Raw genomic sequence first — 144,179 nt, 5'->3', positions numbered from 1 at the left:
AAATGAACTAGTTAGAGAGTTGTTCAATTGCAAGGAAATCTTATGTAACTACAGAAGACACAATCGAAGAAAAAACGATTTGATTCACTCGAATCGGTTCATCAACTTTATAGAAACGGTTTGCAATTTGCATTCCTTAGTTAATATAGATAAGTTCATAAACAATCGTCTTTAGATATAACCAGCTTAAGTTCGCATACTTAGTTCGCGGACTTAAGTTCCCGGAAGGAGTTCTCAAACTCCAGCAGATTTTCTCGAGTCGAGAACTTCCGCCAGTTCGCGGACTGTGTTCGCTGACTGAGTTCAGGGCTCTTGTTCCGGTTCTCTTGATCAACAAAGTTCGCAAACTTTGGTTCAAGGAAAAAGGAATTATACATATATGTGTTGCCACACAATGCTTATATCCATCATTGGTTATATGATCTAAACTCTCATTTCAATCATTGAAACATTCTTAGAGGACGTTATATAGTTGTTATTCACAAACCATTTTTCGTCAAAGCAATTTTCAAGGTGATTGAAAAATAACATGGTTTTCGTCACTATGTAAAGATGAACTTGGCCAAAGAGAAAGCTTACCAACACATATTTCGAGAAATAGATAGGCGAGATAAACTCGGATCGAAATAGCAAATGTGTATAATCAAAGTCTATATAGCAAAACGACTTTTGTCTCAAGATAGGAGATAGAATAGATAGACTTTTGAGTGATAGATAAGTTCAATTCTCCACACACCTTTTAGTCGGTGAAGTTCCACCAGTTCCTTTAGTAGTCCTTAATCTTGTACGATGATCGCCATGGAGTTCTTGAGCTCAACTACACTTTCTATCCTAGTCCGATACTTAGCTATAGTAGACTAGAAATCAAGACTTATAGTTTTGATCACTAACATTGACAAACATGCTTGAGATAGCAACGCATGCGAGTTCGACCGAGCAATGCTCTAACAATCTCCCCCTTTGTCAATTTTAGTGACAAAACTATCAATACATATGGAATACAAAAAATAAATGAATTAACTTTTGTACCTCCTATTCCACATGCATAATCTTTAACATTAATCGAAATCTTCGTCACTTCCAAGTACTCCAATGATCCCAAAGGTTGAAAGTTCAGCATCAACGTTGTTGAAAACCCGTAGCTATAACAATGAGAAAACAAGAGTTCTCAATCATTGTTATACAGTGTCATAGTATCATTATACAGTACCAAAGTTCAATTGTATCACAACTTCGACAACAATACTATGGTTATATGTATCACTCCCCCTTAGTCAATACTCCATCTCACATGGAAACCACTCCCCCTTACATAATGATCCGAAAACCATATGTATTTCTAGTGTGAACTACATATTAGTTCTCCCCCTTTTTGTCAATACAATTGGCAAAGGTACGCTAATGGGATCCTAATGAAATTTCCGAAAGAGACATTTCATGACCAAAAGAAAGAACATATCATCTTATTTAGATGCAATCATATAGCCGACACTAAATGCATTCATCAAGGAGTTTATAAAGATACAAGATAACCCCTATAATATTCCACAGCCGCACTCCCCACAAAGATTTGGCAATTAAGCACAAGTTCAATTAAGAACTCTCCCCCATATAATGTCATTCCCGAAAGAACAACAAGAGCGAAATTAATTTCAAAAGAAAAGAAGGAGTTCTTTGGACATAACAAATCTCATACAAGTATGAATTTGAATCCAAAATACTCAATTAAATTAACCACAATAGAACCATGATTAATTTAATCGGAAATGCTCAACATAAGTGAACTTATGGAGGCTCAAAAATACTCAATTAGATTACTCACAAGAGAACCCATAATTAACCACAAAAAGTAATCAATTTAATTGGTCATGATGGACATAAAGTACCTCACGGAGCAACAACTAAGCTAAGAATAACTCAGTCGATTGTGCTCAACATAAGTCACTTTATGAAACAACACAGTATATGCACAAAAAATTGTAAACCGCAGGTCGACCAAATACTGTGGAATAATCAAGGATTCATTCTATTTTCATCACCATTTGCACAATGACATACAATAGACATAATCCTTGTGAAAAAAAGATTTTAACCTATCTTCCATCAATAATTGACATAATAGGCTTAACTTTTGTATTTGTCAAAAGTTCATTCCTTCTTTTATCAACACATGCATATCGACATATAAAAGACTTAACTTTTCACGAGGTATGGGACAATCACAGTTCACAGATGCAAACACACATATTCCATAACAAATTGCAATATATAAAACCATAAAGATTAATACTGCAAAAATCATCTTCCAAACAATTTTAGAATTTAAACCAATAAATCTAAAAACATGAAGATGAAAACGTTGGACATAGCTATGTGTAATCACAATAATGGAAAATCTAGTTATTCTTCTAAACAAAACAAGAAAATAGAATATTTACTAGACAAATACAGTCAAATTACTCATCATCTTCATTATGGGAGACACTCCAAGATGCTTGAATCATGTTCAATTCTTCCTTGATCTCGGGAAACTTAGTTGCAACCAATGACAATTGTTCTTGTACGCACTTCACTCTTGAATTGACCTTACACACACCCTTGTGAATTTTTTGAAGAAGACTCAAGGTGGTAGGGTCACAACCGTCAATAGAAGTATCTCTTTGTCTTTTGCACACGTTTTCCCTTATGCGTTTGAAGGTACAGGGACGAGCCGGTTTGGGAAACCCGAGAGAGTTTCCAATTGAATCAAACCCATGATCACTGCAAATTTGACCAATCAAGCATGGATAACCTAACATCTTGATGGGTGAAGTCATCGAGATCATTTGAGAGATGATGAATCCACAAATATCGAGACTCGGAACACCTAATTCAAGGAAATAGACCAATTACGCAAACTCATGACTCCACCAAGAATTCTCAATTGTGGAGGGACACAAATTGGAGATACCAAGTTTCCCAAAGGCCATTAACGCAATACTAAGATCATTAGTAGGAAACTTTCCTTGATTCCAAGACACCTTCTTACCACAAAGCCCAAGAGAGATGTCATCACGGGATGGTTGTTCATCACTTGGTCTGGGTAGACGAAAATTTCCCAATGAAATTTTGGTAATCTTTGAAATTAATTCTCTATCAACAAGAAATCTTTCTCTATTTATCATGGATTTGAATTCCATCTTATTGATATCAACATCATGAATGTTGGCATAAAAAATTCTTGTAAGAGAATCACATCCTTGACCAATACCATCAAAGATGTTTCCAAGATTGAATTTTTTAAGGCAAACTAAATCCTCCTCATGCCCACTAGATATATCCAATTTCTTTTCTAGGACAAAACCTTTAGATGAAATCTTTTGAAAAATTCTAGCACAAGAATCATTCACAAACCTAATCCTAAGAGAATTTTGGTCACAAGAAAAATCCACGCTAGAGGTATTTGAGCTTTTAGAACTTCTTTTTGAGCTCTTAGAATTCATCATAAGATCTAAAAAACAAGAAGGACCAAGAGGAAATTACTTACTTGGAATGAACCTTGAACACCCTTTCTTTTGAAATCTCCAAGGAAGTTTTAATGGAGGAACCACAAAAACCCTAGGTGCTCACGTACGCGGACTGTTGGGATGAAGGAGAAGGTACGTATACTTCCTTCTTTTATATGCCCAGCTAATGGGCTAGGACCCGTTTAGGAGACCGCGACCCGCAAAAGTAATTGTAGGATTTCTTAGCGTTCGAAAACCAAGATAAGCATACAAGCTTATGAAGAAAAAGAAGAAAACATTAACCCAAGTACATAGAAAACAAACCGTTCTTTCCCCATTTCAAGTATATATACAAATGGGGTAACGTCAATCAAGTTACCAGGTGGCGAGATGTGCAAAGAGATTCTCATGCACCATTTCCGGTTGATATTTGTGAAAAGTACCAGTGATATAATCATAGTAATGATGATAATCAGGGTTGACTGAGTTTTCTATTCTCCTCTTTGGATGACTAGAAGGAAGATTCTTCCGATTTTTAGTCAGTACAGTATAGTTTGTATGTACAGGACCTTTATCGGGATAATTTTTAGATTTAATGGAATTAAGTTTTTCTAAGAATTTAAAAACATTTTCGAATTCTATGAATAGATCTTTGTCAATTGATCCATTATGATAGTATTCCTCAAACATATTAAGAGTTAATCAAGTGAGAGTCTATATCTTTGAGCGCGACGAATATTTTCTCAATCTTCCCTTCTTTTTATTTTTTCCTTCAGACTGAAACTCATCATCTAATTTATCCTTTTTAGATGAATCGAGATTATTATGAGAAACCGGAGGTTTACCCATAATAATCTTTGAACAATCTTTAAGGAATCCTGGCGTGCGTTGCAGATACCAAGAGCAAGTTTTCCAAAGAAATTTCCCATAAGAAATTTTTTAAGGACCGAACAAACACAAACTTATCAGGTTTAAGGTGTTTGCCTGCTCTGATACCAATTCAAAAAGCGGGGGTCTAACAACCTCACCCAATATTTCGATTAGCAATGTGTATGGACAAACTCCAATATACTTTCAAGAGAATCAACTAGACTCAATCTTAATAAAGTATATCAAAGAGTTATATCTCTCTTTATTGATTCAATTCTTTATCAAGCAAATAGAAATATGCGAGTCTAATTGAATACAAGAGAAATCACTTGAACAGTACCAAAGACCAATGTTCAAGGATCAATCAATTTCAATCAACAACCAAAGGTCGGATTTCCAATTGATTGATTCAAACGCACAACCTGTGATATTTCAATTATATAACAAAATATAATGCGGAATAGAAATAACACAGACACCAGAATTTTGTTAACGAGGAAACTGCAAATGCAGAAAAACCCCGGGACCTAGTCCAGATTGAACACCACACTGTATTAAGCCGCTACAGACACTAGCCCACTACAAACTAACTTCGGTCTGGACTGTAGTTGAACCCCAATCAATCTCACACTGATTCAAGGTACAGTTGCGCTCCTTACATCTCTGATCCCAGCAGGATACTGCGCACTTGATTCCCTTAGATGATCTCACCCACAACTAAGAGTTTCTACGACCCAAAGTCGAAGACTTTAATAAAAAAATCTGTATCACATAAAAAAGTCTATAGAATAGATAAATATGTCTTCCACATATAAACCTACGAGTTTTGTTCCGTATTTTGATAAATCAAGGTGAACATGAACCAATTGATAACTCGGGCTTATATTCCCGAAGAACAGCCTAGTATTATCAATCACCTCACAATAATCTTAATCGGCGCGGCGAAAGAAGATATTGTGAAATCACAAAAGATGAGACGAAGATGTTTGTGACTACTTTTCTATCTTGCTTATTGGAGATATAAATCTCAAGCCAATCGTTACGATTGTACTCAAAACGATAAAATCAGCAAGATCAGATCACACAACTACGAGAAACCTTCATCCACGTGGCTGTATTAGGAACCGTTGAATAACATCCACATGTAACGTTGTGAGTCGTTCATTGGATATCCTATAGACACGCCATATAGCGTGGCTATATGTGATATTTAGCCACGCCAATTTACAATTACCTTGATCCACGTGGGCATACTAGGAATCGTTGGATCTCATTTAAGATGATGCAATATTGACCGTTAAATATTATGCATCCTTCACCGTCCACATGTAACGTTGCGAGCCGTTCATCGGAGAACCTATAGACACGCCATATAGCGTGGCTGTATGTGATATTTAGCCACGCCAATTTATATCTGCTTAATGTGTCTTTATGTTATGTTTATCTACGACAATTAATCTCGAAGCGTGTGTATTACGCGTGTGACGCCTCTAAGCCGTTCAGATATGACGCATCTAAACCATCCACATGGCCCTATCCAAATTCTCTTATACTTTATAAATTGTGGTTAAATCTGAAACTTCATATATGCCAAAAATTCATATTATTATTAATAACACGGTAAAAAATGTTGAGCTTTGATCTAACAATTTTCAAAAGAAAATATTAAAGAGCATTTATCCAAAAATCATCAGTTTTCCTTCAACTTTTTTGATGGTGGTGTCTCTTCAAGCAATTGATCAGGTTGTGACATTCTCGACGCGAAAAACCTTGTCATCCTCTGTTTCCCATCTGGAAGTTGGTATGCCTGATCTACACTTTGTACATATAACTTTCTCTGCGCCTTTTTAATCTTCCTTGGAAGCTTGTCAGAGGATGCATGACTCCCCGAATGTGGATTGACTGTTAGGTGCTCCTCATTCAGTTTATCTTCTGCAAGGTTGCTTGTTGTTCTTAGGTCACTGTCCAATTTCTTCTCAGAATCTAAAACTGGTTCTGGTTGCTTATGAGGTTTTCCATGCTGTGGAGTTTCCTGCAGCAAGAGATTAATTGTATTATATATATATATATATATATATATATATATATATGTATATTTATATATATATATATATATATGTATGTATATTTATATTCTAAATCCAAGGTGAATTCGTCTGTCATGTGAATTCTCAACAAGAGACAGACAAAAGTCATTTTTCCAACAATGTAATAAAGCCAACTTCAATGAAGGTCGCGGCATTTTTCACAGCTGATGCCCATAATAAAATCCGTAACCAAATAACAATTTTCTAATTTACACTGACATCCATGTTCCATTTAGGTGTTAATATATTTCTATCTCGTACTTATTATTTAATCAAACTGAATACACGATTTATGTAAAACAATTTATATACTTGATTAACAAAGCAAAGGAGCTAAGAAACTAACCTTGTCATCAGAGATGGAACAGTTATCTTTCGGCCATGCCACAAAACCATCTTTAGCTTCCCCTAATAACTTAAACTCACCACTTGGTTCGGTTAACACGAACGATGGAACTATAACCTCCTGAATATTGACAACATAACAGTTTTTAGGAAGATCTTGTCCATGTATTTTCTGGTTAGGCACCGTAGGTAAAACACTGCCTCTAGCAATGACGTTTCCCCTAGATCCATTCCAAAATTCGTATTTTTCTTTCTGCGGAGATACGGAATATGAGCATCATATAAAAAGAAGATGCTAGAATTAACAATATAGATTTACGAAGAAAAAAAATCAAAAAAAACATACTCCATTAGATGTCTTAGCTGGAGGTTCTGCCGTAGATGTGCACGAATTCTCTAGAGATATTGAAGGATTTGGTTGGGAATTACTGGTAGAGTTCTGCATAAGATTAGGAGACTGCTTCTTAGATCCGTCAGAAGGGTTACTACGTGAAGGAGACTTCCGCAGAGAAGTAGTTGGTTGTGAATTACTGGTAGGGTTCTGTATAAGATTAAAAGAGTTATTAGTTACTTTTGAAAGTTACACATATTTCTATTTTTCTAGGTTCTCTAATTTACACTTGGATCAGTAATTCATATAATTGATAGACTGGTTTATGTATATTCGACTTACAAATCAAACAAGCCAAGCAACTAACCTTCTTAGCAGGCTCGGTAAGCTTAACACCATACTTTGGCCAAGGAATCGCTTTTCCAAGAGTTTGTCCTAATGTTTCCATACCATCAAATCGTACGGGTAGACAAAAATTTGGTTTTATTACTTCCTCAATCAGGATTTTGTGGCAATCAACCTCCACCCCATCCTTTCCATGTAATTGTTGTTTTCCTGCTAACAGAAAAGCTCTACCTCTAGCAAGGACATTCGCCTTAGACTCATCAAAAAGGTAGCACCTTTTACCCTGCGGAAATATATGGCATATGAATATCTTCAAGCGAAAACTTCAAAGCAAATTTGAGATTTAAAATGCATGTAAAAATAAAACAGATACCGGATGAACTGCTGCAGTTTTTGTGATCTCAGATTTGCTCCGATTAGACGTAGCTTTTGATGTAACATCCAGAGTATGTTTCCCCGAATTTTGTTGAGTTACCTGCAATAGTAGAGTAATATTCCATATTCGGGTAACAAATATACCAAATTCCACCGTGAATGCGAAGACACTGATGAATTGAATAGGTAACAAATATACAAGGTTCTCCAAAATACACCCTAGCATCCGTGATTCATATAGTTGATAGCATATTTCAGACTCATATGGTCTTAAGATCATGTAACTGGTTTAAAACACATACCTTCAGAACTTTTTCAGATATTGCGATACGAGATTGGCTTTCGTTGAGCAGAGGCGGTGATTTCACAACCTCATAATGTTTTGATTGACTTACCTGCATCAGAAAATGGAAATGAAAGTTGTACCTTCTTTTTGCAGTGAAACCATTTAAGCACAATGCACAACTGACTCACAATCAAATATCTAACCACATATCTCGTTCTATAAGGTTCTCTAAAATATACACTAACGTCCGTGATTCATATAGCTGATAACATATTCGTCTCTTATGTCAAACAAGATACATATATAAAACTGGTTTTTGTAAAAACATGTCCAATGAGTTAATAAAGCAAACAAAACAAGCAACCAACCTTTTGATCCAAGGTGGTTTGATTTGATGGCCAACAAATTTCAGCATCACCAACATCTTTTAAAGTTTGTATCCCAGGTTTGCCAATGGGTAATTTGATGGTTTCATTTAATACTTTACTAACCCGTACGCTATAGCATGTAACTAAAGCCTTCATATCTGACTTCATTTTATAGTGTACCGACTTTGTAGAGTAAGCTCTACCAATGGAAACAATGTTGTCCTTTTCTCCAAACCAAAGTTTGCATCCTATGCCCTGCAGAAACACAAGGCGCATGAGAGATAGTAAATGGAAGATTAAAAATTTAAATGCGTTGGAAAACCATACATCAATGGTAACATTTTCAGATGCCACATTCTGAGATTCCCCAGTGGATGAAGGAGACGCAAACTTCTTTTTTGATACTAAAGACGTCGGGGATTCAGTAGAAACGGTCGGTGTTTTAGTACAAGGAGAGTCTCGCTTCGCGGACCCTTTGATGCTTTCAGATGACTTCTGCGGACCAGATTTCCCATGTTTTTTTGGAAGTTGCTTAACTGATTCTGGACCTATGTTGTTCTTAGATCGATTGGAGGAGTTGCTAGGTCCTGCATCCTGTAATTGTAGTTGAATACATTTTTTGAAAAAATCAGATACTGTCTGCCAATTTTTTAAAAAAATTACACAATCTAATCAAAACTCAGTTCACTTACCTCTCCTCCAGACTTGCTGATATTGTTTCCCACAATTTTCGCAATGTCGACTCCTTGAGATAACAAGTTATCTGTTAATCTCCGATACGCATTTTTAGTAGACTCTAATTCTTTCTCCTTAGCTTTCAGCTTTTCACGCAGTTCATCATTCTCTTTCGAGTGTCTTGGTTTTCTTCCATTTGGAAAGTAAAGGGTTGCCGTCACTCCAAAGCTAGACCCTTTGACACGTCCACCCTTATCCGGGCCGATCGCAACTGTTAGGGCATCCTCGTTATGACCAACCGTTAGAGTTCCCTCTCGAATCTTCTTCAGCTTCTTTTCATGTTCGAATAATGTGTTAAATTCTGATTTAAACCTTGCGCACTTAATTTTCACTTACTTCGGTTAAAAACATGAGGACTGGGAAGTTTCTATTTTCTCACAACTTCAGATGTTTTCTCCCTGACAAATTCGTCTGGAACAATTCCGTTTTTGTTTTCGCGTGCTCTTGCCACATGAAGCACCGGTCTTCAAGATCTTCTTCGGCAACATTTCCCTTTTGGATCTAGTAGTTACCAGAAACAAGTAAGGATTTACATCCGCACAGATATTAACTGTGTAAAACAGAAAACCTATTCCAAAGCATCTAATGTGAAAAAATTACAGATTGGTGTAAGAGGACACATCCCTATATCGTTATAAGTTTCTGCATATATGAGACACGCAACACGACATACAAAACAGAAGTATCTGATATGGCCGGTTTTACTGTGCAGTGTATAATAAATAAGACAACAGACTTACTAATTTTAGTTTTAATCCCGAGTATCCTCCTCGTCCCGTCTGATGTGGGAACTTGGATTGTGATAGTGCCTCTTTTCCCTTCTCCGAATTTTCTTGCAGAGGAAATAAAAATAATTCCATTAGTATGCTGGGATAGACAATAAGAACTAAACCCAAATTAGAAAAGCAATGTGTATTCCATACCTTAAATATAGGCGATTCTAGTACATGATTAAGGAAATTGTCCCAGTCTTCTTGGTCCATTAACGTTTCGTACTTTTTGGGGAAAGTTCTTAGTTTGTCCAGCCTTTCCAGGAAGGGTTGTACATGATTCTTGTACAATTTCCTTCTGAATTCCCGCAGCTGAACAGGTAGACGCTTCACGACCGCTCGCTTCAGGTCATGGGGCACCTCATAATTGCAATAACATCTAATGTATGTTAATCACAGACTCACAGTTAGACAACAAAAACGACGAATTGTAACCGCATATGCATACCAGAATTTTCTCCCACATATTTTCTTTTGTTGTTGAAGGGACTTCCTTCCAACATAAATGTTTTATGCCAACCATATCACGGACCAAATAGCCTAGGTAACTACTGAATTCAATTCTATGGTTACCAATAGGCCGGAACATTTTGTCAAATTCAATATCCCTTTTTTGGCATCATCGAGAAGTCTCTATGCAGCTTCAACATTCTTGTCATTCCCCTCTCTTTTATGATCACTTCTGTAGAGTCTTCTTGTTGTGGCTGCTTTTCTGCTTCTGGAGCATTTTCCAATTCTTTTTCTTCTAACACCTCAAATCATCATTTTCAGAATCTTCTGACTCTGGAAATAACCGAGGCAACATATGAAACCATGTGATGTTTAAGTAGAAACAAGTAAGTACAAGGTTTCGAACATTACCTGTTAAGTCTTCAAATCTATCAGTGTGGAGCATATCTCACCATCATCGTCATCTGATTGTACAATGTCATCATGACTCTCATCTAATCACCGTTTCTTCATCAGAATCCCCTACATCTGATTCCTCCATTGGCCTCTTCGTAATCATCATCTTCTGCCATGACAAAAGCTGTGTAGGTACGTGCATCTCAGTTAGGAATTTGAGCTTATTTTGGAAAATATTAGCTAAACCTAACAGGATAGGCAACATGTGTTACACCTATTTTCTATTATATGAAAAGAAAACAAACATGAACTCAGTGATGCATGTAACTTGAGGCTAAAACATCACTGCAACACACAATCTCCTCATGATTATTGTGTTATCCACAAAGCGAAAGGTACCGGTTAAACGGTCTTATATAACTTTTTGTTACAAAAGCCAAGAGCACTAAAGCACCACATAATGATTATCCATTTTTAGCTTGAAGATGATAGTCAAATTGGCCAACCAGCAACATGGTATTATTAAAAGTGGCAACTTAAAATGCAGACGTTACAGGCTCGCCAAGTAACAGAGACTCAAATGATTAAATCTTGAGAAGCCTTGTATATATATATGATTGACACAACATCGTCGATCAAAGTAGAGTTATTAACTCTCAATCAAAATCCAACCCAAACAATAACAAAAACCCTAGAAAACAATTAGCATCGTTAAGTTTTTTTTTTTTTTTATTTTGTAAAACCTAACTAACTAGTAAAGCCTAACTAAGTAACATGAAAGAAAGATCCTTACCTAAATCTTATAATAGTTCATGCATGTAACTTAAGCCTAAAACATTATTGTTGTAACAAAATGAAATCACATCTCATCGTACAACCCGTGATTGTCATTAACTTGTTCTTTGATACAGCCGAATAAAAACCCTAATCGTGCTTTAACTAGTAAACCTATAAGATCTAACATCTGATTCCATGAGATCAAACAAAAAATCTAACATAAATTTAATATTCATTCGATAATGGGTTGTAGAAATATTACCAGCAACAAAGATTGAGTTTAAAGAGGTAGATTCCTTGTAAAGATTAGAGATAATAATAGAATAAAAACCCTAATCATGCTTTAACTAGTAAACCTATAAGAAGTAATAGAATAAAAACCCTAATCATGCTTTAACTAGTACACCTATAAGATCTAACATCTGATTCCATGAGATTGAACAAAATATCTAACATCAATTTAATATTCCTTCGATAATGGGTTGTAGAAATAATACCAACAACAAAGATCGAGTCTGAAGAGGTAGGTTCCTTGTAAAGATTAGAGATAGTAGTAGAATTATGATTTCATAGAGAGAATGAATCGAGTAGTAAAAACTGAAAAAGTAGATCGAACTCATCTTTCTTTTTCTTTTTGGAATTTAACAAAACCATCAGGCGGGAATTGATTTTCATTTTGAAATCATCCCGCCCAGTAAAATTCATTTTCATCACCCGCCAAACAAAAGATTTTTGGTGTTTTTTTTTTATTTCCAATTTTTTGATGTGTAACCAATATGGTTAGTTTCCTTATTTTATGAGAGAATATATCGTAGACAGTTATGATAAAATTGTTTCCCAAAATTTTCGAAATTTAGTTTCCTATCTCTAACCAACTCGAGAAGAGGCTATAGAAAAAAATTACTTTCCTACTTCGAATAATATTTTCCTTTATAATTTTAAGCTGGGTTGTCTCCTGTATTATTCTTGGTTTAGGGAGGAAACGTATGAATTATTAGTGGCACCTATGTAGGAAACGTATTATTCTAATCATACAGTAAGCTACTAAAGATAAGTAAACTAAACCCATCCATTTTCATGTTCATCATTTCCAGAAAACAAAAAAGTTCAGCGTGAATCAACCACCGCTAAAAACAAAATGGTCAGACGAAATGCTTTATATTTAAAAATACGTAAACTAAAAGTTCACATATCAAAAACCCTGTTTAAAAAGCAAAGAACTTGTTAGATGAGTCTGGTTCTTTGTCAGATTAGTCTGGTTATGTGTCAGATTAGTCTGGTTCCTCATTCTCATCCAAATCCAGGCAAAGATCATTATCATTAACATCATCGTATAGCAGTACTTTACTTTCAATAGCACTTTACTTGTTCAAACTCGTATTTTTGTTGAAAGTATTGGCAAGGAAATAATAAGATCAGACCTAAAGTGATAAATTGATTCTTATTGTTTACAGGAGGGAACAACTGTATTTTTCTACATTTCCTCCGTTCTTTCATCTAATTATATTTATTTTTCCAAAAGAATGCACACCTCATAAATAAATAAATAAATTTACAAGAGTATATTGCATTCTGTAAAGTCTGTGAACTTGTAAATAATTATCTGATTTATTTCATGATTCCAATACCTAAATAATAAAAGAATTCATAAACATCACCTTCTTCTAAATGACAAAATTAGCAAATGAAACAAAAAATGAAAACAACTTTCAAAGCGTCCATAAAAAGAAATCGATAAATCAAACCCTATCATCAAAAAAAAAACATATCAAATGAACCATCCCCCATCTTCAAACAATTCTTCTCGCAATTCTGAGGTGAACTTGATACCTCCAACCAGCAGGCTTGTGCGCCTTGTCATCCTCAGATTTGGCATTTTCTGGTTCATCAGGCTCCACATGCTTGTTAACATCATGCTTATTAACTTTTGGATACTCTGCCATACCCGGAACATTGGTATCTTCATCAATAATAGAAGCAGGAGCATCATCATTCACAGTAGGAACATCATCATAAGCAGGAACATCAATATTCTCAACATTAGTGATTACAGCGTCCAGAGGCACACCAGGAATAACATCAGCATAAATAAAAGGAGAACTCCAGACAAGACCATTCCAAGTTTTGGAATACTGAAACCACCATTCTCATAAATATGATGTGGGGGTGGCGAATGTGTCTGGAATGTCTCACTTTCCAAATCGAAAGATACTATCTGATCATTGTTATAAATATAATGATTTATTCAAAAAATACAACCATGTGCGTACACACATGAATCCCGAAAAGTAAAAGGAAATTCCCCGATATTCCTCCATCCCTTGTTGTCTCCTAGTGTGCGTACGTCCACTTTACCGCCCACTTGAATTCGAACTACTTTGTATTCACCGGTATGTTCACGGTAGCCGAAACCCCCTACGACGTATCGTGCATATAGCCAACTAATTTGTGGCGTTGGTGTTGGATCGCATATTTGCGGCAGATGGAGGTGCTCACCCATTGTTGGATTCATAATATAAATAGGATCTTGTATGCCGTGGTGTGAAACATAAAAACATACCAAATCATTACAAGATCCAACGATTGGGTGTGACATGTTTACATCATAGGATGGGATATTCCAGGTACCATTGTTTCCAAATAACATCTGATTGAAATCTCCCATCATCGTATAGTAATCTTCCTCCTCAATTTGTTCTTTGTAGAAGAGTTGTGTAACATTTTCTTCTCCCACTTTTTTAGTGAAACCGAAAAGGATCCCAATTCTTTTGTCTGCAAGGACAAAATTTCACTCCTTGCATACACATTTGCTTGCCAAAATACTTTTTGTACTTGGGAGGAGGTGTAGTATCTCGGGAGTTAAATCCAATAATATTTCCATTACTATTACTGGTGAAATATTTTTTTTTTAAATGTAGAAGCATTTGGGATTTCGTTTTTGTTGGATGCTACTAGAAGATACGAGTAAAGCTTATATACACATCCAATGGATGCAATATGTGTCCCCACACAACACACCTGTTGGAATTTTCACGTCTTTTGGGGGTTTCAAAATCTATCACGTCTTTTGGGGTTTCAAACTCTATTCGGTTAAAGGGGTGCGAACCATTACACCGTTTGGTCGATAGTCGTATCCTTAATCAGCCTGCGTTCTTTAAAAATTCATGATCCAAACAAGAAACGAATATTTTCACGTGTTTGTGTGAGATTTATTCCAGTTTATCAACATTCTATTTATGTGTCCATTGCAAATTTAAAAATTAAGGTTATGACCATAGTATATTAATCTTTTGAAGAAAAAAAAGATGATCCCAATATATATTGCTATTGCCAATCATAGCTGTAATTTATGGTGTTGACCAATATACGAAAGCCAAAAGAGAACTTGGGCATGGTTATAGAGCTTGGATGGACGGAATTGTTGCGCATGAATTTGAGTAGGTGTGAATTACCGAGGGAATTACACCAAAAATAGAAATTTGTGTAGAGAAGATTAGGCATGGCGAATCATGGAGAGAGATACTTCAGATACCTACAGATTTGGAAAGAGTGTAGCCAAGGCATGCACATTAGCGAAGAGTACATGATTATGATCTATTGTAAGATAAAGCATATACTCCATATACTCAATCAACATGGTTGTGTTTACGCAATTTTTTCGTGCTATTTTTCCGTATTTAGATAAATCATATATACTAAAATCAATGTGGTGTTGTACGCGTATATGAGCATATATTTATCGATATGGAAACTGTTATATTTTGTTTATTTGAGAGTGATATGCGGAATACAACTAAATTAGGTAATTGGAGATAATGCTCCTAACCTAAAAAAATTAGGGTTTTTCTAATACATATATATATTATTAAAGAGGTCGTACAAACCACACCAGCATAAAAGATAGATTGATATATTAGAGGAAGAAAATGAGTTCCAATAAGAACAATACCGAGAGGAAAACAATTCCAAGGATAGTAATGGTTGTACCTAGAAATCTAAGGATCACCATAACTATTGATGGCGTGTGTAAGGTTCCTGGCATGCCCCTATTAGCTGAAGTTCAAGATCATGTTGACAATCTTACTATTCCTGCTTCTGTTGAAATGGATGGTGTCCATGCTCTCATTCCTTCGAATGAACCTGTTGGTGAAACTGTGTCTGGCACACCAGAAATACCCAGGGAGACACCTCTAGAGCAAAAGGTACTTGAAGTTCCAGCACAGCCTGCTAACGCTGCAACACGAGTACCAGATGCGATGGTTTTAGTTGAGCAGATTACCAAAGAAACTTTCGAATAATGTGGTTTTTGTTTTTAAAAATTGTTTATTTTGATTATTATTATTTTTTTTTAAAATATTGAGGATGTTGGTATTATTTTGCTTCGTTTATTTTATAAAAATATTGGTTCTTTAAATTCTTTGCTTGATGTTTATTTGTTAATCGATCAATTTTAATTAACTCGTTGAGTCAACACAATTCAGCTTTCCATAATATACGTTATATAAACATAAGCCCTTATAATAGTTATCAGATTTTAATTTTAATTTAGACACGACCAAATGGAAGAAATATAGCAATAATTTATGGAAAGACTGGACCAAAAGGGATCTTGGCACGAATGCCAAGTTTGGGTCAAGCCAAAAAAAATGTGACAGACATTTTAGAAACAAAAAATAATCTTCTCTATATTATTTGGAAAAACAGAAGAAGAGGAGTACTGAAGAGATCTACCTTTTATTTTGCATGTACCCAAGAAAGCAACAAGATACTCATTATGGCTACCTAGATCTTCTTCTTTTGCTTGCGCACAAAAAATAAGATACTCATTGTGATTGCGTAGATCAGTGGAAGTGAAATATGAGAAACTGAAGCCTAATGATGATTGACAAAAGCAGTAGTGTGGTGATTGACAGAATACTGCTTTTGAAGGAGAGAATACTCTAGGAGGTTTGATAACACCTATAACCCTATCGGTAACCCTGTTAAGAGCAACAATCAACCACTTTTATCTAAGATAATATATATATTTCCAAATAATATGGTCCCAAGTTTTACCAAAAATAAAATGTTAACAAATTCAAAAAAAAATGAAAATGTTTTCTTACACAATTAATTAAAAAAAAAACAAAAAACAAAAAAAATGCTTCATTGCTCTGATCAAAGTGATAGACGCATTTATGTGCCTATTTTCATCTCGATTTTGTATATTGTTAGTACCCATTTTTGTACTTATTATGGTGTTTGATGTGTTTGTAGGTATTTTTGGGCAATAAATGTTGTTGGAAAATTCGTCTCGAAAAATTGCTAGGAGCACCCCCGGAGGACAATTGCTATACGGACCCCCCACTTTTACTAAGGAGCACTTACGGCTATATGTAGCCCAAATTTGTCCACATCACCCTAATGTTAAAGGCACCCGTAGAACGGATTCAGGGCACTTGATCTTCAACATTCAAATTTTATTTTTGGCGGGAAAAGTGTTCTTCAGAAAATAGAATTTAGGGTTTGAGAATTGGACGCGTTGTAGGGAGATTCATGGGCCAAAACTTGTTGGGTTTGTTTATTTCGACACAACAGAGCTGGTAATGGTCGTAGTTTAGACCAGAATTGGCTAGAACGATGGATTCAGGTGTTGAACAGATTCTAGGATTTTTTTCCTGCGGAAACCCTGTTAAGAGATTGGGAAAGTTTGAGTGAGACTCGATCACTGATTTTTGTTTCTTTGGGACTGTTTGGACCAAACAGGGATGGTATGGTCCACGGTTTCGGTTTAGAATTGGTAGCATTGCCCGGATGAAGAAAACAAAGGAGTGAGGTTTCATGGGACCGTTTTACTCCTTACCGTGTTTCTCTATGGTTAGCGTGTGATGGGAGAAGACGTGACTCAAAATGTGTTGTGTTTGGAGTGAGTAAACACGAATTGACAAGCTGTAGACGTGTGCAGGTGAAGAAAATGGAAACAAAATATTCCCGAGAATATTATTTTCACTGCCGAGTTATGGGAGATCTTATGGAGTTATGAGCGTGATTTCTTTGTCCTGTTGGGTATAAAAGCGAAGTAGGGTATGTGTACAAGGGGGATGGAGAGTTAGGGGACGAAAAATGGTGAGAAATAGAGTTGCAGAGCTTGTATCTGCTGCTGCCATTAAAGGAGAGAACGAAGAACATAAGACCCTAAAGAACTGTCGTTCATCTACAGTAACAACGACACAACTCTGGAGGGTCGTAGTGCTACAGTGACAGTCACAGTTATCGTTCTCTGTAACAGTTTGGTTTGTAACAATTATATTTGTTACAAACCTGGTTTTAATCATTTTCTCCCATTTTCATCATTTGTAAACACCTTTTTGAGCAATAAATTATCCTTTGAGCGTGTCTACAATATGAGGAGCTAAAACCCAACATTGGGACAACAGAGGAAGCTGGATTTCACCATTGGGGTAACTTAATTGATTGTTTATTTACTATTTGCTTTGATTTTTAATGAATTATGATTTCTATTAATTACTCGTGACTTTGTTTGATGGAGCATGCTTAGTTCTAGGTAATTTTGATGCGCCATGCTTATGACCTACGCGTAACATTTTATGAAATCTACTTTGGTAAAGAATAGAGTTGGTATTTCCTTTGTGTTGAGCTATAAATGTCTACAATTAATTTCTAAACCCCATGAACATGAAAAACAGTGAAATCCTGAGTCCCAATAAATTCTTCATCCGTGACATTTTTTTTGTATATATTTTTCTTTTATTTTAATTTATTAATTCTTAAAATCAATCTCATCAAGTCCGAGTGAACGACAACTCTATTTACCACTATAAAAATTCGATCAATTTTTTGCGCCACCGACGCGGATTTATTTATAGATTTGTTTTTAGGTTTTATTTTATTTGTTCTTTTTTTACGCGTTTTGGTATTTTTGTTTGCTTTCAGATTTGGAGCTAAGCTAAAGAAAAAGAAAAAGTGCTGAAAAGAAAAGCCCAAAAAGGAAAAGAAAAGAGAAATCCAAAAGGAGTGAAGAAGAAGATTTTGTATATTATTTTATTTTATTTTTATTTATTTTATTTAGAAATTGTAATTAAGTTTTTTATTTTTGTAATCTTTTATTTTTGGACATTTTTTTCGGACATTGAACATTGGACTTTGTTTTTAAAACCCTAAGGAAGGGTTGGTTTAAATAGAAACTGCACAGGGAAGGACGACAGTTACGATACTGTCTCGGCCCCTCGGGTTCGTACACTGGACCGAGTCGACTTCAACGGTTCATCCCCCGTCTGGAACGGGAGGTAAGAATTCTAAACACCCGCGAATCCCATGTCAGCGGGTTTACTGGATGATTTTGTATGCATATATGTTGAGGACCTGAAATCGGATTTAATTTTCTAGTAAAGGGCAAGGCCTGGCCAAATCAAGATAAGGACTCGGATTTCATCACCGTTTCCTTCTTGCCCGCCTTAGGAACACATAACCTACGCGAACCTAAGCCTTAAAATACTGACTAGAACGAGACCAATAGGGTAACGAGCTTAATAGGAAAGTCATTCGAAAAATATTGGTTACTCTTTTAAGCATACTTTGAAGTTCATGATGGTTTCTGTGAGTTGAATGCGTGACTGCGCCGCCTTGTAATGCCGGTGAGGCCTTGGGTATCAAAGCTCCACTGAGCTTCCCTCGCTTCTATTCAACTTACTTTAACTCGGATTGATTCCAGAGGGGTTTGCTCAAATTGTAACGAATTCCCTTTTGAAGGATTAAAAGCTGGTCTAGAAACAATCTAAGGGAGCCATCATGCTTTTTGTTTGCTAGATAAAATAGGCTTGTTGTGATCGAGTCAGCCTTGTTTGTGCTTGTGTAGAATTCCCTTATAATTAGGATGTCAAACTGGTATTATAATAGCCATCACAATGAATATGAATATCCAACTGAACAATATGGACATCACTCTTTTTATGACCATACTGTGAATAGTGGTTGGGAACGCCAACCTTTCGAAGGTTATGGGTCATACCATGGTGAGCCCAATTACTATCCACACGTGCATCGGTCATTCGAGCAAGAAAAATATAGTAATAGTTCTTCGTCTCTAAAGGATACAATCAAACTTTTGAAAAATAGTCCTTTTTATGAGGGTTATTTGGTTTTTGGTACTCATATTTTGACCAAAACCTGGGTTTGGTCTAACATTTGTCCAGCCTTTGCGTTTGGTCTAAAGACTAACGTTGACCCTCGTTGACTCAGTTAATGATGATTTGTCTAGCTAATTGACTTGTATTATTTTGAGTGCCACCCTTCAAATAATTAGGTATTCACTATCAAGGGCCCCAAAAAATGATAACTCTTTTTTGCAGCCCATCATGTACATGGACGATCCAGATTGGTTATAAATAGTCAACGATTTCTTTTCTTTCTTCATCTCGCATCCAATTAACCGAGATATCCATTAAAACCTCCCTTTTCTTCATCAGAGCCTTTACATGCAGACAAAACCCCTAAATCTTAAAACCATCTTCATCTCCTTTCTACCAGTTCTTCGATTTGTTTTTCCCAAATCCTGATTCCTAATCCTTTTCCATTCGATCAAAACCCATTAATCTTTTGATTTTTTTTTAATGATTTACCTGTTCAAGGATCTCTGATTTTTGATATTTTAATTCGTTTGAGAAGCTTCGTTCGGTGAAGTTACAAAGAACAAGCTTATGTAAATCATAGTGGATTCAAAAAAGCGGGTAAATCATATGAATCAGACTTATGTAAGATAAATTAGTGGAGATTTGAAGAACACATTGATGTTGAAGGGTTTTCTTAAAATTGGTTGATGGGTTTTAATATGTTCTGATTGAATTGTAGTGGGTTATGATGAAATTTTGTTTCTAATCAAAACTTGAAGATATCAAGATTCAATTTAGGGCTTTGGAAAATTACGGTACTGATCATTATGGCTGAAAAGTTTTGGCAAAGAGTGTGAGACTGATTAAGGGTAAAATATGGGTTTCTTGTGCTGTTTTTGGTTTGCTCGGAATGGCATTTACTGGTATACGTTTAGAGCAAGTGTTACCACAGAATTACCAGTTTGAAGAATCCGCTAATTTATACAGTTAATGGCAAATGTCTTCAATGTGCTTTCATGAACGTAAATTTATTATCAAGGGATGGATAGTCTCGTGTGCAATGGCAGCTCGAGGGGGAAAGGAACACCAAGTATTACCACAAAATTGCTAAGGCAAGGAGAAGAAGAAATACTTTTGCGTGTTTGCGTATCAACGATGATTGGGTTGAAGATCAAACCATCATAAAGGACAACATAGTCTCCCACTTCCATAACAGGTTCAAGTTGCGTGAAGATTTAATTGCTCACTTTTTGTAGTATCGTAATTATGATATGAATTGTAGTGGGTTATGATCTTTTTCGGGTAAACCTAATACTGTATATCAAATTATTGGAAAATTTCTTTGATAATTCAAGTTATTTTATTATATCTATTTGTTAGCAAGGGTTTACAGAGTTTTTCTTACCGGAACATTCAAGGCAGCAGCAGACACAGAGAATGAGAAGAGAAGAGAAGAAAATGGGGTGAGGATCATTTTTTGGAGCCCCTGCTGGTGAATATATAATTATTTTAGGGGTGGCACAAAAAATATACTAAATCAAATAGTTAGACACATCATCATTAACCGAGTCAACGCGGGTCAACGTTGGTCTTTAGACCAAACGCAAAGGCTGGACAAATGTTAGACCAAACTCAGGTTTTGGTCAAAACCTGAGTACCAAAAACCAGATAACCCTTTTTATGATCCTTCTGTTCCTATTCCTTCTCTAGAAGAGTCCCTCAGGGACTTAGCTGAGTCGACACGTAAGTTAGCTGAATCGACTTATAAGTTAGCTGAGGTGAATAACGTAGTTATGGACGAAAGGACTGCAACAACAACTGAATCTTTAGAAGATATCCTCAATAGATTAAATCAAAACTTAGATCCAACACTAAGGGAACTTTCTTTGGAAGAGACCCTTGAGAGGATAGCTGAGTCGACACGTAGACTTGAGTTAGATACGAACGAAAGTATTGCTCGAAATAACTTGAATTGCCAATATAGTGTATCCAATAATACCCTTGAGAATGAACATAGTTATTCACATAATAAAGATGACGAGGTTAGAATTGGTAACACTACTTGTTTAGATGAGGTTCAACCATTTTCATATTATTATAATGATTATGATGTGGATAGTGTTGATGAAGAATCTGAAGTTTTCAGGCATAGTGATTAGGAATTTGTTACCCCAATTGAGCTTTATAATGACAATAATATTTCTGGTTCAAATCCAAATAATTTTAATAATTATTCACCTATTCAAAAGGATGAGGATTTGACTAGAAGTATCCCCGTTTTAGATGATGTAGTATTTCCTTTTTACGAAGCCAATGATAGTCTTGAGGAACGAGTTTATTCTAAGAATATTGATTTAGAGTCTAGCGATTTAGAAACATTAGAATTAGAAAATGAAAATGAACTCGATGAGATGAGTGAGGACGAACCCGACTTAGAAGAATCAATTGACCATTTTCAGGAATCTAATGACCTTGAAATTAGGGAAGTTGTGACTAGTCTTTCTAGAGATACTGAAAACTTTAAGTTTGGGGGTGATTATTATCCATGTGCTTTAATTCTTAGAAAGGTCCCTCACTTGGGACTTAACATATATGCCTCAACCATTTTACAAGATTATCTTCATACACGTTTTCCCGAACCTCATATTGTCCATAAGGAATTTCAGTTGTTAGAAACCCATCCTCTGGTTGATGTGGTTGACCCAGGCTATGATACCCAGATTGATTTTGTTTTTCCACCAAAAACTTTTATTCCAATTGTGGGAACGTTTGAATTTGAAATGTGTCAGTTATTGAGTTTTGAGACTAAACCTAATTACTTTAGGAGATTAGGGTCGACACATTTGTTTAAGGAACACCACCACTCTCATTGTGGTCAACCGCGTAAGTCAAATTTGATTGACTTAGAGGATCCCCAGTTATTCAGGTTAATTTTATGTGCTTCTAAATTCTTAGTTGAGTATTTCCAGACTCTAGAACCTGAATCGGACCTTAGCTACGAGGAAATGCAGTCCATGAAAATATTTTATCTAGACCCAGTTATAGAACCTGAACCTGAACCACAACTAGATGTAGTTGTCTTAAACAGGAAACTAGACAAGGGCGTGCTTTATCCGTTAATTTTCTTAGCATGTTGCAGATTCCTTTTACTTGTGATAGCCCTATTTGGTTTTGGTGATCCGCAGTTATTCCGGCTATTACTTTATGATTCTATAAGGTGACTAATCCTTTCTTAGTCTGGCTGAAGACTTTAAACTTAGCACTTCTTGGGAGGTAACCCAATATTCATGCGACGCGGTAATATCTTTCCTTATCTTTTTTGCTTCAATTGGTAACAGTTTCTCCTTGTTCATTCTTTTAATTTCATCTTTAGAACATTGAGGACAATGTTAGATTTAAGTTTGGGGGTATGGGAGAAACTTTTTAGTCACATTTTTTGAAACTTCTAGCGTCACATAGTATCCGATTAGCTAAGTTTACATATTGTTTCTCACCGAAAAGATAGAAATTGGAATGCTAGAGATAACAATCTTTTGAGACATTAGAGAAAAAGACATTGAGATCTTTGAAATTCAGGAGAGAACTTGTTCCTTTTAGAGGGTAACCGTGATGGACCTAACCATCCATGATGGAAAGGCAAGTAGGTCAGGAAATGCCAGAAAGACAAAGCAACCTCACAATGTAGTCTTAGTTACTGGATTACGACTCTCTCTCAGTAGAAACTTATCATCATCAACAAGCGGAGCGACATCAAAATATATGAAGAAAGTTGAAGACGTTTAAGGTTTATAAGCAACAATATAAAAGAATAATTCAAAAATCAAAGTTGAAGACTTAGTTACAAGAAGTTATAAGAGCAAATGATATAAGTTGTTGGAATTCATGATACCAAGACATCACAAGTTGCGAAGATCCAAGTTTTTAAAGTCCTTCTCTCATGGCCATGTAAATTTTTGTTCCAGAAAAAAAAAGTCATCATTACGTTCGTTTTTCGATAAGGCCATAAGGAATTAGAAAATTTTAAGTCAAGCAAGAAATCGAAGAGAAGAGTTAAATTGTCAAGGTTCTATGAGGTTTGATAGTTTATCATCAACAGTTGAAGACCGAAGAAGACGTTGTTTCTACTAAGCACTATGAGAGAGTCGAAGAAAGATATATCTGGTTGCTTTGTTAGTCCTCTTTCAATCTGGAACAAGATATTTCTAGCACTGGTTTAACTCATCACACGTAATTAGTCCAGCTGTGTAGCAGATGTCCCTCTCATCTTTATATCTCTCATATTCTTATCCAGCTGTAAAGCAACGGACGCATCTTACAATGTTTATCTAGCTGTGTGGCGGATATCTCTTTATCTAGCAGTGTTGCGGATGTGTCTCCCCTTTTCTTTAGTAAGCTTTAGAGATGACACCTTTAATTTCTCTGGCATTCTAGTTACTTGGAGATAGGTTGAGAATATGTATGTCCTCATAGCTCTTTGGATACTTGTGACCAATTAGAAGTAAAGGTTTTGTGGGTACACCTCTGGTAAACCCTCCGGGGACAACACTCCGTCGCTAGGGCCACCTAGTGAGTTTTTATTTTCCTAGATTTGATTTGCTCGGGATTAGCAAATAATAAGTTTGGGGGTATTTGATAGACGCATTTATGTGTCTATTTTCATCTCGATTTTGTATATTGTTAGTATCCATTTTTGTACTTATTGTGGTGTTTGATGTGTTTGTAGGCATTTTTTCTTCCTGCGAAACCCTGTCGCTACGGGTATATGTAGCCCAAATTTGTCCACAAAACCCTAATGTTAAAGGCACCCGTAGAACGGATTCAGGGCACTTCATCTTCAACATTCAAATTTTATTTTTGGCGGGAAAAGTGTTCTTCAGAAAACAAAATTTAGGGTTTGAGAATTGGACGTGTTGTAGGGAGGTTCAAGGGCCAAAACTTGTTGGGTTTGTTTATTTCGACACAACAGAGCTGGTAATAGTCGTAGTTTAGACCAGAATTGGCTAGAACGATGGATTCAGGGATTGAACATATTCTAGAGTTTTCTTCCTGCGGAAACCCTGTTAAGAGATTGGGAAAGTTTGAGTGAGACTCGATCACTGATTTTTGTTTCTTTGGGCCTGTTTGGACCAAACAGGGATGGTATGGTCCACGTTTTCGGTTTAGAATTGGTTGCATTGCCCGGATGAAGAAAACAGAGGCGTGAGGTTTCATGGGACCGTTTTACTCCTTCCCATGTTTCTCTATGGTTAGCGTGTGATGGGAGAAGACGTGACTCAATATGTGTTGTGTTTGGAGTAAGTAAACACGAATTGACAAGCTGCAGACGTGTGCAGGTGAGAAAATGGAAACAAAATATTCCCGAGAATATTATTTTCACTGCCGAGTTATGGGAGATCTTATGGAGTTATGAGCGTGATTTCTTTGTCCTGTTGGGTATAAAAGCGAATTAGGGTATGTGTACAAGGGGGATGGAGAGTTAGGGGACGAAAAAGGGTGAGAAATAGAGTTGCAAAGCTTGTCTCTGCTGCTGCCATTGAAGGAGAGAACGAAGAACATAAGACCCTAAAGAACCGTCGTTCATCTACAGTGACAACGACACAACACTGGAGGGTCGTAGTGCTACAGTGACAGTCACAGTTATCATTTATCGTTCTCTGTAACAGTTTGGTTTGTAACAATTATATTTGTTACAAACCCGGTTTTAATCATTTTCTCCCATTTTCATTATTTGTAAACACCTTTTTGAGCAATAAATTATCTTTTAAGCGTGTCTACAATATGAGGAGCTAAAACCCAACATTGGGACAACGGAGGAAGCTGGATTTCACCATTGGGGTAACTTAATTGATTGTTTATTTACTATTTGCTTTGATTTTTAATGAATTATGATTTCTATTAATTACTCGTGACTTTGTTTGATGGAGCATGCTTAGTTCTAGGTAATTTTGATGTGCCATGCTTATGACCTACGCGTAACATTTTATGAAATCTACTTTGGCAAAGAATAGAGTTGGTATTTCCTTTGTGTTGAGCTATAAATGTCTACAATCAATTTCTAAACCCCATGAACATGAAAAACAGTGAAATCCTGAGTCCCAATAAATTCTTCATCCCGTGATATTTTTTTGCGTATATTTTTCTTTTATTTTTATTTATTAATTCTTAAAATCAATCTCATCAAGTCCGAGTGAACGACAACTCTATTTACCACTATAAAAATCCGATCACAAAGATACTGCTACATTTAAGAATAATACTTATTTAGGTAACTCAAGAGTGTGAGAACTGAGAAGCATATAGTTAGGTTGTTTTCTTTCTCTGCTTTATATCTTGTTACCAAAAAAAGTAAATTAAGAAATAAGTGTGGCTATACCAACTTTTTATTGTTTTTGATAAGACCAAAAGTTATCAAATCTTGTGGGGTATATAATACAGGCTCTTGTTATAATACAATTATAATTCTCTTTCAGTCACACATAACAAGAAGTCCCAAAGTACAACTACCATAGGAATGTACCCCTAAAATCCAAAAACCAATCGTAGGAATGTTCCATATATATACTCCTGGTATTTAGTGATGAGGCTGGTATTTAGGACAGGGTCCCACTAGATATTCCATACAAATTTTTATAGTAGAAATGATCAAAGATCAAAAAATACCACTGCAAACTGGAGTACTTATTATTGTACTAGCTAATTCCTTTGTTACTAGTGCCTTGGATATAGTAGTATCTTTTCTTTATTACTTAATCAACAACATTGTAGTATTTTACCGGAAGTGATAGACTCACCGCGGGCTGGATCCCGCGATATGTCCCGTAAGAGAGAAAATCTCAGGTTCCTTATAACCCGGCGGTTTAGCAGGAGTGGGTTAAGTGTGGAACCCACCCCCTCTCTCACACACTCTCATCGGGATGGCCTGCGGGATGTAAATCGTTTCCGGTATTTTACTCCCATTCACATATTCTTAGAAGCAAAATAATAAATTATTAATATAGTAGTAGCTAGTGCCTTGGAAGATCATAAATGCTTTTTGGTGCAATTTTTTTGATTAAAATCCCAATTCATATTCTTAGAAGCCTAGCTAGCTCTTACAATTAAATTTGTGTTAAAAGAACCGATCGATCAGCATTTGGTTTTAAAAATACTGGCCGATAATATAGGATTTTATCATGTATGTGCCTTTAATCTGGACGAAACATGAAATATCAATGATACATACATATGGATATCCGATAATATCGCATTATTGGTCGTATCAGACCGATCAACCGATAATATTGGAAAGGATGTTTGGGGATGTTAGGTTATCAGGTGTAACTAGTTTATTTGGTTGGTCAGCATTATGAATTCACGAACGACTATGATTGGCTTCGTCGACAAGAATCGATATCCAAGTTTTTGACCAATGTTACTCTTGGACATGGCTTATTCAGCTAAACCAATTTTTATTTCGATGTCACGATCTTAGAGAGTATAGTTCATCTAAATCTAAGTTTCCGAGAGTATTTCCACCAAGATAAATTGATTGATGGTAATTTTTCATTTTTTCCGATGTCACTCTTGAACGAGATTGTAAACCAATTTTTATTTCAATGTCACGATCTTAGCAAGTATTTATCGTCCAAATCTAAGTTTCTGGCATATCTCCACCAAGATAAATTGATTGATGGTAATTTTCCATTTTTACCGATGTCACTCTTGGAGGAGCTTCTAAACCCCTGATTTTTATTTCGATGTCAAGATATCTTAGCAAGTATATTTCATCCAAATCTAAGTTTCCGGAGATCACCGAGATAAATTGATTTAATTTTTTATTTTTACCGATGTCACTCATGGACGAGCTTGTAAACCAATTTATATTTCGATGTCACGATCTTAGCAAATATATCTATTACGGGGAATATCTCCACTAAGATAAATTGATTGATGGTAATTTTTCATTTTTACCGATGTCACTCTTGAACGAGCTTGTAAACCAATTTTTATTTCGATGTCACGATCTTAGCAAGTATTTATCGTCCAAATCTAAGTTTCCGGGGAGTATTTTCACCGAGATAAATTGATTTAGTTTTCTATTTTTACCGATGTCACTCATGGACGAGCTTGTAAACCAATTTATATTTCGATGTCACGATCTATGGTAATTTTCAATTTTTACCGATGTCACTCTTGGACGAGCTTCTAAACCAATTTTTATTTATTTCAATGTCATGATCATAGCAAGAATTTTTCGTCCAAATCTAAGTTTCCGGGGAGTATTTCCACCGAGACAAATTGATTAATGCTAATTTTCCATTTTTACCTATGTCACTTTTGGACGAGCTTGTAAACCAATTTATATTTCTTACAAGCCCAATTTTTTTATTTTATATTATATTATATTTTTTTATTTTCCAAAGCTATACTTGTTCACTAGCCAAGTTATCATGCTTGTACGTGGTTAAGCTAGAGGTTGAATATTAAGGTGAAAACGTGTGTCGCGGTATAAAACACGAGCAAGGGAGACTAGGAGAGTACTACTCGGATTTTTCTCCGTCAAGTCTCTCTCTAAACTGAACCTAGGGTTTCAGTATCAAAAATTGAAAGTTTTAGTATCAAACCAGACAAAATGACTGCTCTAGTTGTAACTTCCTTCCGATTTCTTCTTCTTGATGAAGACAAAGAGATCGTTGGTTATTTTGGTTGCAAGGTTGTTCCTTGTTTTGGAGATGAAGAGGAGGATGATTATGATGTTGTTGACGATGAAGAAGAGGAGGATGATGAAGAGGATGATGAGTATGATTCTGAGGATGATGATTTTGATGATGAGGAGGAGGAGGAGGATGATGGTGATGATGATGATAATTTAGATGATCCTATACACTTCTTTTGGTTTGGGCCAGCGCTTGAGGATGGAGACGATGATGTTGATGATGATGATGATTGGCCATACAAAGATGTGGTTACGATTGTTGACGGCAGCAGTGACGAAGAAGGGGATTCTAACTGATCTAGTCCTCTGTTTTCATGGTTCTGCTATGCAAGAATGGTATTCAATCACATCTTGATCCATCATCTTTTGTTTAGTTATATATATATATATGTCTTTTTTTTGTTATTAGTGTATCTTATGGTTTTTTTTTGGATGTTTAATTAGTCTGTTTGTAAAGCTGCTTGGAAGTATACTTTTTGTGAATGTTTAATATTTACGGATGCAATATTTTGTTTACATTCCAAGTGTATATGTTGTTTAATTTATGTCCATTGTTCATCTGTTGGAGTGTCAATCTTTTGACAAAACAGAATGAGCTAGTAACGTGTTTAAGGGGGCTTGGCTTAAGAGATTTGGATCTGAAGAGTTAGGGTTTGTGGATTTGCTGTTAAAGTGATAGGATCATGAATATGATAGGGACTGTATATTGAGTCTTGTATCAGAGTTGAAAAATATAGCCAAATTTTTCATAAATTGCAATGCCAAATCTGACAAACTTAACAAAAAAAAATCAGAATTGAGAGCACAATTGAAAAGTAGGCCTTTGACTGTCACATAATTTTGCTTACATATTAATAGAATTAGCATACTAAAAATAATGTAAAAAACTTGAATTTAGTCAATGCCGAGTGCTTAGCCATAAATTTGCTCGTCTTGGTGGCTTCCCATGTTCTTATTCATTAAAATCATTATCCAAATGTTCACCATAGCTTTTCTCAAATGCATCCCAAGAAGCAAAACCCTTAGGAGGAGGATCATTTTCAACATGGATCATTTTCTTAATATGAACCAATTCCCATTCCTCATCGACATACTCTTCTAGTATATCACCAATGCTTTCCACAAAGTCATCCCATGAAGCAAAGCCATTCGGAGGAGGAGGATCATTATTAACAAGACCATTGGCAGGAACAACACATTTCTCATTAGAACTCATCCTCTCAATTCCTTCTTTGTTTTACTTATGAATGAGGTATCTAATTTCTTATTTCTAGGATCCAAATCTAGCTAAATATAGTGTTTTTTTCTTTCTGTACATATCTAGTATGCAAATCTAAATATAGTGGGTGGGTTATCTAAAATAGTCTTGTCATAAGAAATCATGTTCTACTATGTTGGTAGGTTATTGTAGGTATTTTGTAAGTATGAAGTATACATGTAAGTATATTGTAAATCCTCCTTGGTTCCGTTGATTTAGCGATAATCTAATCTTTTAATCTTTGTAAAAAAGGTTTATATATTGATTGTGTTCTAATTTTCTTTCATTAAAAAAATATGATGGTCATGGAAAAAAGGTTTACATATTGATTGTGTTCTAATTTCCTTTCATTAAAAAAAATATGATGGTCATGAAATGTTGTCAAAATATTCTGTTTACAATCTCATTGTTTATGGGAAGCATAGATTATGTTATCACTGTATTGCATTCATAATGTTATATATGACTCACAAGACTATTTTTCAATGCATTTCAAGTTCCGCAAAATGTGGCATTGTCATAAGAAATCATGTGCTACTATGTTGGTAGGTTATTGTGGGTATTTTGTAAGTATGAAGTATACATGTAGGTATATTGTAAATCCCCCTTGGTTCCGTTGATTTAGTGCTAATATAATCTCTCAATATTTGTATAAAAGGTTTACATATTGATTGTATTCTAATTTCCTTTCATTAAAAAAATATGACGGTCATGAAAAAAATGGTTTACATATTGATTGTGTTCTAATTTACTTTCATTAAAAAAATATGACGGTCATGAAAAAAAAGGTTTACATATTGATTGTGTTCTAATTTCCTTTCATTAAAAAAATATGATGGTCATGAAATGCTGTCAAAATATTCTTTTTACAATCTCATTGTTTATGGGAAGCATAGATTATGTTATCACTGTATTACATTCATAATGTTATATATAACTCACAAGACTATTAGTCGGTGCATTTTAAGTTCCGTAAAATGTTGCATTGTCATAAGAAATCATGTTCTACTATGTTGGTAGGTTATTGTGGGTATTTTGTAAGTATGAAGTATACATGTAGGTATATTGTAAATCCCCCTTGGTTCTGTTGATTTAGTGCTAACTAATCTCTCAATCTTTGTAAAAAAGGTTTACATATTGATTGTGTTCTAATTTCCTTTCATTAAAAAAAATATGATGGTCATGAAAATCTGTCAAAATATTATGTTTGCTATTCAGCTGACATGTGTGTTATATTGGTCAGGTACTTGAACAAGTTGCTGAGGTGCAAGCTCCTGCACCTGTTGCTGAGGAGCAACCTCCTGCTAGGAAAAGGAGCAAGAAGTGCGGTCTTCGTACTGGAACTTTTACTCGTGGCTCTCCTAGCAACTTTTGATCGTTTCTACCTTGTTTATTATATTCACTTTTTGTTAATTTCTGAAGACTTGGATGAACAAGTTCCGACTTTTAGTGCTTTTAATTTCGTAAAGGTCAAAGAGTATCATATTTGTAGAGATTGTTGTACATAACTGAAGTTGCTGAAGTTGCTATGCAAAATTTTGAAATTCTCTCATTGAATGGGTAGATATAAATCTTAGTCGTTTATCCAAATTTCAAATTAAAGTGAAAAATACAGTTTCTCTTGACAATAATAATGCGACCCCTAATGTTCTCAGTTATCTTGTGAAGTCTCATATGCTAGAAAACTCAACAACAAATCTCACTCACTTTTCTTCAAATTAATACGAATAATAGTGCAAGTTTCTTTTAACACGTAATTTTAATTTCTATGTTGGGATTTTAATTTTGATTTGTTCGCTGGATTCTGGATTTTAATTTGTCGCTGTCCAAAATAATTCGTGTTCCTTCTTATTGTTTGAAAAGAGCAATCCTAGTTTTTCTTAATTTTCTTTTTGTTGATAGATGGTCATGGAAAATGAAGAACCAAGTGTTGATGACGTTTGTATGAGGACGATGATGGATGATGTGGATATGAGGACGAGGAGCATGAGGAGAATCCCGGTATCTGGATATTCTTTCTCAGATGTGGGTGCTTAGCTTCCGTTACTTCCGGATTCAATAATGACGAGAACTGAGAGGTATCTCAATTCTTTTTCAGGCACAATCACCTATTAATGTTGAAAATGCTCGGTGTTACTGTTGTCATAGGTTTTACTAGTGCACATGTTAAACAAAAGAGATATTTTGTAAAAAGGTCGTAATTTTTTGGTCAAATTAGGGTATGGGTCGTAAAACATGCACTTGATGCATTAGGGTCGTAGATTTGACCGTTATTTTGTTTACAAAAATTCACTTAACAAGTGCTTAAATGAACTTAACCATTTGTTTCTGTTTGATTTTTTTTTCTTTTTACAAACTCATATTTCTAAGACAGATGGATACTTTCCCGTCAACGGATCAACCTATTTCTTCTTTGAAACTGAAGAAGTACAAGGATAGCAGCAGCGCCTCCACCTAATTCGTTCATTACTTGAGCTTAAGATGAGTGTTGCAAGAAATTAGACTCCCTACACCGATAATAAGTATACCGTTCTAGTAATGTCTTTTTTAGTTTGGTTCTTGATTGGAATAATGGGTCAATTCATTTGGAGAACGATGGATTTATTTATTTTCGTGATAGTATATTCTCAACAGCGAAATCATATAGGTGAGATTTTGGATCTCTCACTGCATTTTAATTATTCATAAATGGAAGCATAAATATTTTTTTTGTGAAAAATTGATTTGTTTTCTTGAATTTTTTTTATCAACAATGATTGATTTCTAGGGTATGTAATTCTCAGTAGATTTGGAATTTATTCTGTAAATTAAATTAATCATGGGACACTCATGGGACATATTTCTGGATGTTATGGTTAGTTCAAGTTCGGTTAAGGTGTTTGTGGAAATGTCTCAACGAAATTGGATTGAAGGAACCTTAAGGAAGGATCACTTCAAGGTTAGCTGGAGAGAGGAATCTAGGTGGTGACTTCACTCACGGTGAACTCTTGTTTAGACAAAACTGCAATATAATATAGATATATTGAGTCAGGTGTTGCATACTCTGATAGCATCACAAAAATGGGATTAATATGGACTTCCAGTTCTGACACGAGCCAACAGTATTACACACAATAACCAACAAGTTAACTTGGTCAAGATGGAGGTTAACTTGACCTTATTCAAAAAGTCAACTAACAGTTGACTTGACAGTCTACGACCTTAGTGTATCAAGTGCATGTTCTACGAACCCACGCCCTAATTTAACCAAAAAGTTATGACCCTTTTACAAAATATCTCTAAACACCCACCAAAAAGCTCCAAGAGGCAAGCAACTGAGAGGTCGAAGAGGCACATACATGAGATCTCCTCGTACTCACAATGTACCATATATGATCACTCCATGTATGCCATATATTGGGCAGTCCTTATGTACCGTAAATGGACAGTTCCTCGGGCAGATATACAACAAGTACACCTTTCAGCACTACACAACCTACTTTATGGAACAACTATTGGTAAGTGCAATGGCGAGTATTACTTAGTAAAAAAGAAAAACATATCTATTGTCGGTAGACCAATTACAGGTGGAGTAACAATTTCATACATGTTTTGTCTTTCTGTCAGTAGACCAAGTACCTTTTCCTACAGGCTACAGCACAAAACAACATTTGCGATTAATATAGTCGGATTGGGCTTGTTCAGCGCGAAGATTCACATTCTACAATAAAACCAAAAGTACCACTATGAGTTCCATCCATATTAATTACCATCAGGATACTAAGCATGTTTATATACCTTATAAATGATAGGTGTTGTAAAATACCTAATTTCATATCTAGTATTTATGCTTTCTTTGCTATTATCTTTATGAATTGCATCTCTTATGTTCTGTTTTGAGTTACTAGGTGCAATGGAGTCCTTGGGAGCAAAAGAAAGAGAAAATGTCCATTTGAAGCGAAAATGGCATAAAGATCAATTCCCAAGCGAGTGATAGTTGGAGCCAGCCAAAGTTGCATCAACGGAGATGAAGAATGAGCTGTCAGTTCCTCGGAACTGACAATTGAATAGAACCAATTAAAGACTGGGTGGCCTTGTCCTATTTGCTGGGTGCCTCTATCAATTGTGGTTACTACCTGGACCTAAACCTCAGGTTTCTCAATCATTTTCTCAAATTCACAGAAGAGAGAAAAGAAGCTATGGCGGCTCCAGTAGAGAGACTCAGAAATTGATGAGAGAAATCAGTCGACCAGATTTCATCTGGTGAACGAGTAGAAGAGATCTGTTTCTGAAAATTGAGAAAATCAGAGATATTAGAAAGCAGGGTTTCATAGGACCTGAGTTTGGTAATTGAATGAAGAATCCAATGAAATTTTATAGAACATATAGATGGGTACTCAAAGGATTCAGAGATGAATGGTGGAGTTGAAGAGAGGATTTCGAGTTCAAGACAGAAGAAGAAATTAAAGATGGGATCTGTTGAACTGAAGGCTTAATGATGCTGCTGCTGTTGAATCAAAGATAGGTAGTCTCGAATTTGAGTTTTCATGGAAGTTATGGTGTTGATGTCCATGGGTTTGAGTGATTTTGAGTTCTGGTAGTGTGGCAGAGTTGAATTGTTGAATGGGGTTTTGATGGATTTCTGAATTTGAGATGAAGAACTGAATTGATTCTGCTGAGATGGAAGAAAGGGGATCTGAATCTGGTTAGGGTTTCTTGAGAATTGAAGATACAGGTTAAGGGTGCAATGAATTGTTTAAGCTCAGCTGCAGGTGGTGGTCACTGTGAAGCATGAGAAATACAGATGATGGATGAATGTGTGAAGAAGAAAGAGTGGAGCAGGTGCAGGTGATATCGGAGGTGGTCTGAGCTACATTAAGTGGTGGATTTCAGAGTTGATGGATGTCACAGTTATGAACTGGTGTTTGCAGTGGTTGTTGGCAGCTGAGATTGAAGGTGGAGTAGTTACTGGTGGTAATGGAACTGCGGGTGATGGTGCAATGGAAGAGGTGTTGTAGCTTATGGCTTGTGAAGCAGGGTACTGAGCTAATGGAACTGGTAGGGTTTGTTTGTTGGTGGTACTGTTATGCTGTTGCAGGTGAAGTTGATGTTGTTCAAGACAGAGTTGGTGGTAGATATTGCAGGTGCAATGAATGTATGCGGTTGTAGCTGACATTATGGGAAATTGCAGGCGCAAGTGAAGCAGCTGCAGTTGCAGTCAAATTCATGGTGTTGCAGTTAAGAATCTAAATGGCAGTCTCAGGTGTTTGTGGTGTGCTGTGACTCATGAATTGTAGAATGAGCAAATGGATCTGGTGGATGTTTACGAAAGGTTCTGAGAAGCAGCAAAATGAAGTTGCAGCTGCAGTCGCAGACGAGAGCAGTGGATTACTAATGAAGCTTTATGTGGATTGCTTGTGGGGTCTCTGTTACAGAAGCAATAGCTCATGAAATGATGAAGGAATGAGTGAATGTGACACTATTGTGATGGTGTTTGAGTCCAGAGTGCAAATGGGTTTGCTGTGGTTGTGTTGTTGCAGTAAGCAGGAGTTGCAGTTGCAGGGTTCAAGTTGTTGGTGGTTATGGCATGGATAGAGACCCATAGATGTTGTGATGATGCTGGTGAAGTGCAGGTGCAGTAGCCGGTGGTATCGCAGGTGATTTAGTAGTTGGAACTGATTCCGTGGATTCACAATGGAGCTATGACTGAGATGCAGTTGAAGGTGTTCGTGATAATGAGTTAAATGATAATTATGAAGAATTTGTGTATGTGCAGCTGAACTGTAAAGTGCAATGACTGAAACTTGATGGTGCTGCTAATGGAGGGAGTTGTACTGAAGCTAAAGACAATTGTCGTGTTTAGCTAGTTATGGCATGAACTATGAGGTACTAGTGAAGAAATTGTTTTGCTGGATTGTTGCTGGAGTTCAAGAAGCTACAACAATTGTGAGTTGCAGTTGAACTGGTTATCTGGAATAGGACGAATCAAGAAGGATCATCATAGCGCACCACAAACTCAGGCTTGTGCAAGAGAAGCTGACATCGGGCCAAGATGGCGCAGCAGAAGATATGGCTTGTGCAATGGCCTGGCCTGACTAACTTGGCCGGGTCAGATAGCTGAATCGGTATTGACTCGCCTTGACTCTATGATCTTGACCGGTCTGACCCGTTTGAACAGTTTTGACCGGTGGCTTTTACAGTCACCTGAGATGACTTTCCCGGCCAAATTCAGGCCGATGACTCCAGTTTTCCGGCGACTTCTTTTTGGATGAGAACTTTACTGGGCTATTTTCTACGTGGGTATTCTCACACTTGGATTTGGTGGACTTTGGGATTTGAAGACCTAGTTTTGGAAAGATGAAAAGCTACAAAAAGAGAAAGTTTCTATTTTTTTTTGGGAGGACGTATTTTCTACTTGGAGTATTGGGGACGGCGATTCTACTAGGGTTTGCTTTTATTTTTGTTTTTCATCTTCTTTATTTTATTATTGAATATAATGAACTCAAAAGCTATGGTAACTAAACTCATATTATTGGTTATGGGATAAAAGTTGATTTCTCAAGCATGAGATTTAAATCAATGGATTAGTTTTGTCTCAACTTTATTGTTTATGATTCATTGTTAATATTGTTGCATGATTTGAGTGCTAGTTTGATTGAATCCGGAATCAATTAGATTGGTTTTCATATCTATTGCTAGATTAGGTTTTATTATACGAAAAAGTGATAAATTCCTGATTACAAGTAGCATAAATGTGAGTAGTGCTTGTAGTGATATATCCTACTAGTCACATATGAATCATAACCTTGGTTAAATCGAATTAGTGCTTTTACACGTTTGATTGCCTTGATTAGTCTTATTCCATAGAACTTAGTGCTTTTAGGGAGTTAAACTTATTTGTGCTTTTACACTTTAGGTTGCTTTCTAGGAATAATTCACATATACATCTTTTAATGTGGTTGTGATGAAATCAGGGAATTAACGGGATATACTTGCGATCAAGGTATCCTAGGACTTTTAGTAAATGAGAGATTAAAATATCAATTCTAGTCATTGATGAAAATACATGTTTGTGAATGATACTATCCCGTGACCAATATCTTCTTCTATTGATTATTCCAATTATTACTTTGTTGTCAATTTATTTTTATTGCTTTGCTAAAACAAAAATCCCCCCATTGGTTACTAAGAAACTGAATTTTTATAACAACAATTGCCTCTATGTGGGAACAAACTCTTTCTTACCACGTACTTCATTTATTTTAGTTAAGTAAGAAAGTGAAATTATCTTTGACGCATACGACTGCGATCAATAAACATCGCCGAATCCATCTTCTCCAAGCTCATTCGCTTCAGATAGGTTATCTTTCGCAACACTTATCATTTTGAAGTTGAATTATGCGATTCTACAGTCTATATCTTCGGCTATACCATACTGACCTATCATAACGACTTGATAAATACAGAGAAAGGCCGTAAAATTTAGAAGTCTAATATAACTACTTACCATGAGAATATTTCTTAATAATCATCTTTCTCTCAAACTGAACAACATCGTAATGGTGCAATTTAACGATATTGTATCAATCACAGGAAACACACATTTGATTCTACAGAGAAGATAAAGTTCACATTACAGACACACCACATTTAGTGAGTGTATTTAAGGACAGACTAACGTACACCTGACCAACAAATACACGTGAGAGGGAAATTACAGTTCAAAAGAGCTTATCCTACACTGCATCAGTTCTGTATCCTGCACCACCTGCACTGCTACAAATCTTATCATGCACCACTACATGTGTGTCATTATCCCCCCTCAATCTCAAGAGTAGTGAGCTGACATTAAGCTTGGAGCGTGGCAGAGTAAAGCGCGGAGCATGAAGACCCTTTGTAAAAATATCTGCAATCTGGTCGATTGTGCTGACATAAAACACATCCAGAGCTTTGGATTGCACCAACTCCCTAATGAAATGATAATCTAACTGGACATGTTTTATTCTTGAATGGAGCACAGGATTAGAAGCTCAGGAGAGAGAGTTGAGATTGTCACAAGCAAGTTTAGGCACACCTGTTAACAACAGATGAAGATCTCTGAGAACAAAGCAAATCCAAACAATTTCAGCAGCACTATGAGCTAGAGTTCTATACTCTGCTTCAGTACTTGAGTGTTCCACTGTTGTTTGCTTCTTGGTGGACTAGGAAATGATGTTAGGACCTAGAAAAACACAGTAGCCTATAGTAGATCTTTTATCATCAACACATCCAACCCAGTCAACATCAGAAAATCCCAACAGAAATGAACTTCCTTTTGTAAAATGTATTCCGTAGCGAAGAGTTCCTTTAACATATCTTAATATCCTTTTGGCAGCCACCAAATGCACAGTTCTAGGATGCTGCATATGCTGACAGACTAAGTTCAGTGCAAAAGCAATTTCAGGCCTTGTCCAAGTAAGATAATGAGCCCCTACTAAAGATCTATATTCAGTTGGATTTTCTAGAAGAATACCATCATCCTTTGATAACTTCTCTGAAGCAGCAATAGGAGTATTGCAAGACTTAGAACCCTCCATATGAAATTTGTTTAGAAAATCTACTGCATACTTGGCCTGAGATAAGAACAAAGAATCAGCATTTTTATGAACTTCAAGACCTAAAAAATAATGCAGAGGGACCAAATCCTTTATGGGAAACTGCATTTGTAACTGAGCAGTTACATGATAAATAAAAGCTGAGAATGAACCAGTAAGCAGGATATCATCCACATAAACAAGTGCAACAGTAATTTGAGTGCCATCCTTGTGAACAAACAATGAAGAATCTGCAACTGAATGAACAAACTTCAAGGAAAGCAGTGGAGTGCAGTGCTGAGTTTCTCAAACCATGCTCTAGGTGCCTGTTTGAGCCCATAAATAGCTTTATGCAATAGATACACATGATTAGGTTTGTCAGGATCCACAAAACCAGGTGGTTGAGCCATATAAACTGTCTCCTTCAAATCACCATGAAGAAAAGCATTGCTTACATCTAGCTGATGAATTGGCCAATTGAATTGTACTTCCATTGACAAGATAATTCTGATAGTTGTAGGCTTAGCTACTGGACTGAATGTGTCTTCAAAATCAAGTCCAAGTTGCTGATGATAACCTTTTGCTACAAGTCTTGCCTTATGTCTGTCAATGCCGCCATCAGGATTGTACTTTATTCTAAAAACCCACTTGCATCAAATGATATGTTGATTATCTTCAGGTGGTACTAGAGTCCAAGTACCAACATTTTGTAGAGCAGTATACTCATTCACAAAAGCAACTCTCCAAACATCAATTTTGTTAGCAGAAGTAATACAACTAGGAATTGAAGATAAAAATGCAACTGGCAATGGGTGTTTAGTAGCAAAGTAAGATTCTGGATTGTAAATTCCTCTTTTACCCCTAGTAGTCATGTTGTGATCATTCATAGTAATAGTAGGAGCTGAAGAAATGCTAGAAGAGTAAAAAACATGCTGAACATCTGAGATAGGAGCAAGAGACACAGTAGAAGGCACAATAGACAGAACATTTGAAAGTGAAGCAGAAGGCATTGTGTGACTCTCAGAAATTAGAGATTTGTAAGGAAATGAAGATTCATCGAAGGAAACATGTCTAGAGATATCAATGTTACATGTGATAGGGTCAAGACATTTGTAGCCTTTGTGATTTAAACTATAACCAAGAACGATACAATGTTTACTTCTAGGTTCAAGTTTATTGGTGGTATAGGGCTTGAGCCAAGGAAAACAAGCACAACCAAAAGATTTAAGGAAATTATAGTCAAGTTGTTTGTGAAATAGAACCTCAAAAGGTGATTGAAAATAAATGGCTCTAGTTGGCAGTCTGAAGTGCTTCTACCTAAAAATAATTTGGTAGACCAGCTTGATAAAGAAGAGTTCTAGTAATGCTAAGAAGGTGTTTATGCTTAAGTTCAGCAACACCATTCTGTTCTGGTGTGTGTGTAAATGAAAGTTCATGACTGATACCTTTTGATTCAAAGAAATTGAGAAGAAAATTATTAAGAAACTCACCACCATTGTTGGTTCTTATAGTGACAACAGAGTGGGATAACAACTTCTCAATTCTAGTGACAAATGAGGTGAAAGCATGTTTAAAATATGCTTTGGTTATAAGAGGTAAAAGCCAACAATATTTGGTAAATTCATCCACTACATTTGCATAATAAAAAACACCTGATGTAGAAGCTACATGACAAGGACCCCAGAGGTCTATATGCAAAAGTTCTAAAGGTTTAGTAGCTTCAGAACTAGATAGTTGAAATGGTAGTTTCTGACATCTGCATAATTTGAATTCATTACAAAAGAATGGTTTATTAGAGATATTGTACAATTTCAGTTTATTACATAATTTTTGTAGAGTATGAAATGATGGATGTCCAAATCTTCTGTGAAGTAAAGCTGGATCATGAAGTGTGGAGGTGAGAGCATGATGTTTGGAGCTAAACGAAATAGGGTAAAAACCATTTGTATGTGGACCTTGGAAAAGAAGCTTCCCAGAGTTGAGATCCTTCACACAAAATCCATTGGAATCAAGAGTTAATGAGCAATTATTATCTGAAGTAAATTTATGTATGGATAGAAGATTATGAGAGGACTGAGGGACAATAAGAACATCATTGAGTGTTAATGAATGATCATTAGCAATTCTACTAGAGTTAGATTTGTGAGTGATACACATACCTTCAACACTAGCAGTTTGAATAAGTTCTGAACCATCATATGGTGTAACTTCTTGAAAATCATCCTTGTTAGAAGCAACATGACTATACCATCCTTGTGTTTCTGGAGTATCAAATATATCAGCAGCTGTTAGCATTGCACTCAGATTTGGTGGTGAACTTCTGCCTTGATAAGAGAAATTGAGTCTTTGACTGCAGTTAGGAGCCAGCTGCTCAGTAGAAATACAAATCTGACATGGAGGTGGATTAGCAGCAGTTTGATATCCTCTGCCTGAAGGATTTCTACTAAATATGGATGGATTAGGATATCTGCCACCATTAGGACTAGAATAGTCTCTACCTCTATAATTGCCTTTATTGTTATGGTAGTAACTTGCTCTAAAAGATCCTCTATTAGCAACAAAATCCTTGGCTTCAGTTGTTTCTTTTTGAATTTTGAGTCTTTCACTAACTACCGCCTCTTCACTTAACAGATTGTTATGTAAAATTCAATGCTTGTGATAGGAGGATTCCCGTGTCTCATACACGTGGCAAAAGGAATGTAATCTGAGTTGAGTGCTTTGAGTGTAATAACAAAAAGTTCCTTATCAGAAATGATTTCCCCTGCTGCTGCTAATTGATCTGATAGTGATTTGATTTCATTTATGAAAGATGGAATAGATCGATCACCTTGAGTTAGAGAGAGGAATTTGGTTCGAAGTTGAATGGAATGAGTTGATGAAGCTCTTGCAAAGCGATCCTCAATGCTAGTCCATAGTTGATGAGAGGAAGTAGATCTTGAGAAGTAGGCAATAACTGAGTCTGAGATTGTTGAATTAATCCATATTATGATTGTTGAATCTTCATCCATCCAGTCGGTGTAAAGCTGATTCTCAATGCCGTTTTGCTGATTTCTAAGATTTGTAAATTGAGATGGACATTCATGAGACTCATCGAGAAATCTCATGAGTTTGTACTTAACAGTGACATGATTCATTAGGTTACGCCAGGTGATGAAATTATCATCCTTCAATTTGAGATGAACAAAGTTTGTTAATTGATTTAGTGGAATTGCATAAAAGGAATTTGAAGTTGGATTATCCATTTAAGTCGATGATGAATACACAATACAGAATCAAAGAAGAAAGTAGTGAGATTGTGATAAAAGAAAATCAAGAAAGTAAATGAAAAAAATCAGCAGATCTTGAAATCTTGAATTGAAAACAAGATTGAAACATTATAAATCTCTCGGATTGATATAGGAAAAGAATATGAAGCGAAATTGATTAGCAGATCAAGAAATTGAAGTAGCAGGATCGAAAATGGTAAGGAGAAAAACCCTAACCTACCATGTCTGATACCATAACGGTATTGTATCAATCACAGGAAACACACATTTGTTTCTACAGAGAAGATAAAGTTCACATTACAGACACACCACAGTTAATGAGTGTATTTAAGGACAGACTAACGTACACCTGACCAACAAATACACGTGAGACAACTATCACACGTGAGAGGGAAATTACAGTTCAAAAGAGATTATCCTACACTGCATCAGTTCTGTATCCTGCACCACTACATCTTAGCCTGCACTGCTACAACTCTTATCCTGCACCACTACATGTGTGTCATTACAATTCCCAAAGGAACATCGATTCTCAGCGCAATTTTCCAACTAAGGTATTGAAAGCGTGAAGCGGAGCGTGACTTGTAACACCCCGAGTTCCGAACCAGGGTCAAACCCGTATGGGGGTCCGAACTCGAAGCATTACAAGTTGGTATCAGAGCTCTAGGCTTGAATGGGACCATAAATAAATTGTGTCGTATCTCACTATGCTGCTTGTCTGATTTGAGTGATTGTATTGTTTGTTCATCTTACTAGTTGTATTACGTACTTGTAAAGTTCATGTGAATTTTTATATTTGCGATGGATTGCAGTGTCATGTTGCTTACTATATTATCAATATTATCTGAATTTATAATTTGTAAATATTTTCTAAATTTCGGGACGAAAATTCTTTTAAGGGTGGTAGAATGTAATACCCTGTATTTTTAGTTGCGTTTTCGGGTCGGGTTGTACCCAAATTAGCTAACTTTTTTTTTTTTAAAGGAAAGCTTTATTAAAAACAGAGAGCAAAAATACAAGACCAAACAAGGCCCATTATCAAAGAAGAAATACAAAAAATAAGGAAACAAAAATTTTCAGTACATGATGGAATTTTTATATAGTGGTAAATAGGGTTGTCGTTCACTCGGACTTGTTGGAATTGATTTTAGGAATTAAAAATAGAAAAGACTAAAAACAAAGAGATAAATATTCACAAGATTGTCACAAATATCGCGAGGTACCGAGACTCCAAATTCCACCAGTTCTCATATTCATGTGGTTCAACTAATTATTCAAGACATTTATAGCTCCAAAGATAACTTTTTATAGACTCTTATTCTTTGCCAAGGTAGATTTTTAAAAGATTAATTGTAAATCACAAGCATAACGTATCAAAAGTATTAAAACTAAGCATACGATATCAAACGAAATCACAACTAATTAGTGAAAATCATAAAACAATTAAATAAAGTGCAAAAAGTCATACAAGAAATAAGTAGAATTACCACACTTATGAAAATTGGCTTCCTCCGTTGTCCCAGTGATGGGATTTAGCTCCACATGGTGAAAACACTCTCAAAATAATATTTCATTGCTCAAATAGTGTTTACAAAGAAGAGAAAAAGAGAAAATCAATTAAAACAGAGATTGCAACGTTTATAAGCGTTGCAACCCACTGTCACAAAGAATAACGACAAACTGTCGCACACAGTCTTATATCTAAAGCATAAACGACAGTTTTTAACGACTGTCTTTATCAGTCTGTTCTTCGTGTTTTTCAGTATTTTTCTGCTGCTGCTGCAGATTTCTTTGCAGCAATTTTCTCCACTCTGTAGCTTCCCCAAACTCTCGATACCCCTTCCCTTCAACCCTGCTGACTTATTTATACCCAACAACACCGAGATATTCCTCACTGAATGTGAATAATCCCGTAATAATTGTGTTTATTTTCCCCGGTCTGTTATGAGAATAATCTTCCTTCTTTAGCTCCATCACGCGTCTGCATGGTTTTGAAATACTCTAACACACTCAGTAAACAATCAACACGACTTCAAGTCCCTCCATCCACACGCAGAATCTCCAAAAATAACTCTGGAAATCTCGAGAATAACCCATGTACGTGCCTTGTTTTTCAACTCCGCGTAACTTCCATTTTCTTCTCACCCGAGTGTACTGAGATGGCTTCATTGATTATATTGGCTTAACAGATCAAACATGTTGACTGAAGAAGAAAATCTTCTCTCGAATCATCCAAATATCCGTGATAATCTCCCCCTTGAATGCAGTTTCTCTGAATTATCAAAACTACGTGGACTTTCCTATTTTTTCGAAACAAAACTCCATACAATCCTTGTTTAGGTGAAACAGGGTCAACTCAATCAAAATCTCCGAGAAAAATGCAAAGAACACATCCAATTCTCTCCCAGGAAATTCCGCCGTTGATAATTCATTTTCCCGCCAAAAAATTCTTTAAACGTGAAGAATAAGGGTGCCCCCATTACCAGACTAGGGTTCCCTTTAGCAACTGGGGTTTCTTGGGGTGCAAATAACGGCTAGTGTGCCCCTTAGTAAGTGAGTGCCCCTTATCCAATCCGAGAGTCCGAATAGCAAATGTCCTCGGGGGTGCCCCGGGCAACTTTTCGAGGCGATTTTTCCAAGAATGTTTATTTCCCAAAAATGCCTACAAACACATAAAATACCAAAATTAGTACAAAATTGAGTGCCAACGATATTTAGTATTGAGATCAAATTAGACACAAAAATGTGTCTATCAGATACCCCCAAACTTATTATTTGCTAGTCCTCGAGCAAATTTATTCTAGAAAAGTGACCGAGTAAATCTTGGGTGGGTTTATCAGAGGTGTACCCACAAAACCATTACTCCAGATCCTAGCTATCTACGCAAAACCTTGGAAGGCACTAAAGAATCTCATTGGTTGGCATACTTATTGATTACAGGCGGAAGTACCCTGATACGAAATTCCAATTATTGTACACGAGTTTGGACTCAAGCGTACTAAAATTCATATATAAGTGACAGAGCTCTACTCAGATAGTTTCTAGACATCATAACCGGAGTCAACCAATCACATGGAAAGATTAGGAAGATGGATGTAGAGAAAAATGTAGATGGTTTTGACTAAGGTGAACCTATCCTAATGGACTGAGATACCAGCCTGACTAATATCAATCCAACTGGCATATACAAGGGAACCAGTGGTTGATAATCCTAACTAGGTCAACACAACTGGCATATACAAGGGCACCAGTGGTCGACTTTATTGAATTTATTCCGGTTGGTCTGATGGTCTGGTCTCAATTTTTTTTTTATCTCAATCACTCTATTTCACCCAATCACTTACAAGAAAAGAAAAATAAAAACAGAAGGATTAGGATTCAACGAGATATGGCGAAACTACCGTGTTTGTTTTAATTCTAACACATGAGCTCTGTGCTTTTATGAATAGACTCTATAGATGTTTCCATCTAATCAGATTGGTTCATCAACTCCTACAACCAATATGCTTCCATCCACTTAGATTGGTTAGTGCCATCCTTAATAAACATAAATTTCTAGGCTCTGGAGTTTATTTATTTATATTGCAACTAAAAAGTTTCTCCCATACCCGCAAACTTAAACCTAACATTGTCCTCAATGTTCTAAAGATAAAATTAAAAGCATGAACAAGGAGAAACTGTTACCATTTGAAGCAAACGAGTTAAGGAAAGATTTTACCGTGTTGCATGAGATTGGGTTACCTCCCAAAAAGTGCTAAGTTTAAAGTCTTCAGCCAGACTTGGAAGAATTAGTGACCTCGTATAATCATATAGTAGTGGCCGGAATAATTGTGGGTCATCTGGATCAAAAAGTGTTACCCACAAGAAGAGAAAACTGCAACAGACCAAGAAGATACCGAACATACCCTTGCTTAGGACAACTACATCTAATTGTGGTTCAGGTTCAGGCTCTATAAAAAGGTCTAAATAAAAAGTTTTCATCGGTTGGATTTCCTCAAAGGCATTCTGAAGATCGGGCTGAAGAGTCTGGAAATACTCAACTAAGAACTTAGAAGCGCATAACAAAAGCCTGAATAATTGGGAATCCTCTAAGTCAATCAGATTTGACTCACACAGCTGACCACAATGAAAGAGGTGGTCTTCCTTAAGAAAATGTGTCGACCCTATTCTCCTAAAGTAATTAGGTTTAGTCTCAAAACTTAATAACCAACACATCTTAAAATCAAATGTTCCCACAATTGGTTGAAAATTTTTTGGTGGGAAAACAAAGTCAATCTTGGTATCATAGCCTGGGTTAACCACATCAACCAGAGGATGGGTTTCTAACAACTGAGCTTATCTATGAACATCATTAGGTTCGGGAAAATGTGTATGAAGATAATCTTGTAAGATGTTTGAGGCACAGATGTCAAGTCCTACAGGAGGGAACTTCCTAAGAGTTAAAGCACACGGAGAATGATAATCACCCACAAACTTAGAGTTTTTTGTGCCTCTAGAAAGACTAGTCAAAACTTCCCTAATTTCTAGGTCATCAGATTCCCGAAAATGGTCAATTGATTCTTCTAAGTCTGGTTCATCCTCACTCATCTCTACGAGTTTATGGTCTTCTAAGATTAGTGTTTCTAAATCGCTAGACTCTAAAACAATATTCTCGACGTAAACTCTTTCCTCTAAACCATCATCACAATCATATAAAGGATTATCAGAGAAAGTTTCATATAAAGGCTCATTAACTAAGGTGTTAATCATGGTTACTTCCTTCGATTCACTGATAGGCACAACAAATAATGGATTATCCAACATACTGCAGGCTAAAGTATCATGAACTACATCGTCTAAAACGGTGGTATTCTAGTCAAATCCTCATCCTTTTGAAAAGGTGAATAATTATTAAAATTATTTGGATTTGTACTAGAAACAACACTATCATTATAAAGCTCAATCGTAGTAACAAATTCCTGATCACTATGCCTACATATTTCATGTTCTTCATCAATACTATCCTCATCATAATCATCTTTATAATAACATGAAAAAGATCGAACCCCATCAAAACAAGTAGTGTTACCAATTCTAACCTCGTCATCTTGATTATGTGAATAAAAACTATCCTTATTTTCAAGGGTGGTATTGGGAACACTATACTGGAAATTAAGACTATCCTGAGCAAGTTTTTCCACAATCCTATTTGTACTCTCAGTAAATTGCTTGAGGGACTCTTCTAGAGACATCTTAGTTGACTGCTCTACGGACTCTTCTGGGAGAAGAATATTATAAATCTCTTTCATAAATAACTTTCGTGTTGACTCATTGAAACTCTTGAGAGACTCTTCCAGAGAAATAGAAGGATTGTTTTGCTCGTATGACCTGTGGGCATGTGCATAGTAATTGGGCTCACAATGGTATGGACCATAACAAACTCTTGAGAGACTCTTCCTGAATGTGAATAATCCCGTAATAATTGTGTTTATTTTCCCCGGTCTGTTATGAGAATAATCTTCCTTCTTTAGCTCCATCACGCGTCTGCATGGTTTTGAAATACTCCAACACACTCAGTAAACAATCAACACGACTTCAAGTCCCTCCAGCCACACGCAGAATCTCCAAAAATAACTCTGAAAATCTCGAGAATAACCCATGTACGTGCCCTGTTCTTCAACTCCACGTAACTTCCCTTTTCTTCTCACCCGAGTGTACTGAGCTGGCTTCATTGATTATACTGGCTTAACAGATCAAACATGTTGACTGAAGAAGAAAATCTTCTCCCGAATCATCCAAATATCCGTGATAATCTCCCCCTTGAATGCAGTTTCCCTGAATTATCAAAACTACGTGGACTTTGCTATTTTTTCGAAACAAAACTTCATATAATCCCTGTTTAGGTGAAACAGGGTCAACTCAATTAAAATCTCCGAGAAAAATGCAAAGAACACATCCAATTCTCTCCCAGGAAATTCCGCCATTGATAATTATTTTTCCCGCCAAAAAATTCTTTAAACGTGAAGAAGAAGGGTGCCCCCATAACCAGACTAGGGTTCCCTTTAGCAACTGGGGTGTCTTGGGGTGCAAATAGTGGCTAGTGTTCCCCTTAGTAAGTGAGTGCCCCTTATCCAATCCGAGAGTCCGAATAGCAAATGTCCTGGGGGGTGCCACGGGCAACTTTTCGAGGCGATTTTTCCAAGAATGTTTATTTCCCAAAAATGCCTACAAACACATAAAATACCAAAATTAGTACAAAATCGAGTGCCAATAATATATAGTATTGAGATCAAATTAGACACAAAAATGTGTCTATCAGTACACAATACTAAGAAAGACACACCATTACTCAAATCTACAGTAAGGCTGATATGGGAATTCCATTTGAGTAAGAGAAGAAGGTCTCTCTCTGTAGCTTTGAATAATACCCTTTGGAAGATGTACTCCCTTTTTAGCAAAGTGGTCAGCTGAAAAATTTACTTCCCTGTAAGCATGTCTGAAGCAAATGTTGTGCAGTCCATTCATAACTCTCTGCCATTTAGCCATCAAAAACTATGGTATCTGCTTGTTTAACAAAGCTGTAACACAAGCCTTTGAATCTGTTTGCAAAATAATCTTGAACTTCTGATTTTCCAGGGCCCATTCTAGAGCTCTTATACTTGCTATAAATTCTGCAATATAATTAGATAGCACACCCAATCCGCCTGATTCAGCATAAACAAAGTTACCTGTGTAATTTCTGACAATAAATCCATAACCAGCCTACCCTGGATTACCCCTAGAAGCACCATCACATCATAAAAGAGTTTCATCCATATTTGGTAGATAAAAGAATATTTCAATGACTCTTATTCTCTGCAATTTATTGTACTGTATTTGAAAGTGACTGAGAATATGGTCTTCAAATGGAGAGCCCCACATACAACCTTTCATTGTTCTTAACACTCCCGTACAGTCTTTGAGATTTTGATTTTTACTTTGTGCAGATTAGGCTTCTCATCTTCAAAGCAAATTTTGTTCCTTAAGAACCATAGTTCTGCCATTAAAGTGTAAGAGCAAATATACCAAATCTCTTTTACCATTGGACTGGTGGATTTACACCTTTTAAGAACATCTTCAAAGGATAAAGGATTGAGAAAATGAAAAATACCTCCCAGCCAATTCCAAAGCTGTCTACTAAAAATGCAATTCCAAAGCATGTGATTCAAGGAATCAATATCATTATGGCAAATGTAACATCTTGAAGCTATACTGAAACCCTTTTTGATCAAATTCTCATCAGTTGCACAAGCTTCCCTTGTAATTTTCCAAATATTAGCTAAATTAGAAGGAAAAACTGCAGAATTCCATATTTTTTTGTACCAGTGTAGCGTTGGCATAAGATGTCTAATATTCTTCATTGCATCAGCTACAGAAAAAAGGCCGGTATGGCTACTGCTCCAAACTAGAGTATCTGCACCAGTTCTAATCACAGGTAATCGTTGTTTAGATTGTTGTTTCTTTTCCTTAAGGACCTTAACCTAGGTGGGTTGCTTGAATTAGGAAAGCCACAAGTTTGGGTGAGAATATAGTCACCTAGTTAATTTTAATATTTTAATAAAATTAAGAGAAAAATGAAAAGACTTAGCATTACTATATATATATTTATATATATAGTTTTTTTTATCAAATGAAGAAGAATAATATTAGAGATTAGGAAACTAAAATATAAGGAGTATGGGAAGGATATGGAGCTTGGTTTTAGAGGAGAATTCTACGGAGAATCTAAAGGAGATTGCGTCTAATAAAAGGTAGAATGTGAAACCCTTTTCTCTTTTGGTGTTTTCTTTAAGTGTTTATTTTGTATGATTTTATATTGTTTGGTTTTAGTAATTTAATCACACAAATATATATCTCGTAATGATGATCAGGATTTTGCAACTGTTAGATAACATGATTAGGTACCTATGGTTAAATTTTGAGAACCATACACCACAAATTCACCGTTGAATGTTTGTTTAGATTTGGGTGATATTTTCTGAAATTCTGGACAATTTCGTTTTGCTGTAGTTTTGATGTTCTTAGGTAGTCTTAATGATATTAAAATGATTTGAGGTCTTAACAAAAGTTATAGATAAATGTATTATCTTTCATTTTGCTTTGGGTTTTCTTAATTTGAGATTAGTATGAATTTATGGTGAATAGTTTGGTAAAATGATGCTATCTGCCTAGATCTTGTAATGCGTTTGTAAAATCAATATATTTTAATTGAGCCGTTAGTTTCATGTGAAATTTAGATATATTATACATGATGGTGTCAAGAATGTTATTAAAATTTTGAGGTAGATCGGACAAAGTTATCACCTGAAATACATGATGTAAAATATCTGCAGTTAGTGTGTTTGATTAAATGCTTGAATGAAATTCATGTTGTTAAGCCATGGTTGCTTGTGTTGTTTGTGAAAATGATTTATAAAAAAGAAAACTATATATATATAGTAATGCTAAGTCTTTTCATTTTTCTCTTAATTTTATTAAAATATTAAAATTAACTAGGTGACTATGTTCTCATCCAAACTTGTGATTTTCTTAATTAAAGCAACCCACCTAGGTTAAGGTCCTTAAGGAAAAGAAACAACAATCTAAACTACATGGTTAGCTAATTTGGGTACAACCCGACCCGAAACCGCAACTAAACATACAGGGTATTACATGACTCGTCTTCTGTTTTTGAGAAGTGATGCATAGGTTGAAGCGTGAAGCGGCGATTCATGGTTATCGGTGAATCGTAAAATATAAAATTTGATATATTATAAATAGGTATGAAAATATTTATAAATATAAAATATAGTCAAATATTATCCTAAATAACCATCCTTTTTTATTTTTTAGAACATTACTTGAGGTTTACCTAAATACCACCCACACTTTACCTATGTACCACTCACGGTCTAAAAATACAATAAGTATCGACCTAATTTAGAGTAGGTAATGAAAATTCATCTTCTCTATTACCATCCTAATCCTGTAACATCCACAAAGCCATTATCAATGCCACTTACAATAATTACTGACACCACCATCCCTCTTCACAATGCTACGTACATCTATTTATGGATCTTACTTACAAAGTTTTCAAATTATATTACATCAAAATCGGTAAAGCTCTAGTGTTTGTTCCTACAATGAATTCAAACAAATATTATCATAAGAGTTTCTCTAAATTGGAATCAAATCAATACTTAAAACTTAACTTGTCTCCAGCGAAAACAGAACCTAATCGATCAAAATAAACTAAGATTAAACCCTAACTTAATTTCTAAAATAAAATAAAATTCGTGATTAAGATTAAGATTAAACTTACCATTAAAACTAAAATTAAAACCTAATCTCAATAACATTAAGATATTTTTTTCTTCAATTTTTCTTTTTATCTTAAGATTAAGGTTAAGGTCAGAAAGATTCAGATGTTATACACGATTACGTTAAATTTAGTTAATTGAAGGTGTTGAAGGCGGAATCCGCTGTTAAAGGTGGTCATTATGGTTAAGGAGGTGTTGATGGTGGTTTTTAGCTTAGGGTTAAAATCGTAAAACTGTACATCCGACATGACGTCACTATGACCACTAGCGCATTTATTGAATCAATCAGCATGCCTACGTAAGAATTGTCGGGGTACCTTTTTTTACATGGGTCATGTTCCACGACAAAACCCTTAATATTGACTAACATCATCCATGCCAAACTCTAATTTTTATGCTACCGCGCCAAGGCATGCCAGCCGCACCATTGTGCCAATGGCAAACTATGTCAGCCACATCTTCGCGCCAAGGCATGCCAACCATGCCAGCCGCACCACTGTGCCAATGGAAAACCATGCCAGCCACATCTACGCGCCAAGGAATGCCAACCATGCCAGCCGCACCACTGTGCCAATGACAAACCATGCCAGCCACATCTACGCGCCAAGGCATGCCAACCATGCCAGCCGCACCACTGTGCCAATGGAAAACCATACCAGCCACATCTTCACGCCAAGGCATGCCAAGCCGCACCACTGTGCCAATGGAAAACCATGCCAGCCATGCTGGCCGCACCATGCGCCAATTGCATGCCAAACCCTTGGCCCCATAATGCCAGGCCATCCGCACCATTCTGCCTTGACCTCACTATGCCAAGCCGTTCGCACCATTCTGTCTTGGCCCCACCATGCCAAGCCGTCCGTGCCATTTGCCATGGCCCTACCATGCCGGCCTTCCCTATGAGGCTACCAAAACGAAGGCGTGCGACGATCAACGGCCACCCTTCAAACCTAGACGCAAATCCTAGCCGTCCAAGGTCGCCATACAACGCCATGGTAACCTTTGGCCCGAAAACCTAGTTTTGGCCACGCCAAACCGTGTCATGGCATGCCATGCTATGTGCCAATGGCATGCCATGCCACATGTGCCAATGGCATGCCAACCACCTTGCCGCGCCATAACATGCCGGCCTTCCCTATGCGGCTACCAAAACGAAGGCGTGCGATGATCAACGGCCACCCTTCAATCCTAGATGCAAATCCTAGACGTCCAAGGTCGCCAGACAACGCATGGTAACCTTTGGCCCAAGACCTTAGTTTTGGCCACGCCAAACCGCGCCAAGGCATGCCATACCACATGTGCCAATGGCATGCCAACCACCTTGCCGCGCCATACCATGCCAGCCTTCCCTATGCGGTTACCAAAACGAAGGCGTGCGACGATCAACGGCCACCGTTTAATCCTAGATGCAAATCTTGCCGTCCAAGGTTGCCAAACAACGCACGGTAACCTTTGGCCACGCCAAACCGTGCCAAGGCATGCCATGCCACATGTGCCAATGGCATGCCAACCACCTTGTCGCGCCACGCCATATCGGCCTTCCCTATGTGAATGCCAAAACAAAGGCCTGCAACGATCAACGACCACCTTTTCATCTAAGATGCAGATCTTAACCGTCCAAGGTTACCAGCTAACGCATGACAACTTTTGGCCCTTGTTTGGTCGCGCCCAAACAAAGCCAAAACCCTAACTTTTGGCCGCGCCTAAACCAGGCCATATGAAAGCCATACCGAGCAGGCTTTCATGCTACTGGCTACCAAACGAAGGGTTGCAATAATCAACGACTACCTTTCCTCTTAAGATGCAAAATCTCGACCGTCGAAGGTCACCGAGCCGACAAGTCTCCCAAGCTCGACTTTCCAGACGACAACAACATGCTACATGTTTTCCATGAAAACACTCGAGACATCAACGCATGTCACAAACTGGGGGATGCTCATTGGGTATTGGTTTGGCGGTTTACAGCGTGCGAAATACATTACACCCGTTATAAGAAAGTATCATAAGGATGAGGCGGTTAGTAAATACAGGGAGTAATGGTGAAACGCTTTCTTTTATGGAACATCAATTTTAGGCGTTACCGGTCACCACCTCCTCCCATTTACTCACCCGTTTTCCATTTCTTAATGAGACCAGAGTACGTTTCACTTCGACTTGTATAAATAGGCATTACCTATTTCAACCGAACAACAAGTTCTGGTCAGGAGCATACAACACTCAGAAAACATTTGCTAGCTTTCCCATATGTTAGCTTCCCACTTTCTAATGCAAGTCGTAAAACAACTACTCTTCCAGAATCAACTATTCTGGTCTCAACACTCTCTTCGCTTCCCTCCCCAAAACCAACCTTTCTCCTCCACTTTGTGACCGAAGCAAGTCTGGAACGACCATTTATTGGTTTAGGCCGGATTTGTACAAATTGATCTCTCGAATCTAAAGTACTCATTTGCAGTACATTGTTTAGGGTTTAGACTCGTTTCTCACCCACACACCCGAAATTACCAAAATCAGCAGAAACCGTTTTCACCCTCAAACAGGAGGAAGGTGTGTTTTTATCACCCACTTCAAATTAGGTTAAAAATTAATTTATTTTTTAGAATGAGTGGTACTTAGGAAAATGTGGGTGGTATTTAGGTAAAACTTTTCTTGAAGTTTGACCAGTTTACGCTTCTGACTTTGGTCAAAATCATTGACTACACGTTTCACAGTCAGAATGCTTCATAGGTACGCTTCAGAGTGTTTCTGGAAAAAATTGAAGCGAAATGTGAAGCCAAGCGTACGCTTTTAAAATCCATGTTTCCAATATTGTTAATGGGAGTGCGAGATTACTGGGGAGGGTACCAAAACCCATATAAGAAAAACTATCCTCCCCAGTAAGCCGGTACCTCCATTAGTAGCCATGCAAGTTCCAATGTAGCTAGCCTTACCATTTAATTATCAGCATAATTGGATCAATTAGAAAATGCGAGACAAAATCAAGATACAGTGAATTGGAAGAAAAATCAGTGGAAGATCTACAACTGTACAAGATCATTAACGTCATGGAACTTGCGGAAGTCTTTCATCCCCCTAGTAATTCAGGAGCAACCATTTCTTTCTCTCATAAGGCACACTTCATTGAAGTCCCCCCTATGCACAAGGGAGGTCTGAAATGGCTTTTATGATATTGAGTTCCCTCCATAATCTTCTTCTTTCATGGAACTTACATGGACCATACACCCCAGACGACAGCCAATTAAAGTTGTCAAACAAACTCCTAAAGCGATATTATTAGAGGAAGTCCCAACAATATATGGTCAATCATCTCGAATTTATATGCATTTCATATAACCAAATTCCACCAGATCTCCTAATAGAATTAAGGGCAACCCAGTTGTGAGGTTTATTTTCCCAGATTTGAGAAGCAAGAGAGTCAGAGCAAGACTCCAAAGAGCTTCATGCAGGATAAAAATATCTGGATTGTACAAAGTAAGCCATCTTTTCACCACCCCTCTTCCTCTAACACTACAGAGACTTTTAACATTCCAAGAGATAAGATTTAACATGCGAAACAATATAAAGAAAAAACCCACACAAGATCGATAATCAATCATAAAATTGAGACCCAAATTCCTTGCATTCAAATTGAAACGCATATGGATTTTCGGCAGCTGCATGCAACAACATTTTAATAAATTCATAGTCCAAGCTAAGCATCCACATATTCATCACTACCCCTACTTGCTTAGTCAGTACAAATACTTAATCACCATTGCCTCTTTGACTGGGTCGACTAAAGCCTGGTCAAAGAACTCAGGAGTAGGAAGTAAATTCATAGATAGAAATGCTTACCAGATCCTGTGATGAAATTTATATTCGGGGGTGAGGGGTAATCTTTTTTCTTCCATGAACACTTATTATATGTCGGAGAAAAATGAGTTTTTTAAGTAAAATATTTTTGGTCTTGGTGTGGTTTGATCTTAGGGTCTAAGGGTTTTATAGATGCTCACTCATTTCTTCGAGTGAATGAATCTTTTTAGTCCCACATGGGGTATACTGGAGAAGAAGCTCCACCATATAACCATATTCTTATAGATACATTGATAAACAAGGGTGGAACGGGTGGAGCAAACGTAATGTGGCCCAACCCATGAATATGTGCGTAAATGTTCATGCACTAAGTCCTATATACTATTATTGTTTTTGCGAGTTTTCTTTTAGGAAACAATTTTTGAAATTAATTTCTCTAAGTGTTTTATTTATGGAAGAATTCCTTTTCCGATTTTAATTGTTTAACAAGAAAACTTGTTTTATAAGAAAACCTAACTTGATTTTCAAGCAATCATCTCCTATAAATACAACTCGAAATTGTTTTACACAACATATAAGAAGCGGCTTGTATTATGTCTTCTTTTCTTAATCTTCTCGAATTGTTTTGCATGGTGTATTTACTTCCAATCCCTATTGCTAAGGTCAAGAGTGGGTAGCTTGTTGTACTAACACGAAATATATCAGGCAGTTTTATCCTGGACACATCTTCGCTGTGAGGGGTTTACCATTGCTCATCTTGAATATACCCGCGAACTAATGTGTTAAGGAAAACTTGTTGAATCTGTGATTCTGCCCTCGTCAAGTTGTCTCAGTAGAGTTGTTATTGATTCGGTTCTTTACATATCATTTTTGATACATCTAACTTGTTGTTCATTGTTGCAAGATTCCAACATCATATTCCTCTCAATTGCGAATCTACAATAACAATTAATGCGATAAAATTTCTTCCAAAGCTGTGCTTTCACGATTCTATCCCTATTATAAAATACACAAACATTACAATGTCATCTTTTATCGCATCCACGATCAAATTTTCTAAAAATTCACGTGGTCAGAAATTTTACCTGAGCTTAATGATGCATATCTTTTGTTTGCCCCACACCATGACAGTGGTTACTAGATGTAACTACGTAATTTATCTTATGTCTCTTGTTTAACAAAGTAACAAAAGAATATTTGTAGATAATCTAACTAATCACAGCACAAAACCCCGCTTAATACGCTCACCAATATAAGAACATAGAATGATTTCAAAAGGTAACAACGTTGTCTATTAATGTAGTAACTGATTGTGCATAAGGAGTCCTTGTATTAATTACAAAAACAATCGTCATGCTTACAAAATGTGCATACAAAATACTGCTTCGCCACGTGGAGTAGTTTGAGAGCACGAATATATCTGAGAGGAGCTTGTAGCGGGCATAGAAGTATAACCTTGAATAATCATTTATAGTCCAAAATTGGGACACGTGTAAAGTAATAACAAGTGATCAATGGATAAGCTGCTTATAACCGTAGTTTAACATAATGAGGTCACTAACGAGGTAAGCAATGACGTCAAACGGGTACTGATAGCGACAGGTAGAATGACGAGATATGACGAAGATGGATTGAATTAAATATCTTGACGAGAAAGGTTGAATCATGAGTAACTGGGGAGAAGAATTCTGACTTAATATCACTACATGGCAAGGAAAGTCCAGTTCACGTGAAAGGTGTGACTATGTGGCGAAGGGAGTTATAAGCGATCATTCATTATGTAAATTGCCTATATAAGGGCCAATAGAGAAACGTAAGGGGGTTGAGTTTTTAGAGAATCCTTGAGACATGTTAGACAAAGTTCTCAGAGAGAATGAGTTTGTGGTGAAATTATTTACTTAAAGTGTTTCATTAATATTACAATAAGATCATCATATTGAATTGGAATTTTAGTATTCTTGATAACAAAGTTTGCTTGTGAATCGATCTTGTGTATGCGTTATTTCTTATAATTTATGTGGCTTAGATTTATCTTCATCTTGAGATCATTATTAGGGTATACTGTGGGTTTCCCACAGATACATTTTGGCGCTAGAAACAACTTGGAGTGAGTTAAAGGATTTAACCTCACCTGCAAGTTGTTTAGAAAAATGGTTTAAACTCTCAGATTTCATCTTGTCTCTCTCACCGTTAATTTTTTAGTTTTGTAGCCTTTTTTCTTAAATGTTCTAGATCTGAGTTTTCTCACTTTTGATTTCTATGAAAGTGCAGATATGATATTCATTAAGTTTTCAAGTCTCCCTAATATTCATTAAGTTTTTCAAATCTCTATAAGTTTTAAGATAGTATGACTTTCTATTTGTGGTAAGTTGTTATGAGATCTTCAAGTCTTATCAAGTTTTTCTTTGTCAGATGTGTATTTATTATTGTCAAGCATTTATTTCTGGAGTTTTCTTGGATGAATTTAAGCGGTCATTGGTTAAAAGTTAGAAGAATATTTTTAAAATGAGTATATGTCAAACAGTGAATCGTACGATTTGGAGTTGACGTTAAAAATCGTTAATACATTGTTAGATCTAGGCTTGCTGCACGAAATAATGACAACAAAGATGGATAAAGTAAATCCACAGAAACAAAGAAGGAGTACGAGAATTTAATGTGCGAGCAAGAAGAAACATGTCAATGCAGAAACTTCAACAACAAATGAAGGTCGTAGCCCAGAGCACCCAAGGGATAGTCCCACTCGTAGTATTCTCTGTGACGATGAAAAAGATAGCGAAGCAAAACGGGGAGTTACTCAATCGAAAGCTCATTGGCGAGCAAAATACAAGTTCAGATGAATCTGACTCGAGAGCGAGCAGACAAAGTCTTAGGGCATTGCTAGGTTGAACCCACCAAGCGTTGGTATGTCAAGGTTGGTTGTCATATTTTAGTATCAAAACGCAATTATAGTCGCTTGATTAAAACTACTAGAGTCAACTTCGTTTAGGTTAGACTAGAAAGTCTAGGAATGTTGAGACATACAAGTATTACTCTGAAGACTTGAAGAACGTGAGGACATAATGACTACAACGAAGACATCATATTTCCACTTGAGGTTAGTAATATTGTCTTGACTTGTTTCTATTCCTATCATTTCTTTCAAGTTGTTTAAGATTGAAAACATAACATGCGAGGTTATATATGATACTCTAGTATTAGACTTGGCCATATTAATATGATCAACGTGTCAAGGAAGTATATTAAATTACGAAGTATAAACGTTTATCTTCTGGACTTCGTAAATTATTAATTTGATCAAAGTGTCATATTAACATTGTTGGTGTTAGAGCATAGCTCGGTTGAACCCACCAAGCGTTGGTATGTCAAGTTTGGTTGTCATATTTTAGTGAACCAAAACTCATTTAAAGAGTCGCTTGATTATGTACTAGAGTCAACTTCGTATAGGTTAGCTTGAAAGTATTAGGATATGAGACATTACAAGTATTGTGAAGACTTGATGAAGTGAAGAAGTAATGAGTTTGTGATTTCTTGTTTTCCAACTTATAAAAGGCATTTTCTGCAGATAGATTATATTACTGTGAAGGGAAACTCTTTTGATAAAAAGAGACGTCCTAGCTTATTCATAAAATAAGACAATACTACTTTGTCGATAAGAAGTATCAGGAATCGATTCATGCTTTGAAGTGATATACTCAGATGATTGGGATTTAAACTCCTCTTATAATTTGTTTAGTTTGTTACAATTAATTGAATTACGCAGAGGAGGAGCATTGCTCTCACTGATTAGTAAATCAATGTCGACATCAACATGAATATTATTCCTCATAACTTGATTTAGCTTGTCAAGAGATTCTTGTTCTTTATGGAGGTATAACTCAATATCAAGAGATAAGATTTCAAGTTTCTTTTCAAGCGCTGAAAAGACTTCAAGGGATTCTAAACCTGGTGGAGGTTTAGATAGAATTTCTTTACAGATTTTGTTAAATCAGTCATAGAAAAAAATTCTGCAACCCTTGGATCTGGTGGTGTATTTATTAAGATAGCACTACTGTCCATAGAGTCAGATCGCTACAAACACAGACTTGTAAGGGCTTTAAACGTGTTTGCCTGCTCTGATACCAATTGAAAAAGCGGGGGTCTAACAACCATACCCAATATTTCGCTTAGCAATCTGTATGGACTAACTCCAATATGCTTTTAAGAGAATTAACTAGACAGTCAGACTCAATCTTAATAAAAGTATATCAAATAGTTATATCTCACTTTGTCGATTCAATACTTACTCAAGAAAATATAAATTTGTGAGTCTAATTGAATACAAGAGAATTCACTTGAGCGGTACCAAAGACCAATGTTCAAGGATCAATCAATTTCAATCAACAACCAAAGGTTGGATTTCCCAATTGATCGATTCAATGCACAACCTGTGATATTTCAATTATATAACAAAATATAATGCGGAAAAGAAATAACACAGACACCAGAAGTTTTGTTAACGAGGAAACCGCAAATGCAGAAAAACCCTGAGACCCAATCCAGATTGAAAACACACTGTATTAAGCCGCTACAGACACTAGCCTACTACAAACTAACTTCGGTCTGGACTTTAGTTGAACCCCAGTCAATCTCACACTGATCCAAGGTACAGTTGCGCTCCTTACGTCTTTGATCTCAGCAGGATACTACGCACTTGATTCCCTTAGATGATCTCACCTACAACTAAGAGTTGCTACGACCCGAAGTCGAAGACTTCAACAAACAAATCTGTATCACACAGAAAAATCTATGGTAATAGATAAATCTGTCCCCCACAGAAATACCTACGAGTTTTTGTTCCGTTTATTGATAAATGAAGGTGAACATGAACCAATTGATAACCCGGACTTATATTCCCGAAGAACAACCTAAAATTATCAATCACCTCACAATAATCTTAATTGACTAGCGAAAGAAGATATTGTGGAATCACAAATGATGAGACGAAGATGTTTGTGACTTCTTTTAATCTTGCCTATCGGAAAAATCAATCTCAAGCCAATCTTACGATTGTACTTAGTACGATAGAAACAACAAGATCAGATCACGCAACTACAAAGAAAATTGTTGGGTCTGGCTTCACAATCCCAATGAAGTTTTCAAGTCGTTAAGCTACAGGGTCTCGGTAGAAACCTAAGGTTAAAGGAGAATCGACTCTAGCTTATACAACTAGTATCACACAGGAGGTGTGGGTATTAGGTTTCCCAGTTGCTAGAGTTCTCCTTTATATAATCTTTCAAATCAGGGTTTTCAATCTAAGTTACCTTGGTAACAAAGCATTCAATATTCACAGTTAGATGAAAACCTGATTAGATTCAAGCTGATATCTTTCAACTGTTAGATCGAAACTTAGCTTGTTACACACAAATGAAATGCACGTTTATTTAGGTTTGTGTAACCGTACCCATGTACACTTAGTTGGTTCAACAGTAGTTAACCAAATGGTTAGCCATATGAGCACTTTCATATCAACCATATTCTTCTTTACCATGACTAGTTCAAATGACTCAAATGAACTAGTTAGAGAGTTGTTCAATTGCTTAGATCTTATAGAAGTATACAAGACACAATCGAAGCAAAAACGATTTGATTCACTCGAATCGATTCATGAACTTTATAGCCACGATTTGAAAATATGCATTCCTTAGTTTATATAAGTTTAAGTTCACGAATAATCGTTTTTAGAAAATAACCAACTTAAGTACGCATACTGGTAGCGAACTTAAGTACACGGAATAAGTTTGTTTTCAGTTTACAAAATCCTGCAGAAATTCACGGGATGTGAACTTCCGATCGTGCGCGTACTAGTACGCGGACTTTATTTCCGGTTTTCCTGAGCAGCAAAGTACATATACTCTAGTTCAAGGAATAAAGACTTACACACGTATGAGTTATCACACAATGTTTATATCCAACCATGTTTATATATTTTAGACTCTCATTTCAATCATTGAAACATTCTAAGAGGACGTTATATAGTTGTTGTTCACAAACCATTTCTCGTCAAAGCAATTTTCCAGTAATTGAAACTTAATATGACTTTCGTCACTAGTAAAGATGAACTTGGCCAAAGCGCAAGCTTACCAACTCATATTTCGACAAATAGATAAGCGAGATAAACTCGGCTCGAAATAGAAAATGTGTATAATCAAAGTCTATATAGTAATACGACTTTTGTCTCAAGATAGGAGATAGAGTAGATAGACTTTTGAGTGATAGATAAGTTCAAGTCTTCACATACCTTTTAGTCGATGAAGTTCCACCAGTTCCTTGAGTAGTCCTTCGTCTTGTATGATGATCGTCATGGAGTTCTTGAGCTCAACTACACTTTCTATCCTAGTCCGAGACTTATCTATAGTAGACTAGAAATCAAGACTTATAGTTTTGATCACTAATATTGACAAACATGCTTGGGATAGCAACGCATGTGATTTCGACCGAGCAGTGCTCTAACAGGATGAAATTCTCCTACCTCCTCCGGCGGATGGAAACTCATATACGTTGCAGAGTTTACTAGCGGTCCCGATCTAAAGCGCGCGTTGAAGCTAAGGGAGCTCCGCGGAGGTAAGCGCGTTTTTCATATTGATGATATGTTGGTCCCTCGTCTTCTAAATCCTCATGTGTTACCCTATCCTTCTGCCCCTGGGTGGCTCATGCAACCCGAATCGAAGACCATGGATGCTTTCGCGTTTAAATCGGTGCCGCGGATGGCTATTCACCGCGGCGACTACGATCTTCCTATTATCGATATTTGCTCTAAGTCAAAAACCCATCCGATATGGCCGCACTGGACATCCTACATACGTTCCAATCCTGGTCACGCGGCCACCCTTCATAGAGCAGGTATTGACGAGGCTATAAATTCATCTCTCAAACGGGAAGTGAAGAGGTGTAGGTGCGACATAACACGGCTCTTTTTCCGCTGAACTCCTCCTGTTCACACCATTCTTACGGCGTGGGGGGAAGAAAACATTGTTCTGGAGGATGTAGTCGCCCTCACGGGGTTACCCACCCACAGTAGTCATTCGTACGATGAGGCGGTTGTTTATGGAGCGCTGGATGACGAGGATAAAGCGTTGTGTACTTATCTGCTGAATTGTAAAGATGTTTCCCGACGTGAATTAGTACAGAAGGACCAGACGCCATCAAACCAGGGCGAGGATAAGAAGATTGTTGGCGCGGGTAAGAAAGGGGCGTTGTCATCTGCCGCAAAGGGGAAAACCAAATGGGTTGAGGATAAGAAGACTCCTTCAGCGCGCCCGAGGGGTGAGCGATTGCTTGCTAGATATTTCCGTGCACACGAAGCTATCCATGGCTCGTCATCTCCTTAGGCAGAGGCCGGTCCTGAGTGGGTTACCAAGACCAACCGTCGCGCTTCCTTCCCTCTTTGGATTAAATATTGGGCTCCGCGGTTAGTAGATGGAAAAGTTCTTCCCCCAAAACGGAAAGAGGAGAACCCTCGTGCGAAATTGGCGCTTATATCCTGTTTTGGGTTTGTCATGATGTGTTTGAGTATAGTCCCCAAGATACCATCAAGAGTGAACTTGTGTCGATGGCAGTGCTGTCATCTCACGGTGTTTCTTTCCCGCTTGCGCCGATGTTCTTAGGCGCCTTGTATCACCATCTGGATTTGTTCTGCCACGACCTTCAAACGGTGGGTTCATCCCACTAGATTGAGAATTACATCCCATCTTCTTTCATGCAAGCGTGGTCTTGGGAGCATGTTCCCCCATACGCACCTGATCATAATGAACTAGCGATTCATCTTGAAGAAGATGTTAGGCAAGATGATGGCTCGTTTAAGAGGGCTTCGGTTGTTTACGGATATCCGCGGATGACTCTTTGGCACCTAAAGGGGAAGGTCCCAAGGGAGATATTTCTAAGCATCTGGACGTGGCTAAAGATTTTGTACCATTTCCTTATCAAGACAGTCGATCGGGTCCAACGCATTATGACTTTATCGCGCCTTTGACATGGAGTTGGACTCGACCAAGCTTTTGGCGGAGACAAATTTTGATACGGTAATGGCTGTGTTTCCTGGTTATCTCCCTGGTTTCTATTCCGGAAAGTTTATCGCCATGTCTTACAACCCTGATCGTGCAGCTCGGCAAGTTGGGTTTGACCAAGGGGTTCCTCGTAGATTTCTTCCTTGGGGAAGCTCTGATATCGGGGATATCATCGCCAGTTTTGATCGCTTTGTCTTCAAGAGACAAGCGCATTTGTATGATCGAGGGATCAACTTTTCATTCAAACAGCCTCTCCCTGAGCGTTCTTTGGAAGTTACTGAGGGAGATCACGAGTACCATGACTTCATACGTCGTCGGGCTTTGAATTTCTTTTTGCGCGAATCGTCTCCTCCCCGCCACCTATCCGTTCAAGACCTCGAGCACTTCATGCATCTGTGCGGATTAAGCTTGATGATGTCGTGGCTGCTACACATCGTCTCGTTCTAGCTACCAAAGGTCGCCCCTTGGAGCCTTTAGTAAGTTCTTGGGCTCCTCCCGAGGGTCACGAGCCCATAAAGCCAAAGAAAGGGCCGAAGTCGTTTTCCGATCATAAGCCCCCGCGGATAGAGGTAGCGAGATCATCTGCCAATATTTTGGCGACACAGATACTTGTTGTTTCCTTAGCTTTTCATTCGTCTGTTATTTATCGTCGCTTCCTTTCTTTTTGATAAAATGAGTGTCGGGGATTTCCTTCTTAAGAAGATCATCATTCCAATCGCGTGGGGTGGAAGGCCCCTTCTTATGTAATGGAAGAGTACATGAACATGCCCGAGTGTGATTGGACTGAAAAGAGCCTTGCGAAGAAGGCTAGGCGAGAGGCAGCTAAGTTGTCTGCTCTGCGCTCTTGTTCTTCCGCTAATATCTCGTTCTTGCAGCCTCAACAGAGTCGTCGTAGGAGCGCGTCACAACCCCCCGGGAGCGCAAGTAGCAGTCCGACTTCCTCATTTGTAGACCAGTTGAGATACCTTGGGATCAATCTTCCCTCGGGGACCGGTTGGGTCTCTCCGCACCTTCACATATCATCGGTCATCCTCTTCGGACCGAGACTGTTCGAGCTAGGAGTGGACCCCCGGTGTCCCCTAGTGTCGTTCTATAATCAATGAGCCCCTCTGGGTCTAGTCGATCGGTTTTTGGTGGGTCCTCATCCCACGTGGCATTAACCGTTAATGATCCTGAGGGTAACTTCCTATTTAATACGTGTCTTCATTTTTATCATTCTTCTTTCCTCTCTCTTCCCCCATCTTCTCTTTTTTTTTATATAAATCCAAGTTATTCTCCGCAATGGTGCTCATCTCTCATTTTTCAGGCTCTTCTAATGATTCTGAGTCGTCCTCTAGTTCTTCCGCGTCTCGTCCTAAACCCGCTGACATCCCTTTTGATTCATCAATTCCCTAGGTTAGTTTCTTGTCTCTTTTTGCCTCTTTTTTTTCGTTTGTTTGCTAAAGTTTTCATCATTGGCGCTAGGATATGGGTAAAAAGCGTAAAGATACTAGTAAACCTGATACAGACAGTGTGCGTCGCGTAGTCCCCAGTGGCGATGGGTCCACTAAACGTGCCCGGATGGATGGTAGTGGTTTTTCTGCTCCTTCGGAGAAGCAAACTAATGTTCCTGTTCCTGACGTACCAGTCATCCCCATTGTGCCAACAAATCCTGAGGACGTGCAACTTCGTTTCCCTTTGGTGGTGAGTGCTGCTGAGGTTGGAGTAGATCCCGACACTCACACACTCGTTCACGGCTTTTGGGTGCCAACCGTTTATGCCGCTACTTATAGAGACATTGTGGAGCGTGGCGGTGGTCATATGGCGAAGGCAGGTCTCCTGGATGTTCGCATTTTGTGCTACATGACTAAAAACCTCTTGGAGATCACCGACCAACTCACGCGCGTAGGGGATGATCCTGTGGACGCGGCGACAATGCGTAGCAAGAAGACTACCATTCGGTCAGTGGTCAACATCCAGTTCCTGATACAGTGGTTGTAGGAATTGTTGTTGAAGGTGAAGAGTCGTAATGACCCTCGTGGCCGGCTTACAAGTCAGATTTCTAAGCTAGAGAAGGAGTTGGAGAAGCGCTCTGAGGAAACTGCTAGCCAGAAAGAGGTGCTGAATTTATTGGTTGCTGATGTTAGGGTGATACGGGATGAGACCGCAGAATCGGCGGTTCGCGCTGAGCTTGAGGAGAAACGTCAGGAGTTGAACAAGCTTCAGTCTGCTTAACGCGCTCCCTCTTTATGTTTTTTTTTCCTTTATCTTTCTTTGGTTATGTTGGACCCTTGTCCCTCGGATAATTTGACTGTTGTGTTTTTTCTTTCTTTTTTTTTTTAATTATTTGTGGGATATTGGTGTGGTACTTGGTTAATTATTAGTTCGTTGTTGGTATTTCTTGTTATTCTTGTTATTAGTTCGTGGTCCTCTTCTTTTGTTTTGGCAGGATGTATGGGGTTGGGTGAGCGCTTTGATAACGCGCCTACTCCCCCTTTCTTTTTTAGCAGAGGGATGGGCGGGCGTTTCATAACGCGCCTACTCCCCTTTCTTTTTCTCTTCTCTTTTTTTTTTGAAGGGAGCGATGAGATGGGTGAACGCTTTGATAACGCGCCTACTCCCCTTCTTTTTATACGAGAAGGGTGCGGTGGGATTGGCGGGCATCTTAGAACGCGCCTACTCCCTTTTCTCTCTTTTTTTTTTAGCAGAGGGATTGGCGGGCGTTTATAACGCGCCTACTCCCCTTTCTTTTTCTCTTCTCTTTTTTTTTTGAAGGGAGTGGTGGGATGGGTGAGCGCTTTGATAACTGATGTAGTTTTGAAAGTAGTAAATAAAGATTCGATTCTCGAACTTGTGAAGATTCGTTTTAGATTCAAATTCAAATAGAAAACTAGAAAACTCAAATTGATGTTGTTATCAAGATTATAAAAAGAACTGAGACTCAGGATTCCACCATTAACCAATTATCAATTATTCAATCAATAATAATAATTATGCAACTCATACATTCAATTTGATTCTTAAATATTTTCTAGACAAGTAGATTCTCAAAATAATAGTTGTAAATCGAAAGCATGGACCAATAAAAGACTTAACCTAAGCATGACCCATCAATTGACATCACAACCACTTAATCAGAATCATATATTCGATTTAAAATTAATGCAAATAATCATAAAGAATTGCAATAATTAATTTATATAGAATTTACCACATAATAATTGGAAAAATGGCTTCCTCCGTCGTTTCAGCAATGGGATTTAGCTCCTCATGTTATTCACGTGCTCAAAATAGGTGTTCATAGCTCAAAAGGGTGAAAAACAAGAAAAAACTAGTAAAGCAGCGAGTTTGTAACAGATATAATTGCTCACTGTTACAGAGCTTACTGTTACAGAGAAAACCTAACAGAGATATTTGTTGGTAAACTGTTACAAATTTGAAGGGAAAGGTGACGTTTTTTCTGGTCTTCTTCTTCCTCTCAACTGTATTTTCTCTGCAGCTTTAGCTGCTTCTCTGTTGATGATGGAAACGTCTCTGCAACTCTCTGCAACTACCCCAAAGTCTCGATTCCTCCTCCTGGGACTCGTACAAGCATTTATATAGACCACAGTTCGATTTATTCTCAAGAAAATTTCCGGTTATCTTATTTTTCTTTCACCGGAAGTTACGGCCTTTCAATCATTCCTGTTTCTTCTCACGCATATTCTGCTTCCATTTTTAACCCAAATCTTCTCTATATTCGATGAATAAAACCTCAGGGAACATATCATGCCTTATTTTTCTTGTCGTACCTGCCATATATACCCAACAGTTCACGGCTTTCCCTGTTAACTAAATCTCGACAATACTTCCTCTTTTAACGAATCTGCATCTATTACCATCTTTTTTTAGCCTAGTCACGTCATTACCTATCCAAAATAGAAACCGAATCTGACTAAGTCTCTAACAAATCCAATCCAGGGAGGTTCGGAGTTTTCTTTTCCCTGAGCCGAGAAGATCATGGACACAACTCTTTCCTTTTCTATAATCTGAGCCCATTACCAAGCCTCTTATGACTTAACAGGCTGATACACGTCCAAATCCGTGAACAAGTCCATCTAAATCTCGTTCAAACTTCACCCAGTAAAATCCGCAGACAAGAGTAGAATTTTCCCGCCACAATCTTTGTTTAAACGATGAAGATGGGGTGCCCCTATCCAGAGCAGGGGTGCCCATAGCCACGGGGTGTAAATAGAAAATCTGGGGAGAAAATAGCAGTGAAGTGCCCCTTATAATTAGAATGCCCCTTATCCAAACTATGAATCCGAATAGCAGGTGTCCTCCGGCGCCTTTATTAACTTTTCGAGCGGATTTCTCCAAAAACATTTATTGCCCAAAAATACCTACAAAGACATAAAACACCATAATAAGTACAAAAATGGGTACTGACAATATAGAAAATCGAGATGATAATACATACATAAATGTGTCTATCAATAACGCGCATACTCCCCTTTCTTTTTATCGGAGGGATGGGTGGGCGTTTTATAACGCGCCTACTCCCCTTTCTTTTTTAGCAGAGGGATTGGCGGGAGTTTTATAACGCGCCTACTCCCTTTTCCCTTTTTCTTTTTTTTCTTTGATGTATAGGGATGGGCGGGCGTTTTATAACGTGCCTACTCCCCTTTCTTTTTTAGCAGAGGGATTGGCGGGCATTTTATAACGCGCCTACTCCCCTCTCTTTTTCTCTTCTCTCTCTAAGGGGGCGGTGGGATGGGTAAGCGTTTTGATAACGCGCCTATTCCCCTTTTGGTATTCCCATAGCATGTTGTGGATTTTTCAGCCGATGGGGCGCCTTTGGCATACCCGTAGCCTTTTGTAGATTTGTCAGCATATTGGGTGCCTTTGGAAATTCCATAGCTTTTTGTAAATTTGTTAGCCGACCGGGCGCCTTTGGCATTCCCGTAGACTTTTGTAGATTTGTCAGCATATTGGGTGCCTTTGGCAATCCCATGGCCTTTTGTAAATTTTTTAGCCGACCGGGTGCCTTTGGCGTTCCCGTAGCCTTTTGTAGATTTGTCAGCCGTCCGGGCGCCTTTGGCATTCCCGTAACCTTTTGTAGATTTGTCAGCCTATTGGGCGCCTTTGGCAATCCCATGACCTTTTGCAGATTTTTCAGCCGACCGGGCGCCTTTGGCATTCTCATAGCCTTTTGTAGATTTGTCAGTCGTCCGAGTGCCTTTGGCGTTCCCGTAGCCTTTTGCAGATTTGTCAGCCTGTTGGGCGCCTTTGGCAATCCCATGACCTTTTGTGGATTTTTCAGCCGAAAGGATGCCTTTGGCGTTCCCGTATCCTTTTGTAGATTTGTCAGCCGACCGGGCGCCTTTGGCATTCCCGTAGCCTTTTGTAGATTTTTCAGCCTATTGGGCGCCTTTGGCATTCCCATGGCCTTTTGTAGATTTGTCAGCCGACCGGACGCCTTTGGCATTCCCGCAGCCTTTTATAGATTTGTCAGCCGATCGGGCGCCTTTGGCATTCCCACAGATTTTTATAGATTTGTCAGCCAACCAGGCGCCTTTGGCATTCCTGTGACCTTTTCACATCATATTACCCATGAATTCCAAAAAGAGAAGTTGTTCTTACCATAAAAAGGGTTGTTTACAATTTGTGGTCTCATCTTTCATATTCTCCCCCCTCCCTTTCTTCATCTTTTTTTTTTCAGTGGCGAGGGAAAGGGTCGTACTCAATCGCCTGCTTAGTTACCTCGAGTTCCCAGAGGCACGTTTGCGTTCAAATATACTCCTCATGACGAAACATTCTTCTGTTGGGTGTCCCAACCTTCAATGGTAGTGGCAGTATTTTGCGGAGTTATTATCCATTTTGTTGACGTCTACTACTGTTGGAGGTAGCCGGATCTCCTTCCCGGTGACCCACCGGTTTAGTAGTTCGATTGCGTGCTCCTTGTTGCAGGGCAGAGGAGGGAGTGGGTTTGAGTCGCGCCTAGTCCATCCGTTTCTTCCCTGGTTCCCACCGGTAGTTTGGAAATGGTCTCTTCTCTCCCTATTAGTGTTGGGTCTTACGTTGTGTGGTGCCTCAGATACGGTGCTAACTGTGTGGCCCCAAGCAGGGTCTATGGGTGTTTCTTCCATGCAATCGACGATCCTCTCGGCTGCTTCTTCTAGCTCGACGAAAGTCAGGAATCCAAAATTTATCAAACTCCCCTTGAAAGCTGGGATCATTCCTCGCACGCCAATTTCGACGAGCGTTCCCTCATTGATGTCTTCGTGACAATCTAGTGCCAAGAGCCGGAACCGTAAGATGTACTTTCCTATTTATTCTCCTACTCGTTGTCCACTCTCGCTCAAATCTATTGCCGTGATTTTCCTCTTGGCTGAATAGAATTTCCCGAGAAAGAGTGTGGACATAGTTGGCCAGGAATCTACACTTTCCGCTTTTAAGTTATCGTACCAGGTGATAGTCGTGCCTGTGAGTGATTTGGGGAATTCTTTTAGGCATAATTTTTCATCGGAGGCTTTATCATTCATTGCTGATAGGAATCGGCTGAGGTGTTCTCGCGCGTTTCCTTGTCTATCGTATGTCTTGAATTTCAGAGAAGTGTAGTCCTCGAGTATTGGTATTCTCGGATGTTTGCCTATGGAATACTTACGCGGCAGTGATTGTCTTGTTTTACCACGTGATAATTTTGCTCCAAGTATCTTGCCATCTCTTCCTGTGACATCGATGTTGTCTTGTCATTTTTGTGCCCTTCGCCTTTTGTCATTTCTTCGGGAGTGTTTTGTCCTGCTATTACTGCTTGTGCTATCCATTCTTCAACGGCCATAAATCTTTCCCCCTATAAATACCACATTCCTCTACCTTTTTAACTCACACCTTCTTCCTATTTTCTTAGATTTTCCAATGACTTAAAACATGTCTATGGCTCAATTCATAGAAGAGCAACATGCGGCCGAAAATCAAAGAGTTGCACTTCGAGCTAGTGTGCAAAATGAATTAAGAAGGGCAAATAGTTGGAGAGTTGCACAACAACGCAATTTTAGCACGTTAGAAGATAAATGCATCTGCAGGAATTATGTTTTCTTCACTAATCATCCAATCGTTGATGGCGCACTACGGCTTATTCCGTTTTGGGGACGCATTTTACTGAAATTTGAAGAAGAAACAACGAACCTCAACAATCGCACTTCGATGGTGTTGAGTGCTCGGTTCTCCATAATTTCCAAAAATGTTAACAAGTATATTGGTATGATAAGGGAAGAGGCTCGAAACATGAGAAGTGGTGAAACCCTGCTGGAGATTGATCAAAGATGTCGTGCAAAGTGGCTCGTGACAACGGAGAGAGGTTCCGATATGCAAGTTGTTATGAAATCTTAAAATTTTTGCCCCAATTTAATCTAGCTTATCAATTTTAAGTTCTCAATTCTAACCTATGTAGAAAACTTTAAATGAAGATTATTATTTATCAAACAAAAGTGCAATTACATTAACGATTTAAACAAACCACGATTCACATTAACGATTGACAATCTATCAAACTAACGATTACTAAATATATAATTCCCTAAGCCTATTTGATCTTGTGAAAACTCATTATTTGGACTCTGAGATGGTGGTTGAGTAGCATCAGGTGATTCATAACCTTGAAATGGTACCGGAGCCATTGGAGGTGCTTGAAATCGGTGAAATGCTGAACTTGTTGGGGTATAAATTACGGATTGCCTAAATGCATCCAAATTTACGTGTCCACCACCAAGAGTAAGTACAGGACCTTGGGGCATGAAACCAATAGGAGATTGGAAATCCCTCTCCAAGTTTGTTGTTGTTGTTGGTGGTGGTAGCTGAGTCTCTTCCATCATAGTTGGAGTGTGATGACGACTTCGACGACCTCCACGACTTCCACTTGCAAGACTTCTTGTATTGCTCTCACCGGGCATTTGAGAACTTGACCCTAACGGAGCAATTCATAACTCATACTCTCCCTCAAAGCCTGCATCTGACTCAAGTGAAAATTGCAGAATTGATTGGTAAAAAGCGCAAAATTATTCAACTCGTTCTGATACTCTTTTTTTGTTGCCACCACACCATTGTATGGATAGCTCTGCTACATACCTTCACTAGTAAGTGAAACTGTGACAATATCTCTGGTTGGTGATAAAGTCCGGACTTCCCAAGATAATGGAGGCATATGTGACGACTCCATTTGACTGCTAGGGTACGTACATGCTTCGCCCGTCGGTGGTGGGGGTAGGGACGGGAGATCTGTAAGTGGCAAATTGCCAATTGCTGGAAAGCCAACACTACCTAAGTTTTGTGGATAAACAACAATATTTAACTTGCATACCTTTTGGAACCATTTGTAGTAATCATAGTCATTTTCTGGTTCTTGGATCAAATCATCAGCTTCTTCCCAAGGTTGTCCATTATTTATCAAATACCCTTACCACTAACTGGACTGTGAAACACAAGTCGCTTAAGGCTTAACTGAAGCATGGCTTGTGCCGCTGGTTCATGGAACTCATCAATTACTGTATACGGCACTGGCGTAATGTTGATACTAGTTTTGCACACTTGTTGCATCCTTTGCATAACAACAACATTTTGACCATCATTAATCTGACCAATCCAATTATCAGCTTTGTACTTGTACACGACTAGAAAAAATTGATCGTTTATCGTGAAGATCAGGTTCGCGGACCTTAAAGTAAGTATACCACCAATACTGAAAAATAACATTGACGAAAATTGTTGTGTTAGTACATTCACCACTAGTTTGACAACTCGATAATAAATCTAATAAATAGTCCTTACCTCCAATACGACCCAAAATCCATTTAAGCTTTATGTATTCTTAGTTGAGCAATCACCGAGACATATGTATAGCTCAGCTAAAATTGCAGAACCCTAATCATAATTTGACGCTTTATTTAAATCTTCTAAAGATTCCAGAAAACCAATTAATGACACTGAGCTACCATTAGGGAAAAAAACTTGGCCTAACATCCATAATACAAAAAATACGTTCAAGCTCGGGATAATCTTCAGCTCTGTTTATCCCCTTGGCATGGTAACGGTTCAAAAAAGCCTTCAACCCAGACACTCTTAATCCATATGAGTGTAACTGTCTGGATTCTGGCTTTCTTTCAGTATCATTTGAGTACAAGGGGAGTAATTGTTTCCATCTTCCTTCTGATATCCAGTTTAATTGGTTAAATTGTACTATTTCACCGCTTTTTATTCTAGTCAACATATACAAATTTAATGGTGTGAACCCTAAAAAACAACATGGTCATAAAATAAAGTTTGTATGTGGAACTAAAATTTGTATGAAACTAAAAAATTGAATCTCTAAAAATTATTCTGAACTAAAAATTAAAAAATTGAATGGAAAAAATAGAACTTACCACACTCGAAATCCTTGAAAAAGAACGTATTTGCAGTGTTCCACCAACGTTCACAAATAACTCGCACAACTTGATTCCTATGGTTTTTTCCTTCCATGAAATATAAACGCTGCCAAGGATATCTTCTCAAGGATTCTTGAACAGCTTCGGGGAGTAACCCAAACACTTCAGTTAGCTCAGGCCACCACCTCTTAATTTATGTAACAAAACTCGCTCAAGATGGTTACATAAATGCGTAGATGTTACACCAGATCCAACTAGTTGCCTAACATTAGTGAATTCGTGATGTTTATCCTGAACCCATACGATATCACTATCTGTAATAAATTTTCCTGTTTCTTTTTCTTTGTCTATTTGTTTTGGAACTACTCATTTTAAAAAAATCGCTCTGGTATGCTCTCTAGAGAAGGGAAGAATTTTTTTTGTGGATGAAAAACTGAAAAGGAATAGTAGTATTTATAAACGGTAGAGCACCGACCATGGGCGGTCGAGATTAAATCGCTAGCGGTGTAGAAAAGACCGAGAGGTCAAAAAGAGACCGCTAACGGTGTAGTCTCGACCGGTCGGTGGAGACTCAATCGCTTATTTTTTCCCATAGTGGCGCTGCCAGTTTTCTAGGCCAGCTGGCATGGCAAATGGGTGGGTTAGTCACCTCCATAGTAACCGGCCTAAGCTGAAATAGCGTGACTGTCTAGTTTGACGTCCCCTTATATTATGAAAGTCAACCAATAGATTAAACTTACGATATTTGCTATTAGCAATGCGAGTCCTAGCGAATCTCTGTAATAAAAAAAAGGTGGTGTTTGACTCTGAGATTTGAGAGTCATTAGATGGACAGAAGTCACAGAATTGATCCAAGAGGCCCATCACATGGTCTCTGTCGTCCGGATGGAGCTTTGACTTCGACGGCTAAGAAAACTTCGGTAATTATATGGATGAGTCACCGTAAAGAAGTGTGTTTGTTATCTCTTCCATGAAACCTATTTTCTCCTTCTTTTTTTTCTTCTTCTGCTACTACGATTCTTCTCTTCGCCCGCGAAGAAACTCTAAATTTTGAGATTTGAGTTTCCTTGATGTGCTCTACAGGAAATTTAGGAGGCAAGGCGGTGAGAGGAAAAGAAGACGAAGGTAGAGATGAGGGAACCCAAGAATTTATAATCTGTTAATATTTTTTTTATTGTTGTAGGCTGATTGATAAAATTTGGGTTTTCCCATTCTAATCAACGAAATTGATATCGAGTAATGCATCTATAAAATTTAGGGTTTCAATTATTGATGAAGTTGATTGTTGATAAAATCAGTGGTGGTTAGGAACAAGATCGTTAGGTCAAGTGATCGCAGAGTCCTCAATATCTTCAGGTGATTTTGGAAAAAGGAAAACTCCAGGTATAGTCCAACCGTTATCTTTTTTTTTTCTTTTCTTTTCCGAATTGTTGATTCTAAGTTTTTATATGGTTCTTCACAAAATTTTGGAGCTCTTTTGACATGATTTTGTCCTTCGACTTCCTTTGCAATTAGTTCGGGACCATGGTCAGATTAAGCTAAATGACAAATCCATGGTTAAGAGGAGGACGAAAAGTCTGGAATTCCCCTCATTACTCATTCAAGTTGGAAAATTTGATCTTTCTCACAGGTGCAGTTTTTACTTTTTTGAAAAATTATTTACTGTTATGTTTTAATTCATCAAAATTTGAATCTTAATTTACTGTGTTACATCCAAAATCACCGATTAATTGTCACATGTTTGTTTTTGATTTTGCAATACAGTGAGTGGTGAAGTTGATACCTTGAAAGTGGTTACTGACGAAGAAAATGGTGTTATAATGGGAGCTTCAGGTATGTTGAAACTAGAAAAATTTGACCAGGTTGGGTTGTTGTAAAGCATGCCATTGTTATCTCTGATTGGACCCCCAAATTTCTATTTTATTGAAAATGTTTGCTCTTAGGTTACTTGAAGTTGGTCATTTAACAGGTTAGATGCTTGAAACTTTGCTTTCGTGTCTAGGTGTAAACTACTAGCAGCGACTGGCTTTTTGATGCGAAACTTTGAGTTTTTCTCACTTTTCTGAGTCTGAGTTATCGATATTCTTATAATAATACAGAGTAAAGGAAATTAAAAGATCAAAAGAACAGAAATATAAAACTCAGACCCATCAACTCTGTTTTGAAATGAAAATCATATTCTTTTACACATCTTTAGGAATCTTGCAGAGTCTGTACTATAGGGTAAGAGGGTGTAGGCTCGGTAAGCACGAAAGACAACTAATAAAACTTACTCAAACCAAGCACCTCCAACAGGAAATAATTTGCATCCTAGCGAGTAAAGGAAGTAACACCTACACTTAAGTTGGTATATTGTTGGAAATAACACCTACACTTAAGTTGACGAATGTAGTTTGGATTGCTTGGCGACACGCTTATCATGTTGACACATTTGTACGTATATTTTCCTATGTATTAGGTAGGATATTGAAGGAAACCTCTCTCCAATTTCACCATTAATTATGGTTGACAACTCCATGAATAAGGTGCATTTCATTTCTTCCAAATATTGACTGCTTAAAACATTTTTTTTAGACATGGAACCGAATAAGAATAATTGAAATGCTTAATTGAAATGGCGATGCCTCTATCTTGATGCCCTGCTCATTTGCAGTAGTTCGGTGTACACTGTCGAGCCTACGTCAAAATAAAAGCAACTAAAGACAAGTTTGACTTTCCTCAAGCCTAAGTAATTCTAAATTGTTCGAACAAATTCAGTAACATTAATTTGGGTGGTCGCTGGAGTCTTATGGGACTAGGGTTAATTACTGGATTGCTTTCCTCTGCTTTCACGACAACATCTAAAGCTTAGCATCTTCTGTTCTGCTGTGTTTTGATTGTTTCGTTTTTGAAAATTATGATTTTAATTTTTTGGTGATACTTTTATATATAGAGTTGATAATTTTCTTTGCTCCTCTTAAATGTATTTTGAGTAAATCCCTGACTTCTTCATCTCTTAGAAATTAGCATCCCATGTCATTCACAGTCTATGGGGATCCAATTTTTATGTACTGATGATGTCGTTTGGACAAGTAAACCTATGGATATCTCTGTGAATAAATAGGTAAAAGAAAATTGATGATGGGATGCTCTTTTGCAGGTAAAGACTCAAAAATATACTGAAATACGATCAGAGATAGTTGGAACTCAAGTTGATGCTTCTTAGTTGTACGTTAACTTTAGTTTCTTAGTTGTTTTCATACTAATCTTTTGGAATAGCAATGCTAATGGAGAATTGATTATTTGTTAGTCTAGGGCTAAATATTTAAATCAGCTATAGATTCACTTAGTTATATCGGGTGGCATGTGAGCTTAGAATGGGACAAGGAAAAGCTGCCAAATTTACCATGAAAGTATTGTTAGTGGTGTCCATTGCCCTAAAAATCTTCTATTGGTTGATAGTTATGTTATAAATGAATTATCTACTCTATTGGCTTTCACTTTTCTCCGCGACTGCATCTAGCCGGTTATCTTTGGTAAGACTGGGACTAAAACTTTCTGATTTTGTCTTTTCTGTTCGTTTTTTAGCTAGCTGATCCTTGATAGATTCCTTTCCAAATTTCTATCTTGCTAATTGGTAGGTGAACGTGTTTTTTGAAAGTTAGTTGTGGTTGTTTGATCTGGATGGAAGCCCGTTGTAGTATGCTTGAACATAGGCTTCTCTAGGATTGTACTTGGCATGGCCAATTCATCTCGGCATTTTCACATTTCCAGTTTTAAAGTTTTTTAGGAGAAGATCTTAGTCCCACATCATGTAACTGTCCGTCACTGTTTTTGCGTGTACTATTCCAGTAGCTGCAAATCCGTTATCATTTAACTGCCATGTGCATCTACTTAATTACATTCATTTCGGAGAACATGTTAAATCCGTCACTGTTTTTTGCGTGTACTATTCCAGTAGCTGCAAATCCATTATCATTTAACCACCATGTGCATCTACTTAATTACATTCGTTTCGGAGAACATGTTAAATAAATTGAGTTAACGTCTCTACTTAATGATATTTTGATTGCAGTTTTTTGTTCCAAGTAATCATATGAAAGAGACATGTAGTTTGTCTGTGCATACTGCATTGCCAGGGATGTACCCATGGATTTCAGTAGATTTTACGTTCGTGTACATAGAATGTACACATTGTTAGGGATGCACCCTTGAGTTTTGCTGGACTTCTCTTTCTCCAGCAATAAGATACCTCTACCACTTACTTCTGATGTGATCTGTTTCTTTTATATTTCAAAATTTCGGGTAACAAGCAGGTTCAGCAGACTATTATAGGTTTTGTATTTGGTGAGCTATGTGTACACTGGATCTTCTGAACAAAGATGCCATGTTTGATCAAATTTAAGGGTTCAATTAGGTGATGTCATTTATGCCATTGAAGGTTTTTCAGGAAGTCTATATGTTTGATTGCTTTAATGGCATCAATGTAAAATCTTACTATATTTTACTGAATCTTAGGTGCAATAAGAAATATGTACCCATTCTTCTCTCAATAATATAGGGAGTAATGTGTGTCATGTATTACTGATCCAGTTTCTTTATACATTTTACTTTTCTGCTGTAGGAGTTGCTACAACTGAAATGAGAAAGGGGATCACTAAGCCACGGTTCAAACTGGTGTATCAGTTCTCTAGGAAATATATTATCATTATCATATCAACTGTGGATACTTCTTTGTCTTCCAATTGTACAACAATAAAGCTAAAAGCATGGACAAGTAAATCAATACTACATTTGGCCGATGATTGCCATGAAGAATTTAATATTTAGGAATTCGTTTACGACATTGTCTTTATGATGCTACGTTTTTTCGCTTTGGCTATGTTGCTCGGCACGAAAACTAAGCCTATGAAACATAATAATTAATAATTTGTTGCAGAGCATTCTGAAAGTTGGGGAATGAAATATTTTGGTCATTGGTCACTTTATAAACTTAAAAACAACTGAGGACTAAAGAATTTTTAATTTATCAAGCATTTATTTGTCTAATCAGATTTGTTGATGCAATTATATTGATACAGTATTTTTCGTAGCCAATAGGCATTCATCCGTATACTGGACAAGGTGCAACAGCTTACATTCCTACGTTTATGTTAAAATCAACATACTTCTCGGTTTAATTTGGTTGATATTAAACAATCTCCTAAAAGATCAAACAGATTTTCGGTTCTTAGCTTCATCAATTTGGTGTCCGATTCATTAACAGTTCAGTAGCGTTTGATTCATGGAATAAAATCCTTATTTATTTGCTAAAATATTGGCGTTCGATTTATCAGCATCCTACATACTGTGTTTGTTGCTTCAATCAATCGCGGGCGCATAACATCTATCTTATTATGTCTTTTTCAAGCAAATTTAGTTGAATTTTCAATTAGGTAAAATATTTTGATACATTAATCCAGTTGGATCAAAATCTGATTGTGGGTTTTGTAAGTTAAATGATTTTGATCGTGGATTTTGTTATTCAATGATTTTGATTGTGGTTATACGAGTTGCAAGTGTATTTTGTAACTTCGATGATTTTGGTCGTGGGTTTTGAGAGATGGGTCTCCGAGTTGTCATTCTAGTAAAAATCTCGAAGAGGTGAAAATCATTAAGAAGATTTGCAGAGTAGAAAGGGAAGATCAAGATTAATTTTAGAGGGATTTAACAAGGAGGAAAACATTGGTATTGCTCGGTATTAATGAGTTATTATGGAAAGGTAAAGCTGCTTAGTCTGGAGTATTCTTAAGATTTTATTTTACTGTTTTAAATTGGAAATTCATATTCATTTATTTTCTATGTTTGAATTAAATCTCAGGGTTCAAATTCAAGAAGTGAGAGCAGAAAAACTCACTTCGCTTTCTATAACTTATGTGCATTCGATCTGTATTGGGTTATTCAATATTTAATTATACATCTCTAATATCTTTGTTTCAGTCTGAATTGGATTATTTACAGTTTTCTTCTTCATTATTTGGATTTTGTAGGGGTTAAGATGAATTTTAAAGGTACTTTAAAGCGACCACCCTGTCTATTTTATGAACTGAGCTATTTCTCCATCCATATTAACACCACCTTGATGTCTTGCCAGACACTCTACGAATCCTATTCCTGATCTGGGAGGTACTTTACAATTATCTCTTGCTCTCGCCCACTGTCTGTGTAATATCCTTTATGGACAGGTTGTAAATTTTTGTTACATAAAGGTAATGAGTTCGATAAGATGATCCCACTCTTTGACTTGCTATTAGGATGAAAATCAAGTAAAACAACAATTAAATTTATGGAAATGTTTTCCTTAATTGATGTATTAAATGGAATTCATCAGGGAGAAGTGCCAGGGTCTTTAGCGTAGCTGGTGTTTACATCTTATTTTCCGGATGCAGAACTGTAGAAGTTATTTACCAATTCCGGATTACACACTTTGTATTTGTAGAATTGTCCCTTAAAAATGATTATTCAATCAATCATTGCTAGGTGTAAAAATGGCCACAGCAAGTCTGAAGTAGGGTGTAAAGATGAATATTGTTCACGACTATATCCTCAATCTACTTTATATTACTTCATGTTAAATCCCACTTAAATTGCAAATAGTATCTGTTGTCTTAGCTCAAGTGGAAGAGCATGTGGTTTTTAACCATGTAGTTGTGGGTTCGACTCCTACAAATGGCATTATTATTTGAGTAGGCTAAAATGTTACATGTTTTCGATGTCAAAAACAATGATTCCATTATTTGAAGCTCACATAATGGGACTCCGACAGAGAATATGGAGTTGGACCAAGGTCTTGGAGAAGCTTTTAGGAAATATGCTTGCTTATGAGATTCCTTTAATCGTATTGGGTGCCAGAGTCTATCACGATTTGCAGAAGCCCTCTCCCTCATTCTCTTTTGATAGGTAAAACCTCAGGTGATTGCCGCAAACTGCAAAGATTGTATTACTGGATAGCCAAATATCTCAAATTTACTGTTGGGAAATTTGACCATGAAAAAGTGGATAAAATGGTTGCAGTTATCCTAGGATGATTTAATATTGCACATGATGCAAATCAGTGAGTTATATTTGAAACACAAGATAAAAGGTTCTCCCAATACAGATGCTTTCGTCTAGAACGATTCATCGTACATTAATTGCAAGCACGTAGACGTGAAAGGTGGATACGGTTATTATATTATAATTTACTACAGGTCTTTCAATATATGAAAAAACATAAGTGCACTGTGATGTTGGATTCTCCTAATGCAGATGTATTCACCTAATGATTTTGTGTACCATAGTTGCAGCGGGTAAACATTAGTAGCTGCATTTTAATCTTTTAAATGCTACTGCATGTTAAGAACGTATGAATTTTTATGCAGATTGGTAAGCTTTCTAAAAATTTATTGTGAGCATCCTGTAAACTTTTGACTGCTTAATAGAAAGTACAAATGCCAAACTCTTGACATGCTTTTATGTTTTGAAAACATTATGCAGATCAACATTACTCAGTCTGAATCTGCAAGTCCTGCATCCAGTGCAGCTCCCTGATGTATTTCAAATAGTGATTGTAGTTGTAGTGGTAAAAAGGGGTCTTTTCAGACTTGTGAAGAAAACAATTTTTTTTAGATTTAATTTAAAAAGGAAAATAAACAAAATAATTCAAGTCTTTAGAGAAAATTACCAAGACTTGGATTCCACCATTGACCCATTATTTGATAAATTCTAATAATTAATATTCATGCAATTTTTCTTGTAGAGTGATTCTAATATTATGCCTTTTGTATATTTTTGAAGTAATAATTGTAATCACAAAGTATAAAACATCAAAAGTTTTTAAAACCCAGCATGCTTCATCAAAATAATTCACAACTATTCAATAAAAACTAATATTTCAAATTCAATTCCATGCAAATAATCAAATAATAATATTGCAAATAAATAATAAAGTTAGAATTATACCATAAATAAGGACCAATGGCTTCCTCCGTCGCCTTGGCTAAGGGGTTTAGCTCCTCATCTCAAAAACACACTCACAAGATGTATTCATGGCTAAATAAGTGTTTTTATTGATGAAAATAATTGATAATTGAAGTTTGTAACGCTGTTATACTGTTGCAGCGTCACTGTTACAAAGGGGTAGTGCTGAAAATAATCGATAACAAGTGTTGTATAACAACGACACAGAGAGTTCGCTGTTTGCACTGTTGAAGAACTACGACCCGCAGCGGACAGTCGATGTACTGTTGATAAACGACGGCTTGGAGAGTCTGTTCTTCACGTTCTTCCTCCTCGCAGCAGCAGCAGCAGCAGCAGAACCAGAATCTCTGCAACTTGGATTTTTTGCTCGTAGTGCTCTAAACCTCTCCAATTCTCTCCTCCCACTTTTATGACTTGAAACCACTCTTATATATCCCACAACCCCAAATATCTCGTATAAATTCCGACTTTTTCTTTTCTTTTTCTCTGCGCTGTTGAGAGAATAATCTTCTGTTGAGCTTTTCACGTGCTGTTAGCTATAAAATAGCTACCAAACTCTTCCCTAGACTTGAATAAGACCGTGTACATGTTAATCCATCGTCAAAGTCCTCCAGAAATCTCTCAAAAATCTTTGAAAGTGCACAGGACACGTCTCTCTGTTTTAACTTTGATTGCTTCTCCCGGATATTCTAGCCCAATTAAGCCCATGAAATCATCCATACTAGAATTTATATCCATATCACGTCCAGCCCAATCAATTTCCGGTGTTTAATCTCCCTAAAACAGCTCCAACAATCGGATCAAAATTCAACAGCGATATGCATGGCCTTTCCCGCCAAAAACCAGTATTTGAAATTTGAAGAAGACCTCCCCCTATCCAGTTCTGGTGTCCCTTTAGCAGCTGCCTGGAAATGGGTCACCCCTTAGTAATTAGGTTACCCCTTATCCAAAGTGAGAGTCCGTATAGTAATTTTCTCCCACGAGCGCAAAAACCACTTTTTTAGCCAATTTCGCCGCAAAAGCTTATTTCTCCGGAAATACCTACAGGGACATAAAAAGCCATAATAAGTACAAAAATGGGTACTAACACAATATACAATTGGGCTATATTAGACACATAAATGCGTCTATCAAATACCCCCAAACTTATTATTTGCTAGTCCCGAGCAAATCAAATAAAAAAAAATAACTCACTGTCGCAGGCATCGTCGATTGCATTTAGCGTTAAAGCCAACCCCTAGGTGGCCCTAGTGGCCGAGTTATAGTCTCGGGGGGCTTACCAGAGTATACCCACAAAACCTTAATACTCCAGACCTTAGCTATCTACGCAGAACCTTGGAAGGCACTAAAGAATCTCCTTGGTTGGCATACTTATTGACTACAGGAAGAAGTACCCTGATGCGAAATTCCAATTGCTGTACACGAGTTTGCACTCAAGCATACTAAAATTCATATAAAGTGACAGAGCTCTACTCAGATAGTTGCACTATGGACATCATATTCGGAGTCAAAACTAATCACATGGATAGATCAAGAAGATGGATATAGAAAAACATAGATGGTTTTGATGTTTACTAAGTGAACGCGTTTCCCATATCTGTCTGAAGGCCTCCGCCAAAATGAACCTATCCTAATGGATTGAGATACTAGTCTGACTAATATCAACACACTGGCATATACAAGGGTACCAGTGGTCGATAACCTAACTCTAGGTCAACACAACTGGCATATACAAGGGTACCAGTGGTCGACTTTATTGAATTTATTCCTTTTGGTCAAATGGTCTGGTCTCAATTTTTTTTTTTTTTTTTTTTTTTTTTTTTTTTTGGTAACTACCATTTTTTTTTTCATCTTTTTTTCATTCTTTTTCTTTTTCAACTTTTTTTTTTTTTCATGGTATCTCAATCACTCTAATTCACCCTAGCATTGGTAACAACTTGAATCGTGGGCCCCACCTATCACTTAGAGAAACATAGTTTAAAAACAAAATAAAATAAAAATAGAAGTGAAAAGGACTCAACGAGATATGGTGAAACTATCATGTTATTTCTAACACCTGAGCTCTGTGCTTTTATGAATAGACTCTTTTAGATGTTTCCATCTAATCAGATTGGTTCCTCAAACTCCTACAATCAAAATGCTTCCATCCACTTAGATTAGTTAGTGCAATCCTCAATAGGCATAAATTTCTAGGCTCTGGAGTTTATTTATTTATTGCAACTAAAAGCTAACAAAAAGTTTCTTCCCCACCCCCAAACTTAAATCTAACATTGTCCTCAATGTTTCTCATGAAAGAACAGTACCAAGAATATAAGTAACATGAGGAAATAGTAAAGAGAGAGTTCGGAAAGATAGTACCTGAGTGAAGTGAAACCAAAAACTGAATATAGAAATTATACAACATACAAATCACCTCGATGGTCAATCAAGGGTAAACAGGGACCTCCTCAACATCACCTGTAGGAAAAGGCTCTAAAAAGGGCTTCAATCGCTGACCGTTAACCTTTGAAGAACTACTACCATCCAGTGTCTCGATCTCAACAGCTCCATGAGGAAAAACAGTACGGACCACAAAAGGACCGGTCCACCGAGAGCGCAGTTTCCCGGGGAATAGATGCAAACGAGTGTCATACAGAAGAACTTTTTGACCTGGAGAAAATGACTTCCGTAATATGTTTCTATCATGCACAAGTTTCATTTTGTTCTTATACTCCTTCGCACTATCGTAAGCATCTATACGAATCTCGTCCAACTCATTGAGCTGGAGTTTCCTATGGGCTCCTGCCTTGTCAAGTGAAAAATTTAGCTGCTTAACAGCCCAATAAGCTCTGTGTTCTAACTCAACAGGTAAGTGACATGCCTTGCCATAAACAAGCCGATAAGGCGACATTCCAATGGGGGTCTTAAACGCAGTACGGTAAGCCCATAAGGCATCAGTAAGCCTAGACGACCAGTCTTTCCGATTAGGATTAACTGTTTTCTCTAATATACGTTTTATCTCCCTATTGGAAACCTCTACCTGACCACTAGTCTGTGGATGATACGGGGTAGCTATCTTATGTGTAATACCATATTTCTTCATCAGAAGTCTAAAAGTCCCATTACAAAAGTGCGACCCTCCATCACTAATTATAGCTCGCGGTGTACCAAAACGTGTAAGTATATTATTTTTCAAGAACTCAATCACAACCCTATGGTCATTGGTTTTACACGCAACCGCCTCAATCCACTTAGAGACATAGTCTACGGCGACAAGGATGTATAGGTTACCAAAAGAATTAGGAAACGGACCCATAAAGTCAATACCCCACACATCAAAGACCTCAACAATTAAAATAGGGTTCAAGGGCATCATGTTCCTACGGGAAATGGTTCCTAATTTCTGGCATCGTTCACAAGTAACGCAGTAACTGTGGGAGTCTTTAAACAACGAAGGCCAATAGAATCCACACTGCAATATCTTAGCAGCAGTTTTCTTAGCACTAAAGTGACCCCCACAAGCATGATCATGACAAAAGGAAATAATACTGGACTGGTCACTCTCAGGTATACATCTCCTAATAATCTGGTCTGGCAATACTTAAACAAATAAGGATCATCCCAAAAGAAGTGCTTAACCTCAGCTAAAAATCTAGAACGATCTTGTTTACCCCAATGTTGGGGCATTCGACCAGTAACAAGATAGTTCACTATATTCGCATACCAAGGTAATTGGGTAACAAAGAACAATTGTTCATCAGGAAAGCTATCCCTTATAGGAAGGGAATCATCTGGGGAACTAACAACTAGCCTAGACAAGTGATCTGCTACAACATTTTCGGCACCCTTTTTGTCTCTAATGTCTGGAGAAAACTCTTGCAACAACAGAATCCACCTAATCAATCTAGGTTTAGTATCCTTCTTAGACAAAAGATATTTTAAAGCAGCATGATCAGTATATATGATGATCTTAGAACCTAAGAGATAGGGTCTAAACTTGTCTAAGGCAAACACAATGGCTAATAGTTCCTTCTCGGTAGTGGTATAGTTCAACTGGGCATCATTCAGAGTTTTGCTAGCATAGTAAATCACATGAAGTAACTTATTTTCTCGCTGACCTAGCACAACACCAATAGCATAATCTGAAGCATCACACATGATCTCAAAGGGTAGGTTCCAGTTGGGTGCCTGGACTATGGGGGCGGTAGTGAGTAATGACTTAAGCTTCTCAAAAGCCTCTAAACAAGCATCATCAAAAACAAACTTAACATCTTTTGCAAGCAAATTGCAAAGAGGTCTAGACATCAAGCTAAAATCCTTAATGAAACGACGATAAAAACCAGCATGTCCTAAGAATGACCTAATATCTCTTACGGTTTTTGGGACCGGTAAAGTTTTAATAAGGTCAACTTTTGCTCTATCCACCTCTATACCCTTTGAAGATACAATATGCCCTAGAACAATTCCTGAACGAACCATAAAGTGACATTTCTCCCAATTAAGCACTAAATTCTTTTCCTTACACCTAGTCAAAACTAATGACAAATGATGCAAGCACTCATCGAAAGACGAACCAAACACTGAAAAATCATCCATAAAGACCTCTAAGAACCGTTCTACCATGTCAGAAAATATGCTCATCATGCAACGCTGAAAAGTCGCAGGGGCATTACATAGCCCGAAAGGCATGCGTCTATACGCAAAGGTACCAAAGGGACAGGGTAAAAGTGGTTTTCTCCTGGTCTTCTGGGGCAATAACGATCTGATTATATCCAGAGTAGCCATCTAAAAAGCAGTAGTGACTATGTCCAGCTAATCTCTCTAGCATCTGGTCGATGAAGGGAAGGGGAAAGTGGTCCTTCCTAGTGACCTTGTTCAATTTCCTATAGTCAATACAAACACGCCAACCCGTGGTCATTCGGGTCGGGATTAACTCATTGTTATTATTCTGGACTACAGTAATACCAGATTTCTTGGGAACAACCTGAACGGGGCTGACCCACTTACTGTCTGAAATAGGGTAGATGAATTGCATCTAATAGCTTAAGAACCTCAGTTCGAACTACTTCTTTCATATTGGGGTTTAGTCGACGTTGCATCTCCCTAGAAGGTTTGGTGTCTTCCTCTAAATAGATCTGATGCATACAAACAGTAGGACTTATACCCTTAATGTCTGCTATGGTCCACCCTAAAGCTTCCTTGTTGTTTTGAATGACGGTTACTAGCCTACTTTTGATCTCTATCCAAGTCGGAAGAAACAATCACAGGTAAAGTCTCAGACGGGCCTAAAAACACATACTTCAGGGTATCTGGCAATGGTTTTAGGTCCAACTTAGGAGGCTCTTCTAAAGAAGGAACTAGGGTAGACTTAGAAACTGGTAGTGGTTCGAACTTAGGTTTCCATCCATTACTAGTATCTAACAAAGGGGTTGAATCTAACAAAGCATTCACCTCATTAATTACATTATCATCATCAAAATCAATCCCAAAGTGAGCTAGGCATTTTTCTAATGGATCTTCTAACAAAGTGTTTGGTAATGACTCCTCGACTAATGTTCCTATCATGTTCACCTCTTCTATATTCGAGTCATCTAGTTCAGAGGGTAGCTTACTAATATTAAAAATATTCAGCTCAATAGTCATATTACCAAAAGACAAATTCATAATACCATTTCGACAGTTAATGATCGCATTGGATGTAGCTAAAAACGGGCGACCTAAAATCACTGGTATTTGGTTCTCTGGGTCAGGGACAGGTTGGGTATCTAGGATAACAAAATCCACTGGATAAATAAACTTGTCAACCTCTATGAGAACATCCTCGATCACACCACGAGGAATTTTAACGGACCTATCAGCTAACTGAAGTGTCATCTGGGTAGGTTTCATCTCACCAAGTCCTAGCTTAAGGTACACATGATATGGAAGTAAATTACACTGGCTCCTAAGTCAAGCAAAGCTTTCTCAACACGGTACTTACCTATTGTACAAGCAATGGTAGGGGACCCTGGGTCTTTATACTTAGGAGTAGTGGTATTCTGAATAATAGAACTCACATGACTAGCTATGAAGGCTTTCTTCTGGACACTGAGCTTACGCTTTCGCGTACACAAGTCCTTAAGGAACTTGGCATAAGAGGGAATCTGCCTAATTGCATCTAATAATGGAAGGTTGATATTAACCTGCTTAAAAACCTCCAATATATCATTAAAGTTGGACTCCCTCTTAGTCGGAACTAGCAGCTGGGGAAACGGGGCTCTGGGAACAAAGCCGGGCTAACAGGACCCTCATTGGTCTCTTGGAGACTCTATCAGTCTCCTCATTTTCTGGCTCAGCAGGGTGAACTACAGCATGTTCACTATCAGGCATGGCAACCTTGTTGTCAACTTTCTTTCCACTCCTAAGGGTTGTGACAGCATTCACATGATTGTACGATTTCTCTCCTTTTGGGTTGGGATCAGTACGACTAGGGAACCTTCCATCTTCTCTCTCACTTATGAACTTAGCTATTTGTCCTACTTGAAGTTCTAATTTGGCAAGACTCTGGGAATTATTCTTCAATTCTTGCCTAGTTTCTTGTTGAAAGCTCATGTGGTTCTTTGTTAGCATTTCATGGTTATTTGCTAACATAGTGAGAGTATCCTCTAAGGTAGAGATCTTTTTCTCGGAAGTGTTCTGAAACTGGGTTTGACCTGAAGAGTTCTTAAAACCAAAACCTGGGGGAGGCTGAGAATTTCTAGACTGGCCTTGACTCTGGCCCTTAGACCAAGAGAAATTAGGATGGTTTCTCCAACCAGGGTTGTAGGTTTCTGAGTATGGGTCAAACTTCTGACGGTTCTCAAACCTAGCATTGTTATAGACAGCATGGGCTGGCTCTTCACTAACCTGACCTTCCAAAATGAATTATCGGGCTCTATTCCACAACTAGAGACTTGAGAGGCTCTATTAGGTTCAACAAGGGACCTATTTTTAGACTGGCCCATTTCCAAAGCTTCTAACCTTCTGGACAAAGCAGCAAACTTAGCATCTGACGCAAAACTCGTATCTACCATATTGGTGCTACTTCTATTGACCAAGAGTCTTTTAGGGGGTTCAACACAAGATTCCCACTGTTGGGATTTTTCAGCGATAGCTCCTAAGAAGGTAAAAGCATCATCAGCATTTTTACTAGTGAACTTACCAGCGCACATAGACTCAACCATGGCTTTGGTCGAATAGTCTAAACCATCATAAATAATCTGTACAAGTTTCATATTATCAAATCCATGGTGAGGACACTGAGATAGGAGATCATTGAATCGCTCTAAAAACCTATAAAGAGACTCTCCCTCTTGTTGCACACTAGCACTAATTTTTTGCCTAACAGCTGCAGTTTTATGCTTAGGGTAGAATTTCATATAGAAGGCAGCGATAAGTTCCTACCATGTTTCTATGGATTCAGACGGTAGGTTGTTAAGCCAGGTCTTGGCTTTATCTCTCAAGGAAAAGGGAAACATTTTAAGTTTCAAGACTTCATCAGTAAGGTCTTTTATTCTAATTGTCCCACAGATTTCCTCAAAGTCCCTAATATGGAAATAAGGGTTCTCATCATCTTTTCCTAAGAATATAGGGATCATCTGAAGACTACTAGGTTTTATCTCAAAATTAGCCGTAGTGGCTGGCAATTTAATGCATGAAGCTCGGTTGGTCCTAGTTGGGAACATGTAATCTTTCAAAGTTGCCATCGCTGGCACAACAGAAGTACTAGGGGTACTTTCCTCACGAAGAGACAGATTCTCAAAACTGAAGTTTCCAAAAACAGGGCTCTCCAAAGAAGAGTCTTCGATCTCCCTGCTTAAATCAGAGGAACTACTAGGTTTTTCGCTAATCAATCGACCTAGAGTATCTCTTTTCCAAGCCCTAACAAAATCGGGCATACACTAAAAAAAATTCAAAAAGAAATAAAAATCCTAACAAGAAGGTTCTAGCAATCACACAGCAGGCTGACTCGACTTTACCACAGCAAACCTAAAGATTTCTAGCAAACAACAAGCATGATGGCTCCACTTAGATTGTTTCTAGACCAGCTTCTAATCCTTCGAAAGGGAATTCGTTACAATTTGAGCAAACCCCTCTGGAATCAATCCGAGTTAAAGCAAGTTGAATCGAGGCGAGGGAAGCTCAGTGGAGCTTTGATACCCAAAACCTCACCGATCCAATGCGGCGCAATCACGCATTCAACTCGCAGAAACCGTCAAGAACTTCGAGGTGTGCTTAAAAGAGTAACCAATATTTTTCGAATGATTGTCCTGTTAAGCTCGATACCCTATAGGTCTCTTTCTAGTCCAAATTTTAGGCTTAGGTTCGCTTTAGGTTTCGTTTTCCTAAGGCGGGCAAGAAGGGAGCGGTGATGAAATCCGAACCCTTATCTTATATGGTCCAGTCCTTGCCCTTTACTAGGAATTTAAAAACAGTCCATATTCAAGTCCTCAGCATATATTCACCTTAAGGAGTCCAGTAACCCGCTTGCAGGAGATTCGCGGGTGTTTAGAATTTTACCTCCCGTACCAGACGGGCGAAGAACCGCTGAAGTCGACTCGGGCCACGACTCCTATGTCGTGTGCGAACCCGAGGGGCCGAGGTGATATTGTAATCACCGTCCTTCCCTGCAAACAATTTGTATTTAAGGATACCCTTCCGTAGGGTTTAAAAATAAAAATGTCCCAAAATTAATGTCCAAAGTCCATAAAAAAAATACAAAAGAAAAGAAAGTCTAATAAAAAAAATTACAAAAGAAAAAAAAAAAATGTCTCTCTTTTTTTTTTCTCTCTTTTTATCAAAATAAATAAATAAAATTCTTCTTCTTTCGCTCCTTTAGCTTTGCTTTTCGCTCCCAAACTTTAAGTAAATCACCACAAGCTTTGGCAAAATTGTCTTTCGCTCCAATCTTCAAAAATCTGCAAGGAAACAAAAAAACCAAAAACGTAAAGAAGAACAAAAATAATAAAAATCTAAAAAAAAATGCTAACTAAACACAGGTCCGCGTCGGCGGCGCCAAAAATTTGATGTATTTCAAATAGTGATTGTAGTTGTAGTGGTAAAAAGGGGTCTTTTCAGACTTGTGAAGAAAACAATTTTTTTTAGATTTAATTTAAAAAGGAAAATAAACAAAATAATTCAAGTCTTTAGAGAAAATTACCAAGACTTGGATTCCACCATTGACCAATTATTTGATAAATTCTAATAATTAATATTCATGCAATTTTTCTTGTAGAGTGATTCTAATATTATGCCTTTTGTATATTTTTGAAGTAATAATTGTAATCACAAAGTATAAAACATCAAAAGTTTTTAAAACCCAGCATGCTTCATCAAAATAATTCACAACTATTCAATAAAAACTAATATTTCAAATTCAATTCCATGCAAATAATCAAATAATAATATTGCAAATAAATAATAAAGTTAGAATTATACCATAAATAAGGACCAATGGCTTCCTCCGTCGCCTTGGCTAAGGGGTTTAGCTCCTCATCTCAAAAACACACTCACAAGATGTATTCATGGCTAAATAAGTGTTTTTATTGATGAAAATAATTGATAATTGAAGTTTGTAACGCTGTTATACTGTTGCAGCGTCACTGTTACAAAGGGGTAGTGCTGAAAATAATCGATACAACACAGGTGTTGTATAACAACGACACAGAGAGTTCGCTGTTTGCACTGTTGAAGAACTACGACCCGCAGCGGACAGTCGATGGTACTGTTGATAAACGACGGTCTTGGAGAGTCTGTTCTTCACGTTCTTCCTCCTCGCAGCAGCAGCAGCAGCAGCAGAACCAGAATCTCTGCAACTTGGATTTTCTTGCTCTGTAGTGCTCTAAACCTCTCCCAATTCTCTCCTCCCACTTTCTATGACTTGAAACCACTCTTATATATCCCACAGACCCCAAATATCTCGTATAAATTCCGACTTTTTCTTTTCTTTTTCTTCTCTGCGCTGTTGAGAGAATAATCGCTTCTGTTGAGCTTCTTCACGTGCTGTTAGCTATAAAATATCTACCAAACTCTTCCCTAGACTTGAATAAGACCATGTACATGTTAATCCAGCGTCAAAGTCCTCCAGAAATCTCTCAAAAATCTTTGAAAGTGCACAACAGGACACGTCTCTCTGTTTTAACTTTGATTGCTTCTCCCGGATATTCTAGCCCAATTAAGCCCATGAAATCATCCATACTAGAATTCTATATCCATATCACGTCCAGCCCAATCAATTTCCGGTGTTTAATCTCCCTAAAACAGCTCCAACAATCGGATCAAAATTCAACAGCGATATGCATGGCCTTTCCCGCCAAAAACCAGTATTTGAAATTTGAAGAAGACCTCCCCCATCCAGTTCTGGTGTCCCTTTAGCAGCTGCCTGGAAATGGGTCACCCCTTAGTAATTAGGTTACCCCTTATCCAAAGTGAGAGTCCGTATAGTAATTTTCTCCCACGAGCGCAAAAACCACTTTTTTAGCCAATTTCGCCGCAAAAGCTAATTTCTCCGGAAATACCTACAGGGACATAAAAAGCCATAATAAGTACAAAAAATGGGTACTAACACAATATACAATTGGGCTATATTAGACACATAAATGCGTCTATCACTCCCAGAGGTTTTTGTGTCTCGATTATCCTTCTGAAGGAACACTTAAGGAACTGCAGCAAGGTGCAGTCTGACCTATCATAATATGACAGGTTAATTCTCATGGTTCTGAGTTACTTTCCCATGACTTTTTATTCAGTTCTTAGTATTATTAGAAAGTTGAATGGGAAAAAATTTGAAGTAAATTGAGGACTTTCGTTGACATCAATAGCCAGTAGGTGTGTTATTTCACTTTTAGATAGGCCCTTCAACTACTTAACTCCAGCATATAAACGATATCCAAGCAAAAAAGACTGTAAGGTACATGCCACAAGGAGAACTTCATGAACAAAATGATTTCACCTCTGGAGAATGTTCTTCATTCCAGTCTTAAAAGGTTCCAGAATGCATGAGGCATCAAGCATGTCATGAGAATACTCGCCGAACATTCATATAAGAGAAGTTTTGGCCTTGGGTTCTTATACAATCCTGAATCCATTGATGATATTTTCGTAGAAGATCTTTCACAAACACCTGCAATTGCAAAAAGCGTCAGATCTGCTATCATATGAAGCCCTTGATTTTTCCAAACTTATCAATTACGTTGTATCGTCTGATTGATATTTACAGTTGGTATTTAAACACAGAAGTGTACCAGAGTTTCGGCGGACACATTGTCCTTTCCATATCAATAAACTAAAAAATCATGTCAATAATAACATTAGCATGATACTGTTGTGTTCCCAACAGCTTGCACTGGCTCTTTTGCAATTGGTTTTCCTCTCTTTCTGCAGGCAAACAAGTTCCTTTAGAAGGAAAGTGGATATAGAAGAACTGTAATGCGATCTATCGTATAGAAAAAGAGGAATGCATGACTCTCAACTGAATAAACAAGACAAATTATAAGTGATGACAGGTAAAAAATCTCTCAAATGACCCAATGTTCTATCACTGACGATTAATCAGTAGTGCAGTCATCGGACAGATTTGTCAGGAGTCCAACTACAAAGACTTTAAACCAAACCTCTATTTCCTTTCTGTTTCCTTTATATGGATAAATTCATTTCACCGGATCTCATGAATTTCTAAACTTTGATGCAGGACCTGAAGCTACATTCGTGTTCAATTGTGTTAGAATATTGCCCTGCATTGTACAGTTTGAGTTCAAGAAGTTGAATAGACATCATAATCAAAGTGGTATTCGATGAGTCACACCATAGCAAATGAAAAAATAAATGAGGTACAACTGCAACTCTATATTTTTTTTTATATTCTTAATAAAATTGTTTATCTCACGATATAGATTGCAAATTCTTCATTAAGTTGAGATTTACTTTTACTTGCTTTCTAACTATCTACGCTACTGTTAGGACCATCTAAGAATATGTTTACAAACCCATGATTTTTCTAAGCCTTGATGTCCTGAATTTCTTGGTTTCTTTAAAGGAGAAATTAAGCTTAGCAATTTTTATATTGGTTACAGGAAACTAGGATCCCAAAAGATCAGGTATGTGTTGATGGAGCTGGAGTTACTAAAATCAAGTACCAAGGGTCCCTGTAAAAGGTAGTTTTCGGTTTCATCAATTTTAGATAATGATTTTTTTGGTTGTTTCACTTTGAGTTTTTTTTCTAATCAGGGAACATAGTTGGTGGGTGTACTGAGCTTTGTAGAAAAGATGAGGATTTACAACAATTAGACATAATAACAATTGCTGCATCACCAATTCACCGTTGCATTATCAGATCTAGGAGATTCGATCCCTTCAGGTGGCACATGAGAAGTTCTTTCGAATCAGATATTAGTAAAGGACGCGAAAAGTCGAAGATTATAAAGTTGGAGAGGCTTCTGAGTTCTGAAATCTTCAGATACTCACAATCTTCTTATTGTTATTAAAAATAAATGTACATGAGACCATTGCGTCAAATGAGATCTTGAAGGCGAAAGTTTTCTGAAACGAGTAGAATTTAAACGTTTGAAAGGACGACTTGGGGTTCAAAATTAGCTGGCATCCCAGTTATTGTTTCTACTGGGTATACATAACTCTTACGGAAAATCATGCACTTTCTTAAAGTGGAAATCATGCACTTTCTTAAAGCGAATATCGTCGAGTTATTTATGATTTTTATGAAATAAATTGCATAGAAATGAAATATTGCATTAAGATGGGCCAAAAAGTGAACAAAATAACTGAAAGTAACTGTGTGGGTGGGTGGGTAAAGCCCGTGTGGGAAAAGGAAGGTAAGAAATTTGGACCTATTTACTTCGAGTCTTCGACAAATATCTAAGTTTCGTAATTTAATTAAATTTCTTAATCCTTAAAATTTCCTAACCTTAACCGACCTACTCAGCTTTGTTTTTGAATTATGACAACTAAATATCGTTCTTATAAATCATCCTATAACACCTGTAAATTTGATTATAGATATTAGCATTTTGAATATAGCTATAAGCATCAGAGAATTTTACTTTTAGTCACTAATCAATTAGCTTATTCTGATTATTATCTTGAAAGCTAATTTTCAGTAATATAAGGTACACGTTTAAAGGAATCAAGTTGAGGAGTATGAAATTAACATTGTTAGAGAATATCAAGTAATTTTTTTAAAATTTTTTTACAACATACATGATCCAGGGCACAAAAAACACGCTGTAAAATTCTAATTCTTAACTATAGTAATATTATTAGGTCATTATTACATAGTGCAACACATGAATTAAGAGGGGTACTTGGGAAACATCTTAATGGAACAAGATATTTCAAATTCTTAGTGACGTCTTTCAAAGCGATGATATTAATGTGTGCAAGGTAGAGAAGTCCACAAGTGAAGGATATCTTCGGACTTGGGAGTATAACAGGTCCAGACTCTTTCCATTTCTCTAATATTCTATAGAGTCAGGACTGGGTTCTCTAACTGATTTGGAAAGGAATCAAGTTGAGGTTATGTTTACAATACCCATCACATCTCTCCTGCTTATGGGTTATTTGATTGATGGACAACATCAACTTATTAAGAGAAATTTTAACTAATGCCATTCACAAGTTTTTCAATGCGGCCTTCAATGCAATCTAAACATCAAATTATAGTAGTGGTGGACTAGATAAGGAACCGTGGACTGCAGATTCATCTTATTTGAATTTCATATTTTAGAAAATTATGTCTTTAAATTTTGCAATAATATTACATAGATATAACAACTCTCATTTGAGCATCATGTTTGTCCAAATGGAGTCAAACTAATTTGGTTAAGCATCTGTCGAGGCATGGAAAATGATTCTCATTGATAACCAAAAACATATTGCACATCGACCGTCGTTGAGCGTTAAATGTCATTACATGTTGATCTTCAGTTTTCTTGCCCATAATCAAGTATTTTTCTTAGCCCTTTGTACTGAAATATTTACCTAGAAATGAAGAAACTAAACTTTAAAATCAAGTAAATATATTTAATTAAGAACCCATGTATTAGATAACCACAAACATGTTACAAAGTACCAAAGTCATAGCTTGAGAATGTAACAAGTAACAACATGTTGAATTTTATCTTCCAAATTAAATGGGCTTATTACAGACTGAACCATTGTTGAAAATATAAATGTGAACTGAGAATTATTAAGTACTGAATTAATAAACTGTATATTGAATAACCATGGATAAAACAAAATTTACAATGATGAAACATTAAGCCAGGAACATTAGGCAGAGTGATGATGGAGACACAAGAAAATACAATCATTTCTTGAAAACATAGTAATTAGACTTTGTGAAGGATTAAGATCTCTGATAGCGATATTGGGAAAGAAAAATAACACATTATGCAACAAAAGAAAGATAAATCAATTCTTGCGGGTTTCTTATTGGTCCTTAATCAAAGCCGAAAAATTCTAATAACGAAGAAAAACTGAAGAACTAATTGAAGTATCTAAACCCATTCAATCATTAGAATATAAAAGCAAATTTTTAAACATGAATTTGAAACAAAAAAGTGTGTGGAAGTTTATGCAAAAAAACCAAAACAAGAGTATGCGCCCCAAAAATTTAAACAATATAGAAAATAAAAAAAGTTTAGAAAGGTGTTACATTTTTTAAGTATTTGATGTTGCATGATTTTGATCAAGTTAAGAGTGACAAGAATTATTATTGCAACATTGACATCTTACTATCGCATGCAAAATGCTCGAGGCTTATTTAAAGAATGAAGGTTCGATTGAATATGGAGAAAATAACAGCGAAATTCACCAATTAAAAAAATCGTCAAGAACATGGTTACATTTTTAGGAGACCGGGTCATAGAAACAATGTTTAAACAACAAGCACACATTGGTCTTTTTCTATAAGGTGGGTTTGAACAAATCATTTACAAATAAATGACATCAATCCATGAAAATTTGAAGAAGTCAAAATCGAAACAGAAACAAAATCTACACCGATTCAACCAATATCTAGAAAGCATATTCAGTTCCCAGCATAGATAAATTTTTACTCGAAAAATAATACAACTGTACAAGAATAATAGAACGCCAAAAAGATATGCTTGGACAGGTCAAAGTCATATTCACTCACATTTTGGAGTAGTTTTTAATAGATCCAAGGTAAGTATGCTATAACTCCAGTTTATATGTTCACTTTATCGTCTGCATAGTTCACCAGGTTTTGGTCGTGTTGAAGGCATTACCTTTGAACAACAATTTCAATAGCTTTTGCATTATTCACCTTATTATTGTTTTGGTAATTTAATTTTTTATTGGCATCAAATTGTTTTCTCATCGGAATTGATTTATGGATTGCTTTATTAAAATTTATACTTATTGCTTCAAAATTCTTAAATTTTTCTTCTGACTAATTTACTGAATCAAATATTGGAATTGTTTATTTGTTCGTTCTAAGTAAGCAATTCAATTTTGTTCAAACCACGCTTAAGCTTAATTTGTTAGATAAAAACGCTCAACATCATCCACTTAAAGTCACATAATACTTTGACTTCCATGTTTCCTAGGTGATATTCATATTTAATCAATAACCACCATTTAGTTATCCATGAATCAACGAACTGGCTATATGAAGTTTTTTTTTTTTTTTTTTAAATCAGCAACAGTGATACCTAGATAACATAAACCGGACAATATCAATGAAGATACCTGAATAACAACCATATTATTGATGTTTTACAATATTTTTATGGGACGTATCAAGCTAAAAATTATGTGACGGATGCCGAAAATTACGTGACGCTTAATGCTAATGAGAGGTTGAGCCGGGGCCATAAGGCCCCGGTGATACCTAGTCGTTTATCATGAAAAATTGAATTGCACCGTAACTTACTGATGCAGCTCCACTGAGCTAGAGTCCGACCCGGTACTCTAGTGAGAATGTTTTCGATTACCAATTCCTCCGGAAGAGATGCAGCATGATCAGCATCGATTCTTTGAGACTTTTGCTATTGTTCTTCCTCAAAGTTCTCATCTTTTTCGACATCATCACTTATAACTTAGAGATTGAAATAAAAATCTGATCTTTATAAATAAATCAGAGGATGAAGGAAGAATTTTGGTTGGGTATATAATTTAATGGTTCTAGTTAGGTTAAGAACAAAGAACGGCTAGGATTTTCTCTCAAAATTTGACGAGAGCGATTCTGCATCGACTCTTCTCCCGATAAGCTAACCTGGATTCTGGTGTAGAAGCGTAGAACAATGGGTATTTATAGAGACGATTAAAAACAGAGATCAAATAAAGAAACCTATTTCCAAATACTGAAAACAGAAACTAATTCCTAAAATTAGTAGACTCTGGAAGAAGAAAGTGAAGAAATTTCTCAAGTTTGTTGGTATCTCAAGAACAAGAAAAAGGTAATGTAAACTCAGTCTTATGTCAACTTTGAATTGGGTTTTAGAAGAATTTTCTTTCTATCTCAAAATCTTCTTCCATATTACAAATTTTATAAGAAACCCATAAGCTGTGTTGCTTGACTCCCAGTTTTTCTTAAAAAAAAAATGTTTATTTTCCCTGAAGTCATGCACCTGATTTTCTCACTTCAGACTTGTCATATTGTGTCTGTGGAGTTTCTTTTAGAGTCAGCTAAACCTCCATAGACTGTTGCTGTCTTTCATAACTTAATTTGACCATGAGCTCGGATGGTTCTTGCTCAAATCAGCGATACTATGGTTCTCGCATTCCTCCAGATACATCCTTTTGGTTCAATTCGATGTAATCTGAACTGTGAACATTGAAAAAGAGAACAGTGTTTTGAAATGTTTATCTTTTCAATTGAACAAGACCAGGAAAAGTAAAGAACAATGAGAAAAGCACCAGGGAATCATTAAAAATGGTGCTTAATTCTTCTTGATTTGCATTATAATTCGATGGCTACATGCTCTCAGAATTTAGCTATTTTGTTCGGCATTTATTGGGCTTCTTTCTTTTGCTATTTCATTGTTGTTCAATGTGCACCTTAGATTGTCTTCTAACGGATTGTTTCTTCTGCTATGCGGCGAAAATTTTAAAAAAAATCTACTGGTTTAATTTGTTCATATTTACTGTTGTCAAAGCACTACGTACTTTCACGGTTCTACTTGCGCTTATTCGAGTCAAAATGTTAGTGCTGGAGATATAGCTTACCAACCAAAGTCTCATGTATAAGATGTTGTTTCATCTGAATGTGATCACGAAGTGTGTTGATATGTTTCATTGCCGCCTTCAGTTCACTGTGTGTACGACTTCTTCGATTGGTGACAATATTTAAGCATGTTGATCAGGAACATGTGAAAGTGGGAAGCAACCGTACAAACCTAATAGCATGCATGCTGAAAGAGCGAAAGACCATCACCCTAACTGAACTGGGTTAGTATTTGTACGTCTAATTGTTTTGTTGCTTTTAGAAATGGAACTGTAGATACTAACCCAACCTCAGTCGGGTAATTTCACGCAAGCATATGTCTCTCTCCTGCCCACTGCATGAACCAGTCTAGTAAGAGAAAAGGCATGCCAATTTTTCTCTTTGCTGCTGAGTGCATAAGTTGTTATATTATTTTCGATAGTTCACATTTTCTAATCTACTCCATATATGATAACCTTGTGTTGCTATTGAAGTTGACCTATCATCAGTGTTTTGGTTGTCTTTTGAGTATATGCTGTCCCTAGAAGGGGGATTATGCTGGATCATTTTAATGGTGGAAATGGTTTCGCTCTTATTGCATCTTCATCTGCGTGTCAGATCGTAGTGACTTCTATAACACATTGAGTGCAAGCCGAAAAGACACCACTGGAACAAATTTTACTGTGCTGGAAAGCTTGAAGTGTACGACCCGAGAAATGTTTACCACCAGCTTAATGTTCAGAACACAAAAACTCCCTATGATCTACTCGGGTACCCGTTGATTGGCCATCATCATCAACCTGTTACAGAGCAAGAGTCGACTCTCATGAGGTCGAGGTGATTACTATTTCAGGTAGAGATGACTCAGGTGGGTCTGGACTCATATCATATACACAATTACTCGATAGATACCCACAAAAACCTTTGAAAGTTACTAGTTAGATAATCAAGTCTACGGTTTCTGTGGTTATGGCATAAATTTTGTTAAGCTCTCTGCTTTTGGTACCTGCATTTTTATTAAAGGGACTGATTAGATTTTGAATTCTTACACAGAGTGATGTAGTGTTGATACCTAGCAATGCAATGCATTATAATGTTGAGGGTAGCTTCTACTTCAGGTAGGTTAGAGTTTCAAAACTTGATGACTTGAATAATTTGCAGAACATAGTGCAATCCTGAGTACATTATCTTACAAAAAAGCATCAGATTCAGTTTACTGCAGAGATCTTTTACGTGCTTCTTAAACTTAGTTGAGAACCTTGCTGCATAAACTCATCGTTTGCAATTAACTCGGGTTCACATTCGCCAAAATATACGATATTTTGCAAAAAAAAGCATTTGCTTTTATGCACCATGTGCGTGTAGAGGTTGAAATTTTGGTTTTGCTCAGCATCAAATATACACAATCACTTCTATAATAGGCACTTTATAATATCTTTTACTATATTTTCCTACAAAATGTTACCTTGGAGTTTTGTTCTACATGTGGTTACTTACCGAGTGTTTTACTGCTAGAATGTTTCATTCACGTTACATATGAATAGTGATTACCTTTTTTTTTTGATACTAATGCTTTGGTCCTCATTTGCAGGTTGTAGAAATTCAATATCATTTCTTATTCTACCAAGTTTAACCTGTACAATTGAGGTAATAATGGTTGTACCGTATCTTCATGTCTGTTTAGGTCGACTACTAGGCAATTCTATGAAAGATGAGCACAATCATGTGCCAAGTTAATGGTTTTAAGTTATAGACAAAATGTTCGGACTTTGGCTTCAACATTCATGGGTTTTACAAACAAAACAAAAAACAATATATTTGCCTGATGGGTATAATGTTACTATGCATTCAAAATCTAGATAGTGCGGTTTTTGCCAATTGCGGCAAATGAATCAATGGAAAAAGTATTCTTATGTTATCATATTTGCAGCATGAGCAGATTCCTTTGAAGAGCATGATGAAACAAAGGCTTAAGCGGTGTTCAGGATTACATTTTTTTCCTTACTTTTTAATGACCAGGTAACCTAATTATTACTCATCTTTCAAATATGTTAGATTTCGAATCATCTTGACCCTGAAGTATCTGGCGTATATATAAGCATGCTTTGTAGACTTGTAGTGCATCGATAACGTTTAATAAAACAGTATATTCGTAAATATTGTCTTTGATGCTTATCGTGCTGGCCCAACCGAAGCCTTAGACATTGTCTTTGATGCTTATCGTGCTGGCCCAGTCTAAGCCTTAGATACTGTCTTTGATGCTTATCATGCTGGCTCGACCTAAGCCTTAATTTTTATTTTATTTCGAAACTTGAAGATGGAATTGATTAAATTTCAGTGTCTAATGAGATATATCTTCACGTAGTTGATCAGTGATACAACTAGGAGGAGATAATAACCAGACACTACTTAATCTTTCTACCCTTGCTAATTTTGACAGAATATCTGCCACCTTATTCTTCTCTTTTGGCACATGTTTACACTGCCAAGAGCTAAAATTTCGAAATAAAATTTTCATGTCTAAAATTGAGTTGGGAAATCTCCAATCTATATTAAGAACTTCTTTATTAACAGCATCTACCACCACAATTGAGTCGAGTTCAAACTCCACTTTCTCCAGGTTTAGCTCCTCAGCCCATTGTGTTGCTTCCCATGAACCTCTACATTCAGCCTGTTCCGGACTCGAACGTTGAGTTAGATAGTCCAATTCCACCTTTTTTTATTAATATTAAGAAAGGAGCCGTCTGCATTAATTTTAAAAGTTCCTCTTGGTGGAGGTGACCAGTGAAGATTAGCTCTAGACTGCGGCAATATGAGTCTGCTGACTAGGGATGGCTTAGCTTCAAATTCTGTTATTTCTTTTCTGCACTTTTGGATAATGATCTCTGGAGTAGAGTTGCTTTTTTGAAGACTTCGTCACATCTGGCGTCCAAATACACCAAGCCACTATGGCTATCTTACAAACTTCTTTTTCTTGAAGTGGGAATGTTATAAACACCCCTATTATCTATGGGTCTTTCACAGTTACCCTTTACCAACTTTACAAATACCCCGAGGGTATAATCGAAATTAACAATTCCCATTAATTCCCACAATTCCTCATTTAACCTTCCATACTAACTTTCCTTCTTCGTCACCCAGAAAGAAAAAAAAATCCACCGCTCCAACAACAATCATCTCCGTCGCTCCAATCACCACCGTCCCGATCTCCTCCTCCACCACCAGCTTCAATTCAAACATATTAGTAGTAACCTATTTTCGTTTGAGAGAGAATTTCGTGGAATAAGCGAGAGGAATTTCTTTTTGCTGGAGATTAGTCGAAGAATCAAGGAACTGAGGTCCACAGAAAGTCATCATTATTAGCAGTTTATAATCAAGATTCCGGAGAGATCTCATCTTAGGATTCGATTTCTGGTAATTTAATTATTTTCTTTAGATTAGATCTACAAATTTGGGTCTAAATTCATTAAATCAAGCTCGTATTTGGTAGTTTTTAAGGTTTGGGTTGATCGAATTTAGTGTTTTGTTTTTTTTTTTTAATCAAAATCACTTCAAACTGTGTATGTTATTAGTATAACGTGAACTGTTCTTTTTTCCGGATGTTGGAGCAGTGGTTTTGGTGGCTGTTGTTGTGGTAGTGGTGGTGGTGGATGACGTTGTAGTGGCAGTTGTCAAATTTAGTTCAGACTACACTAGTAGTTATAATAGTTTCTATGATGATTCTGCTGAAATGCATTTCCTTTTGTGTTTAAGATGTTGAATCTTTCTTTGTCGTGTCTTATATAATTGAATTCCTGGAAGTATTATTTATCAAGCCTGGGGAATCACACATTTCGGTGGGGATAAAAGAAGCTTGAGTTCGTATCCTAGTGGATTTTCATATTTTAGCATGTTGATCTGTATGCATTTTTCTAGGGTTTGCAGTTATTGCCAATCTTGGTAATATGGGAAATCTGATTCTGTTCGACAGGTATTGAGAGTGCTTTGCTTCAGGAGTTCACTGTGATGGCTGCAACTGCGCAAATTGTTTTAACACTTTAACAGTGTTGAGAACGAGACCTCTAGGCAAGAGGTGGAAGCTGCTTTAGAGCGTAACCCAAATTCATTCCGGCCAAAGATTACTAGTAGTCCTCGTGGGGTTGTTGACATTAAGGTATACTGTCGAACTCATTGAGTTTTTAGACAAATGTGTTTATGGGTTCTTACTTGTTATGCTGTTAGATATTAATGGCTGGTTTGGAATCAAATATGATGAAAACTGTGTTGTAGTGACCATCTTTTGTCCTAATTAATTTTGATGTATCATCATGGTCTCTCCAGCATTCACTACACGTATTTCTCAGTCTATACAGGTGAGTATGTGTATAACTAGTAATGGTTGTGGGTTCTGCTGTAAGTTTTGACCTAATTCAAGGCAATAGTGATGCCAGAGTTGAAGTTAGATGAATGTTAGGTTGCTGCTGCAATGGAGGAAATTGGTGGTACTTCAGTCTCAGATGGTGTTGAACTGGTGATTGATGTTGCTGCAGTGGGAGGTTGTGGTGTCTTACAAGAGCTGATGTGACTGAAATTAGTCTTGAACTGATATTGCAGATGCAGTATTGGTGTGTGGTTCAGGTGGTAATAGAATGCAAGCAGCTTGTTGCAGGTAGTGATGTTAGAAGTTTGAGCTGAAATTGCTAGGTTAGATGAATGGCTGTCTGCTTGATTAATTGCAGTGTAGAAGATGATGTTGCTGTAGCCAGGGATGTGTGTGTGCAAGAGGACTTACTCGTGCCATGGTCATGCATTCAATTTCCTCAATGGCAATGGATTAGGTACAGTTTTTACTATGATATATGAGATTTAATGCATTTACTGATATGTTACATGTTCACGTTATTGAATGGGTTATGGTATTCATTAGGCTTTGTAGTGTTAATCCGTCTTTGTGTGTACTCTGTTGCGAAAAGTATGCTTTCTTGTTTCAAATGGTTTAGTCTTGAACTACTGATACGTTTTTATATTCATTTTCTTATACTTTATTGTACACATGTGTTTGATCGCGTTTTCTGCTTGAACTTCAAATCAATATGCTTACATCTTGGTGTTTTTTAACTTTGCAGTAGAGTGGAGGGATTATTCTGCTGCTTTGGGTGTTAAATGAAGTTTGGTCGAGATATGTTGAAGAAACTGATTTAACTTTGCAGTAGAGTGCTTTTCTTGCATCTTCTTTCAAACTATGTTAGATAAATATGGATCAAAACCAGATAAAGTAACTGTGACGCTGACCTTTGGTTATATTATTTGGTCATTCATGCATGTCAAATTATCTTAATAGTAGTTACAACTTGCACAATGAATCTGTGGTGCAATGGTAGCACGACTGTCATTGTGTATGTGTGTTCGACTCACACCAGGTTTGCTCATTTGTTTATGTTTTTATTCCTTTGGAAACAACTTGTGCTAGTTGCCTTCATCTTTGGAGACAACCTATGCTAGTTGCTTCCAGATTTGGAGACAACTTTGGCTAGTTGCTTCGGTTATGCTTCGATTATGCTTCAAATCAATTGTGTCACTGTCAAAATTTAACTAGAGTCAACTTGCTTGATAGTGTTTTTGATCTCCAGTTGTGTAGCTTACTAGCTGCCTCCAGTTTTGTAGCTTTTGCTTTTCCTACTTTTTCTATTTTTGTTTGTAATTATTGAGGTTTTGTTGGTTAGGTTAAAATGGTTGTTGCAGATATTACGTTAGCACAAGCACCTTTGAAGAGTGATTGGAAACGTTATACTGCTGAGTGCTTTTTCGAAGGAAAAGGATTTCCTGAAACAACTTATGCTAGTTGATCCCAAACTTGGAGCCAACTTTTGATGGTCAGGTTAAAATGAATCTTCCTGGTTTCCGAATTTGGGAACAACTTTTGCCTAGTTGCTTACACTACCGGATACAACTTCGGCTAGTTGCTTCGAGAATGAGATATCACAGGTTCATGTGTTCCAGATTTTGGGAACAACACCAAGTTGCTTCCTTCTCTGGAGACAACTTGAATCAAGTTGCCTCTAGGATCAAGTTGATCATCCATTGACCATCATCCGTTCGTTGAATCGTTTTTTTGAAGAAATTAAGTACCTGATATCTTCCCAAATTGCCTCGCACTCATATTGTCAAAAGGATTCGAACGTGCCGAAAGAGCGGCACCATCATTCCAAAGGCATGCAGGAGACCTCTGTTGGCTCCTCTTGCACCATCGTTCCAAAGACAGCCACAAATTTCTCATGTGTTATATTTTCTAGGTGTTACTTCTGTTCTTTTTGTTTTTTTCGTTTCTGTAATGCTATGCAATACAAATTACTGCTTACACCAAACAGAGGCAAGTTATACCGGTTTGACTCCATATTTTTGGGGGACAACTTGTGCAGTTGCCTCCATATTGGAACCAACTCCAAGCAAGTTGCCTCCATTTTGAAGACAACTTCTTCTAATTGCTTTCAACTTTGGAGACAAACTCCATTTTGAAAACAACTTCCGTAAATTTACAATCTAGATTTCACCCAAACTCATATTTCCTTCTTTCTGAAGCTTTCATTCGTCCATTGTATTCAAGATGTGGAACACTATCTTGAGCAGCAACTTCTTCGTGGCTCACTTCCATTTCTTGTTTACTTGAGCAGCAACTTCTTCGTGGCTCACTTCCATTATACACACATCTTCATAACAGCTACAACTGTTATGTTTTAAACAACACAATAGTTAATATTCAATCATTTTTCTTAGGTAATGAAATCTAGCAAAATTTATCTTAGGAAATTAAGATAAACTAGCTCAAGCTGCTTTCAATTATGGGAGAAACTAGCAGAAGTTGTTTCCACATCCGGAACCAACTTTTATAAAGTTGTCTCCAAAAATGGGAGCAACTAGCACAAGTTTCCCCTAAAAATGAAGCTAACTAACTCTAGTTGCTTCCAAATCTGGAAGCAACTGGCACAAGTTGTCTCCACATCTTGAGCCAGAATGCAATGACAACTAGCAGTGCTTTGAATAAAAATAATACAGTCACGTACTCTTAGAAAGAATGAAATTGTAAATATTTTTCACATCTTTTTTATGTTTTATTGATGACAATTATCAAAAACATGTCAAAGCAGACAAATCAACCTAATTCACGGCATCACTAAGCAAACCAAAGATTGGTTAGTATGCTGTTTTTCATACCTTTTTTCGAGGGAACATTATCGACATATTTGGTTGCTTTGCCCTTTGCTTTCGGTGATTTCCTAATTCTTTGTAAACAATAGGAATAGTTAGTGTCAGATCACTTTTTCCTAATCACAAGTGTTGCATCTCCATTAGAACTCAAGCTCTGAAGAATATAAGCAGAGACAAATACAATCTGTAACACTCTACCAGCAACTTGGTTTTCATGTAATGCTTTCGAGCTCACAAAATCACAATCCAGTTCCAGACATGACATACTATTGCGCTATAGTTATTCAAATGGTTGTGAAATCTTGTTATAAGTTAATTCCTGGCAAGTACATGACTTACAGGTACGATGTATAAAATAGTTATAAGTTCAGAAACTATCTACTTAATTCACTTTATGATACCTCCTAGAGGTGAACCCTGTCAAATTTCAAGCAACCAATTCTAAGACGGAATGCAGTGGTGACATTAGGCTAATTTCTCATATGCTCTATGATATAGAGTTCAATTGCAAATTACTTCTAGATACAAGTACAGTTATGGTGTACACTTTCAAACTCACATGCCACCAGCTAGTCCACGAATAAAACATCTTCATAAATCAAGCAGTAGATTAAAAAACATGAAAGACTAGTAAACATTTGTATACAAATGTATTAAAAATTATGCATTCATTACCTATATAGAGCAATGGGTTGACCTAGGAGTGGAATATACTGCTTTGGCATGCTTGCCTACATATAAACACAGAGATAATTCACCAATATATACAAAATGTACTAATACCCAGAGCTTGATTTCCAATGTCAAAGATGGTTCAACATGAAATTGTTTCCCTCATCCCTTATTGCTTTGTCTCTGTTACTAAAAACTAAAAATGGCTCTGCTTATTGCAGGATACCAGAGTATCAGTAAATATCATCAGTTTACCATCAATATCATCATTCTCCTTTCATCAATATATCTGAATTCATTAATGCAACGAAATCATTCAACTAATTAGTAAATGAACGTAACACCGTTATACAAACCGAATCAACAAAAGTTTAACACAGAACGAAACCATTAATAGTTAAGGAAGATTTGAATCAAAATGAATTAAATCAAAATCAAAATAGAAAAAAAAACAGATCGACAGAATCAAGCATTAGCAGTTAAAACAAAATCAAAATAAATTGAACTGTACACTAATTGAAATAAGTTAATAGATGTTTACCTTTGATTTGTACCTTAATTTGAAGATTATAATCAATTTTCAATCATCGATTACAAACCCTAATTTTCTGGGTTCTTTTTTTTTTTTTTTTTTTTTTTTTTGAATTCTCTATTTCAATTAATCTTCTGGATCTCTCTAATCCTATCAACAGCTAGTTTTTGGTTTGATTTCTACATTTTGTTTCGGATTTTTTGTACGGTTTGGGAAGTTTTGGAGAAAGAGGGAGAGAGAACCGAAAAACTGAAATGAAAAGTTACGGGTGAATGAATTCATGTTGAAAACTATGACCTCTATTTGACTAGGGATATTTTGGTAAATCGCCAATCCGGGCTTGGGCTTTTGGAAGTCTGGGGCTATATTTTAAGTTTGAATGGGTATTTTTTAATAGGCCTCATACTAGGGATATATAGATAATGTTCCCTTTCTTGAATTTTATGCGCAATTAGCTTGTCAAACCAGTTGCACAACCAGTCCATTAGGTTACCAGTATTCTCAGTATGTAAACCTGATGTAGCAAACCATACCAGTTTAGAAGAAGAGCACTCCTGAATACAGTGAGTAGGATCTTCAGTAACTTGATCATAGAATAGTTTGAGTCACCATGTTGAATAAAATGATGAAGCTTATCTCTTGTAGGAAGGATATCCTTCACACATTTCCAGACAAACTGATTCATTCTTGGCAGCAGTGGGAGTTTACATAGTTTTTTGAAGATTCCTTGTATTCTTTGACCAACAGAGTTATTCATATGTTTTTCCTCCATCATTTTCCTGTAAGCTGATTTAACTGAAAAGCAACCATTTTTCTCAAGAGTCCAAACTAACCTATCTTCATGGTTATGATGTATCGACATCTTCTGAATAAGTCTTCTTGTTGAAGAATCAAATAAGGAGAAAATTGAGCTAATATTCCATCCTCTAGTCTCTTCATTGAAGAGTCGGTAAACATGAGTGTAGTCTTGATAATGATTTGCTCCTGCTTTAGGAATAGGTGGCAAATCTAGTTCTTCAACCCATCTGTACTTCCATATCATTATTTTCCTACCATTTTGAGGGACCAACAACTAAACCTTTTGATAAAGTGTAATTCAGAACCTATATATGCTCCTCCATGACCAGGTAGTTGATAGACACATTTATGTGTCTAATATGTCTCAATTGTATGTATTGTTAGTACTCGATTTTCTATTTATTTTGTTATTTTATGTCTTTATAGGTATTTTTAGAGAAATAAGCTCTTGCGGCAAAAATTGGCTCAAAAAGTGGTGTTTTACACCCTAGGATAAAGTACTAAAGACACTTTAGAAATGCACCGGAAGAACCCTAGAAATGTCCCGGAGGAACCCCAGAAAAATTACTGTTTCAGCCCCAAAAATTACTATTTCCGCCCCAGTTGCTAAAGGGACCCCAGGAATGGATTAGGGGGAGGTCACTTTCTTCCCAGAATTTGAAAATATTTTTGGCGGGAAAATTATTTCATACACTGGCAGATTTTACGGGCATGATTTGAAAGGGTTATGAGTAGACTAAAGAGCTGAAATTCAAGGGATAGACTCCTTATGGGTATATGAATATATTTTGAGTGTTGGAATGACCTGAGTTGGGCCCAATCGCCGGATATTTTTCACAACAGTTAAAAAAGGAAAATAGGGTTTCAAGTTGATTTATGGAAATTAAAGGAGACTAAAGGCAAGAAAAATAATTCTGAGGATTCATATACATATTTAGAAGATATTGGAATGATCGAAACATCTCAGAAACGCGTGGAGAAAGAAAATATAGAAATTATTGCCCGTGGAAAATATTTGTGTTCAATGAAGATTATTTGGAGTTATGACGAGATTCAATGCGTGATATGGGTATAAATAGTCTATTAGGGTGATGTAGAAGCGGTGTCGAGAGTCTGGGGGGCTGAGGAGAGCCAGAGAAGAAGAAATTCAAGTTTTCCCAAACTCGGTTTCTGTTGCTGCTGCTGCTGATGAACATGAAGAACACGAAGAACGGACCTGCAACAGCAGTCGTTTTTCTACAGTGATAACGACTCACACATGTGGGTCGTACATCAGGCAGTCTTATTTTCCACAGCGTTTGCGACAGAGCTGCAGCAGTCTTATTTTGTCACTGAGGGTCGTAGTTCTCTGGTTTTATTGTATTTCTCATATTCTCATCATTTGTAAACCATTTTTGAGCCATAATAAATTATTTTGAGAACATTTTTACTATGATGAGCTAAATCCCTCGTAACCAAGTCAATGGAGGAAGCTATTCACGCAACATAAATGGGTAACTATTTCATTTAATTATATAATTCACCTAATCGCTTCTTTTGCAGAGTTTTAAATTATTTGAATGATTGTCTTAATTATTTGTTATTCAGTTTGATAGGTTATGCTTGGTTTAATCTCTTGATAATCTATGCTTAAGGTTTACAAATAATGTTTGAGAATCTATATGATTGATAGTGAATTAAAGATAAAAGAGGACTTAAGAATTGAATAGAGTTTTGAAATATTTATCACTCAATTTTGCATAATAGTGGAATCTAGTGTCTTGGTTACCTCTCGCACCCATTGTTAATAATTTTGTATATAATTTTATTAAATCTTTAAATATATCCTTCACAAGCCCGAGAGTTTGAACCTCATTACTACAACCCACAAATAATTTCTAATCAGTAGTGTTACCCTTGAAGATCAAAAACTTGTCCATCTGAAAAATATTTTGCTTTGAGAGATTTAGCACAAGCCTGAAGCTCTGTTGAATAGTTCAAGGTCCCTGAAGCCCAAGCCTGTTGAATAGTTCAAGGTCCCTGAAGCTCTGTTGAATAGTTCAAGGTCCCTGAAGCCCAAGCCTCCTTCTTCCTTAGGTTTATTAACATTTCTCCATGCAATAAAGTGTTTGCCTTTGTTAGACTTTTTATTTCTCCAGAACTTTTGCTGAGTTGTATTCATCTGATTAATGGTGTTGTCTGGGAGTTTAAAACTGATCATAAGGTGTACAAGGATGGCATTAGTGACATCATCACTGATCTCCCAGCTTCAGAAATATTAATCCATGACCATCTTGAAAGTCTGGACTCCATTTGAATGAGAGTAGAGAATGGGATTTTCTTATTTCTTCAAACAAAAAATGGCAAACCTAAATATTTTTCTTCAAATATATCTAATTGTCTTACTTGAAGAATTCCACTAATGGTTTGACAACTAGATGGACTCATGTTTCTGCTGAAGAATACAATTGACCTGTGAAAATTAATTAGTTGGCCTGAGCACATACTAAAATCTTATATAACTTGGAGTAGCTTATTGGTTTGAACAAGATTAGCTTTGCAGAGTAGAAGACAGTCATCCACATCCACAAACAATAAATGATTGATCTTAGGAGCTGATTTTGAAATTTTCATACCTGTTAACTGACTCTTGATTTCATAATGATTTAGTTGCCTAGAGAAAGCTTCCATGGAAACAATGAATAAATAAAGGGAAAGAGGATCCGCTTACCTAATTCCTCTTGTAGGTTTGAAAGTTGTTGAAGGAGAACCATTAATCATTATCTCCACTTGAGTAGTGCTGATGCATTACATGATAAGATGACAAAGTTTTTCGCAGAAACCAAAATTTCTCAATACTTCAATTAGGAAACCCCATTCTATTCTGTCAAAAGACTTTGACACGTTTATCCTTAAAGCTAGATGACCGGTCCTTCCTCTTTTTTCTTCATGGCTTTAACTAGTTCTTGCACCATGCATATGTTCTCTGAAATCAACCTGCCTGGGACATAAGCTGACTGCATTGGTGATGTTAATCATGTGGTTTTTGAGGTCTGAGAGCAATTATCTTAGACATTAATTTGTAGATTGTGTTAAATAATGCAATCGGCCTGAAGTCTTCTGGTTTCTGAGCTGAGGATATCTTTGGAATTAGAGTTACTCTAGTATTGTTGAGTTTCTTGAGAAGAAAACCTGAATTGAAGAATGCGTTGACTGTTTTACATATATCCTCTTTGACGATTTGCCATTAAGATTGATAAAAACCTGGAGGAAAGCCATCTGGTTCATAGTTCCATTGTCATTAAAGCATTGTGGATTTCTTGATCAGTTGGAACAGCAATCAGCTCTACATTGTCTTGATCTGAGATACAATATGGATATGTTGAAGAAAAAAAATAACTATCTGCTGGATTTGATGTTGAGCTAATCTTCTTGAAGTGAGATACCAGAAGATCTTCAATAGAGTTTCTATCTTGACACCAAGTGCCATCTGGAGCTTGGAGAGAATCTATTCTATTTCTGACTCTCCTCTGATTGGCTCTTATGTGAAAATATTTTGAATTTTTGTCCATGTCATTATAGAAGTGATCTCTTGATTTTTGCCTATTAGAACTAGCTTGTAATTTATTAAAAGAATCAATCTCTTTCTCCAACTTCACAACTTCAGAAGTACTATTGCCATCATTGTCAGTAGCTTGTAGGTGAGCAAGTTCTTGTTGAAGAAGTGAGATTCCAGACTGAATGTGACCAAAAACCTAAGCCTTAATTAGAACTCGTAGATACTGTCTTTGGTATATTTTCTTTTAACTGTTGTATACCACTCAATTCTTACTGATCATGACTATTTTGATGTCTTTATCTTCCAGGGTGGTGTAATAAGCTCGATGAGACGCGAGAACTTGATTCCCACTGTCTGACATATAAACCAGGTGGATGAGAATAAGCGTTGGCTTCTTCAATCGTTTGAATGCTCCTCATAGTGCCTATTAGAGTTATTTGAGTTTAAGCTATTTATTTTATGAGTTTTAAATTATGGATGTTTGGTCCCTTCGGGGGCGACCGATAAAATTGGAAGGATACAGAGAAGATTAGCAAAAAAAAATTATGGATGTCCGAAAATGATGATAAAAATTTATATCCTAATAAAGTCTAGACTTATGTTAACGCTGTGAAAGTATCTCTTATTATCTTGTTGCCGGTATAAATTCTAAACTCGATTCCCAATTTCAAAATTCAGGTACAAGTAATCTTTCGACGGCTATCGTAGATGGCACAGGTAGCTCCCCAAAAACTTCATAGTAAACAAATGACTGATGCGTAAGATCAAATGAAAGAAAGAAAAACAAAGAGCATGAATTCCATTTTCTCAAATTCTCCCAAGAAATTAAAGTAGAGATTCTTATCAATAAGGATTATTATTTTACAACAAATCTGAAATTATGACTGATGTTTTCTAAAGAAAAATAGATTATTCTATCAGAAAGGAATATATAGCTTATTCTTCTAGTAATTTGATTCTTTGAAGGGTCCCCGTAAGATCTTGACAATTCGTTTGTCCGATAATTGTGTGTCGAGGTGGTCCAAATAGCTCATCGAAAGAATGTGGACAATTGGACGTTCTTCATTACACGAAAAGAAGACGTTTTCATTGCACGCATATATGTCTTTCAGCGATTGCGGTATTCATTTTGCTATTCAAGTGTAATCTACAACTCGATTCCGTATCGAATCGTCAACTCACATCATCAATAATTACAGTCACTCCTCTGTCTGCAAGCGGCGTATTTCCTGAACCCTCAGATAGGGGCTGAGCTGTCGGCAACTCGAGCAAGGAATACCGGCAAATTGGGCAAGAAGAATGTGATAAAAGCCATGTATCTATACAGTTCACGTGAAACCCATGATTACATTTTGGTAATATCCTACACTTCTCACCTTCTATAAACTCTCCCAAACAAATTGGACAATCAGTTGGTGCGACAAAAACATTTTTATTGCCTCCATATATTGTTACCGGAATCTGACACAATACTTGCCTTTTAAGCCCAATATCTGGAAGACGTGAAACAATGTTCTCGTTATTATGTGTGCTTACCCTGAATCGGCGGCTGCAACGTAATGCACAACGTATTATTGAGTTCAAACCTAGTGTGCAGATTAATGCACATAGTAAAGCTGCAAGAATGATCACCATGCTTGTATCGAAATTATTCGTTCCAGAACCTGCTCGGCTGGTGGTGCTTGTGGTTCTATTGTATGGAGGTGAACCAGTTGGACACCTATTGAAGGGGCGACAGAGATAATCAGGTGTCACCATTTCTGCCTGATTGACAATACTTGGATCAAATGTCTTAGATATAATTCTTTCTTTGTCAGGCTGATGATGATTTCAACAAAACTTTGAGGTAGGTTTGAATCCTAATACCTAATGGCTCGGTTTTGTGTTTGAACTCGGAAAAAATGATATGCAAGGAATAAGGATGTTTTTTATTTTCGAAACTTGTTTCTCACTACAGAGATATATATGGGTATCTTGAGCAATACATTCAATGATTTCTATTTATGTATGTAAACAAAAGTAGCAAAAAAATAAATTTGTATGTTTGATTGGTCATTAAATCTACCTAAGACGAGGTTAAAGAGAGTGTGCAACTGAAAGCAAAGCAAAAAGAAGCAAAGGTGTGCATATGCCAACAGTATTAGAGAAAGAAGAGAAACTCTACATAATTTATAAGAATTTTGATTATTATTGGAACTTTTCTCCTTCTTTTGTTGTGAAGGAAATATGATTCTAGACTCTAGAGAGAGATAGAGAAGTGAAGTTGTCTTTCTTGCAAAATAGGATTGTTAGGGACCCTTTTAAGAGATTACAGTGTTCAGAGGTGTTAGCAAGGGAAGAAGGGACACTCAAGAGAGCACTAACAGAATAGAAAGGGAGAGGATATTTAGTTAGTGGAAGTAAATATCTCATCTTTATGGTATCAGTCAGTATTGATATATAATTGTCTTGTAATTTTAAAGTCCACATATGATTAGTGGGAAAAACCAGAATGACTCCACTACTATTTGCAAGAATATGTCATATCAAGCTTTTGTTTCCTATGTGCGATGCCCGTATCCATATTGCTTTCCAAGACTCCAACCCTTTATTCTAACTTCAATGAAACTAGTTCGCAAGCTTAAAATAGATGGGGGATACTGCACATTCGAGTCTCATCAAGTTTTATTACACCACCCTGAAAAATAAGATATCCGTATAGTTATATCCATTCTTATTTCATGTATGTACGATAGTTAAACTGCGATATTACTAGATTTTTATTTTTTAAACAACAAAAATTACTACTACTATTCTAATAGATATGCCAAAAGCAATGATCCAAAATAAATAAATTTTGAGGAGAAAAAGAAGACAGAACTTACTTAGAACAGTGGGTAGAAGGACTGATCTTGTAAGGAATGCTAACACCGCATTTACCAGGAAGACTAGCAAGACGACTTGAGTTAATTTCTCTAATCAAACGGGGTGCAGATTGCAAACAACCACAAACAACCCTTCTATCGGTTGTTGTTTGGGCTGCGCTGTTTACATCCCTTACTGCTCCGCAGCATCCTGATGTAACGGCACCACCTTTCCTCAAGTAACTGTAACAAGGAAGAACCAAATCTTGAAGAACTTTACCGCAAGTTATAGCTTCAGCCATATATGGTACGCTGAATAACATACACATTAACACTACAGTACCCACAACCTTAACTGCGTCGTTGCTAGAGTTTGCCATTTTTAAGTGTGATGGACGTTTATGTATCTCTTCTTTCCTTTTTGGCTAAGGATTTTGTGTTATTTTTGGTTTAGCTCCGATGCGTTAATAAAAATGTGATGCAAGATTTGTCAAGCTATTATGAGTTCTAAATATCTACTCCGGTTAATTAGTGTGGTTCAAAGTTTCAAACATTTCTGTGGATATGAGTTGCTGTCGGTGGTAGATGGGGCCAAATATTATCTATACCCACACGCACAAGTCAAGGATGAGGGCTGCTAGATATGGTTGTACGGGCTGGCTAAAAGGAGGCGCTTTCTAAGGGCGACTTTAATGTTTGAGCCTCGATATCATGCTCATGGGAAACGATTTTGCTCTAGCGGTGTTAGAGCAAAATTGATCTAGCAGCACAGAGGATAGCCATTTGGCCACATATGATGTCAACAAACGTTTTAGTTAACGGCGGTATATTTCTTTTTCTGCCGACTAATTTTGTTCTATATGTTCACTGCCATATTTTTAGGGAGAATATGAGATCTTTCTGTTTCCTAGCTACTTACCCATTGGAGTATCTTTTTCGGCATAGTTCGACATTTTTTTTGGCGCAAGAATACGAAGAACCTCTATATTTATGGAACTTCGAAGATCTCGATTAATTTTGAATTTACCTGAACCTAAAACGATTTGGATGAAGGTGAGTTATGCAGAGGTTTATTGCGTTGATGTATGACGAACACGATAAATGGTGACGAGTATGATCATAAGATTGGGCATCATCATAATGGAGGAATATCGTCCATTTCCCTTCTGCATGTTGAGACGTAACTGCCTGACCAATATTATCCGGAAGCAAAAGTATATAGGAATGAGTATAACTCAAGTTGAGAAAAATTTGACAAGACACAAGCACCGGGGCAATCTTAGATTAAGAACTACAACAGGAAAATAGAGGTCAAAATGCAGATAGAATGGATTTGCCACACGAGCTCAAAATAAAGGAAGCAAGTCGAGAGATCAAACTAGTGGCTAAACTAGAATCCACTTCAAACTTGATGAGTTTTGTGAAGATAGAGATAATTTCATGATTACAGTCAGAACTGATAATTACATATTTGATCCCATATATTCAAGATGGGTTACCGCAGCATTATGTTGTTTCCTTGTTTTGTATAGAATATCCCGACAGTCGATCCAGATGGAAAAACTAATACTATGGCCTTGTTTGGTAAAATTTATGATTATCTATTTATGATTATAGATAATCATAAATTGATAAATGATTTTGATATAATTCATTTTAAAAATAAATTTTTCCAAACACTTTTTTTTTCAGATAATTGATTATCTTAGAATGATGATCTCAAAAAGGAGAGGAAAGAACAATGATCCAGGATATTTTTTTAATCCTATGTTGTTTTTTTTTGTCTATCTCTTGATAGTTTAGAGAAAATAAGAAGAAAAAATTCAATTTGAGTTCCTTAGAAAAAATAATTGATTATAATAAATTTTCAAAACAACTTTTTCCTGTTTATGGAAATAATGAATTTTTTCAATTATGATTAAAATAAGCAATTATTATAATTGTTACCAAATGCATATAGAATCCATTATAATATGCATAATGGATTATAAGCTGATAATCAATTAAAATAATGGTTACCAAACAACCCCTACTTGTTTCAAGTTTCAGAATGAGTCATTACTCATTACTCAAATTCACAATGTCTATATATATCTGTATCTTAATGGAAAATCACGTTGAAGGACGAAGCAGGGAATTTTTAGCGGCACATTGGATTCTGTTCGTGATAAATAGTCACAAGATATTAGATTCTGTTTTAAAAAATACGCAAAAAAATTAGTCGGCAAATAAAAGGGAATATACAGTCGTTAACCAAACAGTTTGATGACATGATATATCGCCAGATGGCTATCCTCTACGCTGCTAGATCAAGTTTGCTCTAGCACCGCTAGAGCAAAATATTTTCCGATATCATGAAATAGTTTTTCTCTACTCCATTTCAATTTGGTTTTCAGTTTCATGAGAGTTGTGTTAAATTTGATCGGATTTTATTATTTTAAAAACTACAAAAAAAAGTTCAACCTGTTACAGGACCTACGGCTCATGGATGTGCGCTCCAACTAGATTCCTAGGGTTGTATATAAAGGAAAATATGTAATGCTTCTACTCTAACCTCCTAATAAGATTGTTCTTCTTCTTCTTCCCTTTATCTTTCTCTATTTCACCTATAATTTCTACTACAAAACGTCATCAGCAACGAGCTCTAACCCTGCTGCTAAGAATTTTTTTTTAGATTGATCTTATACTTCTCAATCAATAAAATCAAAACCGCATACAAAAAAAAAAGAAAAAAAAGTTGGATCTGTATATCTGTTTTGTTCTCAATCGGTGGATTCTACCTCGGGGAGATTCATCATACTCGGTACTTTTGTTCTTGTTTTATTCTCTCTCAATCGTACTCATAAGGTATACCTAAACCCGTTTTTACATTTTCTCCCATCCCACCTCTGTTTGCTATGTTTGTGTGATGAACTTGCACGTGATTAATCTGATTGTACTGATTTTATTGAGCGTGAGATTATATATTTTATAATATATTTGTCTGTTTGTGCAGTGATTGATTGAATAGTTTTATCATTATTATTTTTGTTTATTATTTTATATTTGTTAGTGAGATCTGATCCACTAGATGTTGTCTTCCATGTTATGAGATATAAAACCATGTTGCGATTGATTGACATACTATGACTACTATATTATATATATGGTGTAATCATAAGATTTTGTCTGTTCTTTGTTTCAATTTTTTTTAGATGCGTCATCAGATCTTGGTCATGTTTGATATTGATTGATATGTATATATATATATATATATACTAGTAAATGACCCGTGTCATAACGGCCCGGGCTTTGGATTGGTATTGCATATTGTGGTGATTATTCAAAGTTTTTTTCAGTTAGTAAGACCGATTGAAGATATTTAACCTATTTTCAGTTCATTTGACTCTGGCTACAACGGTGTTATACTCAAACTCATACGGACATCTACACTCCCTACAACGGGACAGAAAGTGCAAGTCTTGACAATTTGTAAGTGTGCAGAGGTGTAAATTGGGACGAGCCAACACGTTTATGGCACAACACAGCATGTTAAAATTCGAGCACAACACGGGCACATCACGTTTATTTAATGTGTTGTGTTGTGCCATAAAAATAGGCACAGCGGCACAACACAGCACGCGAAGAAAGCACGCCACGTCATGCGTAAAATACTACACAATACATCACATTTGATGCATATTTCACATAAAAGAAATCATTGATTTAGCCAATTTCTGACATTTTATTTTCGTTATACTTGTTTATTTCTGTAATACTACATGTACTAACTAAAATATCTCAAAAATATTTGTTTTGGAGAACATAAAATAAGTGTGTTAGCCCAACACAACACGTTTATTTTTTTGGCACAACACAGCACGGCCCGTCATTTAACACAGCACATCACGTCTGAATCTCTGGCACAACCCATCACAACACGCAACACGCTAAGCACGTGACTTTTTGGGATGGGCTGTGCCGGGCCGACACGTTTTACACCTCTAAGTGTGCTAGTTAAATCCAGCGACTATTCATCAATTAGTGTTTAAACTTTGTGACATATGTAAGTCTAAAATCTTCAACTCTTTAAGACCAACAACAGTCACTTTTTCAAAAAAAAAAAAAACTTAATATATCCTAAGAAAAGAAAAAACCACTCAACTCACTTGTTTGAGGAAGAATGTTGTGGTAGTATTATAGGTTTTCGTTATACTTCTAGAGCGTCTCATGTAAATATGTACACCTCAAGAACGAAATGTATCTGGCGGCAACATGTCTACTTTAATCACCATGTGAATGGAAAGAAAAGACGGTGCTTTAAGGGTTGAGAAGCAACAATCAAATTGGTAGCCGCATAGTACTTTCTTCTAATGTTCAAGAAAATGCATTGATAACATAGATTCCATCACTTGAATATAAGTAAAGAAATGGACAAAAAGAAACAGGAGACGTGAAATTCAAACTACTTACACAAACAAACTGGAAACCTAATTTCAGGGACCAATGATGAGGTTCCTAAAATTTGCAAGTCTCCCTTGAGAAAAATGGCGCGACTGTGTAATTTTGAGATATTTGTTGTATAAATATTTCATAAGTAATTAAGATTGGTGAACCCAACAAATTAGCACTCACCCGATTTTTTATTGGTGGTTATTAATAAGTGATCGCTAAACCTTTTTTCTTTATTTTTCTCTAGTGTTGCGCATCGATAACACACTTATATTTTGTTGTTGTTGTTGGCATATGGTGCTTGCCAACAACAACATTATCAGTCTTATTAATTTTGTTGTTGTTGTTGGCATATTAGAGCGAATTCTTAAAAAAAGCAACTGTCATTATCAGCCTTATTAATTTTCCCTTACGGTGATCAGCAAGTAGGATAGATACTTTGAACAGTTTTGAAGAGCAGGGATGACATGTGGTCTGGGTGAGCATCACAATGCCATAGCTTAGAAGTGATAAATAATTAAAGGGCACAAATGAATACCCGTTCATTTGGACAACACAGTAATAAAACTTAATTATACTGAATAAATTAGCCTGCAAACATAAAATTTATCATAAAACCAAGCCTCCACCAAAATCACCAGCAATAGGTCTTGCATACCAATTTGAGCTGACACAACCGATACCTATGAGGCATTAAAAAAACCGTAAAATTTGGTGAGCCAAAAAAACACATTTTGTACATAAAACATGACTCTTTCCCAAAATATTTTTTTGAATCATTCTTATTTTAATTTTTGGATCTACTCTTGCTTCAATTAAGCTCATTTGGGTTCATGGCTTCGCTTTACCATTTTTGATTAGTTCTCTTGTTATTTAAAAAAAATCGCAGCCTACCTTGATGATCGTCCGTGCAATGCATACATAAAATGCATCACAAAGTTGCAAGAATGATTCCTTCCAGTTTACATTGGAGCAAGAGAATAAACTATAAAGAAAGTTTGTAGGAAAAATGTTACACCCATGTGTTGTCTTGCGTAATTTTCTTGATTGTACCACCTTATTTGTTTCTTGGCTAAGTTATCGCTCTGTTCACTCCTTGTGAAAATAAATGCTCCAATTAATTTAAATAGTCCCTAGATTGATACTTTGACGACTAATCAATCACTGTGATATGATTATGAGTGGCTGGAATGGTATTGTTAAAGCATGAGCTCGATATCGAGCATTTATTTTTATAATGCAAAGTGGGATTTGCTCCACATTCTGAATACAATTATGGTGTTTTCTTAGATCGTATTTAGCGCTTAAAATCCCTAGCGGAGTTGTGGAACACGCCAAGTAGCTAGTTGATCTTTATCCCAATAAAGCGATTGTAAGTTGCTAGGTCTCAGGTTGAAAATCCAGATAGCAGATTAGTACTTATGTTGATAGGAAGCAGTCTAAATGAGTGGGAAACCCATTCTTCTTCAAATATTTTACTGTCAACTGTACTATGCTCATGAATCGTGTAATGGATTCCATACCCAAGAGAAACAACAATAATATCCTATACTAATTAGCCAACGACATCAAATAAAAGAAAAAGTAAAACCAAATAAAGGGTAACAGTAACCCCAAATGCAGGGTTATTAATCTGAAACCTCCAAACTCCTTCATAAAAAGTACCGAATCTACTAAATAATAATGGTCAAACATAAACCCCAAAGTCCAACCACAATAATTCAAGTCATGGTCAGAATTATTGCGATGGTGTCATGTGAGAAGAAAAATTACTAACTGCCAACATAATCTGGCTTCCAGTGGAAGCCTTCCACTCTCTTTTGCAAACTAAGCATAAGTTAGTGAGTTCAAACAACAAGAACAATCTACAATACCGGTCAAATACAATTAACTTTCTTTACCTTATTATCACCGACACACCCTCAAATTTCTCTTTCTTCTCCCATTTTCGCTTTCTTCCATTTTGAGACCTCAATTTGTTGTTGAAACTGATTTGTTTCCTTCAAATTTCTTCACCTGTCAGCGAACTCACTAATTGCATTCTCCATAGAAAGTGCTTCAGAAGCCTTCTTCCCGAGCCTCTCAAGGAACGGAAAATTTTGAACATCCTTCTTGCTCTCGCCAGTGAAGTAATAGATGTCATTCGGGATCCTGGTCATGAAATTCTCAAAACCAGTCATCTCATCCTCACTTTTGGTAAAGTGGTCAAAGCAATTCAGCAATCTTGACACAAATCCACCACCAGCAGCAAGCACTATCACTTCTCTTCATCGAATGTTATCTCATGTGGATGATGCTCCACACATAGTGTTGCTTCTCCAACATTCCTGATAAGCACAGATGAGCGAGAAGTTCTACGTTGGGATATTTTTAGAATTTGTCTAACATTACAAAGTGAGAAGTTTTGGGATGCAAAAAGTTCCATTGTGCTCTTTAGCTCTTCTAAAAAGGTTTGTTGCGGGTAACGAAGACACACACACAACCGACATAAGAAAAAGATTGATGAATTCAATAAGCATAAATCATGCTATCATAAGGTGGCTAAGGAATTACACTAACTTCTTCCTCTTGGTACAAACTCCTCATGAGAGAACTCAAGCGATCTCATTATCAAGGTGTTTTTGAACAATTTTCTACCGCAACATTTTCATCAGTAAGAAACAATTACATGTCATTTTTCCGATAAACACAACAATAAAAGATGGGTAATCCAGTGTTGGTTTAAAGATTTACCTGAGCTGGATGCTAGATCTTTTCTCAATATGTCCTCTACAAATAAAAATCTACAACAATACATCCAAAAAAATTCAGCAAAACCAATCGATCCAAACAACTAAATCAAAAGAAACATCTCAGAAAAATTAACAAATCCAAAACGTGCATAATCAAAGTTTCGAAGTATGGTGAAGAAAGAACTGAGAACCTTTGGGAAATAACTTCTTTAGAGAGATTTATATAGTGGAAGTGTGGAACATCTCCAGAGTTTTATTAGAAGTAATGTAGATATCAATGGGATTTTATTTATTTATTTGAAACGTATGGAACAGTCGATGAAATTTATGTCGAAGGAGAACTCGCTATTTGGTAATTGGAACGGACGTGATTGAATGGCAGATATAAAGAGATACCTGATAAATAACCTTGATTGAGAGAATTAAAGCGAGGTTCTTCTTTTCTCTGTCTTTATTGAGACGAACAAAACGTCTTGGGGATGCTTTCTTTTCGTAACGCCTAACTGGAATCAATGGGATAAAATAGTAACGTAAGTAATTGAATGCAGGATAGTAAATAAAATAAACATGAGACGTTGGATGAGGGCATATTTGGTGGGTGCATTTCCAACAACGATTTGTCTTTTGCACTTTGCGAGCAATGATAACCGTCGATAGCTAAAAAAGGTTCACACACAGTCGTTGGATTGAGCAAAAACCATTTGTTTTTGTAAGATAGATGTATAACTCATACTTAATAATGTTGTTTGGTGTATATAAATAATATCATCTGTTTTCATTCCATTATTATTTTAAAATAATAATAATAATAGCAACAAAGACTCATTTTTTAACACTTTTTTTTAATTTTTTATTTATCAGTATATGAAAATCTTCTGTCTGTGTGTCAATGAAATAGGTTAAATTTTATCTAGTCATGTATATGCGATATTCATATTATGTACGTATTATTTGTTTATAAATTTGGTCGATGTCTGTACTGTTAATATGAGGGATGATTTGTTTGTATTTGTATGCCATGGAATGTTTTAATTGATTTGTTCAAAACTGTTTTGTGTAACGCCAAATATGTTAGATTTCATTTAATCATGTATAGTTATGATTTTGTGATATTTATTTACTATAATTATTGTGTGTTGTTACATTTTTCTCATAAATTTTGTTCTATTAATTTTGTAACGTCTATATTCTTATTTATTATAATGAAACATTTTTTTTAGCTTCATAAAAATGAAACAATATTAATTAATATACAATTTGAACTGATTAATGAATTAATGTTAATTAATAATATACATGGTAATTAAAATATTTTTCATAATAATATAGTTAATTAATAATATACATGTTAATTAAAAATAAAAATAAATAAATAAATGAATTAGTTAATGGTAACTAATATATAAACCATAATTACCTTCCACTCATAAATAAGAGTAACAAAATATTTTCATGCATGCAATGTCAAATATAGATATAAATATTTAGTTAAATACATTCATGCACATGCAAATATAATTAGCATAATAATTAAAATATATTCATGCATTCATGCAAGTCAATTTAGTTTCCACAAATACATTCATGCACATGCAAATACAATTAAAATAAAAATAATAAAAATATTTTCATGCATTCGTGCAAAGTTAAATATAGAGATAACTTTTAGTTTCCACAAATACATTCATGCACATGCAAATACAATTAAAACAATAATAATTAAAATATATTCATGCAAGTCAATTTAGTTTCCACAAATACATTCATGCACATATACAATTAGAATAATAATTATAATTATACCGTATAAATATCACACTTATTTAAAAATGGTGTCATTTAATTGTTTGTTTTATTTCCTGTGAAACCAAAACATTAAACTGCACTACTACCCTTTTTAATGGGCATGTAACTCTTCATGGGCCTTGAACACGTTATGACCTTAACGAGTTAACACTACTGAGTGGATCATCGTAATTTGGCCGTTAATCGGGTTATGGTTTTCTTTTAGTAAGGTTTTTTTTCCAAAAATGACATTTTGGACTCAGAAGTACTTGAGCATCATTATTGTGTATTTGAGGTGAAAATCTTTTCTTTCAAAAAGAAAAAGGAATTTATTCCTTCATACAACTTTATGTCTACACATGCATCCCAATTTTTGTGGAAGAACTCACAAAAAATGATATGAGTCAGATTTTTTCCCCCTATTCCATTTTTTCTATTTCATCAAAACTAATGAACCAGTATATGTTAAAGTATCAACAAGAGATTCACTATATTTAGTAAGCTATTCAACCTAAAGTAAATGGTTGACATTCAAAATGAGATTCTCTTGGCCTGTTGAGATAAAGAAATTTCTCAAATTAAGCTAAATGTAGCAAAATTAAAAATGGAAATAACCCCGAAGTAATGAGGGTTAGACGTATCGACTCATATAAAGCATGTGAAAAGGGACATACGTATCATGAGACAAAGATTTACTTTTGTCTTCGGTAGTAATAACACCAATACACAAGTATCAACCGAGTATGGTATTAGCTAAAATGTAATTGTAGATCCCATCATAAATGAAAGAGTTGGAAATGCACCTGGTCATAGGTAATGCTATATACAATGTAATGTGTGTATCATAGTAACAACCAATTTTCACCTCAACTTTAATGGCAATAAGAACTTTGCCGGGCCAATTGACTATCTTATTGAGTTGAACTAGATCCAATGTGTGCACTTATGAAATGAAAACACGAGACATAAATTCTCTAAAGCACTTTATATATATCGGGTGAAACGTAATATATATTCACTCTAAAGTACTTTGAGTTGAATCACACTTTTATTACGTAATAAGGCGACACAACTTATTAAAACACTCAAGACCCAAATGTCTACCTGATAGTTGTTTTTCTTCCACTAATTTAAGGAATTTAAACTAGTTGTTTAACTATCTCCTTATAATGTGACTACGATGATTGGATCATCGAGCACAACATTGCTCAAAAATTTGTTTTTAAGATAGAACAAAGACGTCGCAAAATCTCTATAAGTACCAAGAGATAATCACACCTTGTTAAATTCTCAAGTAACCCGTGCAAATGGATATCATGTGGAACATCACAATGATGAGAATGTAATTGATTGTATCTTTCATATAGGGGGTTAGTCGTGGGAGAGTTTGAGAGATTTTAATGTATTTGGATTTTCTCCTGTTAGTCCTGGAGGAGTTTGAGGGAGTCTCTCCAAATCCCCGTTAGTCATGGGGGAGTTTAGAGGAGTCTCCTAAACTCCCTAGAAAACACTTGTTAGTCGTGAGGTAGTTTGAAAGAAGCTCTTGAAATCCATGTTAGTCGTAAAACCCTAGAATGCTAGGGAGTTCGGCTGTTTTGGGGAGTTCGAAGGAGTTTTTAGTGTATTTTGGTCTCACCAGAAATCTCTCAAAAGAGTAGAGATTTGGGAGGGATTTTGGTCAGAAAAAAACATAGGATAAGGAAGGAAGGAAACGCTTCAGCTTTCAAGTATGCTTTTTTTTTCTCATCTTTTCTTCTTTGATCTCTCTATGATTGTTTTGTTTTGATTGTTTATAGTTTGTTTTGTGTACTATCTTGATATTTTTCTTCATATCAGTTTTTAGGGTTTATTCCGTTAAGTAGAAAACGCTCTTCTTCAACAATCAAAACCCTCTTCTTCACTCTCTGTCAAAAACCCTGAACCCTCAGCATCAAGATCGATATGTTGTTTCCCCTGAGAGATTTTGAATCTCTGCATGTTTATTGGATGATTAATTTTTCGCCTGTATTTTGTGTGCATGTCTAGTATTGTTCAAAATATGGTTTGGTTTAACAACATGTTGCTTGAGTAGTTTTTGTTTGAATGTCCGTACAAAAATGGAAAAATTGTTCGTATTTTATGCTCATACATAAAGGCCAAAGCTTGGATTTCCTGTTTTATGATGCAATTATCCCTAGAAAAAAATTATAGAGTAGTTGTTTTAGAAGCTAACTTGTTTGGCACCCTGCTGCAAAAGTGTGAATGAGTTTGAGTTGGATAATATATAAAAAGAACTTTGTTAGTCGAAAACAGAAATGTGCTAACGTGCTCAGGTCTTCTCCCTGCGCAATTGCATTCCATAAGATTGTACATTTGAAATATTGTACACCCTGGATTGGATTTATTAGTAATATGCTCTTTTCGATAGCACGTTAACGGAAAGAAAGCAAAATATTGATACTAAATGCGAACTAGAAGTAATATGATCATTTGTGTGCCCTCTTAAGTTTCTGAATTTTCATCTTTACACTGGAAAAATGGCAGACCTCTATCAACACGACAAAGGTAATGAAGTGCATAAGAAATTTTACCTTTTCAAGTTTTCTTCTCAGGTGTTTGCTCATGTTCCCATTGGGTTCCTTTTATTGGTCAGTCCTTCAGTAGTTAAGTGAAACTAAGCTAATCCCATAATTTCTTTCTGGTTACATAAGATTAAACTCCACGAACCTGCAACAAAATCAACTTTTCTTTTCAATTATAGAGTATGAACAGTGAATATCATAAAAGTATAATTTACTTCATTGATCAGAAAGAAACAACACATTCTTTTACATTTCAATGGATTTGTCTTACTTTCTCTCTTGGCCTACTACTCTATAATGAGTTGAACTCATTGAGTCAAATACGAAATGCCAACAATTTTCGAACGAATTTAAACATGATTCTGCTCTTAGCAATATAGAAACTGTATTTATAAGAGAACTAAATTACAATTCACATATCATCATTTTCCTGTACATAAAGTTTTATTCCTATAAACAGAAAGACACCATGGTGTAAAGTTTCAAAGGCTGTCCAGTCATTATCATGAACAGATGAATTAATCTAAATGCGAACACGGTACTAGTAATGATAAATAGTATCATGATACTCAAAGAAATACTCTTTTGGCTCTGTATGTTGCTAGCAAGTTGTCACATATAATTATATTGATTTGGCGTTGTAATACTCTTTTGGAACGTTTCGATGGTGAGTAAGGAACAACATTTCGAGGAATATAATTCATGTATGGTTTCCCTATCTTCATCCTCCATTGTAGCTTCTTCTTTTCATTTGAAACAACTTCGTTGTCGTTCTGGTTAGCTTCTTGCTCAGAGCCAGTAGCTTAGAGCCACTCAGGTTTAACTGGATATAAAACACTATCTTAGAGCCACTCAGGTTTAAATGTTTGGACGCTGTAGTGGATATAAAACACTAGCTTAGAGCCACTCAGGTTTAACATGTACAGCTTGTTGTGAACGAACATTTTGATGGTGCAATTGTATGTGAACTGCAACCATGATATATTAGTCAAAGTAGGGTCCAAAAAAGTTTATGGTTGATCTTCATTATATTAGCTCATGAATAGACGATCAAAAAATCTGTTCTTGTTAAAGTAACCTCACTTTGGCAGTGTTTTCATTGGTTGTTTTCTCTCTTTTCTCTCTGCTTTTCTCCAATTAATATACTTGTTTACGCCTCTTATGAATCTCTCCTTTCTTGCTTTGTTAAGTTCTAGTATTAGTCGAAGTACTAATGTAGCTAACATGTCACACCATAGAATGGAAAAATCCAGCCAACCTGTTGAAAACTAAATTTGTTTTTCTTTCTTCTATTTTGTGCAGAGTTCTAATTCATGCTTCATCCTCTCTTTTTTTGTGTGTGTTAACAGAGCCATCCAAACCAAACTAACTTAAGGGAAGATAATGGTAAAGACTATGGTGACTTGTTTATTGTTTTTGGGAATAAATGTGCTTCTGGAAAAGTTACAGTTGATCTTACCCATGAGGGTACAAGTGCTAGAACCTGTCATAAGGAAGATGAACAAGATGATTACTTCGATGTTGATTATACTCAATGAGAGCAATATGATAGTGCTTTTAACGTATCATATGTGGGATATGTCTTAGTGGAAAGTGATGAACAAGATAGAGATAAAACTCAAGATATGAACACAAAGAAAATTCCTGTCAGAAAAACGACACCAAAGAAAAGACCAAGGTGTGACATTGGTGACTCTTCTACATCAACTAATCCTACTGAGCAGTCTGATTATCTAGAGAAATTGATTGCCAACGGTTCATCGATTGCTTCTTCTATTGATTCAATGCATGCTCTTATTGCGAAAGAGAAAGAAGACCGCAAAATTGAAAAATAAATGCGCAGAATTGATAAGGATAAGAAAGATAACCAAGTATGGGATCTTGTTTATGGCATGAAAGAAGTTTCTTTGGAAGATAAGCTGAAAGTAATTGAAATGCTGGACAACAATCACAAGAAGAACTTATTCATACGTTTTACTCCTGTCATCTTTGCAAGTTTTTGTTAGGTGTAATGGGATTTTAGAGTTACAACATTTGGTCGTTTTGCTTCGTAACTATTAGTATTTAATTTTTCTTTTCTCCTAGTTAATGCTTTATGGTTATGGATTGATTGCTACTAATTGTTATGGATTGACATCTTTATGGTTATATATGATGATTGAATCTATGAACTTTATATTCTATATGCTTATTTTTTATACACATATACTTTTTTGCTTTTGAGATAGTGATGATTATAATTAAAAAAAGTACTTTTATCATCTTTTTAGGTGAACATGTCTGATTTGGATTTATCTACTGATAGTGAAGATCAAGCCTTCGATACAGAAGAAGAAAGCAGTGATGGTCAAGAAGTAAGCAACAATAATGAATTTGAACTATCCATATTTTTGAATATACTTTCAGCGGTGCATTCATGGTTGATGGATATAATTAAGCAATTGCAATACATACAAAGTCAGCATATTGAAAGACCAGTGAGACGCCCAGTTACTTTGTTTGGATATAACTATATAAGGAGAGTTTTGCATGAAGACCCAGAAGACTTTCGAAGAAGTTATAGGATGTACCCTGATATTTTTATAGTTGCAGGAAATCCTACAATACATCCCTCGTATGATTTTATCGTTGATCAGCCTATTTTTAGGTTTACACTCTTAATTTTATTGATTAATTTCTGAATATTCTTACAAGGAAAATAAATAAATCAAGAATGATCTCTGCTCTCAACTTTCTCTCTCCTATTTACTTATCTCTCACTCAAAAAAGATCTCTCTTTCCTTTACAACTCGAGTGACTATTTATAAGGGAAATACATAATGGATGACAGCTAATCTGTCCTTTATTTTCGGATATGGTTTGCGACATTCTCGCAACCTTACAAATGTTGACTTCGCAAGCTTTCTAATTTTCGCGAGACTATCACACCTTTCTCATGATCCTTGCTGATGTCGTTTATGAAATTGTTTTGCGACGCTTTTGTGCAATACCATTGTTAACTTCGCTGAGACATAACTGTTGCGAGATTCTGATCCTACATCTTGCCTCTTCTCATATTTTCTCTGCAAAGTAGAGAATGATGTGAGAAATGCCGCAACCTCTTATTTTCTCATATTCTGCATTTATCACACGTATTCTTTCTTCCATTTATTTCTCGACACGTCTTTTGTAACCGTTACTTTTTAACCGCTTAAATCTTTTCGTATTAACCACGTTTATTTTCTCGAGGAAAAATTCCCTCTATATATATTTCTCTTCATCCTCTTCTTCTTTCTTTTTATTCTCTCTGCAACTTCATCGTTTTTCTGCAAACTCAATCGTTGCAACTTTTCTTCTTTCTTCTTCAATCTTTTTAAATTCTTCTTCATCTTCAAATTAGATCTTCATAGTTCGTAATCTTCTTCAAGATAATTTCCCTGCTATCATATTTCATGGATTCATCAAGGTTAGTCTTCTTTTTTTTTCCCTTATAAATTTTGATGAAATTGATCTTGTTTATTGTCTTATGTGATGTTGTTTATGTGATTCCCATACTCTTGTTATTTCAGCAAAAGCGGCTCCAACACTAAATTTTCAGTTCAGAACCCTAACAATCCCAAATCACAGCATAAAGTTGTCGTTCATAAAAGGAAGTCTGTGAATGAGAAGGTAGTAAGAAACATTATCTTTTTCTAATAACAATATTGTTGCCTCTGTTTCTTATCTAGATTGTAATTCGCAGGGTGATAAAGACCTTCATAGACCTCACAAGAAATCTCGCCACCTCAAGGCTGTTCCAACTATTGTTCCCTTACATCTACTCATTTCTTCCAAATCTCCTGCGACATCTTCGCGAGATAAACCTTTATCTCCAATTCATGAAGACGCTGCCTCTGACTTCATTTCTTCCAAATCTCCTGCGATATATTCGCAAGATAAAACTTTATCTCCAACTCGCGAGAATGCTTCCTCTGATTTCATTTCTCCAGTTGATCTTCCTATGACTGAAACTCCCCTTGTGGTTCCTTCTGAGAATGAAGCCTCTTCTCTTCCCATTGAGAATGTTTCTCAACCTTCTGCCTCTACCAGTTCTCTTCTTAAGTCTTCTCATTTTTCGAAAGAGACCGTGGAAGGTATAAATATTGCTTTCAAGGTTTTATCTGAGATTTTAGATGATGGCAAGAAGTCTTCCACTGATCCCATCAAGTCTAATGTTTGTGAAATTCTGAGCAAGCATTTGGGTTCTGACAAAGCTGCTTCGCAGATAACTTTAGAAAAAGAATGTAATGCTCTTCGTCTTGAAAATCAGAAACTTCATAATGTTTTGTTGGATCGTGATAATCTTCGCAAGAAGAATGATGAGTTAAGAGGTATGATTTCCTCATCTATGTCTTTAATCTGCCTTTTCGATGGTTTTATCCTTCCCCTGCTTAATTATCTTTTAAATCCCTCTTTCGCATGTTAAGCATTAAATCAGAAACGAGTAATGGAGAGATATCAATTTGAATCTGTTGTTGAAGAAGCCCGTGTTGATAAAGAAGTCTTAATGGATCAATATAACCAATTAGATAATCTCTATTCATATTCTCTTGATCAAATAAATAACCTTACCAATGAAAATACCCAATTAGTTGAAAAACAAGATTTATGAAGTAATGAAGTATCTCGTCTTTCTTATTCTTTAACCAAACTGGAAACTTTATCAGATGAGAATAAAACCTTGTCTCAAGAAAAACGAATTTATTTAAAAAAGATGGCGATATCTTCGCAACAACTTAATATTCTCCAAAAAGTATGTGCTGACCAAGAAAAATCTCTTCGCTCTTTAAGAAATGAACTTAAAGAAGTAACAAAATCATCTATCACTGAAAGAGATTCACTCATTCAAGGTAGAATAGCTTTAAGTGTGAAGGAAAATCAGCTTAAAGATCAATATTCCAAATTAGAAGAATCTTATTCTTCTCTTGCGAAGAAAAATGCCTTCCTTGTTTCTAAAGAGAAAAATCTTCAGTCTCGACTTAAAGGTTTAGTTGGAGATAAATTTGATGACGCAATGGATCATTGGGAGAATAGTTGTCTATCCTTGGTTCAACATCTTATTTCGCAAAAGGAAGGTAGTCATAATAGTTTGACTGCCTTAATTATCTTTCCTTTGTCATATCTCTCTGAATTCCTTATCTTAATAAAATTTTGTATTCTATTTTTCGCAGAGTCTGAGAAGAATCTTCATTCTTCTATTTCTGATTTGGAGGCTAAATATGCTAAAATTCGCAAAGAGAATGCATTACTTGTCTCTACTCTTACTGGTTCTCGCGACCGGGCAGAAAGAAGACTTGATTATCTTGCTTATTTTAAGGATATTCAAGATAGGAATCATCAAAGAGCACTTCTTCGCCAAGTTCATCTCCGGGCTGAAGTCCTTGTAAATGACATTTTATTGTCCAACTCTCTTCCTCCTACATCAATTGATCCTTTAGAAGTAGATGATGATGAAGTTCCTCGTCCTGCTGATAGTGATTACGATTATGAAAGCGGTGCAGAGGATAATTTCCTGGAAGATGAAGAAGAAGTTCCTTCTAAAGAAGTATCTGCTGGTGTTAATCAGAATGAGAAAGAAATTTCTCCCGAAGAAGTAGTTGCTGGCGATACTCAAGATGCTAATCAAGTAATTGCTGGCGATAATCAAAATGCTAGTCATGACGAAGATCAAAGCCGAAATGAAGGAGAAGCTTGCGAGAATGTTGGCGAAGAACTTCTGTCATCTCCTGCTACTGATATTGATATTGAAGCTTGATTCTTTTCTAGCTTTGTTTTCTTGAGCTGTCTTATTTTTATTACTTTTGAGAGCTACATTTTTCAATCGACTTTGGAGTCAACTATTTCTTTTAATATTTTGTTGATAAGAAAGATAATGCTTCTTGTATATCGATTCCCATACTTGCCTCTCATTATTCTTGGAAAAATAATCTGTTATAAATGCTTATAATTAGTTTGTTTATTATATGGTCTTATTTTGCCTTCCTAATTAAAGGTCTTATTATGCCATCTCTTGTCATTGCGACAAAATCGCAGGACGTCCTTGCACTTTCATACAAAAACCCATTGATCTTGTCTTAACTTTTTCTTTTGTATTATGGCCTCTTCAGGAATGTTGCGACAATATGACAGGCCTAAATATTCTTGCGAAAATAAAGCCCCATGACATTGCCGTCTTGCGATGAAATCGCAGGACGTCTTCGCACTTTCATGCGAAAACCCATTGATCTCATCTTATCTTTTTCTTTTGTATTATTGCCTCTTCAGGAATGTTGCACAAATATGACAAGCCTTAATTATCCTTGCGAATAATAAGCCTCATGACATTTGCGTCTTAAGACACTTATCAGCTCCCTAATGGAGGGTGCCGCCCTTATCTTCCCCCTGGTTGCCCCTTCAAGGAGGCGTACTTCTACCATACAAGGTTAGCTCCTCCCATCCAGTCTTAACAACAACCAGTTGTTTTCGCAGCCTCTTATCCCTTTTACCTATAGGGCTTATGGTTACGAGACTGCACCCTAAGTGGGGTTTTCTTCAGGCCGAGTGCAGTATAAGCCAAGACTTGTCAAGAATGGCAAGGACGCTTCAAACGCCCTCGGCACTCTTGACTCAACCGTGTACCTCGCGCCTTGATCAGATCTGCACTCCTTGGGAGAGTCCTTATTACCTTAGTCGCCCAACCTAAGTCATATGCTTAAGTTGAGAATCCAAGGTGCCTCTCCCGGATGGGTTTTATTGACCCCAAATCTCCATGACTCAGGTTCCGGTGGCGGTATAGCCTTTCCCTGAGTCATGTAACAGGTACCCCCTAATATGACGTACTTTAGGTCTTACATTTGCCTCTTGCGAAATTTTATTCGCGAACTAGGGTGTACGCCATAAAGGTTCGCCCCTTTCTTTTATGTCATTGTTCTCTGCGAAAATTTCGCACATCATGATCTTGTTTTGTCATGAATAATCCTGCAATTATTCTTTCAGAATTCATAACTTCTCAAAGCTTCTTACGGATAATATCTTTTCAAGTACAATCTGTTCCATGGTCTATCTAATCTATGACCAACATCTCTTCCTTCTGGGTCCATTAATCTATAAGCTCTGTTCCAACTATCTCCTTTATGATGTAAGGTCCATCCCATTTTTTCGCTAATTTTCCACCATTTTCTCGCTGATATATTGGTGTTTCTCGCAGAACTAAATCCTGGTTGAAATTCACGTATCTTGACACGTTTATATTCTCGAGCCAATCTTCGCTGATAATTCTCCATATGTTGTAAAGCTTTTTCTCTTTTTTCTAATTCATCAAGTTTGTTTAGAATTAAACCCGCACTAAGATTTTTCTCCCAAGCTCTTTTTGTTGTCGGAATAACAACTTCTGTTGGTAACACCGCTTCAACTCCATATGTTAAACAAAAAGGTGACATTCCAGTAGCTTCTCTTCTAGTTGTATTATAAGCCCATACTGCATTATGTACTTGTTCACACCATGATCTGTGATGTCCTTCTAATTTCTTCTTTAATATATCTGCAATTTTTTATTTGTTGCTTCTACTTGCCCATTAGCTTGTGGATATAAAGGAGTGGACTTTCCACATTTTATCTTGAATGCATTGAGTAACATTTCTATGTTCTGCCCCTCAAACTGTTTCCCATTATCAGATACCAACTGTGCAGGAATTCCAAATCTGCAAATGATATTTTCGAATATGAATGTAAAGATATCTTTGTCGCGAATATGTTGTACTGCCTTCACTTCTGTCCATTTTGTGAAATAATCTGTTGCGACTATTAAGTATCTTCTTTGTCCAGTTCCTGGTAAAAATGGCCCCACAATATCTAAGCCCCATTTTCCAAAGGGCCACACACTGGTTGAAGATGACAATGGTGCTCCTGGTGCATGTATCTTCTTTCCATGCCGCTGACAATCTTCGCAACGTCTTGATATTTGTTTTGCATCTTCATGCATGTATGGCCAGTAATAACCTTGCATTTTTGCTCTATGTGCCAAAGATCTTCCTCCACTATGATTGCCAGCGTCTCCACTATGTAACATTTTCAGCACCTTTTCTCCTTCCTCTCGTGTCAAACATCTGAGTGATGGTCCACTAAAAGATTTTCGGTATAACAACCCATCTCTTAATTCATAATTCGTTGCTCGGCTTTTTAACTGTGTGTTTCCAATCTATTTCTTGGTGTTTCTCCTTTCGCCAAATATGCGTGAAGCTCCATTCTCCAGTCTGCGACATTATTTATTTGTTCTTCTTTTTCATTATCTATGACCATCACATCCACATCTTCCTCTTCTTTATTGACTGATGGTGACAGAAGTGTTTGTATTTTTATGCATCTCGCAGTTGGATCTGTCATCATACTTGAGATGAAAGCAAAAGCGTCTGCGAGTCTATTATCCTTTCTTGAAATGTGCCTCCATTTTATTTTTGGGATTTTCGCTGACAATTCCTCAACCAGCTTCTTGTATTTCTTCAGGGATGGTTCATTTGTAGTATACTCTCCTTTTATTTGGCGAATAACTAGCTGCGAATCACTAGTGATCCTGGCGTTTTCTAGTTTCATTTCTATTGCGAATTTTAATGCATGTATCACAGCTTCATATTCTGTTTCATTATTAGTGGATTCAAATTCCAACCTGAATGAAAAAGCCATCTTTATTCCTTCTGGCGAAATTAAAACAATTCCAACTCCATTTCCTTCTCCATTTGATGATCCATCTACCAGTATTTCCATCTATTTGGTTCTGTTAATAAATCTTTTGGATCTCCATGTTCGTCTTCTACATCCATCATTTCTTCTACTGCTTCATCTTCTTCTAAAGGAAATTCTGCCAAGAAATCCGCAACAACTTGTGATTTTGGTGAAGATAAAACTTCATATTTAATATCAAAATGGCCTACTTGTGCATTCCATCTCTCCCTTCCTGATTTTAGAATTCTTCATCACTGATTCAATTGGTACTTTTGTTAATACCCTTATCTTGTGTGCTTGAAAATATATGCGGAGCTTAAATGATGCATAAACTAATGCTAAGATCAACTTTTCAATTTTTGAGTAATTCTTCTCTGCGGTATTAAAAGTTTTGCTAATGTAATAAATGGGTTTCTCCACTCCTGCGTCTACTCGCAATAATACAACACTTAATGCATGTGACGTTGTCGCAAGGTAAATCAATAATTCTTCTCCTGGTTCTGCCTTTTGTAAGATAGTTGTATTCATAAGATGTTCTTTGATTCCTTGAAAAGCCTTTTCACATTCATCACTCCATTTAAATTTCGCACCCTTATTGAGTATATCGAAAAAATATTTGCATTTGTCTGATGATCGCGAATTAAATCTCCCCAGCGAAGCTAGAAGCCCATTCAACTTCTGTACATCTTTTATTGTTGCTGGTGTTGGCATGTCACGAACTTCTTGCACTTTTTACGGATCAACCTGTATTCCTTCCTTTGATACAATGTAGCCTAAAATTTTTCCGATGCAACTCCAATAGTACACTTCTCGGGATTCAATTTAATGTTATACTGCCGTATTTGTTCAAAAATCTCCCTCAAGTCTTGTACATGGTCCTTTGCTTCCTTACTCTTTACCAACATGTCATCCACGTATACTTTTAATGTTTTGTGTATCCATTTTGCGAACACCTTCTCTACCATTCTTTGATATGTTGCTCCTGCATTTCGCAAACCAAACGGCATTTTCGTATAACAATATAAACCTCTAGGAGCAAAGAAAGCAGTATGTTCTTGATCTTCTTCAGCGAGAGGAATTTGATTATACCCTTTGTACCCATCTAAAGATGATACCCTATCATTTACTGCTGCAGATTCCACCATTTGAGGAATATCGGGTAACAAAAAACTATCTTTAGGGCAAGCTTTGTTCAAATCAGTGAAATCTATGCAAATCCTGATTCCCTTGTTTTTCTTTGGGACAATGACCATATTCGCTATCCATTCTGGGTATTTAGCTTCTCTTATAATTCCTGCCTCCAGCATTTTCTATAATTCTTCTTCTATTTGGGAATGGTAAGTTGTTGCGATTTTTCTTATTCTATGTTTAAATGGTCTCACATTTTTGTTAATCTCCAGTCTGTGGGAAGCAATTGTTGGATCTATTCCTGGTATTTTATCCATGTTTCCTGCGAAAATATCTTTATATTCTCGCAGTAAATTGACAGTTCTTTATTCTTCTTCTATATCCATTTTGGTTCCAATTCTCAACACTAGAGGCTCCTCTTCAGTCCCAACATTTATTTCTTTTGTTGGTTCTGCGGCAGTGTAACTGGGTTTAGGTTCTCCCATTGGTGTGGGTTCTTTAATTGCTTTTATGTATCCTTCTCCTTCTTCCGAAATTTCGTTGGGTATTCCTTTGCCTTCTTTCGCACGTATCATATATACTCTAAATTCTTCTTCCTTCTTTGCTTCCTTTACCAATTTTCTGCGAAATTGTTTCCTTTTTGCTTGTTCTTCATAACGCCTTACTTCAATTTGATGACATAATTTCGCATTATCAACATCTCCTCTGATTTCACCTATTCCACTTGGAGTGGGGAATTTAATACATTGATGTAACGTTGATACCACAGCTTTTATCGCATGTATCCATGATCTTCCTAATAACATATTATATGGCGATTCCATATCCACCACGCACAATGTCACATGTGTTTCGATTTCTCCAAGTGGAATTCGTACCACTATTTCTCCTTTAGGTTTTGTTGTGGATTTTCCAAAGCCGTGAGCAAAATATGTTGAATTGGACATTTCTTCATCTTTAAATCCCATTCCCCGAAATGCATGATAAAATATTATATCAACTGAACTTCCTGCATCAATTAAAGTTCTGTTCAACATCCATTCTCCTGTGGATTTTATTGCTGTATCCTTCTCTTTTCGTGTAATAGGCACTGTGACAACCAATGGAGATGTATGATTCAAATTTTCTTTTGGTATTTCTTCTGTCATGAACACAATTCTTTGCTTTTCCCAATCTTTCAAAGGTGAAGTTTTTTCTACCGTCATAATTTTCTTTCCTTCAAAATTTCGTTTATGTATTCTTCCTTTGATGTTTTCATGGAATTCATTAACCAAGCTTTTTGTTATCATATTACACTCTAATTTTTTGCCATTTTCATTAATTCTATTCATCTTTCCTCCAACTGATTCAGTGATTTGTTTAATCACTTTCTTGATTTGAATTTTCTCAATCAACAATCTTCAACTTTCGATCTTCAATCTTCCTGTTTCTAGCGCCATTATGTAGTTGCAGGAAATCCTACAATACAGCCCTCGTATGATTTTATCGTTGATCAGCCTATTTTAAGGTTTACACTCTTAATTTTATTGATTAATTTCTGAATATTCTTACAAGGAAAATAAAGAAATCAAGAATGATCTCTGCTCTCAACTTTCTCTCTCCTATTTACTTATCTCTCACTCAAAAAATATCTCTCTTTCCTTTACAACTGAGTGACTATTTATAAGGGAAATACATAATGGATGACAGCTAATCTGTCCTTTATTTTCGGATATGGTTTGCGACATTCTCGCAACCTTACAAATGTTGACTTCGCAAGCTTTCTAATTTTCGCGAGACTATCACACCTTTCTCATGATCCTTGCTGATGTCGTTTCTGAAATTGTTTTGCGACGCTTTTGTGCAATACCATTGTTAACTTCGCTGAGAAATAACTGTTGCGAGATTCTGATCCTACAATTTTTCTAAAACTATGTTGTATCATTCAAGAAAGTACACCATTACGTGATACAAGATGTGTTTCTATTGAATAAATGCTTGGTACATTTTTACTCGTTGTTGGCCAAAGTTCACGATATTGCAGAATACGTGACACATTTGGTCGCTCTCGGTGGACAGTTAGTAAAAACTTCAACAGGATGTTGCGAGCTTTAAATGCTATAGCCCCGAAGATGATGGCTAAGCCAACAAGTGCAACTCCAATTAAAATTCGAGAGAGTACACGATTTTACTCATACTTTAAGGATTGTATTGGAGCTATGGACGATATACATATTCCAGCAATGGTGAACAAAAGAGATGCAACCGTTTATCGGAATCGACATGGAATTACATCTCAAAATGTGTTAGCGGTTTGTAACTTCGACTTGGAGTTCATATACGTGCTCAGTGGATGGGAAGGGTCTGCTCATGATTCGAAAATCCTTAACGACACAATGACAAAAAGAAATGGACTGAAAATACCGCAAGGTAATTTTACTTTTATCTAATGTGAAGTTTTGATTTTTTTGGTTAAGTTATATTTGGGTTCTACTTAACGAAGTTTTATTTTTGTGTTTTATTCAGGTAAATGTTACTTGGGGGATGGTGGGTTTGCAAACCGACAATATTGTTTAACACCATTTCGTGGCCAACATTATCATTTGAAAGAATTTTCTGGTACGGGTAATCATGCCAAAAAAGCTGAAGAATTATTTAACATGCGTCATGCTTCTTTGAGGAATGTAGTCGAAAGATTGTTTGGTTTTTTGAAGTCTCGTTTCTTGATCTTTAAGTCTCAACCTCCATTTTCGTATCAAGTGCAAGCGGAGATAGTGACAGCTTGTGCAGGATTACACAACTTCTTGCGAAAAGAATGCTGTTCAGATGAGTTTCCAGTCGAGGAAGAGGACGAGGAAGATATCCATCCATAAACGCTTGTAAATGACGACGAAATTTTGACACAACAAACTCAAGAACAACAACGTCAAGAAGCTAATGCATGGATAAAGAGTATAGCGGATGATATGTGGGAAAATGTTCGTGAACAAAGGGAGTTAGAATTGTCTGGAGACCGTTAAAATGAAGGGGAAAAAAATTATCTCGTTTCACAAAATAACATACTATTCATGCAGAGATAGGATCATTTTCATTTATTTTTTTTCTTTTGGTTAAAGATCAATGTTATTTTCAAATGAGAGTTTATTGTTTCTTAAAAGAGAATGAGTTAGGAGTGAAATCTCTCAAACTCCCCTAAACTCCCCCAAACTCCCTCTAATAAACTCTCTCAAACTCCCTACACTCCCCCAAACTCCCTGAACTCAAAAACACCAAACTCTCTCAAACTCCCTACACTCTCTCAAACTCTCTCAAAATCCCCAAGATTTAAAATACACTCAACTCCCCACAAATCACTCGAGGACTAACCCCCTGATAGTCTCTAATATATTTGGAAGGAAATATATTTTAGAGAAACTAATGAGTTAACCTAGTGAAATGCAATTCACTATAATATTTGGATTATTGAATCCATATTGACTTCGACGATGAAATGTTAGGAACTGACTCATACAGGCTTTCGGCATAACCATAAAGCAACTTTGGTTGTGACATGATGATTGTTTTGAAAGAACTCATACAAAGATCACTTTATTTGAGTGAATGAAAATGGGAAACAGATTGACAGAATGCAAAGTGACGGCATATCTCTCAATAAGTGTTTTCTAAAGTACTAGATGCATCCCCCCCCACCCTTTAAATAAGAAAGCATATCACTCATTTTATAAAGCCTTCAATGAAACAGGATCGAGACCATCCTAAGATGCAAATGGTAAACAATCTATATTACAAGGAAAACAATTTGATATTTAGAAAAATATCCATATAGAATGCGGACCATTCAAGTGACTTATGGCTCTCGTGGATGTTTTGACATTTTGGACTAGTTATAGTTTCCAAGAAATTTTGCGTATGGAAAACTACTAGCACTTAAAATACATGTAAGGGCTCACCACCCATTGTAAATGCCAGCGAGTGTACATCAAAAGGATTTTATGAATATTGCATGTTTAATAGGATCAATGTAAAGCACCTTATACCTATTGGTATCGCACAGACTACCATCAAATGTTACAGATGATGTCTAAGGAATAGGTTATGCGTACTAACCTACCTTTTATTGCTTTGGGGATATGCAATATTACGCGCATCTTTACTTAAATAGTTTTTAGACCCCAATATTAATCAACCTTTTTTTGCACACCAGTTGGTAACTGGATTTAAGCCTGACATTTGTGTTCTTACGCATTTTTGGTTGCACTATACATGTGCCATTATGATTCCACATCGTACTATGATGGGTCTTCAAAATTGTTAAGTAGTTATGTTGGAAACGAGTTCCTAACAATTATCCGCATTTTTAAAACCTTTGGCAGGAGATCTCTTACCGCTAGATTTGCGGGTTGTCATTTTAATGAGACAGTCTTCCCGTCGTTAGAGGGAGATAAGAAAACGTATTTTCTAAGGGAACGACAGAAATTGTCGTGGTGTGTTCCCACTGAGTCTCATATTGATTCTTGTACTCCACAAATGTAAATGTGAATTGACAAAAAATAATCGATTTTCTGAATATACACTGATGTCGCTAAAGTGACAAGATCACACATACCAGCTGAAAATATTCCTGCAAGGTTAGAAATCCTCAGTATGGGGTACACCATAAACTTAGGTGTTGCAACTACACTTGGTGGAAGTGTAGTTGAGGCCGTGGCTCCATAAAGGAAGATGGAGACACCACCAAGTTCGATCAATCCTCACCTAGAAAGGAAATAGGTGAGTAAGGCACAACTTATTTATGTCATCATAAATCATCTCATAAGATTGTCTCTGACTATGTTCATGAATCAAACTGGAGGACGCTCCGAAGTTTTAAATGATTCTAGAGAAAAATGAAATCCTAACGGATTATGAGAATGCACATGAGTCAATAGAAGGATCATGCGTGCACAGTGATGATATAATCCATAAATAATTGCTCAAGAAGTAGAGCACAATGAGATCGAACCACGCTTTATTTTGATTAATTTCAAATAAATAGCGTATTTGGCATATGCAATCCAGGTAGAACTTAGTTCTTTGACAAATATACAGGTATTTGGTGTGGTACTGCTAACCAACCTAGTATAAAGCCTGTGGGACATACATGATTAATTTGTCACAAAACATAATGAAAAGAAAGCAGCCTTAAAGTATAAAGACTCGCCTTGTGGCGCGAAGTTTCTCAAAAAGCCCTGGAATTGTTCTCTTGTAATGAACTTTATAGTGTTCCGCTACTTAGTTAGCTTGGTAATTTCAAAAAGACTTGAAATGTAGCATATGTATGTGGTTGTTACGTATCTCTCAAAGAATCAAGAGACAGAAGATATTTGCAAAAGTGCATGATGGCCTTTTGCTTCCCAAGTCGAATGACTCTAAATCACGGAGTGTGTTTTCAGTTACACTGGAACATTCACTTATTGATTTAAACAATCAGGCGGATGTGGTATACCCGTTTAAGTGGCTATCAGATTGGGAAGGGATAAACAAATAAGGTTTTTTGTGCCATGCGTATTAAATAAGTTCCTGATTCAGAATTATAACTATCTTTGTCGACAATATGGACATGATAAGTACTCTTAATGGAATAAGAGATCTTACAGGATATTTAAAATCTGAATTTGAGATGAAAATCCTGGGAAATCTCGATCTTATCTATGTTCTGTACTAGAAGAACGAGCTTGTGGTATATCATTCCACCAGTTTGCATATTCTATTGTCAGGCAATTTAACAAGGATATGCATCCTGCTAGCACTCCAATGATTAGTTGAGTTGCAAATGTACATAAATGACCAATTCATCTAAAGGAAGATGACGAAGTTGTGTCGGAAGATGAACTTTCCTTATCTAAGTATAATAGACGTATTATTGTACTTAGCATAATATACTCGACCAAATGTTACATCCTCAGTGAATTTGTTAGCTAGATATAGCTCAGCGCCAACGCAACGTCATTGGAATGGTATAGTGAATGTAATCATGTACTTAAAGGTAACCATTGACATAAATTTGTATTATCCCTGCAAAGACATAAAAAGGATTGCTAACGAAAGTGCAATCCAAAGGTTGTTGATTATGAAAGAACAATAATCTCTTCTCCAACGAAAGTAACCAGGGGGAGATATGGTAGACTATTTTCTAAGTCATTACTGATATTCAGTTTCGAAAAGTACTTGACTAAAGGAACTGTCTGGAATAACTCTGAAAGTAATCAGGGGGAGATGCCGACATCAGGGGGAGGATCCAAGGATATGATTCGACATATTTTACTTCAAAATTGAAGTTATGTTGTACTCTTTTTCCCTTCGATCGAGAATAGTTTTTCCCAAAGGGTTTTGTTACTTGACAAGGTTTTTAGCGAGACAACACTAAAAACATCAAGTATGTTGAACGTTCAAGACATAAAGATCGCGTGGATATTACTGAAAATATCTGAATCAAAGAAATGAAACGTGATAGTATGTTAATCAACATAACTTCCAGAATCAAAAACATGGTCTTATAAATATTTCAAGTCACCAAAGTAAAGTGTGATAAACTCCTTTTGACTGCATTAGACTAATGAAAATTGTCTGACAACAGGGGGGCATATAATGGTGTGTTGAACTATTTTCCTTCACCGAGGTTACTTTTTCCTACAGGGTTTTGTTACTCGGCAAGGTTTTTAATGAAACAACAACAAACACCGAGAATGTAATTTCCCAGCTAAGGCTATTGTCTTTCCCACGAGGATTTTCAGCCTTAGAAGTTTTGAAACAACTAGTCAACTTCAACGAAGCAAAGTGATCATCTGCAACGGGTCACCTTTACTTGCATCTGTCTGGTTGTACTCTTTTCCCTTCGTCAAGGTTTTATCCCACTGGATTTTCCTTGTCCAGGTTTTAATGAGGCAACATATTCAAGTCTAACTATGTTCTATGTTTACGTAATATTGTACTCTTTTTCTTTAGTTCAGGTTTTGTCCCTTTGGGTTTCCCTGACGAAGTTTTAATGAGGCAATTAACTTAGACTCGTCGATCTTTGAAGATCGTATTTCACGTGATGAACTACATGTAAAATACGAGACATCATGTGAAGTACTACATGTTAATAGCTGTACCAAGGTTTCGTCCCACTGGGTTTTTCCTTGTCAAAGTTTTAATGAGGCAATTGATTTCGGCACAAGTCATCAAGGAGAGGACGACATTTGAAGAACTATATGTGAAGCACTATGTATAAAGTTTTGTTTTGTTATTGAATCGCACAAGGGGGAGTGTTACAGGATGTACGGCTCATGGATGTGCGGTCTAACTAGATTCCTAGGGTTTATAGAAAAGAAAATATGTAATGCTTCTACTCTAACCTCCTAATAAGATTGTTCTTCTTCTTCCCTTTATCTTTCTCTATTTCACCTATAATTTCTACTACAAAACAACCTCCAAAATAAATAATTTATTATTTATTAATGGAAATGTATTTATTAGATTAATCAACTAAACATTTATTTTGGAATACTTATTTAGAAAAAAAGGACACCACCAAAGGCTATTATTAGAAAAAGCAAGAATATTTACACAACAATGGTTGGAAGCCGGGCAACAATTTGCGCTCCACCACCTTTTTGAATAATAATACAGTAGAACCTCTGTATAAGAATATTCCATAAAAGAATAACCTCCATATAAGAATAAAAATTTCTGGACCCAACTTGGGCCAGTTATATTTAAGAATAAACTCCATATTGGAGTAAGTCATATTTTTTTCCGATCCCGTCTTAATGAACTTACCTCCATATAAGAATAAATGACATTATAATATAAATAATATAGGTCTTGTAATAAATCACAGATTAAGATGAACAGATTCTTGTACCCATTTTGCGAGATCATTTTACTTCTAACTAAGTTTCATGTTTTGTTTCGCATAACTCGATAAAATTTTATGTGTCGTGGTTGAGTTTTGTATGGATTGTGTTAGATATCAAGCTTCATACATCCCTATTTGTAAAACCAAAGAACATCTAATTAGTATTTATATTACCCAGGTACATTATGATGTTTCATATACGTATGTATGTATTTTTCCTAAGTACATATATAACAAAAAGACAACGATGTTTTCAAGGTATACCTCCATATAAGAATAACCTTCATATAAGAATATTTTTTGTAGTCCCTAGGATATTCTTATATAGAGTTTCTATTGTACTCAATCTATGGAGAGAACTACCAATTTTATGATTATCATATCTAACAAGGCAGTTTCCCCAACGCTTAAGAAAGGAAATAGTGTCTTCACTCAATTCACCTAAGGTGGTGAAGGCCAACACTTGGAAGCCATAACCATGTGTTGTGCATTGGTCAAGGTATTTGTGCAATTTGCGCGTTACAGCAGCCGAGATTGCATGGCCGGGTGTGAAAGATCGAGTTCTAGCACTTGTAAACGGAGAGACCCATGTGACATCAAAGCAAACATCTTTACCAACTTCCCAATTGTAGACAAGAATATCTGTTATCTTTAATGTGGTTGCGTTGTTGGAGAGAAAACCCAATGAGACTTCTTTCCTTGCGGCAACTCCGGCCTTTTAGCACATGTCAGCAAAGACGTCTCTGACCATGTCATGTCTAAGTTTAGGGCCCACTTCACTGGTACAATGTAGTGCGTGGTCACCATAGATACCATAGGCCTTGCACAAATGGAACATACACTCTCAGCCACGAAGAAAGGTATACCTAACCGATATTGAAGTACAACACTAAACTGGCGCGACCCAACTGCTTGGTTTAATCCGGAAATAGGAATGGCCTTAAGGAAATCCATAGCATGTTTCTCCCTGTTGTGCTGCCACAGACAAATTTAATGGACTACGAATAATTACCATTGATTTATGTTCTCTATAGACAAATCTCAACCGTTTTTTAATCTAGCCTAACTTAGCCAAGCTTTGTTTTGTATTGTAGATAAATCTCAACCGTTACTCGAATTATGTTCTCGATATTGTGTTTTATATTGGGTTTTTAATTTAGATTGGTTTTTGGTAAAATCATCTCGATTGTAACTTCTGCATACACAAGTTTTCCTACGTTAGGAAATCGTCTTAAATCCACTTAATGTGTTTGAGAAGAAGAGGCATAAGCTCTTAATCTATCCACTAACTCATCATTTTCTTTTTAGGATTTTCTTACAGTATTCTTTAATAAACTTGAAGACGAAGAAAAGGATCCATCAGGAAGCGTGTAGAATGAATGCATTATCATCTAAAGACATAACATCAATTGATGATTTTCTAAAAGAGGTTATTCAGGATGAATGAGAAGGAAAATAGAAATTAAAAATCTTTTGTCCTTCTGAATAACCCAAACACACCTTTGAACTATATTGTGTGCCATATCAGCATAAATGTTATTCGTTTGATGTATAAGATCACATGGTTAATATGGTTTGTCAAAAGATTTTGTCAAAACCTTTTGTTCCTCGATCCCCTTCGATTTTAATAATCCTCCTCAACCCTTTATTCTGACTTCATTCAAAATCTTAAAATGCAAGAAATTAACATATAATGAGAGTGTTTTTATGTGATACTTGGGTTGGACTTGGTTATAATAAGTTTATCGTCTTTTATGATGGCATTTAACTGCTAGAATTTAGAAATAATGCCCTGTAACCCATGAATCTACCGTGATTTATCAGGAGCAAGAATTTTTCTGGAGCTTTTGGCTTCACTTCACTGGTGGATATCCCATGGCAAAAGATAGGATCCTAGCAATATGGGGCAAAAATAATTTTTTATTATTTCAACACTGGGGACAAACTAGGCAGGACAAGGATTATTTGCAAATATTTTGTTTGAGCGGCATGTAAAAACTGCATGCTGAGCTAGCAGTCATTGAAGGTCAACTGCCTTCTATGGCGCATGTTGGATCCAGCATAACGTCAAGGATCAAATTAGCACAACATATGCATGGGAGGATTCATCATGGCTAAATAGATAGCACTCCATCTCTATAAAAAGGTGGTATCGCTTTTTTATTTTAACTTGATAATATGTTTGGAAAATGATAATATTTCTTTTCTAGAA

At 36.5% G+C, this 144,179-nt stretch overlaps 3 protein-coding genes, 2 long non-coding RNA genes and 1 pseudogene across 25 annotated transcripts; 3 read left to right on the top strand and 3 right to left on the bottom strand.

Annotated features, from left to right (window-relative positions):
• Positions 1 to 72,908: 72,908 nt before the first annotated feature.
• LOC113310662 lies at positions 72,909 to 77,057 on the top strand. 10 transcript variants are annotated; one of them, XR_003341303.1, is made up of 8 exons: positions 72,992 to 73,158; positions 73,332 to 73,416; positions 73,549 to 73,663; positions 73,798 to 73,866; positions 74,492 to 74,558; positions 75,173 to 75,240; positions 76,088 to 76,429; positions 76,637 to 77,057. XR_003341303.1 is itself a non-coding variant. In XM_026559400.1 (5 exons), exons 3-5 carry the CDS (start codon positions 73,576 to 73,578, stop codon positions 76,840 to 76,842), a joined length of 363 nt encoding a protein of 120 aa, XP_026415185.1. In that variant the 5' UTR covers positions 72,992 to 73,158; positions 73,342 to 73,416; positions 73,549 to 73,575; the 3' UTR covers positions 76,843 to 76,995. The 10 variants fall into 10 exon arrangements, 3 of the variants coding, with proteins under 3 accessions (XP_026415185.1, XP_026415183.1, XP_026415184.1); XR_003341308.1 differs by lacking the exons at positions 74,492 to 74,558; positions 76,088 to 76,429 and adding an exon at positions 72,909 to 72,983 and having other exon boundaries at positions 73,117 to 73,158; positions 76,637 to 77,012; XR_003341302.1 differs by lacking the exon at positions 74,492 to 74,558 and having other exon boundaries at positions 76,637 to 77,012.
• An 18,701-nt stretch (positions 77,058 to 95,758) lies between these two features.
• Positions 95,759 to 102,582, top strand: LOC113308387. 12 transcript variants are annotated; one of them, XR_003339732.1, is made up of 9 exons: positions 95,760 to 96,443; positions 97,295 to 97,434; positions 97,808 to 98,057; positions 98,243 to 98,307; positions 98,781 to 98,836; positions 99,120 to 99,208; positions 101,160 to 101,342; positions 101,510 to 102,006; positions 102,295 to 102,582. It is a non-coding gene; the product is annotated as an uncharacterized LOC113308387 (long non-coding RNA). The 12 variants fall into 12 exon arrangements; XR_003339733.1 differs by having other exon boundaries at positions 95,761 to 96,443; positions 101,533 to 102,006; XR_003339728.1 differs by having other exon boundaries at positions 95,759 to 96,443; positions 99,129 to 99,208; positions 101,160 to 102,006.
• An 836-nt stretch (positions 102,583 to 103,418) lies between these two features.
• Positions 103,419 to 105,834, bottom strand: LOC113308386. Its single transcript, XR_003339721.1, has 3 exons — positions 105,588 to 105,834; positions 104,381 to 104,448; positions 103,419 to 103,892 (listed from the first exon to the last, which is right to left on the bottom strand). It is a non-coding gene; the product is annotated as an uncharacterized LOC113308386 (long non-coding RNA).
• A 4,849-nt stretch (positions 105,835 to 110,683) lies between these two features.
• Positions 110,684 to 111,740, bottom strand: LOC113313333 (RING-H2 finger protein ATL74-like). The gene has a single exon (XM_026562097.1). It carries the CDS (start codon positions 111,670 to 111,672, stop codon positions 111,088 to 111,090), a length of 585 nt encoding a protein of 194 aa, XP_026417882.1. The 5' UTR covers positions 111,673 to 111,740; the 3' UTR covers positions 110,684 to 111,087.
• Positions 111,741 to 112,054: 314 nt separating this feature from the next.
• LOC113313332 (non-specific lipid-transfer protein 1-like) lies at positions 112,055 to 113,253 on the bottom strand. The gene is made up of 2 exons (XM_026562096.1): positions 112,779 to 113,253; positions 112,055 to 112,591 (listed from the first exon to the last, which is right to left on the bottom strand). The coding sequence occupies exons 1-2, from the start codon at positions 113,135 to 113,137 to the stop codon at positions 112,582 to 112,584; spliced, it is 369 nt and encodes a 122-aa protein (XP_026417881.1). The 5' UTR covers positions 113,138 to 113,253; the 3' UTR covers positions 112,055 to 112,581.
• Positions 113,254 to 136,187: 22,934 nt separating this feature from the next.
• On the top strand, positions 136,188 to 137,054 carry LOC113312390 (annotated as a pseudogene).
• Positions 137,055 to 144,179: the final 7,125 nt, after the last annotated feature.

The sequence above is a fragment of the Papaver somniferum genome, chromosome 9, assembly GCF_003573695.1.
Source record: "Papaver somniferum cultivar HN1 chromosome 9, ASM357369v1, whole genome shotgun sequence".
Lineage (NCBI taxonomy): Eukaryota > Viridiplantae > Streptophyta > Magnoliopsida > Ranunculales > Papaveraceae > Papaver > Papaver somniferum.
The sequence above is the reverse complement of the archived record's forward strand: the minus strand, read 5'-3'. Positions and strand labels throughout refer to the sequence as shown.

Coding starts and splice junctions, on each gene's coding strand:
- LOC113313333 (XM_026562097.1), bottom strand. CDS start 111,672: ATGGTGACACCTGATTATCTCTGTCGCCCCTTCAATAGGTGTCCAACT.
- LOC113313332 (XM_026562096.1), bottom strand. CDS start 113,137: ATGGCAAACTCTAGCAACGACGCAGTTAAGGTTGTGGGTACTGTAGTG.
- LOC113310662 (XM_026559400.1), top strand. CDS start 73,576: ATGACAAATCCATGGTTAAGAGGAGGACGAAAAGTCTGGAATTCCCCT. Junction 73,664..73,797: donor AAATTTGATCTTTCTCACAG/GTGCAGTTTTTA, acceptor TTTGCAATACAG/TGAGTGGTGAAGTTGATACC. Junction 73,867..76,636: donor TGTTATAATGGGAGCTTCAG/GTATGTTGAAAC, acceptor TTTCTGCTGTAG/GAGTTGCTACAACTGAAATG.